The 144,179-nt window shown below is 50.7% G+C and overlaps 1 protein-coding gene across 1 annotated transcript; it reads left to right on the forward strand.

Moving 5' to 3' along the window:
• The first annotated feature begins 8,775 nt into the window (after positions 1 to 8,775).
• Positions 8,776 to 100,361, forward strand: cryaa (crystallin, alpha A). The gene is made up of 3 exons (XM_072513051.1): positions 8,776 to 9,095; positions 46,842 to 46,964; positions 99,925 to 100,361. Exons 1-3 carry the CDS (start codon positions 8,895 to 8,897, stop codon positions 100,144 to 100,146), a joined length of 546 nt encoding a protein of 181 aa, XP_072369152.1. The 5' UTR covers positions 8,776 to 8,894; the 3' UTR covers positions 100,147 to 100,361.
• The last annotated feature ends 43,818 nt before the right edge of the window (positions 100,362 to 144,179 follow it).

Consider the following 144,179-nt stretch of genomic DNA (forward strand, 5'->3'; position numbering starts at 1 on the left):
CCCTGGCACGGACCCCCCATCCCCCTCCCCGGCACGGACCCCAAACTCCCAACCTCCTCCCCGGCACGGACCCCCCATCCCCCTCCCCGGCACGGACCCACTACCCCCCTCCGGCACGGACCCCAACCTCCTCCCCGGCACGGACCCCCCATCCCCCTCCCCGGCACGGACCCCCCATCCCCCTCCCCGGCACGGACCCCAACCTCCTCCCCGGCACGGACCCCCCATCCCCCTCCCCGGCACGGACCCCATCCCCCTCCCCGGCACGGACCCCCCATCGCCCTCCCCGGCACGGACCCCTACCTCCTCCCCGGCATGGAACCCCCATCCCCCTCCCCGGCACGGACCCCCCATCCCCCTCCCCGGCACGGAACCCCATCCCCCTCCCCGGCATGGACCTCCCCATCCCCCTCCCCGGCACGGACCCCAACCTCCCATCCCCCTCCCCGGCACGGACCCCAACCTCCCATCCTCCTCCCCGGCACAGACCCCCCATCCCCCTCCCCGGCACGGACCCCCCCATCCTCCTTCCCGGCATGGACCCCCCTCCTGGCACTCCCCCGGAGCCCAGCCCACTCTAACCCCCCCCCCCCCCCGCCGCGCACACACACACAACCCGAGACACACCTGTCCCCACACATTCAGACTGCGGCCACGCCATCGCCTGCCCAGAGCCAACCCCCCAGGCCGTCACTCACCTCCACGCTGGTCGCCGTGACCCTGGAGCACAGGGTCACGCCGATGAAAAGGAGGTTTGATTTACGTCAACGTGAACGGTCATCACGTCGACGGGACTTTGGCCCATCCGGAAGGGAGAATATCGGCAGGCCGAAAATCGGCTGCCTTGCGCAGACCCGTGACATTCTCCGCGGCAGCGGCGACATTAACGCCCCGCCGACTTTTCTCCCTTCGGAGACTTTGGCAACCGGCGGGGGCGGGATTCACGGCGGCCAACGGCCATTCTCCGACCCGCTGGGGGGTCAGAGAATGACGCCCAATGTTCCTGGGACTGTTTAGCACAGGGCTAAATCGCTGGCTTTGAAAGCAGACCAAGGCAGGCCAGCAGCACGGTTCAATTCCCGTAACAGCCTCCCCGAACAGGCGCCGGAATGTGGCGACTAGGGGCTTTTCACAGTAACTTCATTTGAAGCCTACTTGTGACAATAAGCGATTTTCATTTCATTTCCACATCCATCGATACCCGAAAGCAACATAAATCAGTCTTGGTCTAGAAATTCCTCAGGTTCTGTAACTTCTTTGGAGACAGATTTCCGTTGACCTTTGAGTGGAAACGTTTTATCTGTGTATTGTTTCTGGAGACCCTGTAGGATCATGTCTACATATTCTGGATTCTTCCACTGGAAGAAATAGTTTCTCTCTGTGTTTTAACATTCAGCCTCCAGGAATGGGCATTGTTTCAGGATATCCTTAATGGATGGACTCGGTTGACCAGGAGTTTCCCTCGAGCTCTGGCAGACACCCACTATGTAAAAGCACAAAGCAATGATAAGCTCATTGCTGCACACGGGCACGGGTCGATCCCACTGCAGGATAGTTATGTCTATTGGTCACCTGGGCACCTGCTGTAAATCCCTGAAAAACTCCAATTTTGGAGATGTAATAGTGATGCTGTTGGGGGAGGAATCAACACAGTCGGTGCCAAGGAGGAGAGAGCAGGTCCAGTGCAGACACTCACCACTCTCACACTAACTGGATTGCCATGCCCATCTCTGTCTACACCTCTTCCACTGGATGTTTCTGGGCTGAACGTGATGGGAGGGAGGGAGGGAAGCTGTGCCTTGTGAGATTGACAAACCTGCAGCATCAAACCCCTTTAGCTGCTGTTTCTCAATTGTTATCTATGGAAATATAGTTAGATAAATATTGTTTAATCTGGAAAATTATATTTGCAGCACATCACAGTAACCAATTTATTCTGCATTATGAAGCATTTTTCTGTCAAATTCCCTGTTGGCAAAATGTCTGTGTTTGTAACTCCTAATAGAGAGAAGAGCAGACTGAATATCTGTGTGAAGCTTGGAGTGGCAGTGAGGGGCTTTGTGCTCACCTAGCCTGAGCTCTCCTGTGCTTGAGAAATCTCTCCAGTTTTTTGTTGTTCCTTTACGGGATGTGGACATCGCTGGCAAAGCGACTGGCTGAGAGAAACAGCGCAGAGAGAGACGATCCCGGCGGATTGGGAAGGGAGCCGTGGGAGAAACTCGCCATAAACAGGGTGAGAAAACCAAAGAGTGACTTATAGAAAAATGGTAAGTAACTGTTAGTTTACATGACCTATTTTAATTTGCTTTCATATTAAAGGTACGAAGGAGAAATATTTTAGATTAGAAAGACTAAAAACCAGTTGGATTTAGATTACACAGTCAGAAATTTTAAAAAATTCTCCAGCTTCATTATGCTCTCGCTCAAGCGAAACGAGGTCGGTGAATAGCGGGAGACGCAGAAAATGAGAACCAAGCCAGACGCCAAACAGTTTGCGATGCAACTGGTGGCTCGCTGTAGCGTGGCGCGAAACCAATTATCACCACTTAAACCCCATTTCCATACAATTAACGGGAGCCGCCCCATATTCACCGGCCTCCCGTCATTCACCATCTCCCCAGCAAGTGGCCTCGCTGGTGCCGATTACTGCTCCTTTTGTAAAACGTGAAGCTGGCGGAAGGGCTTCTGTGGGGAGCCGAGGGGATGAGTCGCCATCTTTACTCACAGGCAAAGAGCCCGGGGCACTGGGCTTGCCACCCCAGTGCTCGGCCTGAGGTGGGGGACCCTTGGCTGGGGGTGGGCCCATGTGGGAGGATGGGAGGGAGGCCCTGTGGGGGCAACCGGGGGGGGCAGCCACTCACGGCACCACCATGCCAACCCCTGGATCATTCCGGGGGCAACCCTTGTCCCTCCCCATCTGACCCACCGACCGCCGAGGCCTCTGGCAGCGCGGCTGAAGGCTATTGCTGATAGGGAATTGGCAATCGTGGTTAAGTGAGCTCTTCACACAACCCAAGTGGATTCCTGTGGGTGGGCGGGGCCATGTAGCGTGTGGGAGTCATTGCCTAGCATCCCAATCAGTCCGTAATGTCTGAACATTGCGGAGGCAACACCACACACGCAGCAGCCAACATCCAAACACCCAGGGGATGGGACACAACTCCGGGGACCTGTCCACGTCTGGAGGGTGGGTGAGTGCCACGGGGAGGGGACCAGCACCCGGTTCAGGTGACGTTATGAGCGGGTGTCCGGAGTACAGGGTCTGGGGTCTGGTTAGGGGGGCCCTAGGGGCCAGGGGTGTGTGGGCAGGACGCTCCGTGTAGGGGGGAGGGTCAATCAATGGGGGATTGGAGGGTCCCAGGGTGGGAGTCGCCACTGTTTGTCAGCCTAACACCCTCTCCCAATTCCTTACAGATATTGAATGCTATGGCAGGGATCAACTCCATACTCCCAAGATGCCTAGATCCACTGCAATTCGCATACCGCTGCAACCGGTCCACATCAGACACCATTTCCCTGGCCCTACACTCACCCCTCGAGCATCTCGAAAACAAGGACTCCTACATCAGACTCCTATTTATTGACTACAGCTCCGCCCTCAACACCATAATCCCAGCCAAGCTCATATCAAAGCTCCAAAACCTAGGACTTGGCTCCCCACTCTGCAACTGGATCCTCAATTTTCTAACCCACAGACCAGAAAGCACAACAACACCACCTCCACAATAGTCCTCAACACCGGCGCCCCGCAAGGCTGCGTACTTAGCCCCCTACTCTACTCCCTGTACACACACGACTGCGTGGCAAAACTTGGTTCCAACTCCATCTACAAGTTTGCTGACGATACGACCATAGTGGGCCGGATCTCGAATAACGATGAGTCCGAATACAGGAGGGAGATAGAGAACCTAGTGGAGTGGTGTAGCGACAACAATCTCTTCCCTCAATGCCAGCAAAACTAAGGAGCTGGTCACTGACTTCAGGAATGATTTTTTAATTTTTCCAATTGAAAAAAAGGGCAGCACAATAGCATAGTGGTTAGCACAGTTGCTTCACAGCATCAGGGTCCCAGCTGTCACCAGACTCCTAAATGATGCTCCAGGGATGAGTTTAGGGGCAGGGAGATGGCGGCTGCTGTGGACCGGTTGTGGCGGTATGCGAATTGCAATGGATCTAGGCGTTCTGGGAGTATGGAGTTGATGTGCTCCATGACCAACCTTTCGATGCATTTCATTACGATCGACATCAGGGCCACCGGACGGTAGTCATTGAGGCCCGTTGCCTGGTTCTTCTTTGGCACCGCTATGGTGGCCGTCTTCTTGGTTCTACTGGTTCTGCACAACGGTGTTTATTGTGTTAGACAATTCCCCACTGTCCTGATGGTGCTTCCACCTTCCCCACCCCAGCCCCCTCAACTCCTACCTACACCGCACCCTCTCCCACATGGTGCCATCAGTCATCTTCAATGTGCCCGACCGTCCTAGCTCTACCACTACATCTTGGTGTCCCCCCCGGACGCACACCTGAGGTGGAGACAGCCAGCTGCTTCCCTCGTCCCGTGGCCATCAATGCCCCAGCGGGCGTCCTCTGGGGGCTCTGAGGCCGGAGGGCCCTGGCTCATTTGTCAGTGGCACACGCACGGCCGTGCCGCCCTGTCCCGAGTGCTGACTGTGAGACACGGCCTTATCAGAGGGGTGGAACTCGGGGAAAGCTGGTGACCACTGTCGCCACTCCATTGGACAGGTCCGGGTTGGCACTCGGCACCCCTCCTCCTGCTCGGTGCCCATAGGGCCCTGGGGTTCACCTTGGGACAGGGGGCAGCTGGTTCGAGCCCCAGCTGCCCCTGCATCATCTGGCTCTGCCAGCCCTGGCGGTTCCCCATGGTCCGCACCATGGTGTCAATGCCTTCGGTGATGCTCCTCAGTGACTGGGCCATTCCCATCTCAGAGCGGGACATGTCCTGCAGAACATCATCAAAGCCTGGTACAGGGTGACATCTCCCAGCGAGGCCGTCATTCTGCTGACACCCTCAGCCATGGCCATCACCGACTGCGCCTTGAACACCTTCACTAATGGTGCCGATGTCATGCACCACGTTCTCCACTGCGCTCAGCCTCACTGCCACACATTGCTAGTTCCATCTCCTGTGCCTGTAGCCTCCAGGACCCCTCCAAGCAGCTATGAATCTGTTGGAGTGACGCTGATATCTCCCTCTGAATGTCCTGGCCGCTCCCTAACGTCTCCATCAGCTCCGGGATAACCTGGTCCAGAGGCTCAGCATCAGGCTGGGACCCAGCTACTGTCTCACCTGAGGGTTCCTGCCTCTACCTGATGTACATCAGCAGCTGTGTGGTGCTCAGACTGTGCCCCAGAAGCCTGACCACTAACCTGTCCCACCAAAGTGTGTATCTTTTTCTTTTTTTAAACTCATTTACGAGATGTGAGCATGGCTGGCCAGGCCCAGCATTTATTGCCCATCCCTAGTTGCCCTTGAGAAGGTGGTGGTGAGCTGCCGTCTTGAACGGCTACAGTCCTTGTGACACAGGTACATCCACTGAGCTGTTAGGGAGGGAGTTCCAGGATGTTGCCCCAGTGACAGTGAAGGAACAGCGATATATTTCCAAGTCAGGGTGGTGAGTGACTTGGAGGGGAACCTCCAGGTGGTGGGGTTCCCAGATATCTGCTGCTCTTGTCCTTCTAGATTGTGGGGGATTCAGCGATGGCAATGACATTGAATGCCAAGAGGCGATGGTTAGATCCTCTCTTGTAGGAGATGGTCATTGCCGGGCACTTGTGTGTCGTGAATGTAACTTGCCACTTGTCAGCCCCAAGCCTGGATGTTGTCCAGGTCTTGCTGCATTTGGACACGGACTGCTTCATTATCTTAGGAGTCACGAATGGTGCGGTCATCCACAAACATCTTCACTTCTTTTTTTTTTTAGAAAATATTTTATTAAGGCATTTATAAGTTTAACATTTAAAACAGAGAGATCCAACACACACAAAAAACCCACAATAACATACCCAACTGCCCCCAGCCCTAAACCCTAACTATCATGGTCCATGTACCTACTCCATCCCACGGTTCTCCCTCCATAAGGTATCCTACCCTTTTTCGACACTTCTATCCCCCCCCCCATCCCTCCTTAGTGGGAGGTGAGGGAATCCCGGGACCTGGCTCCGGACAAAATCCCGCACTTGCAAGTACCGGATAAAAATCAACACCAACCCTACAGATTGAAACTCCAGTCAGACAATTAATGGAGTGGGTTCCACTGAGATCAGTGGACAGAAAAATCAACGGGGGCGTTTAACAGATGGCCAATCAGCCTTTATACAGGAGCTGCTGGAGGTGAAACCGAAGAATTGGAAGTGGACTAGGAGCAGGAGTCGGTCATCTGGCCCCTCGAGCCTGCTCCGTCATTCAATGAGGTCAGGACTCATCTCCTTTTGGACTCAGCTCCACTTACCCACCTGCTCAAAAAGGCGCTGTTTAGCACAGGGCTAAATTGCTGGCTTTGCGAGCAGACCAAGGCAGGCCAGCAGCATGGTTCAATTCCCGTACCAGCCTCCCCGAACAGGCGCCGGAATGTGGTGACTAGGGGCTTTTCACAGTAACTTCATTGAAGCCTACTTGTGACAATAAGCGATTTTCATTCATTTTCAAAATCTACCCTTTTTTTTAAATTTAGAGTACCTAATACATTTTTTTTTTCAATTAAGGGGCAATTTGCAGTGGTCTTCTATAGAAGCAGAGGTAGATTCCATTTCATATCTGTGAAATATGTGAATAATGACACCTTTTATGCTAATATATGATTTAATTTTATTAAACAAACATTTAACTTTGCTGATGATAAATTAGTCAGAATAATCCTATCGTTCAGTTCTGGAGTACATTTTTGGCAAGAACTAAAAAATCTTAAAATAGATAAAGTCAAGCTCCATGTTTCTAATGCTCACTAAACCCCAGATTTATTTAATACAAAATACATTAAAAAAAATATTTTTAGGTCTGCAGCCTGATAACAGTTTGAATGGATGTGCCACCGCTTTCCGCTTTCACTGCCTTCCCTCACCACCTTGCCCCACAAACCCTGTCCCAGAAGAGGCAGAGCTACCAGTTTCCAATTAATTCAATTCTCAATGACACTATGGAGGGGAAGAAAGAAAGAAGGTAGAGGAAAAGTGAAGCTGGGGATTTTCGTTTCTCGCAGGTGACGAGCAGTGTCCGAGATGGAATCACAATGGTTCCTCTATTCCTCTCCTTCAATTCTGCAACACCACTGCAGCCAAACCAACCGAAACATCTGGAGGAGGTGGGTCCGGAACGCCACTCCAGTGCGCTCTGTTTGTTGGAGGGCATCACAGTTCCAGGGTATCACCGCAGGAGTACCTCAGGGTAGTTTCCGAGGCCCAACCATTTTCAACAATGATCATCCCTCCATCAGAAGGTCAGAAGTGGGGATGTTTGTAGATGGCTGCATAATGTTCAGCACCATTCGTGACTCTTCAGATAATGATGTGGAGATACAGGCATTGGACTGGGGTGAGCACAGTAAGAAGTCTTACAACACCAGGTTAAAGTCCAACAGGTTTGTTTGGAGTCACTAGCTTTCGGAGCGCTGCTCCTTCCTCAGGTGAGCACACCTGAGGAAGGAGCCATGCTCCAAAAGCTAGTGACTCCAAATCTGTTGGGCTTCAGACAATGAAGTAGTCCATATCCAAATGCAATAAGACCTGGACAATATCCAGGCATGGGGTGATAAGTGGCAAGTTACATTCGCAACACATAAGTGCCAGGCAATGACCATCTCATATAAGAGAGAATTTAACATAATCCCCTTAACATTCAATGGCATTACCATCGCTGAATCCCCACTATGAACATACTGGGAGTTACCATTAACCAGAAACTGAACCGGGACCAGACATAAATATTGTAACTACAAGAACAGGTCAGAGGCTGGGAATTCTGGGTCGGGTAACTCAACTCTTGACCCCCCCAAAGCCTGTCCACCATCTACACGGCACAAGTCAGGAGTGTGATGGAATACTCTCCACTCGCCTGGATGAGCAGCTCCAACAACACTCAAGAAGCTCGACACCATCCAGGACAAAGCAGCCGCTTGATTGACACCCCATCCACAAACATTCGAACCCCACCACCGAAGCACAGTAGCAGTCGTGCGTACCATCTACAAGAAGCACTGCAGGAATTCATAAAGTTTCCTTTGGCAGCACCTTCCAAACTCACGGCATTACCACCTGATAGGTCAAGGGCAGCAGATACCCGGGAACTCCACCACATGGAGGTTCCCTCCAAGCCACTCACCACGCTGACTCGGAAATGTCTCTCCATTCCTTCACTGTCACTGGGTCCAAATCGTGGAACTCCCTCCCTAACAGCACTGAGGGTGTACCTACACCATATGGACTGAAGCATTTCAAAAAGGTAAAGGTTGATAATAAATACCGGCCTTGCCAGTGATGCTGACATTCAAAAAAAAAAGTTTAAAAATTTCTAATATTTTGTGTAACGAATGTGGAGTATCGAATGGAGCACTGAGCTGGTTTTACAGTGCAGCACGATTAGAGGAATCTGCTGACAGTTTCTGTCCTATATTCCTTTGCCTGAATGGGCTGCCTTTGCTTAAGAGCAACAAGTTAATTTGCAGAGTGAGTTTCCACTGTCAGCAAAGCTGGGAGTGTCCTGTCCATTCACCCGTCTCACCCAGCCACCATCTGCTGACAATCAACAGTTTTTCCAACTTTGTCATGAGTTCTTCATTCCAGAACCATCCAGATTGCCAATCTATTCAGTATCGCAAGTATATAAATGGGACTGGTTGCTGGGATTGACAGTGCCACAGTTGTGTGTGGAGAGATTACAAATGGTCAGGAGTATGGACCTTGCCATTCAGTACCCCTGGTTCCGACGTTCAATGACATCTTTCTACTCAAACTGCCTCTTTGACCAGTTGTTTGGAGAAGGTCCATTCGATTATGACCTCTTTCCCATTCTCTCTTCCACCATCAACCCTTACTACAGGCTGCCAACATTCCGGAACGTTCTGGACTCGGGGATATCTGAGGTAAAAATCTCACTTTGTAGCTGAACAGACTTTGAATTAAATGAATATCAAGTGCAACTTTGTCATTGCAGTGATATTGAGGGACTGTCATCAGAAACAGTGGCTGTGATTTATTTCAGATATGTTGTGAAACAATTCTAAAACTTTACATTGATTTCGCAATAACTTGTCTGAGGAAATAGTATCACAATTCATTCAGAATCAGAGAGAGGTAAAAGATTTTGATTGCTCTTGTTCCTGATCTTTGATCAGTGTGAGGGAGAGGGTGAGAAAAAGCATGAGGGGGAGAGGGAGATTGAGGGAAAGAGGCAGAATGAGGGAGAGAGTGAGAATGAGGGAGAGAGGGAGAGTGAGATTGAGGGAGAGAGGGAGAATGAGGGAGAGAGTGAGAATGAGGGAGAGAGGGAGAATGAGGGAGAGTGAGAATGAGGGAGAGAGGGAGAATGAGGGAGAGTGAGAATGAGGGAGAGGGAGATTGAGGGAAAGAGGCAGAATGAGGGAGAGAGTGAGAATGAGGGAGAGAGGGAGAATGAGGGAGAGTGAGATTGAGGGAGAGAGGGAGAATGAGGGAGAGAGTGAGAATGAGGGAGAGTGAGATTGAGGGAGAGAGGGAGAATGAGGGAGAGAGTGAGAATGAGGGAGAGAGGGAGAATGAGGGAGAGTGAGATTGAGGGAGAGAGGGAGAATGAGGGAGAGAGTGAGAATGAGGGAGAGTGAGATTGAGGGAGAGAGGGAGAATGAGGGAGTGTGAGATTGAGGGAGAGAGTAAGATTGAGGGAGAGTGAGATTGAGGGAGAGAGTGAGAATGAGGGAGAGTGAGAATGAGGGTGAGAGTGAGGGAGAGAGTGAGAATGAGGGAGAGAGTGAGAGTGAGGGAGAGAGTGAGCGTGAGGGAGAGAGAGAGTGAGGGAGAGAGTGAGATTGAGGGAGAGAGTGAGATTGAGGGAGAGAGTGAGAATGAGGGAGAGAGTGAGAATGAGGGAGAGAGTGAGTGAGGGAGAGAGTGAGAATGAGGGAGAGAGTGAGAATGAGGGAGAGAGTGAGTGAGGGAGAGAGTGAGATTGAGGGAGAGTGAGATTGAGGGAGAGAGGGAGAATGAGGGAGAGAGTGAGATTGAGGTAAGAGTGAGATTGAGGGAGAGTGAGATTGAGGGAGAGAGAGATTGAGGATGAGGGAGAGAATGAGGGAGAGAGTGAGATTGAGTGAGAGAGTGAGAATGAGGGAGAGAGTGAGAGTGAGGGAGAGAGTGAGAGTGAGGGAGAGAGTGAGAGTGAGGGAGAGAGTGAGAGTGAGGGAGAGAGTGAGATTGAGGGAGAGAGTGAGAATGAGGGAGAGTGAGAGTGAGGGAGAGAGTGAGATTGAGGGAGAGGGAGATTGAGGGAGAGAATGAGAAAGAGGGTGAGATTGAGGGAGAGTGAGATTGAGGGAAGAGTGAGATTGAGCGAGAGTGAGATTGAGGGAGAGAGAGATTGAGGATGAGGGAGGGAATGAGGGAGAGAGTGAGAATGAGGGAGAGTGAGATTGAGGGAGAGTGAGATTAAGGGAGAGAGTGAGATTGAGGGAGAGAGAGATTGAGGGAGAGTGAGATTGAGGGAGAGTGAGGTTGAGGATGAGAGTGAGATTGAGGGAGAGTGAGATTGAGGATGAGAGTGAGATTGAGGAAGAGAGAGATTGAGGGAGAGTGAGATTGAGGGAGAGTGAGATTGAGGGAGAGTGAGAGTGAGGGAGAGAGTGAGATTAAGGGAGAGAGTGAGATTGAGGGAGAGTGAGATTGAGGGAGAGTGAGATTGAGGATGCGAGTGAGATTGAGGGAGAGTGAGATTGAGGGAGAGTGAGATTGAGGATGAGAGTGAGATTGAGGGAGAGTGAGATTGAGGATGAGAGTGAGTTTGAGGGAGGGAGTGAGATTGAGGATGAGTGTAAGAGTGAGGGAGAGTGAGATTGAGGGAGAGGGAGATTGAGGGAGAGTGAGATTGAGGGAGAGTGAGATTGAGGGATAGTGAGATTGAGGATGAGAGTGAGGGAGAGAGAGAATGAGGGAGAGAGTGAGATTGAGGATGAGAGTGAGAGTGTGGGAGCGAGTGAGATTGAGGGAGAGTGAGATTGAGGGAGAGAATGAGAATGAGGGTGAGAGTGAGAGTGAGGGAGAGAGTGAGATTGAGGGAGAGAATGAAAGTGAGGGAGAGTGAGATTGAGGGAGAGAGTGAGATTGAGGGAGAGTGAGATTGAGGGAGAGAGTGAGAGTGAGGGAGGGAGTGAGATTGAGGATGAGAGTGAGATTGAGGGAGAGAATGAGAGTGAGGGAGAGTATGAGAGTGAGGGAGAGTGAGATTGAGGGAGAGTGAGATTGAGGGAGAGTGAGATTGAGGGAGAGAGTGAGAGTGAGGGAGGGAGTGAGATTGAGGATGAGAGTGAGATTGAGGGAGAGAATGAAAGTGAGGGAGAGTGAGATTGAGGGAGAGAGTGAGATTGAGGGAGAGAGTGAGATTGAGGGAGAGAGTGAGAATGAGGAAGAGTGAGAATGAGGGAGAGAGTGAGATTGAGGGAGAGTGAGAATGAGGGAGAGAGTGAGAATGAGGGCGAGAGTGAGATTGAGGGCGAGAGTGAGATTGAGGGTGAGAGTGAGATTGAGGGTGAGAGTGAGATTGAGGGTGAGAGTGAGATTGAGGGTGCGAGTGAGAATGAGGGTCAGAGTGAGAATGAGGGACAGAGTGAGGGTGAGAGTGAGATTGAGGGAAGAGTGAGATTGAGGGAGAGAATGAGAATGAGGGAGAGAGTGAGAGTGAGGGAGAGAGAGAGAGTGAGAGTGAGGGAGAGAGTGAGAATGAGGGAGAGAATGAAATTGAGGGAGACTGAGATTGAGGGAGAGTGAGATTGAGGGAGAGAGTGAGATTGAGGGAGAGTGAGATTGAGGGAGAGAATGAAATTGAGGCAGAGAGTGAGAGTGAGGGAGGGAGTGAGATTGAGGATGAGAGTGAGAGTGAGGGAGAGAGTGAGAGTGAGGGAGAGAGTGAGAGTGAGGGAGAGAGTGAGAATGAGGGTGAGAGTGAGAATGAAGGTGAGAGTGAGAATGAGGGAGAGAGTGAGATTGAGGGTGAGAGTGAGATTGAGGGAGAGTGAGATTGAGGGAGAGTGAGATTGAGGGAGAGAATGAGAATGAGGGAGAGAGTGAGATTGAGGGAGAGAATGAGGGAGAGAGTGAGAGTGAGGGAGAGAGAGAGAGTGAGAGTGAGGGAGAGAGTGAGAATGAGGGAGAGAGTGAGAATGAGGGAGAGAGTGAGAATGAGGGAGAGAATGAGAATGAGGGAGAGAGTGAGGGAGAGAGAGAGAGTGAGAGTGAGGGAGAGAGTGAGAATGAGGGAGAGAGTGAGAATGAGGGAGAGAGTGAGATTGAGGCTGAGAGTGAGATTGAGGGTGAGAGTGAGAATGAGGGTGAGAGTGAGAGTGAGGGAGAGTGAGAATGAGGGAGAGAATGAGAATGAGGGAGAAAGTGAGAGTGAGGGAGAGAGTGAGATTGAGGGAGAGAGTGAGATTGAGGGAGAGTGAGATTGAGGGTGAGAGTGAGATTGAGGGAGAGTGAGATTGAGGGTGAGAGTGAGATTGAGGGTGCGAGTGAGAATGAGGGTCAGAGTGAGAATGAGGGACAGAGTGAGGGTGAGAGTGAGATTGAGGGAAGAGTGAGATTGAGGGAGAGAATGAGAATGAGGGAGAGAGTGAGAGTGAGGGAGAGAGAGAGAGTGAGAGTGAGGGAGAGAGTGAGAATGAGGGAGAGAATGAAATTGAGGGAGACTGAGATTGAGGGAGAGTGAGATTGAGGGAGAGAGTGAGATTGAGGGAGAGTGAGATTGAGGGAGAGAATGAAATTGAGGCAGAGAGTGAGAGTGAGGGAGGGAGTGAGATTGAGGATGAGAGTGAGAGTGAGGGAGAGAGTGAGAGTGAGGGAGAGAGTGAGAGTGAGGGAGAGAGTGAGAATGAGGGTGAGAGTGAGAATGAGGGTGAGAGTGAGAATGAGGGAGAGATTGAGGGTGAGAGTGAGATTGAGGGTGAGAGTGAGAATAAGGATGAGCGTGAGAATGAGGGAGAGAGTGAGATTGGGGGAGAGTGAGAATGAGGGAGAGAGTGAGAATGAGCGTGAGAGTGAGGGAGAGAGTGAGAATGAGGGAGAGAGTGAGATTGGGGGAGAGTGAGAATGAGGGAGAGAGTGAGAATGAGGGTGAGAGTAGGATTGAGGGAGAGAATGAGTGAGAGAGTGAGAGTGAGTGAGAGAGTGAGAGTGAGGCAGAGAGTGAGAGTGAGGGAGAGAGTGAGATTGAGGGAGAGAGTGAGATTGAGGGAGAGAGTGAGAATGAGGAAGAGTGAGAATGAGGGAGAGCGTGAGATTGAGGGAGAGTGAGAATGAGGGAGAGAGTGAGAATGAGGGCGAGAGTGAGATTGAGGGTGAGAGTGAGATTGAGGGTGAGAGTGAGATTGAGGGTGCGAGTGAGAATGAGGGTCAGAGTGAGAATGAGGGAGAGAGTGAGGGTGAGAGTGAGATTGAGGGAAGAGTGAGATTGAGGGAGAGAATGAGAATGAGGGAGAGAGTGAGAGTGAGGGAGAGAGAGAGTGAGAGTGAGGGAGAGAGTGGGAATGAGGGAGAGAATGAAATTGAGGGAGACTGAGATTGAGGGAGAGTGATATTGAGGGAGAGAGTGAGATTGAGGGAGAGTGAGATTGAGGGAGAGAGTGAGGGAGAGAGTGAGATCGAGGGAGAGTGAGATTGAGGGAGAGAGTGAGGGAGAAAGTGAGATTGAGGCAGAGAGTGAGAATGAGGGAGAGTGCGATTGAGGGAGAGAATGAGATTGAGGGAGAGAGTGAGATTGAGGGAGAGAGTGAGATTGAGGGAGAGTGAGATTGAGGGAGAGTGAGAGTGAGGGTGAGAGTGAGATTGAGGGAGAGTGAGATTGAGGGAGAGAATGAGATTGAGGCAGAGAGTGAGAGTGAGGGAGGGAGTGAGATTGAGGATGAGAGTGAGATTGAGGGAGAGAATGAGAATGAGGGAGAGAATGAGATTGAGGGAGAGAGTGAGATTGAGGGTGAGAGTGAGATTGAGGGTGAGAGTGAGATTGAGGGTGAGAGTGAGATTGAGGGTGAGAGTGAGATTGAGGGTGAGAGTGAGAATGAGGGTGAGAGTGAGAACGAGGGAGCGAATGAGAGTGAGGGAGAGAGTGAGATTGAGGGAAGAGTGAGGCTGAGGGCGAGAATGAGGGAGAAAGTGAGAATGAGGGAGCGAGTGAGAATGAGGGAGAGAGTGAGATTGGGGGAGAGTGAGAATGAGGGAGAGAGTGAGAATGAGGGAGAGAGTGATGGAGAGAGTGAGAATGAGGGAGAGAGTGAGATTGGGGGAGAATGAGAATGAGGGAGAGAGTGAGAATGAGGGTGAGAGTGAGATTGAGGGAGAGAATGAGTGAGAGAGTGAGATTGAGGGAGAGAGTGAGAATGAGGGAGAGTGAGAATGAGGGAGAGAGTGAGAATGAGGGCGAGAGTGAGATTGAGGGTGAGAGTGAGATTGAGGGAGAGAGAGATTGAGGATGAGGGAGAGAATGAGGGAGAGAGTCAGAATGAGGGAGAGAGTGAGAATGAGGGAGAGAGTGAGAATGAGGGAGAGAGAGAATGAGGGTGAGAGTGAGATTGAGGGAGAGAGTGAAATAGAGGGAGAGAGTGAGATTGTGGGAGAGAGTGAGAATGAGGGCGAGAGTGAGATTGAGGGAAAGAATGAGTGAGAGAGTGAGTGTGAGTGAGAGAGTGAGAGTGAGGGAGAGAGTGAGAGTGAGGGAGAGAATGAGAGAGAGAGTGAGAATGAGGGAGAGAGTGAGATTGAGGGAGAGAATGAGCATGAGGGAGAGAGTGAGAGTGAGGGAGAGAGTGAGAATGAGGAAGAGTGAGAATGAGGGAGAGCGTGAGATTGAGGGAGAGTGAGAATGAGGGAGAGAGTGAGAATGAGGGCGAGAGTGAGATTGAGGGTGAGAGTGAGATTGGGGGAGAGTGAGAATGAGGGAGAGAGTGAGAATGAGCGTGAGAGTGAGGGAGAGAGTGAGAATGAGGGAGAGAGTGAGATTGGGGGAGAGTGAGAATGAGGGAGAGAGTGAGAATGAGGGTGAGAGTAGGATTGAGGGAGAGAATGAGTGAGAGAGTGAGAGTGAGTGAGAGAGTGAGAGTGAGGCAGAGAGTGAGAGTGAGGGAGAGAGTGAGATTGAGGGAGAGAGTGAGATTGAGGGAGAGAGTGAGAATGAGGAAGAGTGAGATTGAGGGAGAGCGTGAGATTGAGGGAGAGTGAGAATGAGGGAGAGAGTGAGAATGAGGGCGAGAGTGAGATTGAGGGTGAGAGTGAGATTGAGGGTGAGAGTGAGATTGAGGGTGCGAGTGAGAATGAGGGTCAGAGTGAGAATGAGGGAGAGAGTGAGGGTGAGAGTGAGATTGAGGGAAGAGTGAGATTGAGGGAAGAGTGAGATTGAGGGAGAGAATGAGAATGAGGGAGAGAGTGAGAGTGAGGGAGAGAGAGAGAGTGAGAGTGAGGGAGAGAGTGAGAATGAGGGAGAGAATGAAATTGAGGGAGACTGAGATTGAGGGAGAGTGATATTGAGGGAGAGAGAGAGATTGAGGGAGAGTGAGATTGAGGGAGAGAGTGAGGGAGAGAGTGAGATTGAGGGAGATTGAGATTGAGGGAGAGAATGAGAGTGAGTGAGAGAGTGAGAGTGAGGGAGACTGAGATTGAGGGAGAGTGAGATTGAGGGAGAGTGAGATTGAGGGAGAGTGAGATTGAGGGAGAGAGAGAGTGAGGGAGGGAGTGAGATTGAGGATGAGAGTGAGATTGAGGGAGAGAATGAGAGTGAGGGAGAGTGAGATTGAGGGAGAGAGTGAGATTAAGGATGAGAGTGAGAGTGAAGGAGAAAGTGAGATTGAGGGAGAGTGAGAGTGTGGGAGCGAGTGAGATTGAGGGAGAGTGAGATTGAGGGAGAGAATGAGAATGAGGGTGAGAGTAAGGGAGAGTGAGATTGAGGGAGAGTGAGATTGAGGGAGAGTGAGATTGAGGGAGAGAGTGAGAGTGAGGGAGGGAGTGAGATTGAGGATGAGAGTGAGATTGAGGGAGAGAATGAGAGTGAGGGAGAGTGAGATTGAGGGAGAGAGTGAGATTAAGGATGAGAGTGAGAGTGAGGGAGAAAGTGAGATTGAGGGAGAAAGTGAGAGTGAGGGAGAGTGAGAGTGAGGGAGAGAGTGAGATTGAGGGAGAGAGTGAGGGAGAGAGTGAGATTGAGGGAGAGAGTGAGAATGAGGGAGAGTGCGATTGAGGGAGAGAGTGAGATTGAGTGAGATTGAGGGAGAGTGAGATTGAGGGAGAGTGAGAGTGAGGGAGAGAGTGAGATTGAGGGAGAGTGAGATTGAGAGAGGGTGAGAGTGAGATTGAGGGAGAGTGAGATTGAGGGTGAGAATGAAATTGAGGCAGAGAGTGAGAGTGAGGGAAGGAGTGAGATTGAGGATGAGAGTGAGATTGAGGATGAGAGTGAGGGAGAGAGTGAGAGTGAGGGAGAGAGTGAGAGTGAGGGAGAGAGTGAGAATGAGGGTGAGAGTGAGAATGAGGATGAGCGTGAGAATGAGGGAGAGAGTGAGAGTGAGGGAGAGAGTGAGAATGAGGGAGAGAGTGAGAATGAGGGAGAGAGTGAGAATGAGGGAGAGAGTGAGAATGAGGGTGAGAGTGAGATTGAGGGAGAGAATGAGTGAGAGAGTGAGAGTGAGTGAGAGAGTGAGAGTGAGGGAGAGAGTGAGAGTGAGGGAGAGAGTGAGATTGAGGGAGAGAGTGAGATTGAGGGAGAGAGTGAGAATGAGGAAGAGTGAGAATGAGGGAGAGAGTGAGATTGAGGGAGAGTGAGAATGAGGGAGAGAGTGAGAATGAGGGCGAGAGTGAGATTGAGGGCGAGAGTGAAATTGAGGGTGAGAGTGAGATTGAGGGTGAGAGTGAGATTGAGGGTGAGAGTGAGATTGAGGGTGCGAGTGAGAATGAGGGTCAGAGTGAGAATGAGGGACAGAGTGAGGGTGAGAGTGAGATTGAGGGAAGAGTGAGATTGAGGGAGAGAATGAGAATGAGGGAGAGAGTGAGAGTGAGGGAGAGAGAGAGAGTGAGAGTGAGGGAGAGAGTGAGAATGAGGGAGAGAATGAAATTGAGGGAGACTGAGATTGAGGGAGAGTGAGATTGAGGGAGAGAGTGAGATTGAGGGAGAGTGAGATTGAGGGAGAGAATGAAATTGAGGCAGAGAGTGAGAGTGAGGGAGGGAGTGAGATTGAGGATGAGAGTGAGAGTGAGGGAGAGAGTGAGAGTGAGGGAGAGAGTGAGAGTGAGGGAGAGAGTGAGAATGAGGGTGAGAGTGAGAATGAAGGTGAGAGTGAGAATGAGGGAGAGAGTGAGATTGAGGGTGAGAGTGAGATTGAGGGAGAGTGAGATTGAGGGAGAGTGAGATTGAGGGAGAGAATGAGAATGAGGGAGAGAGTGAGATTGAGGGAGAGAATGAGGGAGAGAGTGAGAGTGAGGGAGAGAGAGAGAGTGAGAGTGAGGGAGAGAGTGAGAATGAGGGAGAGAGTGAGAATGAGGGAGAGAGTGAGAATGAGGGAGAGAATGAGAATGAGGGAGAGAGTGAGGGAGAGAGAGAGAGTGAGAGTGAGGGAGAGAGTGAGAATGAGGGAGAGAGTGAGAATGAGGGAGAGAGTGAGATTGAGGCTGAGAGTGAGATTGAGGGTGAGAGTGAGAATGAGGGTGAGAGTGAGAGTGAGGGAGAGTGAGAATGAGGGAGAGAATGAGAATGAGGGAGAAAGTGAGAGTGAGGGAGAGAGTGAGATTGAGGGAGAGAGTGAGATTGAGGGAGAGTGAGATTGAGGGTGAGAGTGAGATTGAGGGAGAGTGAGATTGAGGGTGAGAGTGAGATTGAGGGTGCGAGTGAGAATGAGGGTCAGAGTGAGAATGAGGGACAGAGTGAGGGTGAGAGTGAGATTGAGGGAAGAGTGAGATTGAGGGAGAGAATGAGAATGAGGGAGAGAGTGAGAGTGAGGGAGAGAGAGAGAGTGAGAGTGAGGGAGAGAGTGAGAATGAGGGAGAGAATGAAATTGAGGGAGACTGAGATTGAGGGAGAGTGAGATTGAGGGAGAGAGTGAGATTGAGGGAGAGTGAGATTGAGGGAGAGAATGAAATTGAGGCAGAGAGTGAGAGTGAGGGAGGGAGTGAGATTGAGGATGAGAGTGAGAGTGAGGGAGAGAGTGAGAGTGAGGGAGAGAGTGAGAGTGAGGGAGAGAGTGAGAATGAGGGTGAGAGTGAGAATGAGGGTGAGAGTGAGAATGAGGGAGAGATTGAGGGTGAGAGTGAGATTGAGGGTGAGAGTGAGAATAAGGATGAGCGTGAGAATGAGGGAGAGAGTGAGATTGGGGGAGAGTGAGAATGAGGGAGAGAGTGAGAATGAGCGTGAGAGTGAGGGAGAGAGTGAGAATGAGGGAGAGAGTGAGATTGGGGGAGAGTGAGAATGAGGGAGAGAGTGAGAATGAGGGTGAGAGTAGGATTGAGGGAGAGAATGAGTGAGAGAGTGAGAGTGAGTGAGAGAGTGAGAGTGAGGCAGAGAGTGAGAGTGAGGGAGAGAGTGAGATTGAGGGAGAGAGTGAGAATGAGGAAGAGTGAGAATGAGGGAGAGCGTGAGATTGAGGGAGAGTGAGAATGAGGGAGAGAGTGAGAATGAGGGCGAGAGTGAGATTGAGGGTGAGAGTGAGATTGAGGGTGAGAGTGAGAATGAGGGTCAGAGTGAGAATGAGGGAGAGAGTGAGGGTGAGAGTGAGATTGAGGGAAGAGTGAGATTGAGGGAGAGAATGAGAATGAGGGAGAGAGTGAGAGTGAGGGAGAGAGAGAGAGTGAGAGTGAGGGAGAGAGTGGGAATGAGGGAGAGAATGAAATTGAGGGAGACTGAGATTGAGGGAGAGTGATATTGAGGGAGAGAGTGAGATTGAGGGAGAGTGAGATTGAGGGAGAGAGTGAGGGAGAGAGTGAGATCGAGGGAGAGTGAGATTGAGGGAGAGAGTGAGGGAGAAAGTGAGATTGAGGCAGAGAGTGAGAATGAGGGAGAGTGCGATTGAGGGAGAGAATGAGATTGAGGGAGAGAGTGAGATTGAGGGAGAGAATGAGGGAGAGAGTGAGAGTGAGGGAGAGAGAGAGAGTGAGAGTGAGGGAGAGAGTGAGAATGAGGGAGAGAGTGAGAATGAGGGAGAGAGTGAGAATGAGGGAGAGAATGAGAATGAGGGAGAGAGTGAGGGAGAGAGAGAGAGTGAGAGTGAGGGAGAGAGTGAGAATGAGGGAGAGAGTGAGAATGAGGGAGAGAGTGAGATTGAGGCTGAGAGTGAGATTGAGGGTGAGAGTGAGAATGAGGGTGAGAGTGAGAGTGAGGGAGAGTGAGAATGAGGGAGAGAATGAGAATGAGGGAGAAAGTGAGAGTGAGGGAGAGAGTGAGATTGAGGGAGAGAGTGAGATTGAGGGAGAGTGAGATTGAGGGTGAGAGTGAGATTGAGGGAGAGTGAGATTGAGGGTGAGAGTGAGATTGAGGGTGCGAGTGAGAATGAGGGTCAGAGTGAGAATGAGGGACAGAGTGAGGGTGAGAGTGAGATTGAGGGAAGAGTGAGATTGAGGGAGAGAATGAGAATGAGGGAGAGAGTGAGAGTGAGGGAGAGAGAGAGAGTGAGAGTGAGGGAGAGAGTGAGAATGAGGGAGAGAATGAAATTGAGGGAGACTGAGATTGAGGGAGAGTGAGATTGAGGGAGAGAGTGAGATTGAGGGAGAGTGAGATTGAGGGAGAGAATGAAATTGAGGCAGAGAGTGAGAGTGAGGGAGGGAGTGAGATTGAGGATGAGAGTGAGAGTGAGGGAGAGAGTGAGAGTGAGGGAGAGAGTGAGAGTGAGGGAGAGAGTGAGAATGAGGGTGAGAGTGAGAATGAGGGTGAGAGTGAGAATGAGGGAGAGATTGAGGGTGAGAGTGAGATTGAGGGTGAGAGTGAGAATAAGGATGAGCGTGAGAATGAGGGAGAGAGTGAGATTGGGGGAGAGTGAGAATGAGGGAGAGAGTGAGAATGAGCGTGAGAGTGAGGGAGAGAGTGAGAATGAGGGAGAGAGTGAGATTGGGGGAGAGTGAGAATGAGGGAGAGAGTGAGAATGAGGGTGAGAGTAGGATTGAGGGAGAGAATGAGTGAGAGAGTGAGAGTGAGTGAGAGAGTGAGAGTGAGGCAGAGAGTGAGAGTGAGGGAGAGAGTGAGATTGAGGGAGAGAGTGAGATTGAGGGAGAGAGTGAGAATGAGGAAGAGTGAGAATGAGGGAGAGCGTGAGATTGAGGGAGAGTGAGAATGAGGGAGAGAGTGAGAATGAGGGCGAGAGTGAGATTGAGGGTGAGAGTGAGATTGAGGGTGAGAGTGAGATTGAGGGTGCGAGTGAGAATGAGGGTCAGAGTGAGAATGAGGGAGAGAGTGAGGGTGAGAGTGAGATTGAGGGAAGAGTGAGATTGAGGGAGAGAATGAGAATGAGGGAGAGAGTGAGAGTGAGGGAGAGAGAGAGAGTGAGAGTGAGGGAGAGAGTGGGAATGAGGGAGAGAATGAAATTGAGGGAGACTGAGATTGAGGGAGAGTGATATTGAGGGAGAGAGTGAGATTGAGGGAGAGTGAGATTGAGGGAGAGAGTGAGGGAGAGAGTGAGATCGAGGGAGAGTGAGATTGAGGGAGAGAGTGAGGGAGAAAGTGAGATTGAGGCAGAGAGTGAGAATGAGGGAGAGTGCGATTGAGGGAGAGAATGAGATTGAGGGAGAGAGTGAGATTGAGGGAGAGAGTGAGATTGAGGGAGAGTGAGATTGAGGGAGAGTGAGAGTGAGGGTGAGAGTGAGATTGAGGGAGAGTGAGATTGAGGGAGAGAATGAGATTGAGGCAGAGAGTGAGAGTGAGGGAGGGAGTGAGATTGAGGATGAGAGTGAGATTGAGGGAGAGAATGAGAATGAGGGAGAGAATGAGATTGAGGGAGAGAGTGAGATTGAGGGTGAGAGTGAGATTGAGGGTGAGAGTGAGATTGAGGGTGAGAGTGAGATTGAGGGTGAGAGTGAGATTGAGGGTGAGAGTGAGAATGAGGGTGAGAGTGAGAACGAGGGAGCGAATGAGAGTGAGGGAGAGAGTGAGATTGAGGGAAGAGTGAGGCTGAGGGCGAGAATGAGGGAGAAAGTGAGAATGAGGGAGCGAGTGAGAATGAGGGAGAGAGTGAGATTGGGGGAGAGTGAGAATGAGGGAGAGAGTGAGAATGAGGGAGAGAGTGAGGGAGAGAGTGAGAATGAGGGAGAGAGTGAGATTGGGGGAGAATGAGAATGAGGGAGAGAGTGAGAATGAGGGTGAGAGTGAGATTGAGGGAGAGAATGAGTGAGAGAGTGAGATTGAGGGAGAGAGTGAGAATGAGGGAGAGTGAGAATGAGGGAGAGAGTGAGAATGAGGGCGAGAGTGAGATTGAGGGTGAGAGTGAGATTGAGGGTGAGAGTGAGATTGAGGGAGAGAGTGAAATAGAGGGAGAGAGTGAGATTGTGGGAGAGAGTGAGAATGAGGGCGAGAGTGAGATTGAGGGAAAGAATGAGTGAGAGAGTGAGTGTGAGTGAGAGAGTGAGAGTGAGGGAGAGAGTGAGAGTGAGGGAGAGAATGAGAGAGAGAGTGAGAATGAGGGAGAGAGTGAGATTGAGGGAGAGAATGAGGGAGAGAGTGAGAGTGAGGGAGAGAGAGAGAGTGAGAGTGAGGGAGAGAGTGAGAATGAGGGAGAGAGTGAGAATGAGGGAGAGAGTGAGAATGAGGGAGAGAATGAGAATGAGGGAGAGAGTGAGGGAGAGAGAGAGAGTGAGAGTGAGGGAGAGAGTGAGAATGAGGGAGAGAGTGAGAATGAGGGAGAGAGTGAGATTGAGGCTGAGAGTGAGATTGAGGGTGAGAGTGAGAATGAGGGTGAGAGTGAGAGTGAGGGAGAGTGAGAATGAGGGAGAGAATGAGAATGAGGGAGAAAGTGAGAGTGAGGGAGAGAGTGAGATTGAGGGAGAGAGTGAGATTGAGGGAGAGTGAGATTGAGGGTGAGAGTGAGATTGAGGGAGAGTGAGATTGAGGGTGAGAGTGAGATTGAGGGTGCGAGTGAGAATGAGGGTCAGAGTGAGAATGAGGGACAGAGTGAGGGTGAGAGTGAGATTGAGGGAAGAGTGAGATTGAGGGAGAGAATGAGAATGAGGGAGAGAGTGAGAGTGAGGGAGAGAGAGAGAGTGAGAGTGAGGGAGAGAGTGAGAATGAGGGAGAGAATGAAATTGAGGGAGACTGAGATTGAGGGAGAGTGAGATTGAGGGAGAGAGTGAGATTGAGGGAGAGTGAGATTGAGGGAGAGAATGAAATTGAGGCAGAGAGTGAGAGTGAGGGAGGGAGTGAGATTGAGGATGAGAGTGAGAGTGAGGGAGAGAGTGAGAGTGAGGGAGAGAGTGAGAGTGAGGGAGAGAGTGAGAATGAGGGTGAGAGTGAGAATGAGGGTGAGAGTGAGAATGAGGGAGAGATTGAGGGTGAGAGTGAGATTGAGGGTGAGAGTGAGAATAAGGATGAGCGTGAGAATGAGGGAGAGAGTGAGATTGGGGGAGAGTGAGAATGAGGGAGAGAGTGAGAATGAGCGTGAGAGTGAGGGAGAGAGTGAGAATGAGGGAGAGAGTGAGATTGGGGGAGAGTGAGAATGAGGGAGAGAGTGAGAATGAGGGTGAGAGTAGGATTGAGGGAGAGAATGAGTGAGAGAGTGAGAGTGAGTGAGAGAGTGAGAGTGAGGCAGAGAGTGAGAGTGAGGGAGAGAGTGAGATTGAGGGAGAGAGTGAGATTGAGGGAGAGAGTGAGAATGAGGAAGAGTGAGAATGAGGGAGAGCGTGAGATTGAGGGAGAGTGAGAATGAGGGAGAGAGTGAGAATGAGGGCGAGAGTGAGATTGAGGGTGAGAGTGAGATTGAGGGTGAGAGTGAGAATGAGGGTCAGAGTGAGAATGAGGGAGAGAGTGAGGGTGAGAGTGAGATTGAGGGAAGAGTGAGATTGAGGGAGAGAATGAGAATGAGGGAGAGAGTGAGAGTGAGGGAGAGAGAGAGAGTGAGAGTGAGGGAGAGAGTGGGAATGAGGGAGAGAATGAAATTGAGGGAGACTGAGATTGAGGGAGAGTGATATTGAGGGAGAGAGTGAGATTGAGGGAGAGTGAGATTGAGGGAGAGAGTGAGGGAGAGAGTGAGATCGAGGGAGAGTGAGATTGAGGGAGAGAGTGAGGGAGAAAGTGAGATTGAGGCAGAGAGTGAGAATGAGGGAGAGTGCGATTGAGGGAGAGAATGAGATTGAGGGAGAGAGTGAGATTGAGGGAGAGAATGAGGGAGAGAGTGAGAGTGAGGGAGAGAGAGAGAGTGAGAGTGAGGGAGAGAGTGAGAATGAGGGAGAGAGTGAGAATGAGGGAGAGAGTGAGAATGAGGGAGAGAATGAGAATGAGGGAGAGAGTGAGGGAGAGAGAGAGAGTGAGAGTGAGGGAGAGAGTGAGAATGAGGGAGAGAGTGAGAATGAGGGAGAGAGTGAGATTGAGGCTGAGAGTGAGATTGAGGGTGAGAGTGAGAATGAGGGTGAGAGTGAGAGTGAGGGAGAGTGAGAATGAGGGAGAGAATGAGAATGAGGGAGAAAGTGAGAGTGAGGGAGAGAGTGAGATTGAGGGAGAGAGTGAGATTGAGGGAGAGTGAGATTGAGGGTGAGAGTGAGATTGAGGGAGAGTGAGATTGAGGGTGAGAGTGAGATTGAGGGTGCGAGTGAGAATGAGGGTCAGAGTGAGAATGAGGGACAGAGTGAGGGTGAGAGTGAGATTGAGGGAAGAGTGAGATTGAGGGAGAGAATGAGAATGAGGGAGAGAGTGAGAGTGAGGGAGAGAGAGAGAGTGAGAGTGAGGGAGAGAGTGAGAATGAGGGAGAGAATGAAATTGAGGGAGACTGAGATTGAGGGAGAGTGAGATTGAGGGAGAGAGTGAGATTGAGGGAGAGTGAGATTGAGGGAGAGAATGAAATTGAGGCAGAGAGTGAGAGTGAGGGAGGGAGTGAGATTGAGGATGAGAGTGAGAGTGAGGGAGAGAGTGAGAGTGAGGGAGAGAGTGAGAGTGAGGGAGAGAGTGAGAATGAGGGTGAGAGTGAGAATGAGGGTGAGAGTGAGAATGAGGGAGAGATTGAGGGTGAGAGTGAGATTGAGGGTGAGAGTGAGAATAAGGATGAGCGTGAGAATGAGGGAGAGAGTGAGATTGGGGGAGAGTGAGAATGAGGGAGAGAGTGAGAATGAGCGTGAGAGTGAGGGAGAGAGTGAGAATGAGGGAGAGAGTGAGATTGGGGGAGAGTGAGAATGAGGGAGAGAGTGAGAATGAGGGTGAGAGTAGGATTGAGGGAGAGAATGAGTGAGAGAGTGAGAGTGAGTGAGAGAGTGAGAGTGAGGCAGAGAGTGAGAGTGAGGGAGAGAGTGAGATTGAGGGAGAGAGTGAGATTGAGGGAGAGAGTGAGAATGAGGAAGAGTGAGAATGAGGGAGAGCGTGAGATTGAGGGAGAGTGAGAATGAGGGAGAGAGTGAGAATGAGGGCGAGAGTGAGATTGAGGGTGAGAGTGAGATTGAGGGTGAGAGTGAGATTGAGGGTGCGAGTGAGAATGAGGGTCAGAGTGAGAATGAGGGAGAGAGTGAGGGTGAGAGTGAGATTGAGGGAAGAGTGAGATTGAGGGAGAGAATGAGAATGAGGGAGAGAGTGAGAGTGAGGGAGAGAGAGAGAGTGAGAGTGAGGGAGAGAGTGGGAATGAGGGAGAGAATGAAATTGAGGGAGACTGAGATTGAGGGAGAGTGATATTGAGGGAGAGAGTGAGATTGAGGGAGAGTGAGATTGAGGGAGAGAGTGAGGGAGAGAGTGAGATCGAGGGAGAGTGAGATTGAGGGAGAGAGTGAGGGAGAAAGTGAGATTGAGGCAGAGAGTGAGAATGAGGGAGAGTGCGATTGAGGGAGAGAATGAGATTGAGGGAGAGAGTGAGATTGAGGGAGAGAGTGAGATTGAGGGAGAGTGAGATTGAGGGAGAGTGAGAGTGAGGGTGAGAGTGAGATTGAGGGAGAGTGAGATTGAGGGAGAGAATGAGATTGAGGCAGAGAGTGAGAGTGAGGGAGGGAGTGAGATTGAGGATGAGAGTGAGATTGAGGGAGAGAATGAGAATGAGGGAGAGAATGAGATTGAGGGAGAGAGTGAGATTGAGGGTGAGAGTGAGATTGAGGGTGAGAGTGAGATTGAGGGTGAGAGTGAGATTGAGGGTGAGAGTGAGATTGAGGGTGAGAGTGAGAATGAGGGTGAGAGTGAGAACGAGGGAGCGAATGAGAGTGAGGGAGAGAGTGAGATTGAGGGAAGAGTGAGGCTGAGGGCGAGAATGAGGGAGAAAGTGAGAATGAGGGAGCGAGTGAGAATGAGGGAGAGAGTGAGATTGGGGGAGAGTGAGAATGAGGGAGAGAGTGAGAATGAGGGAGAGAGTGAGGGAGAGAGTGAGAATGAGGGAGAGAGTGAGATTGGGGGAGAATGAGAATGAGGGAGAGAGTGAGAATGAGGGTGAGAGTGAGATTGAGGGAGAGAATGAGTGAGAGAGTGAGATTGAGGGAGAGAGTGAGAATGAGGGAGAGTGAGAATGAGGGAGAGAGTGAGAATGAGGGCGAGAGTGAGATTGAGGGTGAGAGTGAGATTGAGGGTGAGAGTGAGATTGAGGGAGAGAGTGAAATAGAGGGAGAGAGTGAGATTGTGGGAGAGAGTGAGAATGAGGGCGAGAGTGAGATTGAGGGAAAGAATGAGTGAGAGAGTGAGTGTGAGTGAGAGAGTGAGAGTGAGGGAGAGAGTGAGAGTGAGGGAGAGAATGAGAGAGAGAGTGAGAATGAGGGAGAGAGTGAGATTGAGGGAGAGAATGAGCATGAGGGAGAGAGTGAGAGTGAGGGAGAGAGTGAGAATGAGGAAGAGTGAGAATGAGGGAGAGCGTGAGATTGAGGGAGAGTGAGAATGAGGGAGAGAGTGAGAATGAGGGCGAGAGTGAGATTGAGGGTGAGAGTGAGATTGGGGGAGAGTGAGAATGAGGGAGAGAGTGAGAATGAGCGTGAGAGTGAGGGAGAGAGTGAGAATGAGGGAGAGAGTGAGATTGGGGGAGAGTGAGAATGAGGGAGAGAGTGAGAATGAGGGTGAGAGTAGGATTGAGGGAGAGAATGAGTGAGAGAGTGAGAGTGAGTGAGAGAGTGAGAGTGAGGCAGAGAGTGAGAGTGAGGGAGAGAGTGAGATTGAGGGAGAGAGTGAGATTGAGGGAGAGAGTGAGAATGAGGAAGAGTGAGATTGAGGGTGAGAGTGAGATTGAGGGTGCGAGTGAGAATGAGGGTCAGAGTGAGAATGAGGGACAGAGTGAGGGTGAGAGTGAGATTGAGGGAAGAGTGAGATTGAGGGAGAGAATGAGAATGAGGGAGAGAGTGAGAGTGAGGGAGAGAGAGAGAGTGAGAGTGAGGGAGAGAGTGAGAATGAGGGAGAGAATGAAATTGAGGGAGACTGAGATTGAGGGAGAGTGAGATTGAGGGAGAGAGTGAGATTGAGGGAGAGTGAGATTGAGGGAGAGAATGAAATTGAGGCAGAGAGTGAGAGTGAGGGAGGGAGTGAGATTGAGGATGAGAGTGAGAGTGAGGGAGAGAGTGAGAGTGAGGGAGAGAGTGAGAGTGAGGGAGAGAGTGAGAATGAGGGTGAGAGTGAGAATGAGGGTGAGAGTGAGAATGAGGGAGAGATTGAGGGTGAGAGTGAGATTGAGGGTGAGAGTGAGAATAAGGATGAGCGTGAGAATGAGGGAGAGAGTGAGATTGGGGGAGAGTGAGAATGAGGGAGAGAGTGAGAATGAGCGTGAGAGTGAGGGAGAGAGTGAGAATGAGGGAGAGAGTGAGATTGGGGGAGAGTGAGAATGAGGGAGAGAGTGAGAATGAGGGTGAGAGTAGGATTGAGGGAGAGAATGAGTGAGAGAGTGAGAGTGAGTGAGAGAGTGAGAGTGAGGCAGAGAGTGAGAGTGAGGGAGAGAGTGAGATTGAGGGAGAGAGTGAGATTGAGGGAGAGAGTGAGAATGAGGAAGAGTGAGAATGAGGGAGAGCGTGAGATTGAGGGAGAGTGAGAATGAGGGAGAGAGTGAGAATGAGGGCGAGAGTGAGATTGAGGGTGAGAGTGAGATTGAGGGTGAGAGTGAGAATGAGGGTCAGAGTGAGAATGAGGGAGAGAGTGAGGGTGAGAGTGAGATTGAGGGAAGAGTGAGATTGAGGGAGAGAATGAGAATGAGGGAGAGAGTGAGAGTGAGGGAGAGAGAGAGAGTGAGAGTGAGGGAGAGAGTGGGAATGAGGGAGAGAATGAAATTGAGGGAGACTGAGATTGAGGGAGAGTGATATTGAGGGAGAGAGTGAGATTGAGGGAGAGTGAGATTGAGGGAGAGAGTGAGGGAGAGAGTGAGATCGAGGGAGAGTGAGATTGAGGGAGAGAGTGAGGGAGAAAGTGAGATTGAGGCAGAGAGTGAGAATGAGGGAGAGTGCGATTGAGGGAGAGAATGAGATTGAGGGAGAGAGTGAGATTGAGGGAGAGAATGAGGGAGAGAGTGAGAGTGAGGGAGAGAGAGAGAGTGAGAGTGAGGGAGAGAGTGAGAATGAGGGAGAGAGTGAGAATGAGGGAGAGAGTGAGAATGAGGGAGAGAATGAGAATGAGGGAGAGAGTGAGGGAGAGAGAGAGAGTGAGAGTGAGGGAGAGAGTGAGAATGAGGGAGAGAGTGAGAATGAGGGAGAGAGTGAGATTGAGGCTGAGAGTGAGATTGAGGGTGAGAGTGAGAATGAGGGTGAGAGTGAGAGTGAGGGAGAGTGAGAATGAGGGAGAGAATGAGAATGAGGGAGAAAGTGAGAGTGAGGGAGAGAGTGAGATTGAGGGAGAGAGTGAGATTGAGGGAGAGTGAGATTGAGGGTGAGAGTGAGATTGAGGGAGAGTGAGATTGAGGGTGAGAGTGAGATTGAGGGTGCGAGTGAGAATGAGGGTCAGAGTGAGAATGAGGGACAGAGTGAGGGTGAGAGTGAGATTGAGGGAAGAGTGAGATTGAGGGAGAGAATGAGAATGAGGGAGAGAGTGAGAGTGAGGGAGAGAGAGAGAGTGAGAGTGAGGGAGAGAGTGAGAATGAGGGAGAGAATGAAATTGAGGGAGACTGAGATTGAGGGAGAGTGAGATTGAGGGAGAGAGTGAGATTGAGGGAGAGTGAGATTGAGGGAGAGAATGAAATTGAGGCAGAGAGTGAGAGTGAGGGAGGGAGTGAGATTGAGGATGAGAGTGAGAGTGAGGGAGAGAGTGAGAGTGAGGGAGAGAGTGAGAGTGAGGGAGAGAGTGAGAATGAGGGTGAGAGTGAGAATGAGGGTGAGAGTGAGAATGAGGGAGAGATTGAGGGTGAGAGTGAGATTGAGGGTGAGAGTGAGAATAAGGATGAGCGTGAGAATGAGGGAGAGAGTGAGATTGGGGGAGAGTGAGAATGAGGGAGAGAGTGAGAATGAGCGTGAGAGTGAGGGAGAGAGTGAGAATGAGGGAGAGAGTGAGATTGGGGGAGAGTGAGAATGAGGGAGAGAGTGAGAATGAGGGTGAGAGTAGGATTGAGGGAGAGAATGAGTGAGAGAGTGAGAGTGAGTGAGAGAGTGAGAGTGAGGCAGAGAGTGAGAGTGAGGGAGAGAGTGAGATTGAGGGAGAGAGTGAGATTGAGGGAGAGAGTGAGAATGAGGAAGAGTGAGAATGAGGGAGAGCGTGAGATTGAGGGAGAGTGAGAATGAGGGAGAGAGTGAGAATGAGGGCGAGAGTGAGATTGAGGGTGAGAGTGAGATTGAGGGTGAGAGTGAGATTGAGGGTGCGAGTGAGAATGAGGGTCAGAGTGAGAATGAGGGAGAGAGTGAGGGTGAGAGTGAGATTGAGGGAAGAGTGAGATTGAGGGAGAGAATGAGAATGAGGGAGAGAGTGAGAGTGAGGGAGAGAGAGAGAGTGAGAGTGAGGGAGAGAGTGGGAATGAGGGAGAGAATGAAATTGAGGGAGACTGAGATTGAGGGAGAGTGATATTGAGGGAGAGAGTGAGATTGAGGGAGAGTGAGATTGAGGGAGAGAGTGAGGGAGAGAGTGAGATCGAGGGAGAGTGAGATTGAGGGAGAGAGTGAGGGAGAAAGTGAGATTGAGGCAGAGAGTGAGAATGAGGGAGAGTGCGATTGAGGGAGAGAATGAGATTGAGGGAGAGAGTGAGATTGAGGGAGAGAGTGAGATTGAGGGAGAGTGAGATTGAGGGAGAGTGAGAGTGAGGGTGAGAGTGAGATTGAGGGAGAGTGAGATTGAGGGAGAGAATGAGATTGAGGCAGAGAGTGAGAGTGAGGGAGGGAGTGAGATTGAGGATGAGAGTGAGATTGAGGGAGAGAATGAGAATGAGGGAGAGAATGAGATTGAGGGAGAGAGTGAGATTGAGGGTGAGAGTGAGATTGAGGGTGAGAGTGAGATTGAGGGTGAGAGTGAGATTGAGGGTGAGAGTGAGATTGAGGGTGAGAGTGAGAATGAGGGTGAGAGTGAGAACGAGGGAGCGAATGAGAGTGAGGGAGAGAGTGAGATTGAGGGAAGAGTGAGGCTGAGGGCGAGAATGAGGGAGAAAGTGAGAATGAGGGAGCGAGTGAGAATGAGGGAGAGAGTGAGATTGGGGGAGAGTGAGAATGAGGGAGAGAGTGAGAATGAGGGAGAGAGTGAGGGAGAGAGTGAGAATGAGGGAGAGAGTGAGATTGGGGGAGAATGAGAATGAGGGAGAGAGTGAGAATGAGGGTGAGAGTGAGATTGAGGGAGAGAATGAGTGAGAGAGTGAGATTGAGGGAGAGAGTGAGAATGAGGGAGAGTGAGAATGAGGGAGAGAGTGAGAATGAGGGCGAGAGTGAGATTGAGGGTGAGAGTGAGATTGAGGGTGAGAGTGAGATTGAGGGAGAGAGTGAAATAGAGGGAGAGAGTGAGATTGTGGGAGAGAGTGAGAATGAGGGCGAGAGTGAGATTGAGGGAAAGAATGAGTGAGAGAGTGAGTGTGAGTGAGAGAGTGAGAGTGAGGGAGAGAGTGAGAGTGAGGGAGAGAATGAGAGAGAGAGTGAGAATGAGGGAGAGAGTGAGATTGAGGGAGAGAATGAGCATGAGGGAGAGAGTGAGAGTGAGGGAGAGAGTGAGAATGAGGAAGAGTGAGAATGAGGGAGAGCGTGAGATTGAGGGAGAGTGAGAATGAGGGAGAGAGTGAGAATGAGGGCGAGAGTGAGATTGAGGGTGAGAGTGAGATTGGGGGAGAGTGAGAATGAGGGAGAGAGTGAGAATGAGCGTGAGAGTGAGGGAGAGAGTGAGAATGAGGGAGAGAGTGAGATTGGGGGAGAGTGAGAATGAGGGAGAGAGTGAGAATGAGGGTGAGAGTAGGATTGAGGGAGAGAATGAGTGAGAGAGTGAGAGTGAGTGAGAGAGTGAGAGTGAGGCAGAGAGTGAGAGTGAGGGAGAGAGTGAGATTGAGGGAGAGAGTGAGATTGAGGGAGAGAGTGAGAATGAGGAAGAGTGAGATTGAGGGAGAGCGTGAGATTGAGGGAGAGTGAGAATGAGGGAGAGAGTGAGAATGAGGGCGAGAGTGAGATTGAGGGTGAGAGTGAGATTGAGGGTGAGAGTGAGATTGAGGGTGCGAGTGAGAATGAGGGTCAGAGTGAGAATGAGGGAGAGAGTGAGGGTGAGAGTGAGATTGAGGGAAGAGTGAGATTGAGGGAGAGAATGAGAATGAGGGAGAGAGTGAGAGTGAGGGAGAGAGAGAGAGTGAGAGTGAGGGAGAGAGTGAGAATGAGGGAGAGAATGAAATTGAGGGAGACTGAGATTGAGGGAGAGTGATATTGAGGGAGAGAGTGAGATTGAGGGAGAGTGAGATTGAGGGAGAGAGTGAGGGAGAGAGTGAGATCGAGGGAGAGTGAGATTGAGGGAGAGAGTGAGGGAGAAAGTGAGATTGAGGCAGAGAGTGAGAATGAGGGAGAGTGCGATTGAGGGAGAGAGTGAGATTGAGGGAGAGAGTGAGATTGAGGGAGAGAGTGAGATTGAGGGAGAGTGAGATTGAGGGAGAGTGAGAGTGAGGGTGAGAGTGAGATTGAGGGAGAGTGAGATTGAGGGAGAGAATGAGATTGAGGCAGAGAGTGAGAGTGAGGGAGGGAGTGAGATTGAGGATGAGAGTGAGATTGAGGGAGAGAATGAGAATGAGGGAGAGAATGAGATTGAGGGAGAGAGTGAGAATGAGGGTGAGAGTGAGATTGAGGGTGAGAGTGAGATTGAGGGTGAGAGTGAGAATGAGGGTGAGAGTGAGAACGAGGAAGCGAATGAGAGTGAGGGAGAGAGTGAGATTGAGGGAAGAGTGAGGCTGAGGGCGAGAATGAGGGAGAAAGTGAGAATGAGGGAGCGAGTGAGAATGAGGGAGAGAGTGAGGGAGAGAGTGAGAATGAGGGAGAGAGTGAGATTGGGGGAGAATGAAAATGAGGGTGAGAGTGAGAATGAGGGTGAGAGTGAGATTGAGGGAGAGAATGAGTGAGAGAGTGAGATTGAGGGAGAGAGTGAGAATGAGGGAGAGTGAGAATGAGGGAGAGAGTGAGAATGAGGGCGAGAGTGAGATTGAGGGTGAGAGTGAGATTGAGGGTGAGAGTGAGATTGAGGGAGAGAGAGATTGAGGATGAGGGAGAGAATGAGGGAGAGAGTCAGAATGAGGGAGAGAGTGAGAATGAGGGAGAGAGTGAGAATGAGGGAGAGAGAGAATGAGGGTGAGAGTGAGATTGAGGGAGAGAGTGAAATAGAGGGAGAGAGTGAGATTGAGGGAAAGAATGAGTGAGAGAGTGAGTGTGAGTGAGAGAGTGAGAGTGAGGGAGAGAGTGAGAGTGAGGGAGAGAATGAGAGAGAGAGTGAGAATGAGGGAGAGAGTGAGATTGAGGGAGAGAATGAGCATGAGGGAGAGAGTGAGAGTGAGGGAGAGAGTGAGAATGAGGAAGAGAGTGAGAATGAGGGAGAGAGTGAGATTGAGGAAGAGAATGAGGGAGAGAGTGAGAGTGAGGGAGAGAGAGAGAGTGAGAGTGAGGGAGAGAGTGAGAATGAGGGAGAGAGTGAGAATGAGGGAGAGAGTGAGAATGAGGGAGAGAATGAGAATGAGGGAGAGAGTGAGAGTGAGGGAGAGAGAGAGAGTGAGAGTGAGGGAGAGAGTGAGAATGAGGGAGAGAGTGAGAATGAGGGAGAGAGTGAGATTGAGGCTGAGAGTGAGATTGAGGGTGAGAATGAGGGTGAGAGTGAGAATGAGGGAGAGTGAGAATGAGGGAGAGAGTGAGAATGAGGGAGAAAGTGAGAGTGAGGGAGAGAGTGAGATTGAGGGAGAGAGTGAGATTGAGGGAGAGTGAGATTGAGGGTGAGAGTGAGATTGAGGGTGAGAGTGAGAATGAGGGTGAGAGTGAGAATGAGGGAGAGAGTGAGTGAGGGAGAGAGTGAGATTGAGGGAGAGAGTGAGATTGAGGGAGAGAGTGAGATTGAGGGAGAGAGAGATTGAGGGAGAGAATGAGAATGAGGCAGAGTGAGAATGAGGGTGAGAGTGAGAATGAGGGAGAGAGTGAGATTGAGGGAGAGAGTGAGATTGAGGGAGAGTGAGATTGAGGGAGAGAGTGTGATTGAGGGAGAGAGAGATTGAGGGAGAGAATGAGAATGAGGGTGAGAGTGAGATTGAGGGAGTGAGAGATTGAGGATGAGGGAGAGAATGAGGGAGAGAGTGAGAATGGGAGAGATTGAGGGAGAGAGTGAGATTGAGGGAGAGAGAGATTGAGGGAGAGTGAGATTGAGGGAGACATTGAGCCTGGGTCACATTGAGATCCAAAAAGACGAGGTGTTGGGTGTCTTCAAAAATATTAAGGTCGATAAGTCCCCAGGGCCTGATGGGATCTACCCCAGAATACTGAAGGAGGCTGGAGAGGAAATTGCTGAGGCCTTGACAGAAATCTTTGGATCCTCACTGTCTTCAGGGGATGTCCCGGAGGACTGGAGAATAGCCAATGTTGTTCCTCTGTTTAAGAAGGGTAGCAAGGATAATCCAGGGAACTACAGGCCGGTGAGCCTTACTTCAGTGGTAGGGAAATTACTGGAGAGAATTCTTCGAGACAGGATCTACTCCCATTTGGAAGCAAATGGACGTATTAGTGAGAGGCAGCACGGTTTTGTGAAGTGCAGGTCGTGTCTCACTAACTTGATAGAGTTTTTTGAGGAGATCACTAAGATGATTGATGCAGGTAGGGCAGTGGATGTTGTCTATATGGACTTCAGTAAGGCCTTTGACAATGTCCCTCATGGTAGACTAGTACAAAAGGTGAAGTCACACGGGATCAGGGGTGAACTGGCAAGGTGGATACAGAACTGGCTAGGCCATAGAAGGCAGAGGGTAGCAATGGAGGGATGCTTTTCTAATTGGAGGGCTGTGACCAGTGGTGTTCCACAGGGATCAGTGCTGGGACCTTTGCTCTTTGTAGTATATATAAATGATTTGGAGGAAAATGTAACTGGTCTGATTAGTAAGTTTGCAGACGACACAAAGGTTGGTGGAATTGCGGATAGCGATGAGGACTGTCAGAGGATACAGCAGGATTTAGATTGTTTGGAGACTTGGGCGGAGAGATGGCAGATGGAGTTTGATCCGGACAAATGTGAGGTAATGCATTTTGGAAGGTCTAATGCAGGTAGGGAATATACAGTGAATGGTAGAACCCTCAAGAGTATTGAAAGTCAAAGAGATCTAGGAGTACAGGTCCACAGGTCATTGAAAGGGGCAACACAGGTGGAGAAGGTAGTCAAGAAGGCATACGGCATGCTTGCCTTCATTGGCCGGGGCATTGAGTATAAGAATTGGCAAGTCATGTTGCAGCTGTATAGAACCTTAGTTAGGCCACACTTGGAGTATAGTGTTCAATTCTGGTCGCCGCACTACCAGAAGGATGTGGAGGCTTTAGAGAGGGTGCAGAAGAGATTTACCAGAATGTTGGCTGGTATGGAGGGCATTAGCTATGAGGAGCGGTTGAATAAACTCGGTTTGTTCTCACTGGAACGAAGGAGGTTGAGGGGAGACCTGATAGAGGTCTACAAAATTATGAGGGGCATAGACAGAGTGGATAGTCAGAGGCTTTTCCCCAGGGTAGAGGGGTCAATTACTAGGGGGCATAGGTTTAAGGTGAGAGGGGCAAGGTTTAGAGTAGATGTACGAGGCAAGTTTTTTACGCAGAGGGTAGTGGGTGCCTGGAACTCGCTCCCGGAGGAGGTGGTGGAAGCAGGGACGATAGTGACATTTAAGGGGCATCTTGACAAATACATGAATAGGATGGGAATAGAGGGATATGGATCCAGGAAGTGTAGAAGATTGTAGTTTAGTCGGGCAGCATGGTCGGCACGGGCTTGGAGGGCCGAAGGGCCTGTTCCTGTGCTGTACATTTCTTTGTTCTTTGTTCTTTTGTTGAGAGTGAGATTGAGGATGAGAGTGAGATTGAGGGAGAGAGTGAGATTGAGGATGAGTGTGAGAGTGAGGGAGAGAGAGAGTGAGGGAGAGAGAGAGTGAGGGAGAGAGAGAGTGAGGGAGAGAGAGATTGAGGGAGAGAGAGAGAATGAGGGAGAGAGTGAGAATGAGGGAGTGTGAGAGTGAGGGAGAGAGTGAGAGTGAGGGAGAGAGTGAGAGTGAGGGAGAGAGTGAGATTGAGGGAGAGAGTGAGATTGAGTGAGAGTGAGGTTGAGGGAGAGAATGAGAATGAGGGTGAGAGCGAGATTGAGGGAGAGTGAGATTGAGGGTGAGAGTGAGATTGAGGGTGAGATTGAGGGTGAGAGTGAGGGAGAGTGAGATTGAGGGAGAGTGAGAGTGAGGGAGAGTGTGATTGAGGGAGAGTGTGATTGAGGGAGAGTGTGATTGAGGGAGAGAGTGAGAGTGAGGGAGGGAGTGAGGGAGAGAATGAGATTGAGGGAGATTGAGATTGAGGGAGAGTGAGATTGAGGGAGAGAGTAAGATTGAGGATGAGAGTGAGAGTGAGGGAGAAAATGAGATTGAGGGAGAGGGAGATTGAGGGAGAGAGGGAGAGTGAGGGAGAGAGTGAGAGTGAGGGAGAGAGTGAGATTGAGGGAGAGAGTGAGAGTGAGGGAGGGAGTGAGAGTGAGGGAGAGAGTGAGATTGAGGGAGAGTGAGATTGAGGGAGAGAATGAGATTGAGGGAGAGTGAGATTGAGGGAGAATGAGAATGAGGGAGAGTGAGATTGAGGGAGAGTAAGATTGAGGGAAGAGTGTGGGAGAGAGTGAGATTGAGGGAGAGAGTGAGATTGAGAGAAGGGAGAGAGTGAGATTGAGGGAGAGTGAGATTGAGGGAGAGTGAGATTGAGGGAGAGTGAGATTGAGGGAGAGTGAGATTGAGGGAGAGTGAGAATGAGGAAGAGTGAGAATGAGGGAAAGAGATTGAGGGTGAGAGTGAGATTGAGGGTGTAGTGAGATTGAGGATGAGAGTGAGGTTGAGGATGAGAGTGAGGGAGAAGGTGAGAGAGAGTGATGGGGGCATCGTAGCACAGTGGTTAGCACAATTGCTTCACAGCTGCATGGTCCCAGGTTTGATTCCCGGCTTGGGTCACTGTCTGTGTGGAGTCTGCACGTTTTCCCCGAGTCTGTGTGGGTTACCTCCGGGTGCTCCGGTTTCCTCCCACAAGTCGTGAAAGACATGCTGTTAGGTGAATTGGACATTCTGAATTCTCCCTGTGTGTACCCGAACAGGGGCCGGAGTGTGGCGACTAGGGGATTTTCACAGTAACTTAATTGCAGTGTTAATGTAAGCCTACTTGTGGCAATAATGAAGGAGGGAATGAAAGAGAAGGTGAGGGAGAGGGAGAGAGTGAGGGAGAAGGTGAGGGAGAGGGAGAGAGTGAGGGAGAAGGTGAGGGAGAGGGAGAGAGTGAGGGAGAAGGTGAGGGAGAGGGAGAGAGTGAGGGAGAAGGCGAGGGAGAGGGAGAGAGTGAGGGAGAAGGTGAGGGAGAGGGAGAGAGTGAGGGAGAAGGTGAGGGAGAGGGAGAGAGTGAGGGAGAAGGTGAGGGAGAGGGAGAGAGTGAGGGAGAAGGTGAGGGAGAGAGTGAGGGAGAAGGTGAGGGAGAGAGTGAGGGTGAGAGTGAGGGAGAGGGTGATGTTGAGGGAGAGGGTGAACGAGGGAATGAAGGGGATGGTGAGGGAGAGTGGGAGAGTGTGGGCGAGGGTGGGAATGTCTCCTGTCAAAGAGTGTGTGCATGGTGAAGGCAACCAGGGAAATAGAAAAAGATTTCAGACCAAGTGGATGTTGTGTTTTGCCACTGGTAGCAGCTGTGATGGGGTAAATTGTTAATCTCCATTTGCTTTTGTGTTGCCGAGTCACTTAGTCTATTAATTGGGTGGATTCTCCGATTTTGAAGCGATGTCTGGAGAATCCGTGGCGTTTTACGTGGGAAAAACCAGTGCCACCCCAGCACCGATCCTTTGCCCGGTGAGGAGCGAGCAGCCGTGCCATGTGAAACGTCTGGCCTCCACAAAATAAACGGCCGAAGAATTGCCGGGTCCGTGGCCGCGCACTGCAACAGCAATCGCGCCGTACAGCATGGTGCCGACCGTGGGCGGCCCCGACCTGCCAGATAGTGCCCCCCTGTACCCCCCCTCACCACCCCCCAGCCTCCCCCCCCCCCAGTCTCCCCAGACCTCACAGAACCCCCCCCCCCCGCCCCCGGCCAGCAGCATGGCTGCCCCCCGACTGTGGCGGCGCTGGACATAGTCCGCAGCCGCCATGCAGGTTCCCGACCGCTGAGTCCACATGTCAACCATGCGGTCGGGAACCCGACCCATCAGGGGCAGAGTATCGGGGAGGGTCTTCCGGTGACGTCCTGAGACCGTCTGAACGGCGTGAGGCGTGCGCCGCGATGATGGTGTTTTGGGGGTGGCGGAGCATGCGGAATACTCGTAAAACAGCCCCCACCCCTGATTGGGTCGTAAAAATGGATTCTCCACCCGATTGCCATTCTGGAATTGGCATTGGGAAAGGGAGAATCCTGCCAAATATTTCTTTCTAATTTAATGTTTCCATCTGCACCTTTCAGAAGCTATTGTGTCAGGGAAGATATGTCTTTGCTATTATCTGAGTCGTTACTCGATACAGTGAATAGTTGAGGACCCGATACAGACTTTTGAGGGACACACTACCAATTAGAGAACTTGCCCATTATCCCTGCCAGTCAGACAATTTCCCACCCAGAACCATAACTTCCATCAGCTTCAATTTTAGCTCAGTTTCTGATGAGGGACTTTATCAAATGCCTTCTGGCAGTCCATCCAACAAAATAGACGTTCTCCCCTCCACTACAGTCACCTCTTCTATGAGCCACCTTTTCTTAATCCATGTGGAACTTTCTGATCAACTGAAAATTGGTTGTCAGTCACTAAATGAAATGAAATGAAAATCGCTTATTGTCACAAGTAGGCTTCAAATGAAGTTACTGTGAAAAGCCCCTAGTCGCCACATTCCGGCGCCTGTTCGGGGAGGCTGTAATGGGAATTGAACCGTGCTGCTGGCTTGCCTTGGTCTGCTTTCAAAGCCAGCGATTTAGCCCTGTGCTAAATCAGCCCGTAATTTCCGATTCAAGCAATTTCCAGACAGCAGATTACAGTCTATAATTCACTGACATCCTTTCCTAAATAGCAGAATGGTCTACAATCTACCAACCTAAAGAAAAGGTTCCAGAATCGAGTGAACTTGTCAAAATGATTGTTGAGGATTCTGCAATTTTCTCATCGACTTTCTTTAAAATCCAAGGGTGAAACTATCCCTGGTTCTGGGGATTTTTCACCCTCGAGAGCCATCATGTCCCTCGACCCTGTCCCCATCAAACACTCCCAGGACAGGTACAGCCCGGAATTGATACAGAGTAAAGCTCCCTCTACACTGTCCCCATCAAACACTCCCAGGACAGGTACAGCACGGGGTTAGTTACAGAGTAAAGCTCATTCTACACTGTCCCCATCAAACACTCCCAGGACAGGTACAGCACGGGGTTAGATACAGAGTAAAGCTCCCTCTACACTGTCTCCATCAAACACTCCCAGGACAGGTACAGCACGGGGTTAGATACAGAGTAAAGCTCCCTCTACACTGTCCCCATCAAACACTCCCAGGGCAGGTACAGCATGGGGTTAGATACAGAGTAAAGCTCCCTCTACACTGTCCCCATCAAACACTCCCAGGACAGGTACAGCACGGGGTTAGATACAGAGTAAAGCTCCCTCTACACTGTCTCCATCAAACACTCCCAGGACAGGTACAGCACGGGGTTAGATACAGAGTAAAGCTCCCTCTACACTGTCCCCATCAAACACTCCCAGGACAGGTACAGCATGGGGTTAGATACAGAGTAAAGCTCCCTCTACACTGTCCCCATCAAACACTCCCAGGACAGGTACAGCACGGGGTTAGATACAGAGTAAAGCTCACTCTACACTGTCCCCATCAAACACTCCCAGGGCAGGTACAGCATGGGGTTAGATACAGAGTAAAGCTCCCTCTACACTGTCCCCATCAAACACTCCCAGGACAGGTACAGCACGGGGTTAGATACAGAGTAAAGCTCCCTCTACACTGTCTCCATCAAACACTCCCAGGACAGGTACAGCACGGGGTTAGATACAGAGTAAAGCTCCCTCTACACTGTCCCCATCAAACACTCCCAGGACAGGTACAGCATGGGGTTAGATACAGAGTAAAGCTCCCTCTACACTGTCCCCATCAAACACTCCCAGGACAGGTACAGCACGGGGTTAGATACAGAGTAAAGCTCCCTCGACACTGTCCCCATCAAACACTCCCAGGACAGGTACAGCATGGGGTTAGATACAGAGGCAACCTCTGTTGCACACAAATAACCTTACTTCAACCTTGTGGAATGGCCTGTTGAAATGATATTAAATGTTTAGTGAAGATCGATTCGAATTGCACGGGGATGTTGTCTGGAATGAGGAAATACAAAGAAAATCTTGAAGAATGTATTTTTAAAAAAGAACAATTCAGATTACAAGCTGATCTGACAGTAATGTTGAAAATGAGGAGGGCTTTTTCATGCAGTTTGTTGACAATCCCACAGGGACAGGGCTATACACGACTTGGTATTGGGGCATGAGCCAGACCAGGTGATTGATGTTTCAGTGCGGGAACATTTTGGTCTTTTCGACCATAATTCCAAAAAACTTTGAGTAGTTATGGACAAGTACATGGCTGGCCTGCGTGTGCTTAATTGGGCGAGGGCCATTTACACCAAAATTAGACAGCAACTGGGGAATGTGGATTGAAGTGATTGAAGTGCAGGACAGGCTTGTCCCTGCAAAAATGAAGGATAGAAATGCCAGGATTCGGGAACCATGGATGACCAGGGAAATTGTAAACTTAGTCAAAAGGAAAAAGGAAGCACACAATAGGACCAGGCATCTAAACACTGACAAAGCCCTTGGGGAGGACAGTGAAAGTAGGAAGGAACTTAAACGTGGAATTCGGAGGGCTAAAAGATGCCATGAAATGACATGGTCAAGGAGAATCCCAAGGCTTTTTATGCATATATTAGGAGCAAGAGGGTAGCAAGAGAAAGAGTAGATCCACTCAAGCACAACGGAGGGAAGTTGTGTGTGGAACCACAGGAAGTGTGAAATCCTTAATGAGTACTTTGTATCAGTATTCACCAGGGAGAAGGACCTGACGGGAAGTTGAGGTCAGGGATAGGTGTATGAATGCTCTTGAGAACGTCAATATATCAAAGGAGGAAGTGTTGAGTATCCGAAATTGCATTAAGGTAGACAAATCCCCGGGGCCGGATGGGACGTATCCCAGGTTACTGCGGGAGGCAAGGGGAGAAATAGCCGGGGCCTTAACAGATATCTTCACATCCTCTTTCACCACAGGCGAGGTCCCAGAGGACTGGAGAATAGCCAATGTTGTTCCCTTGTTTAAGAAAGAAAGCAGGGACAACCTAGGTAATTATAGGCCGGTGAGCCTGACATCAGTGGTGGGGAAGCTTTTGGAAAAGATACTGAGGGACAGAATGTATGTACATTTGGAGGAAAATGGGCTAGTTAGTGACGGGCAGCATGGTTTTGTACGGGGAAGGTCATGTCTCACCAACTTGATTTGAGTTTTTTGAAGAGGTGGCAAAAAAATTGTTGAGGGAAGGGCTGTGGATGTAGTTTATAAGGATACAACAGGATATAGATAGATTGGAAACTTGAGCACAGAAATGGCAGATGGAGTTCAATCTGAACAAATGTGAGGTGATGCATTTTGGAGGATCAAATCCAGGTATTAATTATACTGCAAATGGCTGAACCTTGGGAACATTTTTTAAAAAAAAATAATTTTTCTTAAAGGTTTTCATAAAATATCAATAACAAAATGAAAAAGAAACCCAACAGGGTTAAGTACAAAACACAGTCCAGAAAAACAACCCTCCCCACCCCCCCCTCCCTCCCTGTACATAAATAATAAATTAACATTAACCTCCTGACTTAATACGACAAGTATATATACCCCCTCAGACCCTCCAGTGTAAATAACAAAAACAAAACAAAAAATAAAATAAAGTGACCCCCCCCTCCCCCCCCACCCCACCCCGAGCTGCTGATGCCATTGACCAATGTCTAGCGTTCTGCCAGGAAGTCTAAGAACGGTTGCCACCGCCTAAAGAACCCTTGTACCGTCCCTGTCAAGGCGAATTTCACCCTCTCCAACTTAATAAACCCCGCTATTTCGCTGATCCAGGATTCCACGCTTGGGGGCCTCGCATCCTTCCACTGAAGAAGAATCCTTCGCCAGGCTACCAGGAACGCAAAGGCCAGAATTCCGGCCTCTTTCGCCTGTCCTCACCCCCAAAAAACCGGCTCATCCTTGTCCCGGTCATGTGTGCCCTGTGCAGCACCTTAAACTGTATGAGGCTGAGCCTCGCGCACGATGAGGAAGAGTTCACCCTCCCCAAGGCATCTGCCCACGCCCCCTCTTCGATCTCCTCTCCCAACTCCTCCTCCCACTTACCTTTCAACACCACCACTGAGGCCTCCTCCTCCTCCTGCATCACCTGGTAAGTTTCCGAGATCTTCCGCACTCCCACCCAGCCCCCCGAGAGCACCCTGTCCTGTACTGTGCGTGGCTGTAGCCGCGGGAATTCCACCACCTGCCGTCTGGCGAACGCCCTTACCTGTAAGTACCTGAAGGTGTTCCCCGGGGGGAGCCCGTACTTCTCCTCCAGCTCACCCAGGCTCGCGAACTTCCCGTCCACAAACAGGTCCCCCAACCTTCATATCCCTGCCCTGTGCCACCCCAAAAACCCTCCACCTGTTCTTCCTGGGGCGCTGGAACAGGAACAAAAACCTTGGGAGCACCGTCATTTTGATTGACTGCACCCTACCCGCCAAGGACAGCGGCAACGCGTCCCACCTCTTGAACTCCTCCTCCATTTGCTCCACCAGCCTTGTAAAGTTAAGCCTATGCAGGGCCCCCCAGCTCCTGGCCATCTGGACTCCCAGATACCTGAAGCTCCTCTCCGCCTTTTTTAGTGGGAGCTCGCCAATCCCCCTCTCCTGGTCCCCTGGATGAACTACGAACAGCTCGCCCTTCCCCATGTTGAGCTTGTACCCCAAAAATTCCCCGAATTCCCTAAGAATCCTCATTACCTCTGGCATTCCTCCCACCGGGTCCGCCACATACAGCAGCAGGTCGTCCGCATAAAGCGACACCCTATGCTCCTCCCCACCACGCACCGACCCCCTCCAGTTCCTTGACTCCCTCAGTGCCATAGCCAGGGGTTCAATCGCCAGTGCGAAGAGCGGGGAGACGGGGGGGGGGACCCATGTCTCGTCCCTCGGTGCAACCAAAGGTACTCGGACCTCCTCCTGTTTGTGGCCACACTCGCCATCGGGACCTCATACAACAGCCTAACCCACCTGACAAACCCCTCCCCAAACCCAAACCTCTTCAGCATCTCCCACAGGTACCCCCACTCTACCCTATCGAAGGCTTTCTCAGCGTCCATCGCCACCACTATCTCCGCCTCCCCCTCCCTCGCAGGCATCATGATAACGTTCAAAAGCCTCCGCACATTCGCGTTCAACTGTCTCCCCTTCACAAACCCCGTCTGGTCTTCGTGGATGACCTGCGGCACACAATCCTCAATCCTCGTGGCTAAGACCTTCGCCAGCACCTTGGCATCTACATTTAGCAAGGAAATCGGTCTGTAAGACCCACACTGCAGGGGATCCTTGTCCCGCTTCAGGATCAAAGAGATCAGTGCCCGGGACATCGTCGGGGGCAAAGCCCCCCCCCTCCCTTGCCTCATTGAAGGTCCTAACTAACAGCGGGCCCAACAGGTCCATATATTTTTTATAGAATTCGACCGGGAAACCGTCCGGCCCCAGTGCCTTCCCCGCCTGCATGCTTCCTATCCCTTTGATCAGCTCCTCCAGCCCAATCGGGGCCCCCAATCCCACCACCAGTCCCTCTTCCACCTTTAGAAACCTCAATTGGTCCAGGGAGCGGCCCATCCCTCCCTCCTCCTGTGGGGGCTCGGATCGGTACAATTCCTCATAGAAGTCCCTGAAGACCCCATTGATGCCAACCCCATTCCGTACCACGCTCCCTCCCCTGTCCTTAACTCCCCCGATCTCCCTCGCTGCGTCCCGCTTCCGAAGCTGATGCGCCAGCATCCGGCTTGCCTTTTCCCCATCCTCGTCAATTGCCCCCTGGGCCTTCCTCCACTGCACCTCCGCCTTCCTGTGGTCACCAGGTCGAACTCGGCCTGGAGGCTGCGCCTCTTCCTCAACAATCCTTTCTCGGGCTCCTCCGCATACCTCCTGTCTACCCTCACCATCACCCCCACCAGTCTCTCCCTCTCCCCCCTGCTCCCTCTGCTCCTTGTGGGCCCTAATGGAGATCAGCTCTCCCCTCACCACCGCCTTCAGTGCCTCCCATACCATCCCCACTCGGACCTCCCCATTGTCGTTGGTCTCCAGGTACCTCTCTATACTTCCTCTGACCCGCTCGCTCACCTCCTCGTCCGCCAACAGCCCCACCTCCAAGCGCCACAGCGGGCGTTGGTCCCTCTCCTCCCCCATCTCCAAGTCCACCCATTGCAGGACGTGGTCCGAAATGACTATTGCCGAATACTCGGTATCCTCTACTCTCGCTATCAGCGCCCTACTCAAGATGAAAAAGTCGATTCGAGAATAAGCCTTATGGACATGTGAGAAGAATGAAAATTCCCTAGCCCCCGGCCTTGCAAATCTCCAAGGGTCCACCCCTCCGATCTGGTCCATAAACCCCCTCAGCACTCTAGCCGCCGCCGGCTTCCTACCCGTCCTAGACCTGGAGCGATCCAGTGCCGGATCCAACACCGTGTTAAAGTCTCCCCCCATTATCAGGCCCCCCACTTCTAAGTCTGGGATCTGACCCAACATACACTGCATAAAACCCGCATCGTCCCAGTTCGGGGCATACACATTGACCAGAACCACCCTCTCTCCCTGCAACTTACCACTTACCATTATGTACCTACCGCCATTATCTGCCACAATGCTCGACGCCTCGAATGACACCTTCTTTCCCACCAAGATCGCCACCCCACGATTTTTGGCATCCAGCCCCGAATGAAACACCTGACCTACCCACCCTTTCCTCAATCTTACTTGGTCTGCCACCTTCAGGTGTGTCTCCTGGAGCATAACCACATCCGCCTTGAGCCCCTTCAGGTGCGCGAACACGCAGGCCCGCTTAACCGGCCCATTCAGTCCCCTTACATTCCAGGTTATCAGCCGGATCAGGGGGCTACCCGGCCCCCTCCCCCACCGACTAGCCATGACCCCTCCTCGCCAGCCACGCGCCCACACCCGGCCCGTTCCTCACAGCGGCATGCCCCCGTCTCGACCCTTCCCCACTCGCTCCAGCTCCTCCTTGACCATAGCAACTCGACCCCCCCTCGCCCCCCCCCCCCCCCTCCTCCCATTGTGTGGCACACCCTCCTCTCCCGTCCCCATCCATAGGCTCTCCCCCTCCCCCTTCTGTTCTAAGCGCGGTAAACAACCCTCGCTTCCCCGCCCCGGCCCCGCCCCTCCAGTCTTCAGCGCGGGAAAAAGCCCGCGCTTTCCACCTACCCGGCCCCGCCACCTCTGACGCAGCTCCTTTTACAGGCCCAGTCCCCTCAACCCTGACTCGGGCCTCCCCCTCCCCGCGGGGCCCCATCTCACCTCCAAGAGCCCCCCCCGACCAACCCAACCAAAACAGTGCCCAACCCGCCCCAGCCACCCTCACTAACCCAGAAGAGAAAAAACGCAAAGAAAAAGAAACCCGGAGCAATACAAAGGCCCCCCCCTCGAAACAAAAATAAACAGCATATCAGCCGCAGTCCCAATGGCCCGTCCCGACCCTCAATCTGTGTCCAACTTCTCGTCCTGAACAAAGGCCCACGCCTCCTCCGGAGACTCAAAATAATGGTGCCGGTCCTTGTGGGTGACCCACAGTCGCGCCGGCTGCAACATGCCAAACTTCACCCCCTTCCTGTGCAGCACCGCCTTCGCTCGATTGTACCCGGCCCTCCTCTTCGCCACCTCCGCACTCCAGTCCTGATATATCCGAACCTCCCCGTTCTCCCACCTGCTGCTCCTCTCCTTCTTGGCCCACCTGAGCACGCACTCCCGATCGACGAACCGATGGAACCTCACCAGCACCGCCCGCGGAGGCTCGTTAGCCTTGGGCCTCCTCGCCAGCACTCTATGGGCCCCTTCCAGCTCCACGGGCCCCGGGAAGGACCCCGCTCCCATCAGCGAGTTCAACATGATGACCACATAGGCCCCCACGTCCGGCCCCTCCAGCCCCTCCGGGAGGCCCAGAATCCGCAGATTCTTCCGCCTCGACCGATTCTCCATCTCCTCGAACCGTTCCTGCCATTTCTTGTGGAGCGCCTCGTGCGCCTCCACCTTTACCGCCAGAGCTGAGATCTCGTCCTCATTGTCAGAGATCTTTTGTTGAGCCTCGCGGATCGCCACCCCCCTGGGCCGTCTGTGTCTCCAACAGCTTATCAATAGAAGCCTTCATCGGCTCTAGCAGGTCCATTTTAATCTCTCTGAAGCAGCGCTGGATACCCTCCTGTTGCTCCTCCGCCCACTGCCTCCACGCTGCCTGGTCTCCGCCCGCCGTCATTTTGTCCTTCTTCCCTCCCTTCTTCGGGTCCACCACCACCTTTTTTGTCGCCCCGCTCCTAGTTGAAGCCATATACTGACGGGGAGCTATTGTTGACTCCTTCCCACACTGGGAAACATCGAAAAAGTGCCGGTGGGGGCCCTGAAAAGAGCCCAAAAGTCCGTTTTTGCAGGAGCCGCCGAATGTGCGACTTAGCTCCGCATAGCCGCAACCGGAAGTCTCAACCTTGGGAACATTAACAGACAGAGGGATCTGGGCAACACAGGTGGCCAAAGTGATTAAGGAGGCATATGGCATGCTTGCCTTCATCAGCCAGGGCATTGAGTACAGGAGTTGGGAAATCATATTGCAGTTATATAAAACCCTGAGGTTAGGCCGCAGTTGGAGCATTGTGTGCAGTTCTGGTCACCGCGTTATCAGAAGGACGTGCAAGTTTTGGAGAAAGTGCAAAGAAGGTTCACCAGGATGTTGCCTGTTCTCGAGGGTGTTGGTATGAGGTGACGTTGAATAAACTAGGATTGTTTTCACTGGAAAGGTGGAGGCTGAGGGGAGACCTGATAGAGGTCTACAAAATTATGAGAGGCCTAGACAGGGTGGATAGTCAGAGGCTTTTTCCAAGGGTGGAAGTGTAAATTACAAGGGGCACAGGGTGAGAGGGGGAAAGTTTAAGAGAAATGTGTGGGGTAGGTTTTTCACACAGAGAGTGGTGGGTGCCTGGAACGCGCTGCCAGAGGATGTGGTGGAAGCAGCACATTAGCAACATTTAAGAGGCATCTGGATGGGTCCATGAATAGGGGGGAATAGAGGGATACGGACCGAGTAAGGGCAGAAGGTTATTTTTTAGTTAGGGCATCGTGGTCGGCACAGGCTTGGGGGCTGAAGGGCCTGTTCCTGTGCTGTACTTTTCTTTGTTCTTTGTTCTTTGATGTAAAGATGGGACAGAGAAGAGGGAACAAAAGAAGGGGCCAGAGATACAGGATTAAATGTAAGGGATTTGGAATAGAGTGCAGGAAAACTCCTTCACACACAGATATGAGGCTGTGGGATTTACTTCAAGCTTTCAAATTTGAGACAGCAACGTTGGAGAATGGATTGGTTATGTGGATGTAAATGAAGATGATGAAGGGACATTGGATTAAGCTGGGTAAATCTGATTGGATGAACATGTCTGTGAGGAGGGTATTGATTAGCATCGACTGGTTAGACTGAGTGTTCCCGTTCTTTGTTGTCTATTCGATGTGTTTCCATGAATATATTGAATGATTTTGCTCATTGGTAACTCTGGTGAAGTGTGATACAGATACTTCCTATTAAAGTTACAAGGTGAAACTCTTTTGTGCGCGGTGTGTGTTAATGGCTATGAATAATATGTTTCAGGTTCGTTCTGAGAGGGATAGATTTATGATTATCCTGAATATTAAACACTTCTCACCCGAGGAACTGAGTGTGAAAATTGTTGATGACTTTGTGGAGATTCATGGGAAGCACACCGAACGACAGGTGGGTTTATGGGCTCAATCTTAGACTTTTCTAGTGTCTTTTGATCATCTTTCACCAAGTGGGATTGAGTAGGGTGTCTTTGTAACCCAAGCCCACTCCTCCAGCCAGTCTCACTCGCTGGTCCGGCTTCCATTTATTCCGGGTCTGAATTCAGAGCCTTTGCAATTGAAGAGTATCAGTGGAGCTGGCTGAGGAATGGAGGTGATGAGCTCCAGGTTCTGATCGTACTTCTAGACTTAGTAAGATTCACCACACGGGTCATTTTACAATTTTCCAGCACCTCTCGCATCAGTTTCCATTCTGTATCTAGGCCGACCAATTCAGTATCCGAATCACAGCCGGAGTGACATAAAGAGTGCAGCTGACGTGGAAAACCGTAGGACAAGCTGTCCAACCCGGAGCTGGTGGGATATCTGGAGGGTGGGAGGAGTGGGATATCTGGGTGGTGAGGGAGAATAGGATATCCTGGGGGTGAGTGAAGTGTCCGGAGGCAGAGCAGGATATCCTGGAGGGGGGGATAAGTAGGGTGGGAAGGATGTCCTGGGAAGCGGATGAGGTATTTGGGCGAACAGCAGCATATCCTGAAGCAAAGTGTGAAATTGCTCCTCATGAATTTGCGGAAGACTTGACCTCCTGTTAAACATAGAAAATAGGAGTAGCAGGAGACCATTCGGCCCCTCGGGCCTGCTCTGCCATTCAGCTAGATCATAGCTGACCTTCTACCTCAATTCCATTCTCCTGCACTGAATTCATATTCCTCTGGAATCATTAATATCTCAAAATCTATCCATCGCTTTCCTGAACTCAATGATTGAGCCTCCACAACCCTTTGGGGTAGAGAATTTGAAAGATTCACTACCTTCTGAATGAAGAAGTTCACCTTCATCTCAGTCCTAAATGGCCTGTCCCTCATCCTGAAACTGTGTACCCTGGTTCTAGACACTCTCAGCCATTGGAAACATCCTACTGCATCTACCCTGTCAAGACCCGTAAGAACTTTTAAAATTTCTTCGAAACCCCAGAGAATACAAGGCCAGTTTCCTCAATCTGTCCTCAAAGGGTAATCCTGCCGTCCCAGGAATTAGTCTGTTGAGCCTTCATATATTAAGGGATATGGGCCAAAGGCAGGTATATGGAGCTAGGCCACATCTCAGACACAATCTCATTGAAAGGAGGGACAGACTTGAGCAGCTGAATGGCCTACTCTTGTTCCTATGTTCATTGTGCTCCCTCTATGGAAAGTGTACCCTTCCTTTGATAAGGAGACCAAAACTGTCCCCACAACTCTGGTGGGGTCTCGTTGAGGCTCTAAACATTTGCAGCAAGACATCTTTACTCCTGTACTCAAATCCTCTTGTGATGAAGGTCAACGTACCCTTTTCTTCCTAAGAACATACAAACAAGGAGCAGGAGCAGACCATTCAGCCCCTCGAGTCTGCTCCGCCATTTAATAAGATCATGGCTGATTTGATAGTAACCTCAAATCCGCATCCCGCCTAACCCCAATAACCTTTCACCCCCTTGCTGACCAAGGACTATATCCACCACTGCCTTAAAAATATTCAAAGATTCTGCTTCCACCATCTTTTCTGAGAGTTCCAAAGAGTCACGAACCTCTGAGAGAAAGAGTCAGAGTTTTACAGCATGGAAAGAGGCCCATTGCATCGGTGCCAACTAACTGTTCTAATCCCATTTTCCAGCACCTGGGGCGTCATTTTCCGACCCCCGCCGGGTCGGAGAATGGCCGTTGGCCGCCGTGAATCCCGCCCCCGCCGAAGTCTCCGGTACCGGAGATTGGGCGGGGGCGGGAATCGGGCCGCGCCGGTTGGCGGGACCCCCGCTCAATGCTCCGGCCCGGATGGGCCGAAGTCCCGCCCAGAAATTGCCTGTCCCGCCGGCGTAAATCAAAGCTGGTATTTACCAGCGGGACCAGGCGGCGTGGGCAGGCTCTGGGGTCCTGGGGGGGGGCGCGGGGCGATCTGACCCTGGGGGGTGCCCCCACGGTGGCCTGGCCCGCGATCGGGGCCCACCGATCCGTGGGCGGGCCTGTGCCGTGGGGGCACTCTTTCCCTTCCGCCTCCGCCACGGCCTCCACCATGGCGGAGGCGGAAGAGACTCTCCCCACTGCGCATGCGCGGGAAACTGTCAGCGGCCGCTGACGCTCCCGCGCATGCGCCGCATTTCCGCGCCAGCTGGCGGGGCAACAAACGCCATTTCCGCCAGCTGGCGGGGCGGAAATCCCTCCGGCGCCGGCCTAGCCCCTTAATGTTGGGGCTCGGCCCCCAAAGATGCGGAACATTCCGCACCTTTGGGGCGGCGCGATGCCCGTCTGATTGGCGCCGGTTTTGGCGCCAGTCGGCGGACATCGCGCCGTTGGGGGAGAATTTCACCCCTGGTCCTTGCCTTGTTTGCTATGGAGTTTCAATCGCTTATCTAAATACTTCTTAAATGTTGTGAGGGTTCCTGCCTCCACCATCCTTTCAGGCAGCGAGTCCCAGATTCCCACCACCCTCTGGCTGAAAAGGCTTTTCCTCACATTGTTGTGTTATTCACCCTGGGGTAACACGGGCTGCAACTGGATGCAGTTGGACTGGAAAGCAGACACCAAACTTAGACGTGAGTCAATACGTTTTATTGAACTTCTGTAACAATGCACACAGCTGGCTGTGGGTTAACATTCTACTGATCTAAGTGTACTATCTGTAACTAACTAGACCAGACTAGCTCTGAGCCATGTGTAGAAGATGCTGATATATACACCCTGACTGCCACTACAGTTGTCACCAGTGGAAAGAGGCGGAGTGCTGATGCCTCGTGTGTTTTATAGTGGGAAACCCCCTCTAGTGTTCTGTCTAGTGATTGGTTGTGTTCTGTTCTGTGTGTTGATTGGCTGTACTGGGTGTCTGTCACTGCCTGTCTGTGTCTCATTATAACACACATGTCCTCTAATCCTCCTGCCCACTACCTGAAATCGATGTCCCCTAGTTATTGAACTCTTCACTAACAGGTAAAGTACCTCCTGTCCATCGTATCTGTGTCATTATCCCTCAGAATTTTATACACTTCAATCAGGCCCCATCAGCCTGCTCTGCTCCACGGAAAATAACTCCAGCCAAATCAGTCTCCCTTGATAGCTGAAACACTCCAGCCCAGGCACCATCCTGGTGAATCTGCTCTGCTCCCTCTCCAGTGTAATCACTTCCTTTCTATAGTGTGGTGACCAGAACTGCACAAAGTGCTCCAGGTGGGGTCTAACCGGCATCATAGCCTCCCTGCTCTCATATTCAATGCCTCGGTTAATAAAGGCAAGTATCCCATAGGCCTTCTCAACCACCTTATCCACCTGCCCTGCTGTCTTCTGAGATCCGTGAAACTGCACATCAAGTTCCCTTTGACCCTCTGTACTCCCGAGGGTCCGACCATTCATTGTGTATTCCCTCGGCTTGTTAGTCCATCCAAAATGCATCACCCCACACTTTTCTGGGTTAAATTCCATTTGCCACTCTTCTGCCCATTTAACCAGCCTGCCTATATCCTGTAATCTAAGGCCTTGCTCCATACAATTTACCATACCACCAATTTTTATGTTATCTGTCAACTTACTGATCATACCTCCGACATTCACATCCTGATAATTACCTATATTACAAACAAGGGACCCAGCGCTGATCCCACTGGACACAGGCTCCCAGTCACAAAGACAACCTTCAGCCCGCTGCCTCCTGCCACTCAGCCAGATTTGGATCCAGTTTGTCAAATTGCCCTGGATCCCATGGGCTCTTACCTTCTTCATCAGCCTCCCATGTGAAGAGAAATAAGGAGACTAATGCAGTGCACAATACTCCAGATGTGTTCTCACTTCACTGGTGTCCAGAAGACCAGAAGATATAGCAGCAGAATTAGGCCACTCGGCCCATCGAGTCTGCTCCGCCATTCAATCACGGCTGATATTTTCTCATCCCCATTCTCCTGCCTTCTCCCCATAACCCCTGATCCCCTTATTAATTAAGAACCTATCTATCTCTGTCTTAAAGACACTCAGTGATTTGGCCTCCACAGCCTTCTGCGGCAAAGAGTTCCACAGATTCACCACCCTCTGGCTGAAGAAATTCCTCCTCATCTCTGTTTTAAAGGATCGACCCTTTAGTCTGAGATTGTGTCCTCTGCTTCTAGTTTTTCCCACAAGTGAAACATTCTCTTCACATCCACTCTATCCAGGCCTCGCAGTATCCTGTAAGTTTCAATAAGATCCCCTCTCATCCTTCTAAACTCCAACAAGTACAGACCCAGAGTCCTCAAACGTTCCTCATACGACAAGCTCTTCATTCCAGGGATCATTCTTGTGAACCTCCTCTGGACCCTTCCCAAGACCAGCACATCCTTCCTTAGATACGGGGCCCAAAACTGCTCATAATACTCCAAATGGGGTCTGACCAGAGCCTTATACAGCCTCAGAAGTACATCCCTGGTCTTGTATTCTAGCCCTCTTGACATAAATGCTAACATTGCATTTGAACAAAGAACAAAGAAATGTACAGCACAGGAACAGGCCCTTCTGTCCTCCAAGCCCGTGCCGACCATGCTGCCCGACTAAACTACAATCTTCTACACTTCCTGGGTCCGTATCCCTCTATTCCCATCCTATTCATGTATTTGTCAAGATGCCCCTTAAATGTCACTATCGTCCCTGCTTCCACCACCTCCTCCGGTAGCGAGTTCCAGGCACCCACTACCCTCTGCGTAAAAAACTTGCCTCGTACATCTACTCTAAACCTTGCCCCTCGCACCTTAAACCTATGCCCCCTAGTAATTGACCCCTCTACCCTGGGGAAAAGCCTCTGACTATCCACTCTGTCTATGCCCCTCATAATTTTGTAGACCTCTATCAGGTCTCCCCTCAACCTCCGTCGTTCCAGTGAGAACAAAGAGAACATTTGCCTTCTTAACTCCCAACTGAACCTGCACATTAACCTTAAGAGAATCGTGAACAAGGATTCCCAAGTCCCTTTGTGCTTCTGCTTTCTGAAGCATTTCCCCATTTAGAAAATAGTCTATGCCTAAATTCCTCCTTCCAAAGTGCAGAACCTCACACTTTTCCACATTGTATTTCATCTGCCACTTCATTGCCCACTCTCCTAGCCTGTCCAAGTCCTTCTGCAGCCCCCTTGCTTCCTCAATACTGCCCGTCCCTCTACAGATCTTTGTATCATCTGCAAACTTAGCAACAGTGCCTTCAGTTCCTTCTTCCAGATCATTAATGTACATTGTGAAAAGTTGTGGTCCCAGCACCAACCCCTGAGGCACACCACTAGTCACCAGCTGTCATCCTGAAAAAGACCCCTTTATCCCCACTCTCTGCCTTCTGCCAGTCAGCCAATCCTCTATCCATGCCAGGATCTTACCCTTAACACCATGGGCTCTTAACTTATTTAACAGTCTCCGATGCGGCACCTTGTCAAAGGCCTTCTGGAAATCTAAATAAATCACGTCCACTGGTTCTCCTTTGTCTAACTTGCTTGTTACCTCCTCAAAGATCTCTAGCAGATTTGTCAGACACATTTGTGCTCTCACTGGTGATTGGCTGTGATGTTGTGTGTGCTGGTTGGTCCAACTGCCTGTCCATCAGTGTGTGTGTGATTGCGCCATGATATACTGGTGTGGATATCATGACATCCCCCCCTTTCACAAGGATATGTGCCTCCATGCTAATAAATAGAAATGTGTACTGAGTGCATCTGAGTATGTGTGTGCAATATTTACAACATGTACATGAGGCTAAACTATATACAGAGGAAGGTGTCAGGTGCAACAGAGCAACGAGGTTGTACCAATAACAGAACAAATGCAATCAGCAAACAACGAGAGAAAACTTCTGGAACAATAAACAACAAGAGAGAAACTCGTCAACAGTACTGTAAAACAATTCAGTGAGTCCAATGTGCTAACAGGCTCATTAGTCAAGTCTCTCAGGTGGGCGATGAATTCGGGTTGACCGCCTCAAGGGTGGGTCAGGATCCACCGCCTGAGGAATGGGCCTGGCCACGGGCGAGAGAGGAAGAGGTGGAGTGGCCAGGAGCTCAACGAAGTCGACATCAGGGACAACAGGAGGGCGTGGCACTGGTGCATGATCTCGTAGCGAGCGCGGAAACAGCCGAAGGGCCCGCCGATTACGGCGGTGAATGAAACCATCGGGCATGCGAACCAGGAATGAGCGGGGAGCCACGTGGCGGAGAACTTCGGCGGTTGCCGACCAGCCACCCTCCGGTAGGTGTATGCGTATGTTGTCTCCAGGCGCCAGGGCAGGAAGATCAGCCGCCCGAGCGTCATAGAACATAGAACAATACAGCGCAGTACAGGCCCTTCGGCCCACGATGTTGCACCGAAACAAAAGCCATCCAACCTACACTATGCCATTATCATCCATATGTTTATCCAATAAACTTTTAAATGCCCTCAATGTTGGCGAGTTCACCACTGTAGCAGGTAGGGCATTCCACGGCCTCACTACTCTTTGCGTAAAGAACCTACCTCTGACCTCTGTCCTATATCTATTACCCCTCAGTTTAAAGTTATGTCCCCTCGTGCCAGCCATATCCATCCGTGGGAGAAGGCTCTCACTGTCCACCCTATCCAACCCCCTGATCATTTTGTATGCCTCTATTAAGTCTCCTCTTAACCTTCTTCTCTCCAACGAAAACAACCTCAAGTCCATCAGCCTGTCCTCATAAGATTTTCCCTCCATACCAGGCAACATCCTGGTAAATCTCCTCTGCACCCGCTCCAAAGCCTCCACGTCCTTCCTATAATGCGGTGACCAGAACTGTACGCAATACTCCAAATGCGGCCGTACCAGAGTTCTGTACAGCTGCAACATGACCTCCCGACTCCGGAACTCAATCCCTCTACCAATAAAGGCCAACACTCCATCGGCCTTCTTCACAACCCTATCAACCTGGGTGGCAACTTTCAGGGATCTATGTACATGGACACCTAGATCCCTCTGCTCATCCACACTTTCAAGAACTTTACCATTAGCCAAATATTCCGCATTCCTGTTATTCCTTCCAAAGTGAATCACCTCACACTTGTCTACATTAAACTCCATTTGCCACCTCTCGGCCCAGCTCTGCAGCTTATCTATATCCCTCTGTAATCTGCTACATCCTTCCACACTATCGACAACACCACCGACTTTAGTATCGTCTGCAAATTTACTCACCCACCCTTCTGCGCCTTCCTCTAGGTCATTGATAAAAATGACAAACAGCAACGGCCCCAGAACAGATCCTTGTGGTACTCCACTTGTGACTGTACTCCATTCTGAACATTTCCCATCAACCACCACCCTCTGTCTTCTTTCAGCTAGCCAATTTCTGATCCACATCTCTAAATCACCCTCAATCCCCATGCTCCGTATTTTTTGCAATAGCCTACCGTGGGGAACCTTATCAAACGCTTTGCTGAAATCCATATACACCACATCAACTGCTCTACCCTCGTCTACCTGTTCAGTCACCTTATCAAAGAACTCAATAAGGTTTGTGAGGCATGACCTACCCTTCACAAAGCCATGCTGACTATCCCTGATCATATTATTCCTATCTAGATGATTATAAATCTTGTCTCTTATAATCCCCTCCAAGACTTTACCCACTACAGACGTGAGGCTCACCGGCCTATAGTTGCCGGGGTTGTCTCTGCTCCCCTTTTTGAACAAAGGGACCACATTTGCTGTCCTCCAGTCCTCTGGCACTATTCCTGTAGCCAATGATGACATAAAAATCAAAGCCAAAGGTCCAGCAATCTCTTCCCTGGCCTCCCATAGAATCCTAGGATAAATCCCATCAGGTCCCGGGGACTTATCTATTTTCAGCCTGTCCAGAATTGCCAACACCTCTTCCCTACGTACCTCAATGCCATCTATTCTATTAGCCTGGGGCTCAGCATTCTCCTCCACAACATTATCTTTTTCCTGAGTGAATACTGACGAAAAATATTCATTTAGTATCTCGCCTATCTCTTCAGACTCCACACACAATTTCCCATCCCTGTCCTTGACTGGTCCTACTCTTTCCCTAGTCATTCGCTTATTCCTGACATACCTATAGAAAGCTTTTGGGTTTTCCTTGATCCTTCCTGCCAAATACTTCTCATGTCCCCTTCTTGCTCGTCTTAGCTCTCTCTTTAGATCCTTCCTCGCTACCTTGTAACTATCCATCGCCCCAACCGAAACTTCACACCTCATCTTCACATAGGCCTCCTTCTTCCTCTTAACAAGAGATTCCACTTCCTTGGTAAACCACGGTTCCCTCGCTCGACGCCTTCCTCCCTGTCTGACCGGTACATACTTATCAAGAACACGCAGTAGCTGATCCTTGAACAAGCCCCACTTATCCAGTGTGCCCAACACTTGCAGCCTACTTCTCCACCTTATCCCCCCCAAGTCACGTCTAATGGCATCATAATTGCCCTTCCCCCAGCTATAACTCTTGCCCTGCGGTGTATACTTATCCCTTTCCATCATTAACGTAAACTAATGTGCCACCTTCTGCTGAGCACGCTGCTGTCGCATCCTTTGCAGTACTGGAGCATGGTCAAGGTCAGGAGCATGAATGGACGGCACAGTGGTCCTGAGGGTGTGACCCATCAACAGCTGGGCTGGTGAGAGGCCCGTGGACAGTGGGGCCGAGCGATAGGCCAGCAGGGCTAAACAGAAGTCAGATCCGGCATCAGCAGCCTTGCAGAGGAGCCGCTTCACAATGTGGACGCCCTTTTCCGCCTTGCCATTCGACTGAGGATGCAAGGGACTGGACGTCAAGTGTGTGAAGTTGTATGAAGTGGCAAAGGAATACCATTCTTGGCTCGCAAAGCAAGGCCCGTTGTCAGACATGACGGTGAGCGGAATTCCATGGCGAGCGAAGGTTTCTTTGCATGCCCGGATGACAGCTGATGACGTCGTGTCGTGCAGGCGTATGACCTCCGGATAACTTGAGAAGTAGTCAATCAGAATAATGTAGTCCCTGCCGAGCGCATGAAAGAGGTCCATGCCCATCTTCGCCCAGGGGGACGTGACCAACTCATGGGGGTGAAGGGTCTCAGGGGGTTGCGCCGGCTGAAACCTTTGGCAGGTGGGGCAGTTGAGCACCATGTTGGCGATGTCGTCGCTGATGCCCGGCCAGTACACAGCTTCTCGGACCCTCCGCCTGCACTTTTCAACTCCGAGATGGCCTTCGTGCAATTGTTCGAGGACAAGCCGGTACATGTGGGATCACGATGCGGTCCAACTTCAAGAGGACACCATCAATGACGGCCAAGTCGTCCCGGACGTTGTAAAACTGTGGGCACTGCCCTTTGAGCCACCCTTCCGTCATGTGGCGCATTACACGCTGTAGAAGGGGGTCAGCCGCAGTCTCACGGCAAATTTGGGCCAGACGTGCGTCAGTAGCTGGCAGATTGGCCGATGTGAAGGCTACTTGTGCATCGACCTGACAAACGAACCCCTCCGAGTCGGGCGGTGTGTTGACCGCCCTGGACAGAGCATCTGCGATGATGAGATCCTTCCCCGGGGTGTAGACAAGTTGGAAGTCGTACCTCCGGAGCTTGAGCAGAATGCGCTGGAGGCGAGGGGTCATATCGTTGAGGTTCTTCTGAATGATGCCGACCAGGGGGCGATGGTCGGTCGCCACAGTGAACTTCGGAAGACCATATACCTAATCGTGAAACTTGTCGATGCCAGTCAAGAGGCCTAGGCACTCCTTCTCAATCTGTGCATAGCGCTGTTCTGTGGGGGTCATGGCCCGCGAGGCATAGGCGACCGGGCCCATGATGCCGTGTCGTCCCGTTGCAGGAGTACCGCCCCAATGCCGGACTGGCTGGCGTCAGCCGAGATCTTTGTTTCCCGCGTGGTATCGAAAAACGCCAGTACCGGGGCGGTGGTGAGCTTGACCTTGAGCTCCTCCCATTCACTCTGGTGTGCGGGCAGCCACTGGAATTCCGTTGTCTTTTTGACCAGGTGGCGAAGAGCAGTCGGGTGCGAAGCAAGGTTAGGAATGAACTTTCCCAGGAAGTTGACCATCCCGAGAAAGCGCAGCACTGCCTTCTTGTCTGACGGCTGCTGCATGGCTGCGATGGCTGCCACTTTGTCGGCATCCGGCCGCACCCCTGACCGGGAGATGTGGTCCCCCAAAAACTTTAGCTCAGTCTGGCCGAAAGAGCACTTGGCTCGGTTAAGGCGCAGGCCCTGATCTCGTATCGTTGCAAAGACACGCTGGAGACGACTGATGTGCTCCTGTGGTGTGGTGCACCAGATGATAACGTCGTCTACGTAGACGCGTACCCCTTCGATGCCCTCCATCATCTGTTCCATGATGCGATGGAACACCTCGGAGGCCGAGATGATGCCGAATGGCATCCTATTGTAGCATTATCTGCCAAATGGAGTGTTGAAAGTGCACAGCTTCCTGCTGGACTGATCCAATTGAATCTGCCAAAAGCCCTTTGAGGCACCAAGCTTGGTGAATATATTTGCCCGAGCCATTTCGCTCGTGATTTCTTCTTGTTTGGGTATGGGGTAGTGTTCCCTCATAATGTTGTGATTCAAATCTTTTGGGTCGATACAGATCCGGAGCTCGCCGGAGGGCTTCTTGACGCACACCATGGAGCTGACCCATGGCGTTGGCTCCGTGACCCGGGAAAGCACTCCTTGGTCCTGCAGGTCCTGCAGCTGCTGCTTGAGGTGGTCCTTGAGTGGTGCTGGGACTCTACGAGGTGCGTGAATGACCGGGGTGGCGTCCGGTTTGAGCCGTATTCTGTAAGTGTAGGGCAGTGTGCCCATGCCCTCGAAAACCTCCTGGTTGTGCGCGAGGAGTGGAGCTGCGCCCTAAAGTCTGCATCCAGGAAATCGGACGTGCCTTCTGGAGACAGAGTGTGTACCCACTGAACGAGGTGGAGGATCTTGCACGCTGTGCGCCTAACAGAGAGTCCTTCGAGGATCCAATTAATTCAAACGACAATGTGGCTTTGTGTGAGTTGTGTGTAACCTCGAGCTGGCAGGACCCCGTGGCCGGGATGACGTTTCCATTGTAGTCAACCAGCTGACAGTGGGATGGCAGAATCGGTGGTTTAACCTTCAAGGCCTGGGAGGCTGACCATGTGAGGAGATTGGCGGAGGCACCAGTGTCCAGGCGAAATGTGATCTGGGATCGGTTGACCGTTAGGGTGGCACACCACTCATCGCCCGGATCAATGCTGTGCACTGGCAGCGACTGGTGGTTCCGACTTGGGGTAATCCGGTTCTTGTGGATTACAGCAACGCGGAAGGGCTCCCTGTCTTCGGTATCGCTTGTCTGCATACTGTCTGGATATGACTCAGTGTAGGGGGGCTGAATTGCCCGCACGTCCCTGCGAGGCTGGCGGAATTGTTGGGAGTTGGCAGGTTGAGCTGCTCGACAGCAGGCAGCGTAGTGGCCCATCTTGCCACAGCAGAGGCATTGTCGCGCTTTGGCCGTACATTGCCACTTTAAGTGGGCGGAGCCACAGTTGCCGCACGTCGTGAAGTCATGGCGTTCGTTGCGCCACCGCGCATGTGCGGTGCGGCCCTGCGTAGAGCGCGCTGCGCATCACGTCCCTCTGCGTCAACGTCCCCTCTTTTGGCGCGTACAAGCGCGGGAGGCCTCAGAGCGCGAAATAGCCGCCCTCGTCCGGGCCGTGGGCCGGGAGGAACTCGATCGACTGGACCCGCGCCGCCCAGTAGGACCCGTGCCGTTTTGGCCACCTGGATTTGGGAGTACCGGCTGGTCACGTTCCCATGGAGGACGCAGGTCTCGATGGCAGTCGCTGGGGTAAGGCGCTTAATTTTGAGGAGCTGCTGACATAGGGTGTCCGAGATGATCCCAAAAACCATCTGATCCCGTATCATGGAATCGGAGGTGGCCTCGTAGCCGCAGGACTGCGCGAGGATACGGAGGTGTGTCAAGTAAGATTGGAAAGGCTCATCCTTACCCTGCAGGCGCTGCTGGAAGAGGTACCTCTCGAAGCTCTCATTGACTTCCACGCTGAAGTGTTCCTCGAACTTTAGAAGCACCGCCTTATATTTTGTCTTATCCTCGCCTTCCGCGAATGCCAGGGAGTTATAGATGTGGATGGCGTGTAGCCCCGCCGTGGAGAGAAGGAGGGTGATCTTCCTGGTGTCCGATGCATTCTCCCTGTCTGTGGCTTCTAGGAAGAGCTGGAAGCGCTGTTTAAACAGCTTCCAGTTTACACCAAGATTTCCAGCGATTCGGAGCGGCTGCGGCGGGCTGATGTTTTCCATGGAGCAGGATGGCGGATTTCTGAAAGGGCGCAGGTAGGTCTCACAGTCGCTGGTTAGCGTCCACTACTGGTATCATGTCATGTTGTGTGTTCCGATGCACAAATGATCCAACACGGCTGTAGATGGCACAACTCTGTTTTATTGTTTTAAACAATGACAACTACTAACTGCTGGCTTGGGTACGTGCTTCACCAGCTAACCTGTGGACCCAGCCCTATCACTATCTTAGTGAGGCACTCAGCACATGGTCTATGTCTGAGTGGCACGCTGTGAGCTCTGTGCTCTGAGCTATCTCCTGGTAGAATGAGCGGGAACTGTGGTGTTCCCTGTTTTATATTGCGTGTGCTCTCACTGGCCTTGTCAGACGAGAAGGATGTGGGTGAGGGGGACATTGTGCTGGACATGGGGGCAGGCCTGCACGGGAGGCCGCACTACGCTATCGGCAGGGACAGCGAGCATGGGACGCTTTCGTCGACTCATGTTTCACCAACTAGGGGGGGGATTTACGCAGCAGGGGCACGGACCACACCCTGTCACCATGGACCACCCTCACCCCCCACACCACCCTCACCCCCACACCACCTTCATCCCCACACCACCATCACCCTCACCCCCCACACCACCCTCACCCCCCACACCACCCTCACCCCCACACCACCCTCACCCCCCACACCACCCTCACCCCCACACCACCATCACCCTCACCCCCACACCACCCTCACCCCCCACACCACCCTCACCCCCACACCACCATCACCCTCACCCCCACACCACCCTCACCCCCCACACCACCCTCACCCCCACACCACCATCACCCTCACCCCCACACCACCCTCACACCCCACACCACCCTCACCCCCACACCACCAACACCCTCACCCCCACACCACCATCACCCTCACCCCCCACAGCACCAACACCCTCACCCCCCACAGCACCATCACCCTCACCCCCACACCACCATCACCCTCACCCCCACACCACCCTCACCCCCCACACCACCCTCACCCCCACACCACCATCACCCTCACCCCCACACCACCCTCACCCCCCACACCACCCTCACCCCCACACCACCAACACCCTCACCCCCACACCACCATCACCCTCACCCCCCACAGCACCAACACCCTCACCCCCCACAGCACCAACACCCTCACCCCCCTCACCCCCCACACCACCCTCACCCCCACACCACCAACACCCTCACCCCCACACCACCATCACCCTCATCCCCCACAGCACCAACACCCTCACCCCCCACACCACCCTCACCCCCACACCACCATCACCCTCACCCCCCACACCACCCTCACCCCCCACACCACCCTCACCCCCCACAGCACCAACACCCTCACCCCCCACATCACCCTCACCCCCCACACCACCCTCACCCCCCACAGCACCAACACCCTCACCCCCCACACCACCCTCACCCCCCACAGCACCAACACCCTCACCCCCCACACCACCCTCACCCCCCACAGCACCAACACCCTCACCCCCCACACCACCCTCACCCCCACAGCACCAACACCCTCACCCCCCACAGCACCAACACCCTCACCCCCCACACGACCCTCACCCCCCACACCACCAACACCCTCACCCCCCACAGCACCGACACCCTCACCCCCCACACCACCAACACCCTCACCCCCCACACCACCCTCACCCCCCACACCACCAACACCCTCACCCCCCACACCACCAACACCCTCACCCCCCACACAACCCTCACCCCCCACAGCACCAACACCCTCACCCCCCACACCACCCTCACCCCCCACAGCACCGACACCCTCACCCCCCACACCACCCTCACCCCCCACAGCACTGACACCCTCACCCCCCACACCACCAACACCCTCACCCCCCACAGCAGCGACACCCTCACCCCCCACACCACCCTCACCCCCCACAGCACTGACCACCCTCACCCCCACAGCACTGACCACCCTCACCCCCACAGCACTGACCACCCTCACCCCCCACACCACCCTCACCCCCCACAGCACCGACACCCTCACCCCCCACACCACCCTCACCCCCCACAGCACTGACACCCTCACCCCCCACACCACCAACACCCTCACCCCCCACAGCACCGACACCCTCACCCCCCACACCACCCTCACCCCCCACACCACCAACACCCTCACCCCCCACACCACCAACACCCTCACCCCCCACAGCACCGACACCCTCACCCCCCACACCACCCTCACCCCCCACAGCACTGACACCCTCACCCCCCACACCACCAACACCCTCACCCCCCACAGCAGCGACACCCTCACCCCCCACACCACCCTCACCCCCCACAGCACTGACCACCCTCACCCCCACAGCACTGACCACCCTCACCCCCACAGCACTGACCACCCTCACCCCCCACACCACCCTCACCCCCCACAGCACCGACACCCTCACCCCCCACAGCACCGACACCCTCACCCCCCACACCACCCTCACCCCCCACAGCACTGACCACCCTCACCCCCCACACCACCCTCACCCCCCACAGCACCGACACCCTCACCCCCCACAGCACTGACCACCCTCACCTCCCACAGCACTGCCCCACTCGCATGCACACCCCCTCCATTATATATACCTGCACCACAACCTGGGGGCACTGGGTTGGCAATGACAGCGGGTCTGATCCATGGCATGGAGGATAATGTCAGCCCGCTGTGCGATGAGCTCCATGCTCAACATCGTTAGACAATGTCTGACTCCTGCCCACAGCAGCACCTTCCACCTGGGTGATCACTGCATGCGAGCCGGCTCTGCCGGGGACAGAGTGATGGGGACGGCCGGGGGAGGGGGTAAACATGGTGCATCATCCATCCCCCAGCCCCCACTCCCAGTGGCCAGCTCTAACCGTCCCACCCCCACACCCATCAGACAGAGCACAGAGGCATCTTTCATAGGTTAACAGGTGTTTATTGTGAGCAAATATTTACAGTCTGTGCCCTAGCCCCTATCACTAAACTGTGCCCTGCACCCGTGCCAATTTAACTGGTGTCTAACTTTCTGGCCTTACGGGCCCTAGCACTGCGCCTAGGTTGTTCCCCAGTGATGTGCCATCAACGAACACGAGGCGAGTAGTGAACGTAACTGAGGCTTCAATAAACTAAACAGAAAGGGAGAATTACCCAACAGCGCGTCTTTCGGGACTTGTGGGAGGAAACCGGAGCACCCGGAGGAAACCCACGCAGACACGGGGAGAATGTACAGGCTCCGCACAGACAGTGACCCAAGCCAGGAATCGAACCTGGGACCCTGGCGCTGTGAAGCAACTGTGCTAACCACTGTGCTACTGTGCTGCCCATGTTGACAAACCCATGTTTACTCTGCCTAATTACCTGGAACATATCTATGTGCCCTGCTATAACTTCTTTTTTTTAAATATATTTTATTCGAGTTTTTTGGCCAAACATAACAATACGTAGTGTTTCTTTTACACAACAATAAAGCAATATAAATAGCCGTGGCCAGTTTTAAACAAATAAATAAATAATATATAAACAAAAACAAAAGAAAAACTAAACTAAATGGCAACTGCCTTGTCCAAAATAAATACTCTCCAAAATTACAGTCCAACAGTCCAATATACAATTACATATACCAAATACCTATACATGTACAATAACATCCCTGAGAGTCCGTCCGATTCCTCCTCCCCCCCCCCCCCCCCCCCCCCCCCCCCCCCCCCCCCGGGGTTGCTGCTGTTATCTACTTCTTTTCCATTCCCTCTATCTTTCTGTGAGGTAGTCGACGAACGGTTGCCACCGCCTGGTGAACCCTTGAGCCGAACCCCTTAATACGAACTTAATCCGTTCTAACTTTATAAACCCTGCCATATCGTTTATCCAGGTCTCCACCCCCGGGGGCTTAGCTTCCTTCCACATTAACAATATCCTGCGCCGGGCTACAAGGGACGCAAAGGCCAACACGTCAGCCTCTCTCGCCTCCTGCACTCCCGGCTCTTCTGCAACCCCAAATATAGCCAACCCCCAGCTTGGTTCGACCCCGGACCCCCACCACCTTCGAAAGCACATTCGCCACCCCCACCCAGAACCCCTGTAGTGCCGGGCATGACCAGAACATGTGGGTGTGATTCACTGGGCCTCTCGAGCATCTCGCACACCTATCCTCTACCCCAAAAAATTTACTAAGCCATGCTCCAGTCATATGCGCCCTGTGTAGCACTTTAAATTGTATCAGGCTTAGCCTGGCACACGAGGACGATGAATTTACCCTGCTTAGGGCATCAGCCCACAGCCCCTCCTCAATCTCCTCCCCCAGTTCTTCTTCCCATTTCCCTTTCAGCTCGTCTACCATGATCTCCCCCTCGTCCCTCATCTCCCTGTATATGTCCGCTACCTTACCGACCCCCACCCATGTCTCTGAGATCACTCTATCCTGCACTTCCTGCGTCGGGAGCTGCGGGAATTCCCTCACCTGTTGCCTCACAAAAGCCCTCAATTGCATGTACCGAAATGCATTCCCTTGGGGCAACCCATATTTCTCCGTCAGCGCTCCCAAACTCGCAAACGTCCCATCTACAAATAGATCTCTTAATTGTACTACCCCAGCTCTTTGCCATGCTCCAAATCCCCCATCCATTCTCCCCGGAACGAACCTATGATTGTTTCATATCGGGGACCGCACCGAAGCTCCCGTCCCTCCCCTATGCCGTCTCCACTGCCCCCAAATTCTCAATGTAGCCACCACCACTGGGCTTGTGGTGTATTTCTTTGGTGAGAACGGCAACGGCGCTGTCACCATTGCTTGTAAGCTGGTCCCCTTGCAGGACGCCCTCTCCAATCTCTTCCACGCTGCTCCCTCCCCTTCTCCCATCCACTTACACACCATTGAAACATTGGCGGCCCAGTAGTACTCACTTAGGCTTCAGTAGTGCCAGCCCCCCCCTGTCCCTACTACGCTGCAAGAATCCCCGCCTCACTCTCGGGGTCTTCCCAGCCCACACAAAACTCATAATGCTCTTCTCAATTCTTTTGAAAAAAGCCTTCGTGATCACCACCGGGAGGCACTGGAACACAAAAAGGAATCTCGGGAGGACCACCATTTTAACCGCCTGCACCCTACCTGCCAATGACAGGGACACCATGTCCCATCTCTTGAAATCCTCCTCCATCTGTTCCACCAACCGTGTTAAATTAAGCCTATGTAATGTACCCCAATTCTTGGCTATCTGGATCCCCAGGTACCGGAAGTCCCTTAGAACATAGAACATAGAACAATACAGCGCAGTACAGGCCCTTCGGCCCACGATGTTGCACCGAAACAAAAGCCATCTAACCTACACTATGCCATTATCATCCATATGTTTATCCAATAAACTTTTAAATGCCCTCAATGTTGGCGAGTTCACTACTGTAGCAGGTAGGGCATTCCACGGCCTCACTACTCTTTGTGTAAAGAACCTACCTCTGACCTCTGTCCTATATCTATTACCCCTCAGTTTAAAGTTATGTCCCCTCGTGCCAGCCATATCCATCCGCGGGAGAAGGCTCTCACTGTCCACCCTATCCACCCCCCTGATCATTTTGTATGCCTCTATTAAGTCTCCTCTTAACCTTCTTCTCTCCAACGAAAACAACCTCAAGTCCATCAGCCTTTCCTCATAAGATTTTCCCTCCATACCAGGCAACATCCTGGTAAATCTCCTCTGCACCCACTCCAAAGCCTCCACGTCCTTCCTATAATGCGGTGACCAGAACTGTATGCAATACTCCAAATGCGGCCGTACCAGAGTTCTGTACAGCTGCAACATGACCTCCCGACTCCGGAACTCAATCCCTCTACCAATAAAGGCCAACACTCCATAGGCCTTCTTCACCACCCGATCAACCTGGGTGGCAACTTTCAGGGATCTATGTACATGGACACCTAGATCCCTCTGCTCATCCACACTTCCAAGAACTTTACCATTAGCCAAATATTCCGCATTCCTGTTATTCCTTCCAAAGTGAATCACCTCACACTTCTCTACATTAAACTCCATTTGCCACCTCTCAGCCCAGCTCTGCAGCTTATCTATATCCCTCTGTAACCTGCTACATCCTTCCACACTATCGACAACACCATCGACTTTAGTATCGTCTGCAAATTTACTCACCCACCCTTCTGCGCCTTCCTCTAGGTCATTGATAAAAGTGACAAACAGCAACGGCCCCAGAACAGATCCTTGTGGTCCTCCACTTGTGACTGAACTCCATTCTGAACATTTCCCATCAACCACCACCCTCTGTCTTCTTTCAGCTAGCCAATTTCTGATCCACATCTCTAAATCACCCTCAATTCCCAGCCTCCGTATTTTCTGCAATAGCCTACCGTGGGGAACCTTATCAAACGCTTTGCTGAAATCCATATACACCACATCAACTGCTCTACCCTCGTCTACCTGTTCAGTCACCTTCTCAAAGAACTCGATAAGGTTTGTGAGGCATGACCTACCCTTCACAAAGCCATGCTGACTATCCCTGATCATATTATTCCTATCTAGATGATTATAAATCCTTGTTACCTTCCTCAACGGTAAATCCTCTATCTCTCTGCTCTGCTTCCCCGGGTGCACCACAAATAACTCACTTTTCCCCATGTTCAGTTTATACCCTGAAAAATCCCCAAACTCCCCAAGTATCCGCATTATCTCTGGCATCCCCTCCGCCGGGTCCGCCACATACAACAACAAATCGTCCGCATATAGAGATACCCGGTGTTCTTCTCCCCCCCTAAGTACTCCCCTCCACTTCCTGGAACCCCTCAGTGCCATGGCCAGGGGTTCAATCGCCAGTGCAAACAATAACGGGGACAGAGGACATCCCTGCCTCGTCCCTCTATGGAGCCGAAAATAGTCAGACCCCCGTCCATTCGTGACCACGCTCGCCATCAGGGCCCTATACAGCAACTGTACCCACCTGATATACCCATCCCCAAAACCAAATCTCCTCAGCACCTCCCACAAATAATCCCACTCCACTCTATCAAATGCTTTCTCGGCATCCATCGCCACCACTATCTCTGCTTCCCCTTCTGGTGGGGGCATCATCATTACCCCTAGCAGCCTCTGTATATTCGTATTCAGCTGTCTCCCCTTCACAAACCCAGTTTGGTCCTCATGGACCACCCCCGGGACACAATCCTCTATCCTCATTGCCATTACCTTGGCCAGAATCTATACATCCACATTCAGGAGGGAAATAGGCCTATAGGACCCGCATTACAGCGGGTCTTTTTCCTTCTTTAGGAGGAGCGATATCGTTGCCTCTGACATAGTCGGGGGCAACTGTCCCCTTTCCCTCGCCTCATTAAAGGTTCTCATCAGTAGCGGGGCCAGCAAGTCCAAATATTTCTTATAGAATTCAACTGGGAATCCGTCTGGTCCCGGGGCCTTCCCCGCCTGCATGCTTCCAATCCCTTTCACTACTTCCTCCGTCTCAATCTGTGCTCCCAGCCCCACTCTCTCCTGTTCCTCCACCTTAGGAAATTCCAGCTGATCCAGAAAGCACATCATTCTCTCCTTCCCGTCCGGGGGCTGCGCTTCATATCATCTTTCATAAAATGCCTTGAACACTCCATTCACTCTCTCCGCTCCCCGCTCCATCTCTCCCTCCTCATCTCTCACCCCCCCTATCTCCCTCGCTGCTCCCCTTTTCCTCAGTTGGTGGGCCAACAACCTGCTCGCCTTCTCCCCATATTCGTACTGTACACCCTGTGCCTTCCTCCACTGTGCCTCTGCATTACCCGTAGTCAACAAGTCAAACTCTATATGTAGCCTTTGCCTTTCCCTGTACAGTCCCTCCTCCGGTGCCTCCGCGTATTGTCTGTCCACCCTCAGAAGTTCTTTCAACAACCGCTCCCTTTCCCTACCCTCCTGCTTCCCTTTATGTGCCCTAATAGATATCAGCTCCCCTCTAACCACTGTCTTCAGCGCCTCCCAAACCACTCCCACCTGGACCTCCCCATTATCATTGAGTTCCAAGTACCTTTCAATACACCCCCTCACCCTTAAACACCCCCCCTCATCTGCCAATAATCCCGTGTCCATTCTCCAGGGTGGAAGCTGTTGTTTTTCTTCCCCTATCTCCAGGTCCACCCAGTGTGGAGCGTGATCCGTGATGGCTATAGCCGTGTACTCCGTCCCCGTCACCTTTGGGATCAGTGCCCTTCCCAAAACAAAAAAGTCTATCCGTGAATAAACTTTGTGGACATAGGAGAAAAACGAAAACTCCTTACTCCTAGGTCTACTAAATCTCCATGGGTCTACTCCTCCCATCTGCACCATAAAATCGTTAAGCACCCTAGCTGCAGCCGGCCTCCTTCCGGTCCTGGACCTCGATCTGTCCAGCCCTAGGTCCAGCACCGTATTAAAGTCTCCACCCATTACCAACTTTCCCGCCTCTAGGTCCGGGATGCGTCCTAACATACGCCTCATAAAATTGGCATCATCCCAGTTCGGGGCATACACGTTCACTAATACCACCGCCTCCCCTTGCAGTTTGCCACTCACCATCACGTATCTGCCCCCACTATCTGCCACTATAGTCTTTGCCTCAAACATTACCCGCTTCCCCACTAGTATGGCCCCCCCTTGTTTTTTGCATCCAGCCCCGAATGAAACACCTGCCCCACCCATCCTTTGCGTAGTCTGACCTGGTCTGTCAGCTTCAGATGCGTCTCCTGAAGCATAACCACATCTGCCTTAAGTTTCTTTAGGTGTGCGACCCAGTTAACCCCCCCCCCCCACTCCCACTAGATCCCAAGCTAGCGTAATTGCACCCCCCATGTTGCTCCCAGAAGTCAGCAAACTCTGGCCGACCTCGGCTTCCCCCCGTGACCTAGGCTCACACTGTGCGACGCCCCCTCCTTCCTGCTTCCCTGTTCCCGCCATGATTACCATAGCGCGGGAACAAAGCCCGCGCTTCCCCTTTTGGCCCCGCCCCCAATGGCCGGCGCCCCCAGCTCCTCATCCTCCCTCACCCCCTCCCCCACGACATGGGGAAGAGAGAGAAGTTACAGGGTCGCAGGTTTAACAATCTGGGAAGTCATCTCTTCCCCCTTTTCCCCCCTTCATCCCACAAATTTCCCCCCCCCCCGCCTTTTGTCCCAAACGTTCTTTTTATGGCCCGCTCACTCCAACTTCTCCTCGACAATAAATGTCCACGTCTCGTCTCCCGTTTCGAAATAGTGGTGTTTCCCTAGATGTGTGACCCACAGTCTTGCCGGCTGCAACATTCCGAATTTGACCTTCCTTTTATGCAACACCGCCTTGGCCCGATTAAAGCTTGCCCTCCTTCTCGCCACCTCCGCACTCCAATCTTGATATACGCGGATCACCGCATTCTCCCACCTACTGCTCCGAGTTTTCTTGGCCCATCTGAGGATCATCTCTCTGTCCTTGTATCGGAGAAATCTCACAACTATTGCTCGAGGAGTTTCTCCAGCCCTCGGTCTTCGCGCCATAACTCGATAGGCTCCCTCCACCTCCAGCGGACCAGTCGGGGCCTCCGATCCCATTAACGAATGCAGCATAGTGCTCACTTATGCCCCGACGTCCGCCCCTTCTGCACCTTCGGGAAGACCAAGAATCCTTAAGTTCTTCCTCCTCGCATTGTTCTCCAGCACCTCCAGCCTTTCCACACATCTTTTGTGTTGTGCCTCGTGGATCTCCGTTTTCACCACCAGGCCCTGTATGTCGTCCTCATTCTCAGCAGCCTTTGCCTTCACGACCCGAAGCTCCTGTTCCTGGGTCTTTTGCTCCTCCTTTAGCCCCTCAATCGCTTGTAATATCGGGGCCAACAGCTCCTTCTTCATCTCCTTTTTGAGTTAATCTACGCAACGTCGCAGGAACTCTTGTTGTTCAGGGCCCCATATTAAACTGCCTCCTTCCGACGCCATCTTGCTTTGTGCCTGCCTTCCTGGCCGCTGCTCTTGAGGATCCACCGCAATCCGGCTACTTTCCTCTCTTTTTTCCATCCGTGTCCGGGGGGGATCCCCTTCTGGATTACCGCACAGTGTTATTTGCCGTTAAAATTGCCGATGGGGCTCCTATTAAGAGCCCAAAAGTCCGTTCCACCGGGAGCTGCCGAAACGTGCGACTTAGCTGGTCATCGCCGCACCCGGAAGCCTGCTGTAACTTCTTTAATAATAGCTTCTAACATTTGTGCTATGACAGATTTTAAGCTAACTGGACTGGAGTTTCCTGATTTCTGTCCCACTCCCTTTTTGAATAATGTAGTTAAATTTGCTATCTTCCAATCTAATGGAACCTTCCACGAATCTAAGTTGTTTTGCAAAATTATAATCAATGCATCAACTATCTAACTAGAATCTCCTTTTAAGCCCTCGGATGAAGTCCATCAGGACCCAGGTTCTTCTCAGTCCACAGCTCCAATAAGTTACTCAGTACCATTTCCCTGGTGACTGTAATTTTCCTGAGCTCCTCCTTTGCTCCCATTTCCTGCTTTATAACTGCTTGTGGGATGTTATTTGTATCCTCTATAGTGGATAAGGAGCAAAATACCTGATTCTGCAAGTTAGTTTTCAGTGACTCATGAACAATGATACCCAGGTCTTTTTGGACATCAATACTTCTCACGCTGGCACAGTGGTTAACACTGTTGCCTCACAGCTTCAGGGACCCAGGTTCAATTCCAGCCTTGGATGACTGTCAGTGCGGAGTTTGCACTTTCTCCCCATGTCTGCATGGGTTTCCTCCGGGTGCTCCGGTTTCCTCCCACAGTCCAAAGATGTGCAGGTTAGGTGGATTGGCCGTGATAAATTACCCTTAGTGCCCAAAAAGGTGGGGTGGGGTTTCTGGGTTACAGGGATAGGGTGGAGGCATGGGCTTAAGTAGGGTGCTCTTTCCAAGGGCTGGTGCAGACTCGATGGGCAGAATGGCCTCCTTCTGCACTGTACTTTCTATGATTCTATGAATCTCTCATCTATCAAAAAATACGCTGTCTTTCTTTTTGCTCCTCCAAAATGGGTAACGTTACATTTTTCCACATTATATTCCATCTGCTATGTCCTTGCCCACTCAGTCTGTCTAAATCCTCTTGAAACTTCTGTGCATCCTCCTCACAATTCACACTCTCACCAAGTTTTGTGTCATCAGTAACCTTGGAAATTTTACATTTGGTCCCCACATCCAAATCATTGATGTAGATTCTGAACACGGAGGCTGCAACACTGATCCTTCTGGTCACATCCTGCCACCCTGTGAACGGCCCATTTAGTTGTTTTCTGTTCATTAACCAGTTCTCAATCCATGCCAGTATATTATCCCCATCACATAAACCCAAATTTATTTTACTAGCCTCTTGTGTGGAACCTTATTGAAACTTTCTGAAAATCCAAACACACTTTACTGGTTTCCTTTTCTCTAGTCTGCTGATTACATTTTCAAAAAAACTCCAACAAGTTTGTTAAACATGATTTTCCTTTCTTAAATCCATGCTGACTCTGCCCAGTCCACCAGTATTTTCAAAGTTATCACATCCTTTATAATAGATTCAAGCCTTTTGTCCACGACTGATGTAAGGCTAAATTCCCTGTTTTCTCTATCCAGCCTTTATTAAATAGTGGCCCATTTAGGCCCATCTCATCGGCACCCACCCTCCAAAAAAGCACCCCACCTCGGTCATTCCCCCACCCTATTCTCATAAACACATCTAACCTGCACATCTGTGAGCTGTGGGAGGAAACCGGAGCACCCGGAGGGAACCCACGCAGACACGGGGAGGACGTGCAGACTCCGCACAGACAGTGACCCAAGGTGAGAATCATACCCTGGTCCCTGGCGCGGTGAGGCAGCAGTGCTAACCACTGCTGCCCTAATCTGTAGGAACCCTTCCAGAGTCTATAGAATTTTGGCAGATGATCACCGATGCATCCACTATCTCTATAGCCACTTCTGTCAACACTCTGGGATGTAAAGCATCAGGTTCAGGGGATTTATCAACTTTCAGTCCTAGTAATTTCTCCATCACCTTTTTATCACTGATACTAATTTCTTTCAACATTTCATTCTAGTATTTCTGGGAGTTTCTTGTATTTTCTCTGAGAAGACAGATGCAAAGTATTGGTTTAGTTTCTCTGCCATTTTGTTATTCCCCATTACACATTCTCTAGTCTCTGCTTGTAATGGGCCCACATTTGACTTTGCTAATCTTTTCCATTTTACGTACTTAAAGAAGCATTTACAGTCCGTCTTAATGATTCTTGTTAGTCTATTTTCATATTCTAGTTTGCATTTCTTTATCAGTTTCTGGGCTCACCTTTGTTAAATTCTAATAAAAACTGAAGTTTATTACCTTTTTGGCAACCTATATAATACAATCTTGAACTTTTCTTGTTCACGATGGTTTGATCAGCTTCCTGTTGGGTTTGTGTGTCTCAAAGGAATGTCTATTTGTTGCAAACCATGTATTAATTCTTTAAATGTTAGCCATTATCTGTTTACTGTCATGCCTTTTAGTATTGTTTCCCAATACACCCCAATACACCCCAATACACCCCAATACACCCCAATACACCCCAATACACCCCAATACACCCCAATCAATTTGCTTTTCTTACCTCTGTAGTTTTCTTTATTTAGATTTCAGACTCTAGATTTGGGTTGAACCACATCACTTTCAAACTCAATGTCAAATTCTATAATATGATGGAAACTATTCCCCAAAGGCTCCTTTACAACTGGATTATTCAGATAGAGTGCTTTCAATTTCCCCTTTTAACATTTTTCAGCATTTTGACCTGCCACTGTCTTCCCATTTCACTTACTACTTTTCTTCCTACCATCACTTTGTTTTTATTTTCTTTGAATTCCCTCTCACATTTCCCCTCTCCCTTCACAATATAGTTTAAATCTTCTCCAACAACACGAGCAAATCTCCATGCGAGGATATTGGTCCGGCACCTACTGAGGTGTTACCCATCCTCCTTGTACAGGTCCTAACTGCCCAAGAACTGGCCCCAGTAACTCAGAAATCTAAAGCCCACCCCCCTGCACTTCTGTCCAGCCACACGTTCATTACTCTATCTGTCTATTTCTATACTCACAAACACATGCCTCCTGGAGTAATCCTGCGATTCCTGCCTCTGAAGCCCTGCATTTTAAATTTCTCATATCTCTCTAAAATTTGTTTTCAAAACCTCGGCCGGGATTCTCCGGGAATCGGCGGGGCGGGTAGAAACGACGCAGCGGAGCGGCAAGAACCACTCCGGCATCGGACAGCCCCAAAGATGCGGAATCCTCCACACCTTCAGGGGCTAGGCCGGCGCTGGAGTGGTTTGCGCCCTGCCGGCTGGCGTGGAAGGCCTTTGGCGCCGCGCCACCTGGGGCCGAAGGGATTCCGCGGGCCGGCACTGGTCCGTGCATGCGCGGGAGCGTCAGCGGCTGCTGATGTCATCCCCGAGCATGCGCAGGGGGGAGGGGTCACCTTCGCGATGGCCATGGCACAGGCCCGCCCGCAGATCGGTGGGCCCTGATCGCGGGCCAGGCCACCATGGGGGCATCCCCTGGGGACAGATCGGCCCGCGCCCCCCGAGGACCCTGGAGCACGGCGGTAAGGGACCAACTCCAATTTACGCCGGCGGGACCTGCATAGAAAGGGCGGGACTTCAGCCCATCGCGGGCCGTGGAATCGCCGGGGGAGCCTGCCGACCTGCACGGTGCGATTCCCGCCCCCGCCAAATCTCCGTCGCCGGAGAATTCGGCAGCCAGCGGGGGCGGGTTTCACGCCGCCCCCCGGCGATTCTCCATCCCGGCGGGGGGTCGGAGAATCCTGCCCCTCAGCCCTTGTGTTACCCAGGTTGTTCCCTGGCATCAGGGAAGCAACATACCATCCTAGAATCAGCTCTATAGCTGCAGAAATGCCTGTCTATTCTCTTAACTATTGAGCTGCCCTTCACTATTACTCTTCCAATCTTCTTTCTTCCCTCCTGTGCAGCTGAGCTAGCTAAGGTGCCACGGACATGGGTCTTGCTGCTCTGCTCTGTGGAACATTACCCTCACCAGTATCCAAAATGGAAAACTGGTTACTGAGTGGTATGGACTGAGGGGGACACCTGCATTACCGGCCTTGAAGCAGCTTCTTTTGATTCAATCTCCTATGGAGTATGGGATTGTTGGCTGGGCCCTTGGGAAGGTGGTGATGAGCCTCATTGTTGAATAACTGCAGTCCATTTGGAGAGTGGAGAGTATTCCATCACACATCTGCCTTGTGCCTTGTAGATGGTGGACAGGCTTTGGGGGGTCAGGAGGTGAGTTACTCACCGCAGGATTCCCAGCCTTTGACCTGCTCCTGTAGCCACAGTATTAATGTGGCTAGTCCAGTTCAGTTTCTGATCAATGGTAACCCCCTGGCACTTGTGTGGCGCGGATGTAAGTTGCCCCTTGCCAGCCCCGAGCCTGGATATTGTCCGGGTCTTGCTGCATTTGGACAGGGACTGCTTCATTATCTGAGGAGTTGCGAATGGTGCTGAACATTGTGCAGTCATCCGCAAACATCCCCACTTCTGACCTTATGATGGATGGGAGGTCATTGATGAAGCAGCTGAAGGTGTCTGGGCGGAATTCCCACAGCGATGTCCTGCGACCTCCAACAATCAGAATCGACCAGTGAGGAATTTCCCTCCCATTCCTAGGGACTCCAGTTTTGCTAGGGCTCCTTAATGCGATGCTCTTGCTGCACCCCTAGCCAAGCTGTTCCAGTACAGCTACAACACTGGCATCTACCCGGCAATGTGGAAAATTGCCCAGGTGTGTCCTGTACACAAGAAACAGGACAAATCCAAACCAACCATTACCGCCCTGTCCGCCTACTCTCCATCATCAGCAAAGTGATGGAAGGAGACATCAACAGTGCGGCACTTACTCAACAATAACCTGCTCACGATCGCTCAGTTTAGGTTCCGCCAGGGTCACTCAGCTCCTGACCTCATTACAGCCTTGGTTCAAACATGGACAAAAGAGCTGAATGCCAGAGGTGAGGTGAGAGTGACTGCCCTCGACATCAAGGCAACATTTTACCAAGTACGGTGATGCACGATCAATTGCACAAAGACGCAGATTGGGTACAACTGTGGCTTTATTACAGTCAGATGCGTGGCCTCCTGCTGCAGCTGGCGAAATGGCAGGGCACTGGAGGGCATGCATATTTATACAGTTCTCGGTGGGCGGAGCCAGCCAGCAGCAGCTACCGGCGAACCTGTAGTGCAGGTCCTACCTTACATCTCCTATTAAAGTGGGTCACCACATATGGCATCAAGGAGCCCGAGCTAAACTGGAGCCAATGGGAATCGGGGGGAAAACCCTCCGCTGGTTGGAGTCATACCCGGCACAAAGGAAGATGGTTGTGGTGGTTGGAGGTCAATCATCTCAGCTCCAGGACATCACTGCAGGAGTTCCTCAGGGTCGTGTCCTAGGCCCAACCATCTTCAGCTGCTCCATCTTCAATGATCTCTCTTCCAACATAAGGGATGGCAGGGAAGGGAGTGCAATGTTCCTCCTGCAGGGTGTTTGAGGTGAGGGATGCAGTTAGTGTCCCTGCTGATTTTACCTGCAGGAAGTGCTGCCATCTCCAGCTCCTCCAAGACCGAGTTAGGGAACTGGAGCTGGAGTTGGATGAACTTCGGATCATTCGGGAGGCAGAGGGGGTCATAGATAGCAGCTTCAGGGAATTAGTTACACCAAAGATTGGAGATAGATGGGTAACTGTAAGAGGAACTGGGAAGAAGCAGTCAGTGCAGGGATCCCCTGCGGTCGTTCCCCTGAGTAACAAGTATACTGCTTTGGATACTTGTAGGGGGTACAACTTACCAGGGGTACGCCATGGGGTACGGGCCTCTGGCACGGAGTCTGTCCCTGTTGCTCAGAAGGGAAGGGGGGAGAGGAGCAGAGCATTAGTAATTGGGGACTCGATAGTCAGGGGCACAGATAGGAGATTTTGTGGGAGCGAGAGAGACTCACGTTTGGTACGTTGCCTCCCAGGTGCAAGGGTACGTGATGTCTCGGATCGTGTTTTCCGGGTCCTTTAGGGGGAGGGGGAGCAGCCCCAAGTCGTGGTTCACATTGGCACTAACGACATAGGTAGGAAAGGGGACAAGGATGTCAGGCAGGCTTTCAGTGAGCTAGGATGGAAGCTCAGAACGAGAACAAAGAGAGTTGTTATCTCTGGGTTGTTGCCCGTGCCACGTGATAATGAGATGAGGAATAGGGAGAGAGAGCAATTAAACACGTGGCTACAGGGATGGTGCAGGCGGGAGGGATTCAGATTTCTGGATAACTGGGGCTCTTTCTGGGGAAGGTGGGACCTCTACAGACAGGATGGTCTACATCTGAACCTGAGGGGCACAAATATCCTGGGGGGGAGATTTGTTAGTGCTCTTGGGGGGGGTTTAAACTAATGCAGCAGGGGCATGAGAACCTGGATTGTAGTTTTAGGGTACGGGAGATTGAGAGTATAGAGGTCAGGAGCACAGATTTGACGTCGCAGGAGGGGGCCAGTGTTCAGGTAGGTGGTTTGAGGTGTGTCTACTTCAATGCCAGGAGTATACGAAATAAGGTAGGGGAACTGGCAGCATGGGTTGGTACCTGGGACTTCGATGTTGTGGCCATTTCGGAGACATGGATAGAGCAGGGACAGGAATGGTTGTTGCAGGTTCCGGGGTTTAGGTGTTTTAGTAAGCTCAGAGAAGGAGGCAAAAGAGGGGGAGGTGTGGCGCTGCTAGTCAAAAACAGTATTACGGTGGCGGAGAGGATGCTAGATGGGGACTCTTCTTCCGAGGTAGTATGGGCTGAGGTTAGAAACAGGAAAGGAGAGGTCACCCTGTTGGGAGTTTTCTATAGGCCTCCAAATAGTTCTAGGGATGTAGAGGAAAGGATGGCGAAGATAATTCTGGATAAGAGCGAAAGTAACAGGGTAGTTATTATGGGAGACTTTAGCTTTCCAAATATTGACTGGAAAAGATATAGTTTGAGGCCTATGTGAAGATGAAGTGTGAAGTTTCAGTTGGGGCGCTTGATAGTTACAAGGTAGCGAGGAAGGATCTAAAGAGAGAGCTAAGACGAGCAAGGAGGGGACATGAGAAGTATTTGGCAGGTAGGATCAAGGAAAACCCAAAAGCTTTCTATAGGTATGTCAGGAATAAGCGAATGACTAGGGAAAGAGTAGGGCCAGTCAAGGACAGGGATGGGAAGTTGTGTGTGGAGTCTGAAGAGATAGGCGAGATACTAAATGAATATTTTTCGTCAGTATTCACTCAGGAAAAAGATAATGTTGTGGAGGAGAATGCTGAGACCCAGGCTATTAGAATAGATGGCATTGAGGTATGTAGGGAAGAGGTGTTGGCAATTCTGGACAGGCTGAAAATAGATAAGTCCCCGGGGCCTGATGGGATTTATCCTAGGATTCTCTGGGAAGCCAGGGAAGAGATTGCTGGGCCTTTGGCTTTGATTTTTATGTCATCATTGGCTACAGGAATAGTGCCAGAGGACTGGAGGATAGCAAATGTGGTCCGTTTGTTCAAGAAGGGGAGTAGAGACAACCCCGGCAACTATAGACCGGTGAGCCTCACGTCTGTTGTGGGTAAAGTCTTGGCGGGGATTATAAGAGACAAGATTTATAATCATCTAGATAGGAATAATATGATTAGGGATAGTCAGCATAGCTTTGTGAAGGGTAGGTCATTCTTCACAAACCTTATCGAGTTATTTGAGAAGGTGACTGAACAGGTAGACGAGGGTAGAGCAGTTGATGTGGTGTATATGGATTTCAGTAAAGCGTTTGATAAGGTTCCCCACGGTAGGCTATTGCAGAAAATACGGAGGCTGGGGATTGAGGGTGATTTAGAGATGTGGATCAGAAATTGGCTAGCTGAAAGAAGACAGAGGGTGGTGGTTGATGGGAAATGTTCAGAATGGAGTTCAGCTACAAGTGGCGTACCACAAGGATCTGTTCTGGGGCCGTTGCTGTTTGTCATTTTTATCAATGACCTAGAGGAGGGCGCAGAAGGGTGGGTGAGTAAATTTGCAGACGACACTAAAGTCGGTGGTGTTGTCGACAGTGCGGAAGGATGTAGCAGGTTACAGAGGGACATAGATAAGCTGCAGAGAAGTGGCAAATGGAGTTTAATGTAGAGAAGTGTGAGGTGATTCACTTTGGAAGGAATAACAGGAATGCGGAATATTTGGCTAATGGTAAAGTTCTTGGAAGTGTGGATGAGCAGAGGGATCTAGGTGTCCATGTACATAGATCCCTGAAAGTTGCCACCCAGGTTGATAGGGTTGTGAAGAAGGCCTATGGAGTGTTGGCCTTTATTGGTAGAGGGATTGAGTTCCGGAGTCGGGAGGTCATGTTGCAGCTGTACAGAACTCTGGTCCGGCTGCATTTGGAGTATTGCGTACAGTTCTGGTCACCGCATTATAGGAAGGACGTGGAGGCTTTGGAGCGGGTGCAGAGGAGATTTACCAGGATGTTGCCTGGTATGGAGGGAAAATCTTATGAGGAAAGGCTGATGGACTTGAGGTTGTTTTCGTTAGAGAGAAGAAGGTTAAGAGGAGACTTAATAGAGGCATACAAAATGATCAGATGGTTAGATAGGGTGGACAGTGAGAGCCTTCTCCCGCGGATGGAAATGGCTAGCACGAGGGGACATAGCCTTAAACTGAGGGGTAATAGATATAGGACAGAGGTCAGAGGTAGGTTCTTTACGCAAAGAGTGGTGAGGCCGTGGAATGCCCTACCTGCTACAGTAGTGAACTCGCCAACATTGAGGGCATTTAAAAGTTTATTGGATAAGCACATGGATGATAATGGCATAGAGTAGGTTAGATGGCTTTTGTTTTTTGACTTCCCATGTCGGTGCAACATCGTGGGCCGAAGGGCCTGTACTGCTGTATCGTTCTATGTTCTATGTTCTATAAGGTCAGAAGTGGGGATGTTTGCTGATGACTGCACCATGTTCAGCACCATTCGCGACTCCCCAGATACTGAAGCGGTCCGTGTCCAAATGCAGCAAGACCCGGACAATATCCAGGCTCGGGGCTGACAAGTGGCAAGTCACATTCACACCACAGAAGGTCAAGGCAATGACCATCTCCTACAAGAGAGGATCTAACCACCCCCCCTTGACATTCAAACGCATTACCATCGCTGAATCCCCCACAGTCAACATCCTGGGGGTTACCATTGATCAGAAACTGAACTGGACCCAGCCACATTAATACTGTGGCTACCAGGGCAGGTCAAAAGCTAGGAATCCTACAGCGGGTAACTCACCTGCTGACCCCCCAAAGCCTGTCCACCAACCACAAGGCACAAGTCAGGAGTGTGATGGAATACTCTCCACTTGCCTGGATGAACAGCTCCAACACTCAAGCAACTCAACACCATCCAGGACAAAGCAGCCGCTTGATTGCTCCTCCTTCCACAAACCCTCCACCACCGACGCACAGTGGCAGCCGTGTGTACCATCTACAAGATGCACTGCAGTAACTCACCAAGGCTCCTTAGACAGTACCTTCCAAACCCATGACCACTACCATCTAGAAGGACAAGAGCAGCATGGTAGCACAGTGGTTAGCAGCGTTGTCTTCATAGCGTCAGAGACCCGGGTTTGATTCCCGGCTTGGGTCGCTGCCTGTGCGGAGTATGCGCATTCTCCCTGTGTCCTCGTGGGTTTCCTCTGGATGCTCCGGTTTCCTCCCACAGCCCAAAGATGTGCAGGTTGGTCACGCTAAATTGCTCAGTAGTGTCCAAAATGTTAGGTGGGGTTGCTGGATTATGTGGATAGGATGGAGGTATGAGCTTAAGTCGGGTGTTCTTTTAGGGGCCAGTATAGACTTGATGGAGCGAATGACCTCCTCCAGCACTGTAAGTTCTATGAAAAAGAGCAGCAGATACCTGGGAACCCCACCACCTGGAGGTTCCCTCCAAGTCACTCACCACCCTGACTGGGAAATATATCGCCGTTCCTTCACTTTCGCTGCGGCAACATCCTGGAACTCCCTCTCTAACAGCACAGTGGGTGTACCTACACCTCAAGGACTGCAGCGGTTCAAGAGGCAGCTCACCACCAACTTCTTAAAGGCAACTAGGGATTGGCAATAAATGCGGCCTAACCAGTAACGCCCACATCCTATAATGACTAAAAAAATTTCCAATATTATTCTTGCGATATTTTTTGCACCTACTTCTATGCCTCTCTATTGTTTTACAAATAGAAAAAACAGGGGCGTCATTCTCCGACCCCCCGCCGGGTCGGAGAATGGCCGTTGGCCGCCGTGAATCCCGCCCCCGCCCCCGCCGAAGTCTCCGCTCCCGGAGATTGGGCGGGGGCGGGAATCAGGCCGTGCCGGTTGGCGGGACCCCCCGCTCAATTCTCCGGCCCGGATGGGCCGAAGTCCCGCCCAGAAATTGCCTGTCCCGCCGGCGTAAATCAAAGCTGGTATTTACCGGCAGGACCAGGCGGCATGGGCAGGCTCCGGGGTCCTGGGGGGGGGGGGCGCGGGGCGCTCTGACCCCGGGGGGTGCCCCCACGGTGGCCTGGCCCACGATCGGGGCCCACTGATCCGCGGGCGGGCCTGTGCCGTGGGGGCACTCTTTCCCTTCCGCCTCCGCCACGGCCTCCACCATGGCGGAGGTGGAAGTGACTCCCTCCACTGCGCATGCGTGGGAAACTGTCAGCGGCCGCTGACGCTCCCGCGCATGCGCCGCATTTCCGCGCCAGCTGGCGGGGCAACAAACGCCATTTCCGCCAGCTGGCGGGGCGGAAATCCCTCCGGCGTCGGCCTAGCCCCTCAATGTTGGGGCTCGGCCCCCAAAGATGCGGAGCATTCCGCACCTTTGGGCCGGCGCGATGCCCGTCTGATTGGCGCCGTTTGTGGCGCCAGTCGGTGGTCATCGCGCCGTTGGGGGAGAATTCCGCCCCCGGTCACTGCTTTTCGATTTTATTCCTCTAGATGTGAACCCCAGTGGTTTTTTTTCATGATCTTCTTAACCTGTGGTACTATTTGTAGTGATTTGTGTGTCGGGATCACGGGCGTCATTCTCCGACCCCCCAGCGGGTCGGAGAATGGCCGTTGGCCGCCGTGAATCCCGCCCCCGCCGAAGTCTCCGGTACCGGAGATTGGGCGGGGGCGGGAATCAGGCCGTGCCGGTTGGTGGGACCCCCCGCTTGATTCTCCGGCCCGGATGGGCCGAAGTCCCGCCCAGGAATTGCCTGTCCCGCCGGCGTAAATCAAACCTGGTATTTACCGGCGGGACCAGGCGGCGTGGGCGGGCTCCGGGGTCCTGGGGGGGGCACGGGGCAATCTGACCCCGGGGGGGTGCCCCCACGGTGGCCTGGCCTGGGGGCACTCTTTCCCTTCCACCTCCGCCACGGCCTCCACCATGGCGGAGGCGGAAGAGACTCTCCCCACTGCGCAAGCGCGGGAAACTGACAGCGGCCGCTGACGCTCCCGCGCATGCGCCGCATTTCCGCGCCTGCTGGCGCGGCGGAAATCCCTCCGGCGTCGGCCTAGCTCCTCAATGTTGGGGCTAGGCCGCCAAAGATGCGGAGCATTCCGCACCTTTGGGCCGGCGCGATGCCCGTCTGATTGGCGCCGTCTTTGGCGCCAGTCGGCGGACATCCCGCCGTTGGGGGAGAATTTTGCCCCACAATCTTCATCCTATTTTAGAATCTTGGGCACGATTCTCCAATATTGAGGCCAAGTGTTCGCGCTGTTGTGAACACTGTCGCGTTTCACGACGGCGCAAACAGGGCCCGGGCACGACCTATTCAGGCCCCCACAGGGGGCCAGCACGGCGCTGGAGTGGTTCACGCCGCTGCAGTGCCCCTACACGGCGCCAAATGGGCACCGCGCCAACCCACGCATGCACCGTTGGGCCGCGCCATCCTGCACATGCGCGGGGAATGTTTTACGCACGCTGGCCCCTCACCAACATGGGGCCAGTGTTCTGGGGCCGCGCGCGGAAGGAGGTAGGCCCGGGGAGGGAGAGGCTTGCCCGCCGATCGGTGGGCCCCGATCGCGGGCCAGACCCCATCGGAGGCCACCCCGGTGAAGGAGCCCCCCTCCCTCCCCCACAGGCCGCCCCCCCAGCGTTCCCGCAGAGTTCCCGCCGGCAGTGACCAGGGGTGGACGGCGCTGTTGGGAACCTGTCGTGTCGTAGTGGCCGCTCGGCCCATCCGGCCCGGAGAATCGCCGCTCGCCGGTTCTCTCAGCGGCCCGGTGCGAATCGCGCGCCGCTGGTTTCCGGGGGGTCGGAGAATCGTGTGCGGGTGTCGGGGTGGTGTGGCGCAATTCGTGTGGCGCCCCGGCGATTCTCCCACCCGGCGGGGGAGGGGAGAATAGCGCTCCTAATTCTCCAAACTCTTTTTATTATCCTTATTCAGCCAAAATTCAGCACCTCATATTTATCTATATTCAAATTTATTTGTCAATTACTCACCCAGTCTGTAGGTTTGCTAAAATCTTACTGTGTCTGATATTAACTTCAACATCAACCCTTCCCGCCAGTCTGGTGTCAGTCAGCACCAGGTCTGTTGAATAGCATTTCCGACATTTTGTCAGTCTGATTAACTACCTTTAATTTATACCGTTTTCCAAACAGGTTTGCTAGACGTAACTTAAATCATCAATTTGTGGTGGATCTCGGACAATGACACAATACAGAAGGAGACTATTCATCCATCGTGTCAGTGTCAGTGCTCTGAAAAAACTTTCCAGTTGATCCTCTTTTCCGATAGTTCTACAGTTTTACTCCCCAAGGATTTATCCAGTTCTCTTTTGGAAGTTCCTGTTGAATCTGCTTCTAGCCCTTTCAGGCAGCACCTTCCACATCGCAACTCACTGTATAAATATATTATTTTCTTAATCACCTGAATTCAGGGCTGTCTGGTTAGCAACCGTCCTGCTACTGGGAGTTATCGGTGAAATTTAACGGTTGTGATGGACAAGTCTGTCCGCTGGCTGAAGAGCCAGAGTTGAGCCGGCCGACCCATGGAAAAGGTCGGAGGTGACTACGGGGGATGCTGGGTGCCAAGGTGATGGTTTAAAAGGCCAGCCTCGGTACTTTGGGACTGTGACCTGTTAAAAACAGAGGCCCTGACCCCTCACACCCTCTCACTGGCCCACATCCCTCATTATGTATGCTTAACGGAGAACCCTGTAATCTATTACTCTTGTTGAAACACCTGAGTCCCAGAGAAAATATTGCTTGCTTGAAAGCTCTGGCTCTCTTATCTCTGCAATCAATTACACAATGTTTATTTACACATGTTAAGTGGTTTCGAGAGCTTGTGGTTTATGTTATTGGATCTGGGTGGGAGGGTGAGCTGTGAGGAGGATGCAGAGATGCTTCAGTGTGATTTGGACAAGTTGAGTGAGTGGGCAACTGAATTGCCGATGCAGTATAATTTGGATAAATGCGAGGTTATCCACTTTGGTAGCAAATGTGAGAAGGCAGACTATTATCTGAATAACCATAAATTGAATAAACTGGATAAATTGAGAGAGGGGAATTTGCAACGAGACCTGGGTGTCCTTGTACACCAGACACCGAAGGTCAGTATGCAGGTACAGCTGGCAGTAAAGAAGGCAAATGGTATGCTGGCCTTCATTGCGAGAGGTTTTGAATACAGGAGCAGGGATGTGTTGCTGCAATTATACAGAGCCTTGGTGAGGCCACACCTGGGGCGTCATTCTCCGACCCCCTGCCGGGTCGGAGAATGGCCGTTGGCCGCCGTGAATCCCGCCCCCGCCCCCGCCGAAGTCTCCGCTCCCGGAGATTGGGCGGGGGCGGGAATCCAGCCGCGCCGGTTGGCGGGACCCCCCGCTGGATTCTCCGGCCCGGATGGGCCGAAGTCCCGCCCAGGAATTGCCTGTCCCGCCGACGTAAATCAAACCTGGTATTTACCGGTGGGACCAGGCAGCGTGGGCGGGCTCCGGGGTCCTGGGGGGGGGGCGCGGGGCGATCTGACCCCGGGGGGTGCCCCCACGGTGGCCTGGCCCGCGATCGGGGCCCACCGATCCGCGGGCGGGCCTGTGCCGTGGGGGCACTCTTTCCCTTCCGCCTCCGCTACGGCCTCCACCATGGCGGAGGCGGAAGAGACTCTCCCCACTGCGCATGCGCGGGAAACTTTCGGCGGCCGCTGACGCTCCCGCGCATGCGCGGGGAAACTGACAGCGGCCGCTGACGCTCCCGCGCATGCGCCGCATTTCCGCGCCAGCTGGCGGGGCAACAAACGCCATTTCCGCCAGTTGGCGGGGCGGAAATCCCTCCGGCGTCGGCCTAGCCCCTCAATGTTGGGGCTCGGCCCCCAAAGATGCGGAGACTTCCGCACCTTTTTGCCGGCGCGATGCCCGTCTGATTTGCGCCGGCTTTGGCGCCAGTCGGCGGGCATCCCGCCGTTGGGGGAGAATTTCGCCCCTGGAGTATTGTGGGCAGTTTTGGTCTCCTTGTCTGAGAAAGCATATTCTTGTTCGAGAGGGAGGGCAGCGAAGGTTTACCAGACTGATTCCTGGGATGGCGGGACTGTCACATGAGGAGAGGTTAGTCGGTTAGGATTCTAATAATAATAATCATCATTATTATTGTCACAAATAGGCTTACATTAATATTGCAATGAAGTTACTGTGAAAAGCTCTGGTCCTGTTCAGGTAAGACCATCCAGCTTGTACAGATCCCACCTTCCACTGAACCATCCCCTAACCCTGAAAATCTGAATCCCTCCCTCCTGCACCATCTTTCCAGCCACACATTCATCTGGTACATTCTCCTATTTCTATATCACTGACAATTGGCCTTGGGAGTAATCTGGAGATTACTATCTTTGAGGTCCTGTTTGCTCATCTCTTATAAACTCCCACAGTTCAGCCTGCAGGACATTAACCCTTTCTCTCCCTATATTGTTGGAACCACCACCTCGGCCTCCAGAATGTTCTGTAGCCGATCGGTGATATCCATGACCCTTGCAGCAGGAAGGCAGCATTCCACTTTGCAATCATGTCTGCAACCAAAGAAGTTACTGTCTGTTCCCCGACTGCAGAATTCCCAACTTTAATGTCCAAGGAAGCCAGCAGTAGGATGGGAATGATTTAATTTACTTTTAACAATAATCTGCCTTTGGCAGTAACGATCCACAATCACACTCCCCATTGGGACAACCGACATGATGGGCCCTGCTTGGGCCGGCTTTAATGCTGGGTATATAACGAGCCTGAGCTGGGTGTCCTCCGCCCCCTTCCTGGGAAGCTCGTACTCCACGAGGAGATCGATAATAAGACCATCAGACACAGGAGCAGAATTAGGCCACTCGGCCCATCGAGTCTGCTCCGCCATTCAATCATGGCTGATATTTTCTCATCCCCATTCTCCTGCCTTCTCCCAATAACCCCTGATCCCCTTATTAATCAAGAACCTATCTATCCCTGTCTTAAAGACACTCAGTGATTTGATCTCCACAGCCTTCTGCGGCAAAGAGTTCCACAGATTCACCACCCTCTGGCTGAAGAAATTCCTCCTCATCTCTGTTTTAAAGGATCGTCCCTTTAGTCTGAGATAGTGTCCTCTGGTTCTAGTTTTTCCTACAACTGGAAACATCCTCTCCACGTCCACTCTATCCAGGCCTCGCAGTATCCGGTAAGTTTCAATAAGATCCCCCCTCAACTTTCTAAACTCCAAGGAGTACAGATCCAGCGTCCTCAGCTGTTCCTCTTACAACAAGCTCTTCATTCCAGGGATTATTCTTGTGAACTTCCTCTGGACCCTTTCCAAGGCCAGCACATCCTTCCTTAGAATCAGGGCCCAAAACTGCTCTCAATACTCCAAATGGGGTCTTACCGGAGCCTTATACAGCCTCAGAAGTACATCCCTGGTCTTGTATTCTAGCCCTCTTGACATGACTGCTAACTTTGCATTTGCCTTCTTAACTGCCGACTGAACCTGCACATTAACCTTAAGAGAATCGTGGACAAGGACTCCCAAGTCCCTTTGTGCTTCTGCTTTCTGAAGCATTTCCCCATTTAGAAAATAGTCTATGCCTAGATTCCTCCTTCCAAAGTGCAGAACCTCACACTTTTCCACATTGTATTCCATCTGCCACTTCATTGCCCACTCTCCCAGCCTGTCCAAGTCCTTCTGCAGCACGCCTGCTTCCTCAATACTACCTGTCCCTCTACAGATCTTTGTATCATCAGCAAACTTAGCAACAGTGCCTTCAGTACCTTCTTCCAGATCATTAATGTATATTGTGAAAAGTTGTGGTCCCAGCACAGACCCCTGAGACACACCACTAGTCACCGGCTGCCACCCTGAAAAAGACCCATTTATCCCCACTCTGCCTTCTGCCAGTCAGCCAATCCTCTATCCATGCCAGGATCTTACCCTGAACACCATGGGCTCTTAACTTATTTAACAGTCTCCTATGCGGCACCTTGTCAAAGGCCTTCTGGAAATCTAAATAAATCATGTCCACTGGTTCTCCTTTGTCTAACTTCCTTGTTACCTCCTCAAAGAACTCTAACAGATTTGTCAGACACGACCTCCCTTTGACGAAGCCGTGCTGACTCAGTCCTATTTTATGCATTTCCAAGTGCTTCGCGATCTCATCTTTAATAACAGATTCTGAAATCTTACCAATGACCGAAGTCGAGCTAACCGGCCTATAATATCCTGTCTTCTGCCTCCCTCCCTTCTTAAACAGGAGTGCTACATTAGCCACCTTCCAGTCCTCTGGGACCCTTCCTGCCTCCAGTGATTCCTGAAAGATCATCACCAATGCCTCCACAATTTCCTCAGCTATTTCTTTTAGGACGCTGGGGTGTAGTCCATCCGGTCCGGGTGACTTATCCACCTTCAGTTCCCCCAGAACCTTCTCCTTAGTAATGGTCACTGCACTCACCTCTGCCCCCTGGTTCTCCTGGAGCTCTGGCATCCCACTGGTGTCTCCCACCGTGAAGACTGATGCAAAGTAACTATTCAGTTCGTCTGCCATTTCTTTGTTTCCTGTTATTACTTCTCCAGCCACATTTTCCAGTGGTCCAATGTCTATTTTTGTCTCTCTCTTACCGTTTATGTATTGAAAGAAACTCTTCCTATCTTCCTTTATATTACTTTTATATTACTATCTAACTTGCACTGTTGATTTTTTAGTTGTCCTCTGCTCGCTTTTAAATGTTTCCCAATCCTCTGGCTTCCCACTAATTCTCGCCACTTTGTATGCTTTTTCTTTTGCCTTTAGGGGATGGGAACCAGATTAGGAAGTTAGAGGTCAGTAAAGAGGCAGCAACTAAAGCCAGTAAGGTACTAGATAATAAACTCAATGTGACTAAGGGGAAGAGTAGACAGGGAAGAGATGATGAACGCAAAGGGACAGGTGGTCTGAGGTGCATTTGTTTCAATGCGAGAAGTGTAGCAGGTAAGGCAGATGAACGTAGGGCTTGGATTAGTACCTGGGAATATGATGTTATTGTTATTACTGAGACTTGGTTGAGGGAAGGACAAGACTGGCAACTAAATATCCCAGGGTATAGATGCTTCAGGAGGGATAGAGAGGGAGGTAAAAGGGGTGGAGGAGTTGCATTACTGGTCAGAGATGATATCACAGTTGTGATTAAGGAGGGCACGATGGAGGATTCGAGCACTGAGGCAATATGGGTAGAGCTAAGCAATAGGAAGGGTGCAGTAACATTGTTGGGACTTTACTACAGGCCTCCCAAAAGCGAGCGAGAAGTAGAGGTACAAATACGTAGACAGATTATAGAAAAATGTAGGAGCAATAGGGTGGTCGTGATGGGAGATTTTAACTTCCCCAGCATTGGATGGGACTCATGTAGTGTTGGAGGCGTAGATGGAGCAGAATTTGTAAGGAGCATCCATGAGAGTTTTTTAGAGCAGTATGTGAATAGTCCAACTCGGGAAGGGGCCATACTGGACCTGGTATTGGGGAATGATTCCGGCCAGGTGGTTGAAGTTTCAGTCAGTGATTACTTTGGGAATAGCGATCACAATTCCGTAAGTTTTAGAATACTCATGGACAAAGACGAGAGTGGTCCTCAAGGAAGAGTGCTAAATTGGGGAAAGGCCAAGTATAACAAAATTCGGCAGGAGCTAGGGAATGTGGATTGGGAGCAGCTCTTTAAAGGTAAATCCACATTTGAAATGTGGGAGTCTTTTAAGGAAAGGTTGATTAGAGTGCAGGACAGACATGTCCCTGTGAAAATGAGGGATAGAAATGGCAAGATTAGGGAACCATGGATGACTGGTGGAATTGTGAGACTAGCTAAAATTAAAAAGGAAGCATACATAAGATCTAGGCGACTTAAAACTGACAAAGCTTTGGAGGAATATCGGGAAAGTAGGACAAATCTCAGACGCACAATAAAGAGGGCTAAAGGGGGTCGTGAAATATGTTTGGCTAACAGGGTTAAGCCAAAGCCTTTTATTCGTATATAAGGAGCAAGAGGGTAACTAGAGAAAGGATTGGCCCACTCAAAGACAAAAGAGGGAATTTATGCATGGAGTCAGAGGAAATGGATGAGATTCTTAATGAGTACTTTGCATCGGTATTCACCAAGGAGAGGGACATGACGGATGTTGAGGCTAGGGATAGATGTTTAAATACTCTAGGTCAAGTCGGCACAAGGAAGGGGGAAGTTTTGGGTATTCTAAAAGGTATTAAGGTGGACAAGTCCCCAGGTCCGGATGGGATCGATCCCAAATTACTGAGGGAAACGAGGGACGAAATAGCTGGGGCCTTAACAGATATCTTTGCAGCATCCTTGAACACGGGTGAGGTCCCGGAGGACTGGAGAATTGCTAATGTTGTCCCTTTGTTTAAGAAGGATAGCAGGGGTAATCCAGGGAATTATAGACCCGTGAGCGTGACGTCAGTGGTAGGCAAACTGTTGGAGAACATACTGAGGGATAGGATCTATTCACATTTGGAAGAAAATAGACTTATCAGTGATAGGCAGCATAGTTTTGTGCAGGGAAGGTCATGTCTTACAAACCTAATAGAATTCTTTGAGGAAGTGACAAAGTTAATTGATGAGGGAAAGGCTGGAGATGTCATATACATGGACTTCAGTAAGGCGTTTGATAAAGTTTCCCATGGCAGGTTGATGGAAAAAGTGAAGTCGTATGGGGTTCAGGGTGTACTAGCTAGATGGATAAAGAACTGGCTGGGCAACAGGAGACAGAGAGTAGTGGTGGAAGGGAGTGTCTCAAAATGGAGAAAGGTGACTTGTGGTGTTCCACAGGGATCCTTGCTGGGACCACTGTTGTTTGTGATATACATAAATGATCTGGACGAAGGTATAGGTGGGCTGATTAGCAAGTTTGCAGATGATACTAAGATTGGTGGAGTTGCAGGTAGCGAGGAGGACTGTCAGAGAATACAGCAAAATATAGATAGATTGGAGAGTTGGGCAGAGAAATGGCAGATGGAGTTCAATCCAGGAAAATGTGAGGTGATGTATTTTGGAAGATCTAATTCAAGAGCGGAATATACGGACAATGGAAGAGTCCTGGGGAAAATTGATGTACAGAGAGATCTGGGAGTTCAGGTCCATTGTAGCCTGAAGGTGGCAACGCAGGTCGATAGAGTGGTCAAGAAGGCATACAGCATGCTTGCCTTCATCGGATGGGGTATTGAGTACAAGAGTCGGCAGGTCATGTTACAGTTGTATAGGACTTTGGTTAGGCCACATTTGGAATACTGCGTGCAGTTCTGGTCGCCACATTACCAGAAGGATGTGGATGCTTTAGAGAGGGTGCAGAGGAGGTTCACCAGGATGTTCCCTGGTATGGAGAGTGCTAGCTATGAAGAAAGGTTGAGTAGATTAGGATTGTATTTGTTGGAAAGACGGAGGTTGAGGGGGGACCTGATTGAGGTCATCAAAATTATGAGAGGTATGGACAGGGTGGATAGCAACAAGCTTTTTCCAAGAGTGGGGGTGTCAATTACAAGGGGTCACGATTTCAAGATGAGAGCGGGAAAGTTTAAGGGAGATGTGCGTGGAAAGTTTTTTATGCAGAGGGTGGTGGGTGCCTGGAACGCTTTGCCAGCGGAGGTGGTAGAGGCGGGCACGATAGCATCATTTAAGATGCAGCTAGACAGATATATGAACGGGCGGGGAACAGAGGGAAGTAGATCCTTGGAAAATAGGCGACAGGTTTAGATAAAGGATCTGGGGCGAAATTCTCCATTAACGGCGTGATGTCCGCCGACCGGCGCCCAAAACGGCGCAAATCAGTCCGGCATCGCGCCGCCCCAAAGGTGCGTAATCCTCTGCATCTTGACCGGCCAAGCCCTCACCTTGAGGGGCTAGGCCGGCGCCGGTCTGATTTCCGCCCCGCCAGCTGGCGGGAAAGGCCTTTGGTGCCCCGCCAGCTGGCGCGGAAATGACATTGCCGGGCGGCGCATGCGCGGGAGCGTCAGCGGCCGCTGACGGCATCCCCGCGCATGCGCAGTGGAGGGAGTCTCTTCCGCCTCCGCCATGGTGGAGACCGTGGCGATGGCGGAAGGAAAATAGTGTCCCCACGGCACAGGCCCGCCCGGGGATCGGTGGGCCCTAATCGCGGGCCAGGCCCCCGGGGCCAGATCGCCCCGCACCCCCCCCAGGACCCCGGAGCCCGCCCGCGCTACTTTGTCCCACCGGTAAGGTAGGTGGTTTAATCCACGCCGGTGGGACAGGCATTCTAGCAGCGGGACTTCGGCCCATCCGGGCTGGAGAATGGGCGGGGGGGCCCGCCAACCGGCGCCGGCGCGATTCCCGCCCCCGCCGAATACCCGGTGCCGGAGAATTAGGCAACCGGCGGGGGCGGGATTCACGCCAGCCCCCGGCGATTCTCCGACCCGGCGGGGGGTTGGAGAATCTCGCCCCTGGATCGGCGCAGGCTGGGAGGGCCGAAGGGCCTGTTCCTGTGCTGTAATATTCTTTGTTCTTTATGCTGTCCTTGACATCCCTCGTCAGCCATGGATGCCTTGTCCTCCCCTTAGCATGTTTCCTCCTCCTTGGGATGAATTTCTGTTGTGCCTCCCTAATAACCCGCAAAACCTCCTGCCATTGCTGTTCCACTGTCTTCCCTGCTAGGCTCCTTCTCCAATCAACTCTGGCCAGCTCCTCCCTCATGTCTTTGTAGTTACCCTTATTTAATTGTAATACTGTTACATCTGATTGCAGCTTCTCCCTCTCAAACTGCAGGGTAAATTCTATCATATTGTGGTCACTGCTCCCCAAGGGTTCCTTCACCTTAAGTTTCCTAATCAAGTCTGCCTCATTACACATCACCAAATCCAGAATTGCCTGTTCCCTAGTAGGCTCTGTCACAAGCTGCTCCAAAAAACCATCTCTTAGACATTCCACAAATTCCTTTTCTTGGGATCCACTACCAACCTGATTTTCCCAGTCCACCTGCATATTGAAGTCCACCATGATTATTGTAATATTGCCTTTTTTACATGCCTTTTCAATCTCCTGATTTATTTTCTGCCGCACATCCTGACTACTGCTAGGGGGCCTGTACATAACTCCCATCAGGTAATGATTCCCCCGTGGGCCCGGTGGGGGTTATGAGACCTTCCCCCCCAAAGGCCAAAGGTTCCCCATCAGCGGTGGCCCTCCTACGCCGCTTCGCTCGAGGCTGAGCTTCTGCCTGTGGCGGGACTGGGTCGGGTGGTGTGCACCGGTTGGTCAACCGCCTTTTTCTGGCACCTCCAGAGGGCTATTGACGGAACCTTGGCCCCGGACATAGCAAGTCCGTCTGCGCTTACGCCTCTGTGTCCATATAAGATCACAGACATAGGAACAGAATTAGGCCACTCGGCCCATCGAGTCTGCTCCGCCATTCAATCATGGCTGATATTTTCTCATCCCCATTCTCCTGCCTTCTCCCCATAACCCCTGATCCCCTTATTAATCAAGGGGTAGGGGGTGGGGCTGATGTGCCGGATTCCACCCGAGCCAGAGTGATCTTCCTCCTCTGGTCCGGTCACTGGGCCACATTCTGAAGCGTTCTCTGGCTGAGGGGTGCTGTTGGCCAGGTGGAGGTATCGATGTCTCTGGCTGGGCATTGTGTCTCGCAGACTCCCGCTTCTGTGGTCCACATCTTTTCATTGGACCTTGACTTTATAGGGGACTGGCCCTGTTTTCTCGATCATGACTTCAGGGATCCAGTGTGCCCTGTTTCCAAAGTTGTGGGCGTAGACCGTGTCCCCTGATTGGAACTTCTGTCCTGGCACCTGACAGTCCGTGCATCTTGCTGCACTTCTACTTTCTCCACAGGTTCGGGAAAGTCAGCTTTAACCGGGCCCTGAACCATCAGCAGTTCTGTTGGCGCCACCCGTGTTGTCACATGCGCCGCTGTCCAGTAATTAAAAAGGAATCGTGCCAGTTGCGTGCTTCTTTTGAATGTCTGGACCGCCCTGCCAGCCAGGCCGTTGGGTGCAGGATGGTAGGGGCGGTGCTGGACCGCCCTGCCAGCCAGGCCGTTGGGTGCAGGGTGGTAGGGGCGGTGCTGGACCGCCCTGCCAGCCAGGCCGTTGGGTGCGGGGTGGTAGGGGAGGTGCTGATGTGCTGGACTCAGCTTAATGAATCTGTTGTCCATCACCAGAACTTCAGGGATCTGAGTTACGAATGATCGCCTAAGCTTCTCGACGGTGACCCTTGGTGTAGTCCAGGTCATTTTATTTAAAAAAAAATAGATTTTATTAAGGCATTTATAATTTTATAATAATAACAGTAAACAATACAAATACAAATATAGTGCAAAGACCCCTCCCTCACCTTCGAAAGTCCTCCTTCACCTGTTCTACCAGCTGGGTCAGATTTAGTTTATGTAACAGCCCCCAGTCCCGTGCCACCTGGATTCCCAAATAACGAAAGCTCCCTCCCACCACTCTGAACGGCAGCTCTCCCCAACGCCTCTCCCGCCCCCTTGCCTGGATCGCAAACATCTCACTTTACCACATATTCAATTTGTACCCTGAAAACTGGCCAAATTCCCCTAAAATCCTCATAATCTCTCCCATCCGCCCCTAACGGTCGGGAATATACAGGAGCAGGTTGTCGGCGTATAGCGAGAATCTGTGTTCTACTCCCCTCGGACCAACCTCTTCCAGTCCCTTGAAGCTCTCAGCGCCATCGCCAGTGGCTCTATGGTCAAAGCGAACAGCAGTGGGAAGAGGGGGCATCCCCGCCTCGACCCCTGGTGCAATTTAAAATAGTCCGGGAGGGTTTAAACTACTATGCCAGGGGGATGGGAACCTACGCAAGGAGTCAGAGAAATAGGGAGCAAGGACAAAAACAAAAAGTTGAAAAGTGAATAAGAAAAGTGATAGGTGGAGAAAAAAGGGAAAAATTCAAACGGGGCAAAATTCAAACTATTGGGAGCAAGACAAATATTGTGAAAAAGACAAACTTAAAGGCTCTGTGCCATAACGCACGGAGCATTCGCAATAAAGTGGATGAACTAATCGCGCAGATAGATATAAATGGGTCTGATATAATTGGGATTACGGAGACATGGCTGCAGGGTGACCAGGGATGGGAACTGAATGTCCCAGGGTTTTCAGTATTTAGGAAGGACAGACAGAAAAGAAAAGGTGGTGACGTGGCACTGCTGGTTAAAGAGGAAATTAACACAATAGTGAGAAAGGATATTAGCTCTGACAATGTGGAATCTGGATGGGTGGAGTTGAGAAATACCAAGGGACAAAAAACATTAATGGGTGTCATATATAGACCCCCAAACTGCAGTGGTGAGGTTGGGAATGGCATTAAACAAGAAATTAGAGATGCATGTAACAAGGGAATATCGGTGATCATGGGTGATTTTAATCTTCACAAAGAGTCGGCAAATCAAATTAGCCACAGTGTCGTAGAGGAGGAATTCCTGGAGTGTATACGGGATGGTTTTCTTGACCAATATGTGGAGGAACCAACGAGAGAGCAGGCCATCTTAGACTGGGTACTGTGTAATGAGAAGTGAATCATTGCCAATCTGGCTTGGGGATGAGCGACCATAACATGATGGAAATTTATCAAGGTGGAGAGTGAAGTAGTTGATTCGGAGACTAGGGTGCCGAATCTTAACAAAGGGAACTATGGGGATACGAGGCGTGAGTTGGTCTTGATAGGTTGGGGAGAGTTACTTAAAGGGATGACAGTGGATAGACAATGGCAAACATTCAAGGAACGCTTGGGGGAACTACAGCAACTGTTCATTCCTGTCTGGCACAAAAGCAAAATGGGTAAGAGAGCCAATCCATGGCTAACAAGGGAAATTAGAAATAGTATCCGATCCAAGGAAGAAGAATACAGATTGGCCAAGAAACATAATAGGTCTGAGGATTGGGAGCAGTTTAGAATTCAGCAAAGAAGGACAAAGGGATTGATTAAGAAGGGGAAAGTACAGTACGGAAGGAAGCTTGCAGGGAACATAAAGTCTGACACTAAGAGTTTCTACAGATATCTGAAGAGAAAGGGATTGGTAAAGAGAAATGTAGGCTCCCTACAGACAGAAACAGGGGAATGCATAATAAGGGACAACGAAATGGCTGAGCAATTGAATACATACTTTGGTTCTGTCTTCACAAAAGGACACAAATCAAATACCAGAAATGTTGGAGAATGAAAGGTTTAGTGAGAGGGAAGAACTGAGGGAGATCAACATTAGTAGAGAAATGGTGCTGGGAAAACTGATGGGATTGTGGGCAGTTTTGGTCTTCTCTGAGGAAGGATGTTCTTGCTCTCGAGGGAGTGCAGCGAAGGTTTACCAGACTGAATCCAGGGATGGCGGGACTGTCATATGTGGAGAGATTGACTAGGTTGGGATTGTTCTCACTGGAGTTCAGAAGAATGAGGGCGGATCTCATAGAGACTTATAAAATTCTAACAGGACTAGACAGGGTAGATGCAGGGAAGATGTTACCAATGATGGGTGTGTCCAGAACCAGGGGTCACAGTCTGAGGATTCAGGGTAAACCATTTTGGACAGAGGCAAGGAGACATTTCTTCACCCAAAGAGTGCTGAGCCTGTGGAATTCATTACCACAGGAAGTAGTTGATACTCAAACTTTGAATATATTCAAGAGGTGGCTGGATTAGCTCACTGGGCTAAATCGCTGGCTTTTAAAACAGACCAAGGAAGGCCAGCAGCATGGTTCAATTCCCGTACCAGCCTCCCCGAACAGGTGACGGAATGTGGCGACTAGGGGCTCTTCACAGTAACTTCATTAAGCCTACTTGTGACAATAAGCAATTTTCATTTTCACTTGGGGAGAATGGGATCAAAGGCTATGGGGAGAAAGCAGGATTAGGCTATTGAATTGGATGATCAGCCATGATGGTGATGAATGGCGGAGCAGCTCGAAGGGCCAAAAGGCCTCCTCCTGGTCCTATCGTCTATGTATCTATGTCAACCGATTCGTTCGGACACTCGCCACTGGTGCCTGGTGCGGCAACCGGACCCAATCACTAAAGCCCCGCCCAAACTCGAACCGCCCCAACACCTCCCACAAATAGTTCCATTCCACCCGGTCCAAGGCCTTTTCTGCATCCATCGCGACCACTTCCTCCTCCCTCCCCTCTGGGGGCATCATTATCACATTTAAGAGCCTTTTAACGTTGGCTGTTAGCTGCCTGACCTTAACAAACCCCGTCTGGTCGTCCCCCATCACCTCTTGGACACAATCTTCTATTCCTGAGGCCAAGATTTTAGCCAACAGTTTGGCATCAACATTCAGTAGGGAGATTGGCCTGAATGACCCGCATAGCTCAGGGTCCTTCTCCCGCTTCAGGATCAGTGAGATCGAGGCCTGTGACATTGTCGGGGGAAGAACACCTCGCTCCCTTGCCTCATTAAATGTCCTCACCAGCACGTCCCAGCATCTCAGAGAACATTTTGTAAAATTCCACTGGGTAGCCGTCCGGTCCCGAGGCCTTACCCGACTGTCTGGCCTCAGCCCCTCTGCTATTTCCTCAATCCCGATCGGGGCTCCCAGCCCATCCACCAACCCTTCCTCCACCCTCGGAAACTCCAGCCCTCCCAGAAACTGCCTCATCCCTTCTACCCCAGCTGGGGGTTCCAGCTCATATAGCCGGCTGTAAAACTCCTTAAAGGCCCCGTTCACCCCTGCTGGGTCCAAGACTATGTTCCCAGCTCTGTCCCTCACTTTACCCTATCTCCCTGGCTGCCTCTCATTTCCTTAGCTGGTGTGCAAGCATCCTGCTGGCCTTCTCTCCATACTCGTATATTGCCTCCCTCGCCTCCCTCAGCTGCTCCACCACCTTCCCCGTAGACAACATACCAAACTCCATCTGTAGCTTCCGCCGCTCCTTCAATAACCCTGCCTCCGGGGCCTCCGCGTATCTCCTGTCTATCTGGAGTATTTCCCCAACCAACCTATCTATCTCTGCTCTCTCCACCTTCCTCCAGTGGGCCTGTTTCGATATTAACTCCCCTCTAACCACTGCCTTCAGTGTTTCCCAAACCATTGCTGCCGAGACTTCCTCCGTGTCTTTTATTTCCAGATAGTTCTGGATGGAGTCCCTCACCCGCCCGCACACCCCCTCGTCCGCTAACAGTCCTACGTCCAATCTCCATTGTGGTCGCTGGCCCCCTTCCTCCACCTGTAAATCCACCCAATGTGGGGCATGGTCCGACACAGCAATCGCCAAATACTCGATATATACCACCCCCGCTAGAGAGCCCTGTTCAGGATACAAAAATCGATCCGGGAGCATACTTCATTTACATGCAAAAAGAAATAAAAGTCCTTCGCTCTTGGTCGACGAAACCTCCATGGGTCTACCTCACCCATCTGCTCCATGAACCCCTTTAGTTCCTTCCCTATTGCTGGCACCCTCCCTGTCTTTGAGCTCGACCGGTCCAACTTTGGATCAATGACTGTATTAAAGTCCCCGTCGAGGTCATTTTATAAATGTCGAGCCATTTCGCAGAGGTGTCCATAACAATGAGAAACATAGACACCATAAAAGGCCCAGTGAAAGCATCACGCAGTCTCACTCAGAGACACACTGGCCATTCCCAGGGGTGAAGGGAGGCCACCAGTGGGAGCTTCTGCTGCTCCCAGCATGGTGGGCAACTGCGTATGACTCTCGCTATGTCCCATCGATGCCAGGCCACCAGGTGGATCTTCAAGCCAGCATCGTCATCTTTGATGTACCCAGGCGACTACTCTGTAACTGCGACTCCTGAACCTGCTGTGAGATGGCCCTGCGAGTCCCCCAGCGCCATCCTCCACGCTTAGCTCTTGGAGTTTCTGGGCATTGGACCGTTGGGCTGCCAGGGGGATTCCTTGTAATCCGCCATTTAATAGTGTGTGGGCGGAGCTTCCTAACTCTTTGAGTCCATCCTTGAATCTGAACAGCCATCAGCAGCAGAGGATCGATAAAATTTAGGGTCGCCACTACTTCATCCGCCACTGGTGGGACGGGGACCCATTGGCAGCGGGATGACTAAGGGCGCCAGCATGGCTATCTGTGTATCCAAATGGTGTTGGAGCAAGAACCCAGTGAGCAGAAACGGCCAAAGCTGAATCCTCGCTGATGCAATGAGGGGAACCCCTTTGTCCTCTTTGAAGAGGCTTGTGATTGGTCGCAATGGAGAAGTGCTGCCCTCGACATCCTGATGGAACGCCTCGACCCCAAATACCACTTCCAAACCCTCCTTTTCTATTTGGCATAGCGGCATTCCGCGTCTGCCAGAGCTCTCGATGCAAAGGCAATAGAACGTTCCATGCCATCGTCCCACCTGTGGGCCAGCACCGCCCAATGCCATAGGGGGGCATTGTAAGTCAGGACTAGTGTTTGAGCTGGGTCAAAGATATGCAAAGATATGTAGAGGGACAGGTAGTATTGAGGAAGCAAGGGTGCTGCAGAAGGACTTGGACAAGCTCGGAGAGTGGGCAATGAAGTGGCAGATGGAATACAATGTGGAAAAGTGTGAGGTTCTGCACTTTGGAAGGAGAAATGGAGGCATAGACTATTTTCTAACTGGGGAAATGCTTAGGAAATCAGAAACACAAAGGGACTTGGGAGTCCTTGTTCATGATTCTCTTAGGGTTAACGAGCATAGAACATAGAACATTACAGTGCAGTACAGGCCCTTCGGCCCTCAATATTGCGCCGACCTGTGAAACCGCTCTAAAGCCCATCTACACTATTCCCTTATCGTCCATATGTCGATAGAGAGCAGGTTCAGTCGGCAGTTAAGAAGGCAAATACAACGTTAGCATTCATATCGAGAGGGCTAGAATCGACCAGGAATGTACTTCTGAGGCTGTGTAAGGCTCTGGTCAGACCCCATTTGGAGAATTGTGAGCAGTTTTGGGCCCCGTATCTAAGGAAGGATGTGCTGGACTTGGAAAGGGTCCAGAGGAGGTTCACAAGAATGATCCCTGGAATGAAGAGCTTGTCGTATGAGGAACCCCAGGATCTTAAAAGAGATAGCTGAGGAGATTGTGGAAGCATTAGTGATGATCTTTCAGGAAACACTGGAGGCAGGAAGGGTCCCAGAGGACTGGAAAGTGGCTAATGTAACACCGCTGTTTAAGAAGGGAGGGAGGCAGGAGATGGGAAATTATAGGCCGGTTAGCCTGACTTCGGTCATTGGTAAGATTTTAGAGTCTGTTATTAAAGACGAGATTGTGAAGTTCTTGGAAGTGCATAAAATAGGACTGAGTCAGCAAGGCTTTGTCAAAGGGGATATAGCTTTAAATTGAGGGGCGATAGATATAGGACAGATGTCAGAGGTAGGTTCTTTACTCAGAGAGTAGTAAGGGTGTGGAATGCCCTGCCTGCAACAGTAGTGGACTCGCCAACACTAAGGGCATTCAAATGGTCATTGGATGGACATATGGACGATAAGGGAATAGTGTAGATGGGCTTCAGAGTGGTTTCACAGGTCGGCGCAACATCGAGGGCCGAAGGGCCTGTACTGTGCTGTTATGTTCTATGTTCTAAAGGGAGGTTGTGTCTGACAAATCTGTTAGAGATCTTTGAGGAGGTAACAAGGAAGTTAGACAAAGGAGAACCAGTGAATGTGATTTATTTAGATTTCCATAAGGCCTTTGACAAGGTGCCGCATAGGAGACTGTTAAATAAGTTAAGAGCCCATGGTGTTAAGGGTAAGATCCTGGCATGGATAGAGGATTGGCTGACTGGCAGAAGGCAGAGAGTGGGGATAAAGGGGTCTTTTTCAGGATGGCAGCCGATGACTAGTGGTGTGTCTCAGGGGTCTGTGCTGGGACCACAACTTTTCACAATATACATTAATGATCTGGAAGAAGGAACTGAAGGCTCTGTTGCTAAGTTTGCAGATGATAGAAAGGGGAGTTTGTGTACATGGATTGCACATCATGTAGAAATGGGAAACCTGTGATAAACTCGGTCTGTTCTCACTGGAATGACGGGAGGTTGAGAGGCGACCTGATCGATGTCTACAAGATTATGAGTGGCATGGACAGAGTGGATACCCCCAAACAACTGCCCCCATGTTCACACAAACAAATGACAAAAAAGAATCAGGAATCACCCATAGTCACCATTAACACACACACCCCCCTCCCTCCAACCATCCCACCCACCCCCTCCAATTCATGTCCGATGTTATCCAGTTCTTGAAAGTGCCTAATGAATAATGGCCATGAATTGTAGAACCCCTCTAGCCTTCCCCTCAGTTCAAACTTAACCTTCTCAAGAGTGAAGAATTCCAACAGGTCCCCCTGCCACGCCAGGGCACAGGGTGGAGAGGTTGCTCTCCAACCCATCAGGATCCGCCTTCGGGCGATCAACGAGACGAAGGCTACGACATCTGCCTCCGCACCCGTTTCCAACCCCGACTGGTCTGACACCTCGAATATGGCCTCCCGGGGGCCCAGGTCCAGTTTCACGTGCACCACTTTAGAGATTACCCTAAAAACCTCCTTCCAGTAATCCTCCAGCTTTGGACAGGACCAAAATGTTCACGTCAATAAGGCCGCCTCTTAATCTTCTCTGCTCCACGAAAAACAACTCTCCTAGGGTAGGAGAGTCAAGTACTGGTGGACATAGGTTTAAAGTGTGTGGGGAAAAGTTTAGAACAGATGTGTGAGAAAAGTTTCTTACACAGAGGGTGGTGAATATGTGGAACACGCTGCCCGGGGAGGGGGTGGGAGCAGGTACGATAGCGGCATTTAAGGGGCATCTAGACAAATATATAAATAGGGTAGGAATGGAAGGATAATTAAAGATAAAGATAGATAGTTTTTTGAAGAATAAAGGGATTAAGGGTTATGGTGTTCGGGCCGGAAAGTGGAGCTGAGTCCACAAAAGATCAGCCATGATCTCATTGAATGGTGGAGCAGGCTCGAGGGGCCAGGTGGCCGACTCCTGCTCCTAGTTCTTATGTTCTTATGTTATGGATTATTCCGTAAGTGCAGACGGTTTTAGTTTAGACAGGTACCTTGGTTGGCGCAGGCTTGGAGGGCCGAAGGGCCTGTTCCTCTGCTGTATTGTTCTTTGTTCAGTGTTCTTACTTCCATCTGTCACTGTGGATTGAGTCTGTCATTATTATTATTACCATGTTTGTCTCTCTGCAGGAGGACCAAGGCCGGGTTTCCCGTGAATTTCGACGCATTTACCATCTGCCCAGTAACCTGGATCAGGCCTCTATTACCTGTTCACTGTCTAATGATGGTTTACTGACATTGTGCTGCCCAAAAATCAGAACAGGAGATGACTTAAACCAGCAAGACCGATCCATCCCGGTGATCCACGAGGAGAAGCTTGGTAACCAGCCTGAGATTAGAGCAGATCCATAAGCTGAAAAGATCAGTGATGAATGGGTCTGTATTGGGTTAGGTTGAAACTTGGGATACTCACCTCTGAGTGCTGGACAGCACCCGTCAGCCATGACACGGAATGTCAGTGTCATCTCTTCAGGCTGCTCTGTAACAGTCTCAATGCTATTGCTTTCTCTGTACTTTATTTTGTTGGACTGACAGAGGCCATTAAACTGAGACAATAAACCTTCAAATCTTTGTGGCTGTATATTCTATCTGAATCAAACAACACACAGTATTCACAAAGCACAAGACTTCTTCCATCGGAATAAAAGTAAAAGACTGCGGATACTGGAAATCTGAAATAGAAACAGAAAGTGCTGTAAACCCAGCAGGTCAGGCAGCGGGTGTGGCCAGAGAAACCGAGTTAGGAGGCGAGATTGTCTGCACAATCTTACTGAGTAAAGAAGTTTCTCCTCATCTCACTCCCAGCTCTCTTGCTGACCATATTGAAATTGTGCCGCGCTCCGTCACTGACAAACTATCTAGTGGAAACAGAATATCCTTCTTCACCCTATCAAAATTTAAAAGAATAGATATTTTTATTCTCCTGTTTCACATTTTCTCCCAAATTTGCACCCACCAACAATAAGCAGGAACGAATATAATGTCAATCCCCATATCAACAACAATCCCATCCTCCCACAACCCCCAAACAACTTCCCGCATGTTAACACAAACAAATAACAAAAAGGAATCAGGAATCGCCCATAGTCACCATTAACACACCGCCCCCCTCCCCCCAACCCTCCCAACCCCCTCCCCACTAATGTTCAATGTTATCCAGTTCTCGAAAGTGCATAATGAATAATGCCCCTGAATTGTAGAACCCCTCCAGCCTTCCCCTCAGTTCAAACTTAGCCTTCTCAAGAGTGAAGAATTCCAACAGGTCCCCCCGCCACGCCAGGGCACAGGGTGGGGAGGCTGCTCTCCAACCTATCAGGATCCGCCTTCGGGCGATCACCGAGGCGAAGGCTACAACATCTGCCTCCGCACCCGTTTCCAACCCCGGCTGGTCCGACACTCCGAATATGGCCACCCGGGGGCCCGGGTCCAGTTTCACCTACACCACTTTAGAAATTACCCTAAAAACCTTTCAGTAATCCTCTAGCTTTGGACAGGACCAAAGCACATGAACGTGATTAGCCCCCCACCCCCCAACGTTCACCCGTTGAAAATTGTTCAGAATTTTGAACACCTCAATAAGGCCGCCACTTAATCTTCCCTGCTCCACAAAGAACAAGCCCAATTTCGCCAATATTTCCTTGTATCTAAAATTCCTCATTCCTGGTATCATTGCAGTAAATCTCTTCTGCACTCTCTCCAGGGCTGTCACATCCTTCTTTAAGGTGTCCAGAACTGAACACAATACTTCAAAATGTAATTAAAATAATAATCTTTATTGTCACAAGTAGGCTTACATTCACACTGCAATGAAGTTACTGTGAAAATACCCTAGTCACCACATTCCGGCGCCTGTTCGGGTACACAGAGGGAGAATTCAGAATGTCTTTTGGGACGAAACCGGAGCACCCGGAGGAAACCCACGCAGACACAGGGAGAACGTGCAGACTCCGCACAGACAGTGACCCAAGCCGGAATCGAACCTGGGACGCTGGAGCTGTGAAGCATCAGTGCTAACCACTGTACCACCGTGCAGCTGGTGGGTACTCCCCCCATCCATCTTTCTAAACCTGCACGGATCTGCCATCCTCCTTCGCTCCATAGGCCCTTCCAGCTCCTTCACCGTCCTTGACCTTCCCATCGACTTGGGGCTCGACCTGTCCACCTTCAGCTCCATCACACAATTGAAATCCCCTCCCATGATCAGCTGATGCAAATCCAAGTCCAGAATCGCCCCCAGAAGCCTCTTTACAAACCCCACATCATCCCAGTTAGGCACAGAAACTTTAACTCAGGCAACAGGCACCCCCTCCTACACTCCACTCACTATTGCAAACCTCCCTCCCGGGCCCTGCATCCACCTAGCCCACACAAACCCCGTTTTCTTGCTCAACTAAACGGCCCCTCGCCCCTCGTCTTCGAATAAAACCCCGAGTAAAATACTTGTCCACATATCCCTTCCACAACCTAACCTGATCCTTCACCCAGAGATACGTCTCCTGCAAGAAAATCACCTCTGCTCTCAAAGCTCCTCAGGACCGATCCATTCATCCCCCAGATGTTTCACCTTACGTGTCTTACACCTCCCCCCTCTCCCCCACCCACTCGTCCCCCCTCCACCTTCTCCCCCTTATCCTCTCCTCCAACCCCTCCTCTCCCTCCCCTCCATGCCTTCCACCCCATCCCCTCCACCCTCCTGTCCCCCTATCCCCCCTTCCCCCTCCATCTTCACCCCCTCCCCCCACCCTCCCCCACCTCCTCCACCTCCGCCTCCAAGGACACAATGTGGTCACTCTGGTCGGGCACCACCTTCGCCACCTCCCAGATTGTCACCCCCTGTGCTTCGAGACACTTTTCCACCCAATCCAACAACCATGCTGTGCACTGCCTCAATCCGCCCTCCCACCCTCAGCAGTCGTCATGCATCTCCTTCCTCTGCTGTCGAAATTCCTCTTTGATGAAGCTCATCAGTTGCTCCACCTGAGGCTTTCCCACCAACAATGATCCTTCTCCCTCCGTCATTCTCATGATTGTTGCTGTGCCACAGAGTCCTCCTACCCCTGAGCCAGGTTCGCACTGTCAGCTGCCAGGTCTGATAGCCTCCACGCCCTGACCCTCGGATGAAATGGAGAAATTACGAGCGGTCAGCGAGCCAGGCTGCAGCTGTGGGCGGTGCTGCCAATCGCCAGCCGAGCAGGATTCTCCGGCGAGCGATCAGGGAAGCAAAAGGAAGAGTGTCGGCCCCCAGAGTGTCGGCCCCCTTCCCCATGTGTAGCTCTGGCTATTCTGATACCCTGAAAATTGCCATTCACGGGCACGGCTCAACCCTGACTCCCACGACCTTGGACATTGCCTCGGAGAAGGCATTCAGAACCTAGCAAGTTTGGGGCAAGCCAAGACATGTGGGGTGTGGCTGCCCCTGGGCTTTGAGGCACTTTTCCACCCAATGCAACAACTCTTGAAGAGGTGCTGTGGGAACTCTGGAGCGAAGCACTGAGCAGGGCCAACTCCACCTCCCCCTGCGCAAGGCTCAGCCTCATGCAGCTGAAAGTGGTGCACAGAGCGCACCTGACCAGAACCCAAATCCAGTGGCAAGCGTGTCCTTTCTAAGAGTCGTCTGTACAGGTCCCCACAGTTTCCCCTCCCCAGACTGTCCATGTCCAGGAACTCTTGCAGCTTTGTGATGCTCCGTGGGTAGACTGTTGTCTCCTTGCGGAGAAAGTTTTTGACCTGAAGATGTCAAAGTTCCTGCCTGTTCGCTAACCAGTCTCTCCGACAGCTCCTCTAGGGTCACTAGTCCGTCCCCCGTGTAAAAGTCCTGAATCATCAGTGACCCCCCGTCCTGTCTCCACCTCTTAAAGGTGGCGTCGAGCATGGCTGGTGCAAAGTTGTAGTTTCCGCAGATGGGGACCATGATGGACATCGCGGTCAGTCCAAAATGTTGCCTCATCTGGTTCCAGGTTCTCAGGGTCGTTTCCACCATTGGGGTTGTTAAATGTTTTGCTGGGGGGGGATAGGAGCGCTGCCGTGGTGAGGGCCTGGACGGTCGTTCCTCTACAAGAGGGCTTCTCCACCCTCACCCATTCTGCATCGCGATGCTCCGCCTCCGATGGGCCGAGTTCCCGATGGCGCGGTCCACGTGTGGTCTCAACGGTCATGAGCCTGGCCGTGGAGAGAGAGAGTGCGGACAGTGTCCAGCACCGCTATACTTCACTGACAGTCGTGCCGCTGGCCGGAGGGCTCCTGCCAGGGCTGGGGGGAGTAGTGGGGGGTGGCCGGGAGGTCAGCTGCGAGGTTGGGGTGTACGGGTACACAGTCCAGCACAACCAGCACCACGTGGGTGTAGCTTGTCAGCCCTGCATGTGTCCATCATTTTTTGCATGTTCCGCGGGTGTTCCACGTGGCCCCGGTGCTTGTACGAACAGCTTGATGCGCGAACAATTACACTCAAGACAAAAGTATTTCATAACTGAGGCTTTAATCGACTAAAACTTGTTCCCCAGCAGCTTCGGTACAGAAAGTGAAGGCTGCTGGGACGGCACCGGTTCTTATACTCCGCCTGTCAGGGCGGAGCTACGTATCAACAGCCAATGGTAAACTCCTAGGTTTAACCAATGGTCATCAGCCTCTTAGGTACCGCAATACCTGATACTACCACACAGCTCAAAAACATCTTCCTCCCCGCTTTTACCAGACTCCTAAATGACCCTCTTATGGACTGACCTCATTAACACTACACCCTGTATGCTTCATCCGACGCCAGTGTTTATGTAGTTACATTGTATATGTTGTGTTGCCCTATTATGTATTTTCTTTTCATTTACTAAATGATCTGTTGAACTGCTCGCAGAAAAATACTTTTCACTGTACCTCGGTACACGTGACAATAAACAATTCCAATCCAATCACCTTCTCCGCGTTCAACACCCATTAATAATAGAGTAAATTCGGAAGACCCAAACCCCCCCTGACTGCCGTCCTCTCTGCAACAGTACCTTCCTAATCCTGGCCACCTCCCTCCCCCCCACCCCCCCGGCCCCATATAAACAAGGCAATCAACTTTTCAACCTCCTTGAAAAATGCCTTTGGCAGAAAGATCGGCAGGCACTGAAAAATAATCAAGAATATCAGCAACACAGTGTACAATGTTCAAATCTGATCGCCACACTACCAGAACGATGTGGAGGCTTTAGAGAGGGTGCAGAAGAGATTTACCAGAATGTTGCCTAGTATGGAGGGCATTAGCTATGAGGAGCGGTTGAATAAACTCAGTTTGTTCTCACTGGAACGACGGAGGTTGAGGGGAGACCTGTTGTTGAAAACTCACCACTATTCTTAGAAGTCCCCCTATACCAAAAAGGGCCGACATTCTAAATGGTGAACAGGGATTCTCACTCCCCGACTCCGATGCAGGCTTCAGTGGGTGCTATTCAGGTCAAACTATATTTTCAAGTTATCCCCTGGTATAACCCATACCTTCACCAAAGAATTTTACCTACTTACCCCTCAGTAGCATTGATATCCTAGGTCCTGCATTGCTAAGTAAGTAAAGTAGGCTGATAACCACTGTTTCAGGTTAAAACTTTTAAGTTATTTTATTATTATATATCTATTTTTCTTGTTGCTCAGAAGGGAAGGGGGGAGAAGAGTAGAGCATTAGTCATTAGAGACTCCATAGTTAGGGGGATAGATAGGAGATTCTGTGGGAACGAGAGAGACTTGCGGTTGGTGTGTTGCCTCCCAGGTGCCAGGGTGCGTGATGTCTCGGATCGTGTTTTCGGGATCATTTCACACAGAAAATACGGAGGCATGAGATTCAGGGTGATTTAGCAGTTTGGATCAGAAGCTAGCTAGAAGAAGACAAAGGGTGGTGGTTGGTGGGAAATGTTCAGACTGGAGTCCAGTTACTAGTGATGTACCACAAGGATCTGTTTTGGGGCCACTGCTGTTTGTCATTTTTATAAATGACCTGGAGGAGGGCGTAGAAGGATGGGTGAGTAAATTTGCAGATGACACTAAAGTCGGTGGAGTTGTGGACAGTGCGGAAGGATGTTACAAGTTACAGAGGGACATAGATAAGCTGCAGAGCTGGGCTGAGAGGTGGCAAATGGAGTTTAATGCAGAAAAGTGTGAGGTGATTCATTTTGGAAGGAATAACATGAAGACTGAGTACTGGGCTAATGGTAAGATTCTTGGCAGTGTGGATGAGCAGAGAGATCTCGGTGTCCATGTACATAGACCCCTGAAAGTTGCCACCCAGGTTGAGAGGGTTGTTAAGAAGGCATACGGTGTGTTAGCTTTTATTGGTAGAGGGATTGAGTTTCGGAGCCATGAGGTCATGTTGCAGCTGTACAAAACTCTGGTGCGGCCGCATTTGGAGTATTGCGTGCAATTCTGGTCGCCGCATTATCGGAAGGATGTGGAATCATTGGCAAGGGTGCAGAGGAGATTTACCAGAATGTTGCCTGGTATGGAGGGAAGATCTTATGAGGAAAGGCTGAGGGACTTGAGGCTGTTTTCATTAGAGAGAAGCAGGTTAAGAGGTGCTTTAATTGAGGCATACAAGATGATCAGAGGATTGGATAGGGTGGACAGTGAGAGCCTTTTTCCCCGGATGGTGATGTCTAGCACGAGGGGACATAGCTTTAAATTGAGGGGAGATAGATATAGGACAGATGTCAGAGGTAGGTTCTTTACTCCGAGAGTAGTAAGGGCGTGGAATGCTCTGCCTGCAACAGTAGTGGACTTGCCAACACTAAGGGCATTCAAATGGTCATTGGATAGACATATGGACGATAAGGGAATAGTGTTATTGGGCTTTAGAGTGGTTTCACAGGTCGGCGCAACATCGAGTGCCGAAGGGCCTGTACTGCGCTGTAGTGTTCTATGTTGTATGTTCTATGTTCTAAAAGATGCAATCACTGTCTTTACAGAAAACTAAAAAGATCTTGCTTCTGGATCCTTCTGGTTGGTTGAAGGGACCTTCAGGCCCAACTTGACAATCAATCTTCTTTTTAAAATCTGGTCTTCTTTAGATGTATTTGCTGGTGAGCTCGGTTGCTGTGTCCTATCTTTCCCATGTACCGAGCTGTGAGAGCTGACTCTGCTGGCTGTCTCTGAGCTGACTCTGAGCCGACTCTGCCTCCTCTTTAAATTCTAGTCTTCCTTAGATGTATTAGCTGTTTTAGCTCAGCTGCTTTGCCCTGTCCCTTTCCCATGGCCGAGCTGACTGTAATCTGACTCTAAGCTGCTTGTTCCTTCTCTGCTTCTCCGCCTATCTGCTTCTCTCTGAGTTCTGGGAGTTCCTGCTTTGGTCTCTGGGTTTATATTCTCTTTCTAACAGCTATTAAGTTTTTATGACTTTATTGTAAAGTAACTCTTATTTCACTTTGATTGTAAAACGTATCTTTGATCTTTACATTCTAATCCAACTAAATATTCATTTTGACATGACCTCACCTCTCAGGTCTCTGATTACATTGTTTCCTTTGTGATGTTCAAAGTTCTTTTGTGATGTTCAAAATGCTTTGACTTCAAGAGGTGTTACTTTTAATTCCTGTGATTTCTGTAGTTTTATTTTCCAATTGTGTCCTCAGCTCATAATTTTGACTTTGATTTTAGCTTTAAATTATGTTTCTCGTAGACTGATAGTCTCCAATTTTCTTTTAATTTACCTGGTGTTAGCAGAATTTCACACCTAGAAATGTCACCAAATTCAACTGAACCTCATCCTTTCACTTCCAGCTGCTTACTAAGTAGTTAATTTCAATGAAGGTGTGAGCCATTGTTTTTAGCTTCAGACAAAAATCCTGTTTGTTTTGTTTGCTAAGCCTGGTTGGGAGAAAGAATCTGCATTTTACAATCCTGCTCTTTGCAGCTGCTGTTAACCCTTCATGGGATCTTTCCCTGTAGCCTCTCATGTTTCTTAAATCAGGTATTGCCAGACTTCCATGTTTCAAATGACACATCTTTCCATATTTTCAATAGCAGACCTGATAGAGGTCTACAAAATTATAGGGGGCATAGACAGAGTGGATAGTCAGAGGCTTTTCCCCAGGGTACAGGGGTCAATTACTAGGGGGCATAGGTTTAAGGTGCGAGGGAAAAGGTTTAGAGGAGATGTACGAGGCAATTTTTTTACACAGAGGGTAGTGGGTGCCTGGAACTCGCTACCAGAGGAGGTGGTGGAAGCAGGGACGATAGTAACGTTTAAGGGGCATCTTGACAAATACATGAATAGGATGGGAATAGAGGGATACAGACCCCGGAAGTGTAGAAGATTTTAGTTTAGACGGGCAGCATGGCTGGCACAGGCTTGGAGGGCCGAAGGGCCTGTTCCTGTGCTGTACTTTTCTTTGTTCTTTGTTCTAACACGTTCATTTTAATTACCTGTACCCGACCCGCCAGTGACAGAGGGAGACCATCCCACCTTGTCAGATCAGCTTTCACTCTCCACACCAAACTCGCAATGTTTTACCTACAGAGCCCCCCCCCCCACCATCCCGTGCCACCTGCACCCCCAGATATCTAAAGTGAGTCCCCGCCCGACGGAATGGCAGCCTCCCAACCCCTGGCCCCCACCCCTGGTTTTTCTCTAAATTAAGTTTATATTAATCTAAATTAAGTTTGAGAATTTAGGAGGCATGGTTAGTAAGTTTGCAGATGACACCAAGATTGGTGGCACAGTGGATAGTGAAGAAGGTTATCTAGGATTGCAACGGGATCTTGATCAATTAGGCCAGTGGGCCGACGAATGGCAGATGGAGTTTAATTTAGATAAATGTGAGGCGATGCATTTTGGCAGATCGAATCAGGCCAGGACCTACTCAGTTAATGGTATGGCGTTGGGGAGAGTTATAGAACAAAGAGATCTAGGAGTACAGGTTCATAGCTCCTTGAAGGTGGAGTCGCAGGTGGACAGGGTGGTGAAGAAGGCATTCGGCATGCTTGGTTTCATTGGTCAGAACATTGAATACAGGAGTTGGGACGTCTTGTTAAAGTTGTACAAGACATTGGTACGGCCACACTTGGAATACTGTGTGCAGTTCTGGTCACCCTATTATAGAAAGGATATTATTAAACTGGAAAGAGTGCAGAAAAGATTTACTAGGATGTTGCCGGGACTTGATGGTTTGAGTTATAAGGAGAGGCTGGATAGACTGGGACTTTTTTCCCCGGAGCGTAGGAGGCTTAGGGGTGATCTTATAGAGGTCTATAAAATAATGAGGGGCATAGATAAGGTAGATAGTCAACATCTTTTCCCAAAGGTAGGGGAGTCTAAAACTAAAGGGCATAGGTTTAAGGTGAGAGGGGAGAGATTCAGAAGGGCCCAGAGGGGCAATTTCTTCACTCAGAGGATAGTGAGTGCCTGGAATGGGCTGCCAGAGGTAGTAGTAGAGGCGAGTACAATAGTGTCTTTTAAAAAGCATTTAGATAGTTACATGGGTAAGATGGGTATAGAGGGTTATGGGCCAAGTGCGGGCAACTGGGACTAGCTTAATGGTAAAAACTGGGCGGCATGGACTGGTTGGGCCGAAGGGCCTGTTTCCATGCTGTAAACTTCTATGATTCTATGATATCCTAAAAAAGACCTAAATACTCGACGCAACTCCAATATACTCCCCATGGACCCACTCGGTTACATAGAATAGCAGGTCGGCCGCATACAAAGATACCCTATGCTCTACCAGCCCCCCCCCCCCCCCCCCCCGCACTATTCGAACTATCACACCTCCAAACTCCTCAACGCAATGGTCGATGGCTCAATCGCAAGCACGAACAACAGGGGGGACTAGGACATCCCTGCCTGGTCCCACGGTGCAGAGCAAAATAACCCAAATTCATGTTATTCGTGCGGACAATCGCCCTCAGCTCCCTGTACAGCAGCCTTACCCAATCTACAAATCATGGCCCAATCCCAAACTGCTCCAGAACCGCCCTCAAGCACCCCCACTCTACACATTTCAATGCCTTCTCGGCGTCCAATACTGCAACCATCTTTGTCTTCCTTCCCTTCGCCGGTGCTATAACCACATTCAATACCCTTCTAATATTCGAAAAGAGCTGCCTCCCCTTCACAAATCTTCGCCTATCACCTTCGGGAGGCACTTATCCAACTTACCCGTCAATACCTTTGCCAACACCTTTGCGTCCACATTCAAAAGTGATATTGATCAATACGACCCACATTCTGTCAGATCCTTATCCTTCTTGAGCAGCAGGAAGATCGATACCTGCCCCAAAGTCTGTGACAACGCCCCCTTCCCTATCGCCTCCTTAAATGTCCCCATCATCAGCGGCGCCAACTTATCTTTAAAGTTCTTGTAATATTCACCGGAAACCCATCCGGCCCTGCTACCTTCCCCGACTGCATCCTGCTAATCGCATCTTTTATTTCTTGCTCCGCTATCGCCCCATCCAATATGGCTGGGAGCCCCAATTGAGATTGAGGAAATAATCGAGCGGCTGGAGGGCGTGCAGTCGGGCAAGGCCCCGGGGCCTGTCGGCTACCCGGTGGAATTCTATAAGAGGTTTTCAGAAATATTGAGCCCACTGCTGGTGAGGATGTTTAACGAAGCAAGAGAGAAGGGAGTCCTCCCCCCAACAATGACGCAGGCCTCGATTTCATTGATCCTGAAACAGGAGAAGGATCCAGAGCAATGCGGGTCATACAGGCCAATTTCTCGACTGAATGTGGACGCCAAACTGCCGGCTATTGTCATAATATCCACGCATGAAAATAATGAAGTGCAGACAACAACAAGAACAAAGAACAAAGAAATGTACAGCACAGGAACAGGCCCTTCGGCCCTCCAAGCCCGCGCCGACCATACTGCCCGACTAAACTACAATCTTCTACACTTCCTGGGTCCGTATCCCTCTATTCCCATCCTATTCATGTATTTGTCAAGATGCCCCTTAAATGTCACTATCGTCCCTGCTTCCACTACCTCCTCCGGTAGCGAGTTCCAGGTACCCACTACCCTCTGCGTAAAAAACTTGCCTCGTACATCTACTCTAAACCTTGCCCCTCTCACCTTAAACCTATGCCCCCTAGTAATTGACCCCTCTACCCTGGGGAAAAGCCTCTGACTATCCACTCTGTCTATGCCCCTCATAATTTTGTATACCTCTATCAGGTCGCCCCTCAACCTCCTTCGTTCCAGTGAGAACAAACCGAGTTTATTCAACCGCTCCTCATAGCTTATGCCCTCCATACCAGGCAACATTCTGGTAAATCTCTTCTGCACCCTCTCTAAAGCCTCCACATCCTTTTGGTAGTGTGGCGACCAGAATTGAACACTATACTCCAAGTGTGGCCTAACTAAGGTTCTATACAGCTGCAACATGACTTGCCAATTCTTATACTCAATGCCCCGGCCAATGAAGGCCAGCATGCCGTATGCCTTCTTGACTACCTTCTCCACCTGTGTTGCCCCTTTCAATGACCTGTGGACCTGTACTCCTAGATCTCTTTGACTTTCAATACTCTTGAGGGTTCTACCATTCACTGTATATTCCCTACCTGCATTAGTCCTTCCAAAATGCATTACCTCACATTTGTCCGGATTAAACTCCATCTGCCATCTCTCCGCCCAAGTCTCCAGACAATCTAAATCCTGCTGTATCCTCAGACAGTCCTCATCGCTATCCGCAATTCCACCAACCTTTGTGTCGTCTGCAAACTTACTAATCAAGACAGGCAGTGATTGACACACAGGATGACCAGTAAGCACACAGCACAGTGCAGCCAATCACCAGACAGGACACCACCACTATAAAGTCAGAGGGCACTAGGTTTCCCGCTCTCTCGGGACCCAGCCACTGAGACAGTCAGAGTCCACGAGCTAGCACAGTGCAAACACCATGCGGTAGCTAGTCAGTCTGGCCAGGCTAGTGCAAGGTCTGCAGTCAGTTCAGTATAGTGTCGACCCACAGTTAAATATGTATGTTAGTTCTATCGTTCAATAAAACCGTGTTGGATCTTCTCCAGTGTTAGACGTCTGTTTCTCGCATCGCTGCATCAAGTGCAGTCCTCACCGAACCGACCTGCCGAACACATCATCACCACGGAGTGATACTGAAAATTGACGGACCTACCTCGAGTGAATCAGCATTGACCAGCAAGCAGCCATCCGGTGACATGGAAAACATCCTCCGCAGCTCCGGCATCCTCGGCGCAAATTGGAAGCTCTTCAAGCAAAAGTTCCTCTGGTACATCGAGACCTCCGACCTCGAAGCAGCATCGGATGCTGGGAAGATCGTGCTATTTCTCTCCACCGCGGGGGACCATGCCATCCACATCTACAACTCCCTCACGTTCGCTGACAGCGAAGACAAAACAAAATTCAAAACAGTCCTGCTGAAGTTTGACAGCCACTGCGACATTGAGGTGAACGAGAGCTTTGAACATTATCCATTTTCCAGCAGAGGCTTCAGGGTAAGGATGAACCTTTTCAGTCCTTCGTCACCCATCTCCGCATCCTAGCGCAGTCATGTAACTATGAAATTAAATGAAAATGAAAATCGCTCAGTGTCACAAGTAGGCTTCAAATGAAGTTACTGTGAAAAGCCCCTAGTCGCCACATTCCGGCGCCTGTTCGGGGAGGCTGGTACGGGAATTGAACCGTGCTGCTGGCCTGCCTTGGTCTGCTTTCAAAGCCAGCGATTTAGCCCTGTGCTAAACCAGCCCCTCGACGGCTGATTCCATGATCCGGGATCAGATCATTTTTGGGGTCCACTCCGACTCCCTTCGGCATCAGCTCCTGAAAGTCAAACAGTTGACCCTCTCTGTCGCTATCGAGACGTGCGTTATCCATGAGCACGCCAAGAATCTTTACTCCCACATCAGGGCGGCAGAAACTGCAAAGCTGGCCTCCCACGAGGCGGAACGGGTGCGGTCCATTGCACAAATGCAGGGCCTGAGCATCGAGGAGAGTGGCCGTTTCGCACGCTTTTCCCGGGTCCCTGCGCATGCGTGCCACGACCGAGTGGATGACGAGCACGATAACCCGACTGCCCAGGTGCGTACGTCGACCGATGTACAGGAACGCGCTGACGTCGGCGTCATGGCGTGTCCGAATTGTGGTTCCGCCCATTTAAAGCGGCAATGTCCGGCAAAAGGATGTCGGTGTCTACAGAGTGGCAAGCTTGGCCACTACGCAGCCCTTTGCAGATCTGCTCCACCGCTCAGCAGCCAGCGATCCCAGCTGCGGCTCAGAAGTGTCCGCTCAATACAACAAGGCATGCCAGATTCCGATCCCAACAGCCCAACAGACCCTGACGCTGAGTGCCTCAAGTCCCCATACCGGGTGGGCATCATAACCACACATGCGCTGCCTTCCACCACACCTACGCAACGCCTCTCGATCCTCAGTGTGGATCCCGGCGATGAGTGGTCTGCTGTCCTCACAGCAAACAAAACCTGCATCCGGTTCAGACTGGACACCGGCGCATTGGCGAACCTCATCTCGAAATGTAACCTCGACACCATCCGCGCCAGACCAAGCATTCCTCCCGGTACCGGCCTGCCAGCTGCTTGACTACAATGGCAACGCCATAGCTGCCAGTGGCTCGTGTCAACTGGGGGTATCCAATAAGGCGATCAAGGCGATGCTACGGTTTGAAATCGTCGGGCCGGACAGAGCATCTCTGCTCGGTGCTCGTGCCTGCAAGCTCCTGAACCTGGTTCAGCGCGTCCACACCATGTCATCACCACGGGCGACGGCCTCGCCCGATGGAAACTTGCAAGCCGACATAGATGACATCATCACGCAGTGCCACCGCATGTTCGACGGAATGGGCACGCTCCCATACTGATACAAAATCCTACTCAAGCCGAACGCCACCCCTGTAATTCAGGCACCTCGACGGGTGCCGGCGCCCCTCAAGGATCGTCTGAAGAAGCAATTACAGGACCTCCAAGACCAGGGCATCATATCAAAGGTTACAGAGCCCACAGACTGGGTCAGCTCCATGGTCTGCGTCAAGAAGCCGTCAGGGGAGCTTCGCATTTGCATTGACCCTAAGGATCTAAACCGCAACATCATGAGGGAGCATTACCCGATACCAAAACGGGAAGAGCTGACCAGTGAGATGGCTCATGCCAAATTCTTTACTAAGCTCGATACCTCCAAGGGTTTTTGCTAAATACAGCTGGACGCGTCCAGTCGCAAGCTGTGCACGTTCAACACCCCGTTCGGTCGCTACTGCTACAACCGGATGCCTTTTGGCATCATGACATAAGAACATAAGAACTAGGAGCAGGAGTAGGCCATCTGGCCCCTCGAGCCTGCTCCACCATTCAATGAGATCATGGCTGATCTTTTGTGGACTCAGCTCCACTTTCCGGCCCAAACATCATAACCCTTAATCCCTTTATTCTTCAAAAAACCATCTATCTTTATCATAAAAACATTTAATGAAGGAGCCTCTACTGCTTCACTGGGCAAGGAATTCCATAGATTCACAACCCTTTGGGTGAAGAAGTTCCTCCTAAACTCAGTCCTAAATCTACTTCCCCTTATTTTGAGGCTATGCCCCCTAGTTCTGCTTTCACCCGCCAGTGGAAAAAACCTGCCCGCATCTATCCTATCTATTCCCTTCATAATCTTATATGTTTCTATAAGATCCCCCCTCATCCTTCTAAATTCCAACGAGTACAGTCCCAGTCTACTCAACCTCTCCTCGTAATCCAACCCCTTCAGCTCTGGGATTAACCTAGTGAATCTCCTCTGCACACCCTCCAGTGCCAGTACATCCTTTCTCAAGTAAGGAGACCAAAACTGAACACAATACTCCAGGTGTGGCCTCACTAACACCTTATACAATTGCAGCATAACCTCCTTAGTCTTAAACTCCATCCCTCTAGCAATGAAGGACAAAATTCCATTTGCCTTCTTAATCACCTGTTGCACCTGAAAACCAACTTTTTGCGACTCATGCACTAGCACACCCAGGTCTCTCTGCACAGCAGCATGTTTTAATATTTCATCATTTAAATAATAATCCCTTTTGCTGATATTCCGACCAAAATGGATAACCTCACATTTGTCAACATTGTATTCCATCTGCCAGACCCTAGCCCCTTCACTTAGCCTGTCCAAATCCCTCTGCAGACTTCCAGTGTCCTCTGCACTTTTTGCTTTACCACTTATCTTAGTGTCGTCTGCAAACTTGGACACATTGCCCTTGGTCCCCAACTCCAAATCATCTATGTAAATTGTGAACAGTTGTGGGCCCAACACTGATCCCTGAGGGACACCACTAGCTACTGATTGCCAACCAGAGAAACACCCATTAATCCCCACTCTTTGCTTTCTATTAATTAACCAATCGTCTATCCATGCTACTACTTTCCCCTTAATGCCATGCATCTTTATCTTATGCAACAACCTTTTGTGTGGCACCTTGTCAAAGGCTTTCTGGAAATCCAGATATACCACATCCATTGGCTCCCCGTTATCTACCGCACTGTTAATGTCCTCAAAAAATTCCACTAAATTAGTTAGGCACGACCTGCCCTTTATGAACCCATGCTGCGTCTGTCCAATGGGAGAATTTCCATCCAGATGCCTCGCTATTTCTTCCTTGATGATAGATTCCAGCATCTTCCCTACTACCAAAGTTAAGCTCACTGGCCAATAATTACCCGCTTTCTGCCTACCTCCTATTTTAAACAGTGGTGTCACGTTTGCTAATTTCCAATCCACCGGGACCACCCCAGAGTCTAGTGAATTTTGGTAAATTATCACTAGTGCATTTGCAATTTCCCTAACCATCTCTTTTAGCACTCTGGGATGCATTCCATCAGGTCCAGGAGACTTGTCTACCTTTAGCCCCATTAGCTTGCCCATCACTACCTCCTTGGTGATATCAATCCTCTCAAGGTCCTCACCTGTCATAGCCTCATTTCCATCAGTCACTGGCATGTTATTTGTGTCTTCCACTGTGAAGACCGACCCAAAAAACCTGTTCAGTTCCTCAGCCATTTTCTCATCTCCCATTATTAAATCTCCCTTCTCATCCTCTAAAGGACCAATATTTACCTTACCCACTCTTTTTTGTTTTATGTATTTGTAGAAACTTTTACTATCTGTTTTTATATTCTGAGCAAGTTTACTCTCATAATCTATCTTACTCTTCTTTATAGCTTTTTTAGTAGCTTTCTGTTGCCCCCTAAAGATTTCCCAATCCTCTAGTCTCCCACTGATCTTTGCCACTTTGTATGTTTTTTCCTTCAATTTGATACTCTCCCTTATTTCCTTAGATGTCCACGGTCGATTTTCCCTCTTTTTACCGTCCTTCCTTTTTGTTGGTATAAACCTTTGCTGAGCACTGTGAAAAATCACTTGGAAGGTTCTCCACTGTTCCTCAACTGTTTCACCATAAAGTCTTTGCTCCCAGTCTACCTTAGCTAGTTCTTCTCTCATCCCATTGTAATCTCCTTTGTTTAAGCACAAAACACTAGTGCTTGATTTTACCTTCTCACCCTCCATCTGTATTTTAAATTCCACCATATTGTGATTGCTCCTTCCGAGAGGATCCCTAACTATGAGATCCTGAATCAATCCTGTCTCATTACACAGGACCAGATCTAGGACCGCTTGTTCCCTCGTAGGTTCCATTACATACTGTTCTCCGAAACTATCGCGGATACATTCTATAAACTCCTCCTCAAGGCTGCCTTGACCGACCTGGTTAAACCAATTGACATGTAGATTAAAATCCCCCATGATAACTGCTGTACCATTTCTACATGCATCAGTTATTTCTTTGTTTATTGCCTGCCCCATCATAATGTTACTATTTGCTGGCCTATAGATTACTCCTATCAGTGACTTTTTCACCTTACTATTCCTGATTTCCACCCAAATGGATTCAGCCTTATCCTCCATAGCACCGATGTCATCCCTTACTGTTGCCCGGATGTCATCCTTAAATAACAGAGCTACACCACCTCCCTTACCATCCACTCTGTCCTTCCGAAAAGTTTGATACCCTCGGATATTTAACTCCCAGTCGTGACCATCCTTTAACCATGTTTCAGTAATGGCCACTAAATCATAGTCATTCACGATGATTTGCGCCATCAACTCATTTACCTTATTCCGAATACTACGAGCATTCAGGTAAAGTACACTTATGTTGGCTTTTTTACCTCTGTTCTGAATCTTAACACCTCGATCAGTAACCTCTCCTAAGTTATATTTCCTCTTAACCTTTCTCCTAATTTTCCTTGTCGTCGAACCCATATCTTCCTGTAACAACCTGCCGCGTCGCTTACCATTAATGTTTCCACTTCCCGTTTTATTTCTTTTAGTATTCCTGGTCCTATTCACTGAGCTCCCCTCAGTCACTGTACCTTGTACTGTCGCCCTTTTTGATTTTTGACTATGGCTTCTCTGCCTTACACTTTCCCCCTTACTGCCTTTTATTTCTGTCCCTGTTTTACTACCTTCCAACTTCCTGCATCGGTTCCCATCCCCCTGCCACATTAGTTTAAACTCTCCCCAACAGCTCTAGCAAACACCCCCCCTCGGACATCGGTTCCAGTCCTGCCCAGGTGCAGACCGTCCGGTTTGTACTGGTCCCACCTCCCCAGAACCAGTCCCAATGTCCCAGGAATTTGAATCCCCCCCTCTTGCACCATCTCTCGAGCCACGTATTCATCCTCTCTATCCTGACATTCCTACTTTGGAGGGCATCGAGGGAGTGCGAGTGTACGTTGATGATGTCATTATCTGGTCCACAACACCCCAGGAACACATCGCTCACCTCAAGCAGGTATTCCAAAGAATCCATGAACATGGTCTCCAGCTCAACAGGGCCAAGTGCTCATTTGGTCAATCGGAGATCAAATTCCGAGGTGACCACATCTCGCAGCAGGGCGTACGGCCAGACGCCGACAAGGTCTCGGCGATCAATGTCATGAAGACCCCGGAGGACAAAAAGGCGGTCCTCCGCTTTCTCGGAATGGTCAACTTCCTCAGGAAATTCATTCCCAATATGGCATCCCCCACCACGGCCCTCCGCCATCTCGTCAAAAAGTCGACGGAATTCCAGTGGCTGCCCACACATGAAGCGGAACGGCGCGAGCAGAAAGCAAAACTCACCACAGCCCCGGTTCTAGCGTTCTTCGACCCAACCAAGGAAACAAAAATATCGACTGCAAGCCAGGACGGCATTGGGGCGGTGCTGCTTCAGCGGGATGACTCCACGCCCTGGGCTCCAGTGGCGTATGCCTCCAGGGCCATGACGCCCACTGAGCAACGGTACGCTCAGATTGAGGAGTGTCTGGGCCTCCTAACAGGGATAGTCAAGTTCCACGACTATGTTTATGGCCTGCCAAAATTCACGGTAGAGACGGACCACAGGTCTCTAGTCCACATAATCCAGAAGGATTTAAACGACATGACACCTCGGTTACAGCGTATTCTTCTAAAGCTACGCCCCTACGACTTCGAAATGGTCTACACGCCAGGTAAAGAGCTGATCCTTGCAGATGCCCTGTTTGGTCCATTACCACACCGCATGAACAAAATGACTTCATCTGCCACATAGAAGCCCAAGTGCGGTTGTGTGCCTCGAACCATCCGGCCTTCGACGAACGGGTGATCCAAATTCGTGAGGAGACAGCCAAGGATCCTCTGCTGCAGCGTGTGATGCAGCACCTCAGCAATGGCTGGCAGAAGGGATAATGTCCCCAGTTCTATAACCTAAAAGACGACCAGACGGTGGTGGAGGGAATCCTTCTGAAACTCGACAGAATCGTAATTCCTCCGAGCATGCAGGCTATGGTACTGGGCCAACTCCATGAGGGTCACCTTGGGGTCGAGAAATGCCGACGCAGAGCTCGGGAGGCGGTCTATTGGCCGGGCATCAGCCAGGACATTGCCGACACAGTCCTCAACTGCCCCACCTGTCAGAAGTTTCAGCCAGCTCAACCCAAAGAAACGTTGCAGCAGCACGAGATTGTGACCTCTCCGTGGTCCTAAGTCGGTGTAGCCCTTTTTCACGCCAAGGGGCGTGACTACGTACTCCTGGTCGACTACTTCTCCAGTTACCCAGAAGTAGTGAAACTGTCCGACCTCACATCGAAGGGGGTAATCAAAGCTGCAAAGAAACGTTCGCCAGGCACGGGATACCGCTCACGGTAATGAGCGACAACGGTCCATACTTTTACAGCCAGGAATGGTCTGACTTCGCACAGTCCTACAACTTCCGTCACGTTACCTCCAGTCCCCACTACCCGCAGTCAAACGGGAAGGCGCATAAAATGGTCCACATTGTAAAGCGGTTGCTGTGCAAAGCTGCAGACTCAGGCTCCGATTTTAACCTGGCGATGCTGGCATACAGGGCGACCCCACTGTCCACTGGGTTGTCTCCAGCGCAGATGCTCATGAATCGCACTCTGAGGACCACAGTTCCAGCCATCCACCTTCCCGCCTTGACCACCTCACGGTCCTACAGAAAATACAGCAGTCACGGACCCAACAGAAGGCCACACACGATGCCCATGCCACGGAACTGCCCGAGCTGGCCCCCAACTGATCATGTTCGCGTCCAGTTGCCTGAGGGCGGCTGGTCAGCCACAGCTGTTGTGCTGAAACAAGTGGCCCCAAGATCATTCCTTGTCCGCATGGCTGATGGCTCCCTGCTACGGCGCAACATACGGGCACTGCGAAGAGTTCCACGCCCGCTACCTGACCGAAGTGCCCCGCTGCCTACGATGCCTCCTCCGGACGTACCCTACCACGAGGCCACCGATCTACCAGCGATCCTGCCGGTCCACGCGCCCACCGCGATGCCAGCGATCCCGCCTCTCCAAGCGCAGACGGCTCCTAATCCGCCTCTGCGGCAATCAACAAGAATTCGTCGCCCACCACAAAGACTAAATCTATAGACTGAGCTTCTGTACATTTTTGTGACTTCACCAATTAGACCTCTGTAAATATCGTTTTGTTTGCCATGTATCTGCACTATCGCAACCTTCCTATGTATCTACGTTCGTTTAGACATCTTTCTGTATTTAGTCAGGCACATATATAATATATATATTTATAAGCATCCACACCTTAGTATTTTTTTTTTAAAGGGGGAGATGTCATAATATCCACTCATGTATATAATGAGATGCAGACAGGCAGTGATTGACACACAGGATGACCAGTAAGCACACAGCACAGTGCAGCCAATCACCAGACAGGACACCACCACTATAAATCCAGAGGGCACTAGGTTTCCCGCTCTCTCTGGACCCAGCTACTGAGACAGTCAGAGCCCACGAGCTAGCACAGTGCAAACACCATGCGGTCGCTAGTCAGTCTGGCCAGGCTAGTACAAGGTCTCCAGTCAGTTCAGTATAGTGTCGACCCACAGTTAAATATGTATGTTAGTTCTATCGTTCAATAAAACCGTGTTGGATCTTCTACAGTGTTAGACGTCTGTTTCTCGCATCGCTGCATCAAGTGCAGTCCTCACCGAACCGACCTGCCGAACACAGCAGCTAAGATACTGGCCACAAGGATAGAGGATTGTGTCCCGGGGGTGATGGGGAAGACCAGACGGGATTTGTTAAGGGCAGGCAACTCAAGGACAACGTTCGGAGGCTTTTAAATGTTATTATGATGCCCTCAGAGAGAGGAGAGGCGGAGGTGGTGGTAGCGATGGACGGGGAGAAGGCCTTTGATCGGGTGGAGTGGGAGTACCTGTGGGAGGCGCTGGGAAGGTTTGGGTTTGGTGAGGGCTTTACTGACTGGGTGCGGTTGCTCTACCAGGCACCAGCAGCGAGCGTGCGTACGAACCGGCTGAGGTCGGGGTATTTTAAACTACACCAAGGGACGAGGCAAGGGTGCCCCCTCTCCCGGTTACTGTTTGCTCCGGTACCCACCATCCAGCCTACCCGGTACAAACCTGTGGTTATTATAAATCGGGGTCCTAACCGATGCTCCCTCCCCTCTCTTGTATCTCCCCCATTGCCCCCAGATTCTCAGAGCCGCCGCCACCACGGAAGAGGTGTTTGGCCATGGCGTAAAGAGCCTCTAGGAACTGGAAAGGGCTGGTTCTGGGGGGGAGGGGGGGGGGGGGTATAAATTGAACATGGGGAAAAGCGAAATGTTTGTGATCCAGGCAAGAGGACAGGAGAAGAGACTGGGAGAGCTGCCACATAGAATGGTAGGCAAGAGCTTTCGCTATCTGGGAATCCAGGTGGCCCGGGAATGGGAGGCAGTGCACAAGTTAACCTATCCCGGCTGGTAGAAAAAATGGAAGGGGCGTTTAAGAGTGGGACATGCTCCCGCTATCACTGGCGGGGAGGGTACAGACTGTGAAAATGAGGGTCCTCCCCAGATTTCTGTTTGTTTTTCAGTGTCTCCCCATCTTCATTCCGAGGGCCTTTTTCAAGCGGGTGAAGAAGATTATTTTGGGCTTTGTGTGGGCAAATAAAACCCCGCGGGCGAAGAAAGTTTTGCTGGAGCGTAATCGGGGGGAGGGTGGGTTGGCGCTGCCGAACATCTGCAATTACTACTGGGTGGCTAATATAGCCATGACTAGGGGGGGTCGGTGTGGGAGCGGATGGAGGCGCCGTCACGTAAAGGCACCAGTTTGGGAGCACTGATAACGGCACCTCTTCCGTTCTCGCCGGCCCGATACTCCACAAGTCCGGTGGTGGTGGCGGCTCTGAGAATCTGGGGGCAGTGGAGGAGGTATCGGAGAGGGAGCATCGGTTTGGACCCCGATTTATAATAACCATCGGTTTGTACCGGGTAGGCTAGATGGTGGGTTCCGGAGTTGGCAAAGGGCAGGAATTAGGAGGATGGGGGATCTATTTATAGACGGGAGCTTCCCCAGCTTGAAAGCTTTAGAGGATAAATTTGAATTGCCGGCAGGGAATGGGTTTAGGTATTTGCAGGTGTGAGACCTCTTGAGAAAACAGGTGCCGGCCTTTCTGCTGCTGCCGCCACGGGGGATACAGGATAGGGTAGTCTCCAGTACCTGGTGGGAGAGGGGAAGATATCGGATATTTACCAGGAGCTGTTGGGGGCGGAGGAAACCCCGGTGGAGGAGCTTAAGGGCAAGTGGGAGGACGAGCTAGGTGGGGGGTTAGAGGCAGGTCTGTGGGCGGATGCCCTAAGCAGGGTCAATTCCTCCTCATCATGTGCCAGGCTAAGCCTGATACAATTTAAGGTAGTCCACTGGGCACACATGACAGCGGTGAGGATGAGCAGGTTTTCCGGGGTAGAGGACAGGTGTGCGAGGTGCGCGGGAACCCCAGCAAACCATGTCCACATGTTTCGGGCATGCCCGAAGCTTAGAGGGTTTTGGCTGGGTTTTGCTAATGCAATGTCCACGGTACTAAAAACACGGGTGGTGCTGAGTCCGGAGCACCGATCTTTGGAGTGTCGGAAGAGCCGGGAGTTCAGAGGGCGAAAGAGGCCGACGTTCTGGCCTTTGCCTCCCTGGAAGCCCGGAGACGGAACTTGTTAATGTGGAGGGACTCAAAGCCCCCGAGTGTGGAGACCTGGGACAGTGGCATGGCGGGGTTCCTCAGTTTGGGGAAAATAAAGTTTGCCGAAAGAGGGTCAATGTTAGGGTTCACCCAGAGGTGGCGGCCGTTCGTCGATTTTCTCGGGAAAAATTAAAATGTCAAAGAACAAAGAACAAAGAACAAAGAAATGTACAGCACAGGAACAGGCCCTTCGGCCCTCCAAGCCCGTGCCGACCATACTGCCCGACTAAACTACAATCTTCTACACTTCCTGGGTCCGTATCCTTCTATTCCCATCCTATTCATATATTTGTCAAGATGCCCCTTAAATGTCCCTATCGTCCCTGCCTCCACTACCTCCTCCGGTAGTGAGTTCCAGGCACCCACTACCCTCTGCGTAAAAAACTTGCCTCGTACATCTACTCTAAACTTTGCCCCTCTCACCTTAAACCTATGCCCCCTAGTAATTGACCCCTCTACCCTGGGGAAAAGCCTCTGACTATCCACTCTGTCTATGCCCCTCATAATTTTGTATACCTCTATCAGGTCGCCCCTCAACCTCCTTCGTTCCAGTGAGAACAAACCGAGTTTATTCAATCGCTCCTCATAGCTTATGCCCTCCATACCAGGCAACATTCTGGTAAATCTCTTCTGCACCCTCTCTAAAGCCTCCACATCCTTCTGGTAGTGTGGCGACCAGAATTGAACACTATACTCCAAGTGTGGCCTAACTAAGGTTCTATACAGCTGCAACATGACTTGCCAATTCTTATACTCAATGCCCCGGCCAATGAAGGCAAGCATGCCGTATGCCTTCTTGACTACCTTCTCCACCTGTGTAGCCCCTTTCAGTGATCTGTGGACCTGTACTCCTAGATCTCTTTGACTTTCAATACTCTTGAGGGTTCTACCATTCACTGTATATTCCCTACCTGCATTAGCCCTTCCAAAATGCATTACCTCACATTTGTCCAGGTTAAACTCCATCTGCCATCTCTCCGCCCAAGTCTCCAGACAATCTAAATCCTGCTGTATCCTCAGACAGTCCTCATCGCTATCCGCAATTCCACCAACCTTTGTGTCGTCTGCAAACTTACTAATCAGACCAGTTACATTTTCCTCCAAATCATTTATATATACTACAAAGAGCAAAGGTCCCAGCACTGATCCCTGTGGAACACCACTGGTCACAGCCCTCCAATTAGAAAAGCATCCCTCCATTGCTACCCTCTGCCTTCTATGGCCTAGCCAGTTCTGTATCCACCTTGCCAGTTCACCCCTGATCCCGTGTGACTTCACCTTTTGTACTAGTCTACCATGAGGGACCTTGTCAAAGGCCTTACTGAAGTCCATATAGACAACATCTACTGCCCTACCTGCATCAATCATCTTAGTGACCTCCTCGAAAAACTCTATCAAGTTAGTGAGACACGACCTCCCCTTCACAAAACCGTGCTGCCTCTCACTAATACGTCCATTTGCTTCCAAATGGGAGTAGATCCTGTCTCGAAGAATTCTCTCCAGTAATTTCCCTACCACTGAAGTAAGGCTCACCGGCCTGTAGTTCCCGGGATTATCCCTGCCACCCTTCTTAAACAGAGGAACAACATTGGCTATTCTCCAGTCCTCCGGGACATCCCCTGAAGACAGCGAGGATCCAAAGATTTCTGTCAAGGCCTCAGCAATTTCCTCTCCAGCCTCCTTCAGTATTCTGGGGTAGATCCCATCCGGCCCTGGGGACTTATCTACCTTAATATTTTTTAAGACACCCAACACCTCGTCTTTTTGGATCACAATGTGACCCAGGCTATCTACACCCCCTTCTCCAGACTCAACATCTACCAATTCCTTCTCTTTGGTGAATACTGATGCAAAGTATTCATTTAGTACCTCGCCCATTTCCTCTGGCTCCACACATAGATTCCCTTGCCTATCCTTCAGTGGGCCAACCCTTTCCCTGGCTACCCTCTTACTTTTTATGTAAGTGTAAAAAGCCTTGGGATTTTCCTTAACCCTATTTGCCAATGCCTTTTCATGACCCCTTCTAGCCCTCCTGACTCCTTGCTTAAGTTCCTTCCTTCTTTCCTTATATGCCACACAGGCTTCGTCTGTTCCCAGCCTTTTAGCCCTGACAAATGCCTCCTTTTTCTTTTTGACGAGGCCTACAATATCACTCGTCATCCAAGGTTCCCGAAAATTGCCGTATTTATCTTTCTTCCTCACAGGAACATGCCTGTCCTGTATTCCTTTCAACTGACACTTGAAAGCCTCCCACATGTCAGATGTTGATTTGCCCTCAAACATCCGCCCCCAATCTATGTTCTTCAGTTCCCGCCTAATATTGTTATAATTAGCCTTCCCCCAATTTAGCACATTCATCCTCGGACCACTCTTATCCTTGTCCACCAGTACTTTAAAACTTACTGAATTGTGGTCACTGTTACCGAAATGCTCCCCTACTGAAACATCTACCACCTGGCCGGGCTCATTCCCCAATACCAGGTCCAGTACCGCCCCTTCCCTAGTTGGACTGTTTACATATTGTTTTAAGAAGCCCTCCTGGATGCTCCTTACAAACTCTGCCCCGTCTAAGCCCCTGGCACTAAGTGAGTCCCAGTCAATATTGGGGAAGTTGAAGTCTCCCATCACCACAACCCTGTTGTTTTTACTCTTTTCCAAAATCTGTCTACCTATCTGCTCCTCTATCTCCCGTTGGCTGTTGGGAGGCCTGTAGTATACCCCCAACATTGTGACTGCACCCTTCTTATTCCTGATCTCTACCCATATAGCCTCACTGCCCTCTGAGGTGTCCTCTCGCTGTATAGCTGTGATACTCTCCTGAACAAGTAGCGCAACTCCGCCTCCCCTTTTACATCCCCCTCTATCCCGCCTGAAACATCTAAATCCTGGAACGTTTAGCTGCCAATCCTGCCCTTCCCTCAACCAGGTCTCTGTAATGGCAACAACATCATAGTTCCAAGTAGTAATCCAAGCTCTAAGTTCATCTGCCTTACCCGTAATGCTCCTTGCATTAAAACATATGCACTTCAGGCCACCAGACCCGCTGTGTTCAGCAACTTCTCCCCGTCTGCGCTGCCTCAGAGCCACACTGTCCCTATTCCCTAGTTCTCCCTCAATGCTCTCACCTTCTGACCTATTGCTCCCGTGCCCACCCCCCTGCCATACTAGTTTAAACCCTCCCGTGTGACACTAGCAAACCTCGCGGCCAGGATATTTATGTCAGCAGATGCAGAATTCCGAGGGGGTGTGGGGGGAGGGGGGGGGGAGGGGGCGGATTGTTGTTGTATGGTTGGGGTATGTGAAGATTGAGATGGGGGGGAAATGTTTATTATACCATGTTGATGTTATTTTTATAAAAATGTTCAAATACCTTAATAAAAATATTTTAAATAAAAGCTGTTCTAAGAAAGAATGACAATCAGCAAAACTCTCTGGGCGGAATTTGCGCGAGAATTCAGGCGCGAAAGTCCAGAGTGATTCTCCGTTTTGCAGGGGGCTAGCTGTGCCCCGGAGGAGCCCCGGGGGCTGCCGATACAGGGCCCTGCACTTCTGGCCGTTGGTCCGCACAAGCGTGCGGCGACCCTGCGCAATATGAAATGAAATGAAATGAAAATCGCTTATTGTCACAAGCAGGCTTCAATGAAGTTACTGTGAAAAGCCCCTAGTCACCACATTCCGGCGCCTGTTCGGGGAGGCGGTTACGGGAATTGAACCGTGCTGCTGGCCTGCCTCGGTCTGCTTTCAAAGCCAGCGATTTAGCCCTGTGCTAAACAGCCCCTTATGGCGGGCCCACACAGCGGGCCGGCCCCGTAAATATAGGTCCCTAGCAGATCATGCGCGCCCGCCGATTGGTGGCTTCTGATCACGAGCCTGGTCATCCTGGAGGCCCCACCCCGCCCCAGTGACGGACCACCCCCGCCTCCCACCAGGGTGGCCGTGGACTGGGTCCGCAGCTGCCATTCGGAGTTCCCGCCGGGTGGAACCATGTGTGAGCCACGGCGGGGGGAACTCGGCCAGTTGTCGGCGGAGAATCGCCGCAGGGGCCTCTTTCAATCGGCCCCCGACCAGCGCCGTGTTGACCACACACGCGAATGGTCCCCGGAGAATCGCGGGAAGGCGTCGGACCCGATCGTGGGTCTGACGCCCCACTCTCCGCCCCTGCGGCGAGCGAGATTTTGGCACAGAAGCTCGGAGAATGAAGCCCACTAACTCTATAACAAAGTGAAGTAAATAAAGAACAATGTGGGTCAAAAAATTACACATTCTCACAACTCCCAATTCGCAGTCCACAAGCCCTCTTCAGTTCCAATCTTCACTTCGGGCAGAACGGTAGCACAGTTGCTTCACAGTTCCAGGGTCCCAGGTTCGATTCCGGCTTGGGTCACTGTCTGTGCGGAGTCTGCACATCCTCCCCGTGTGTGCGTGGGTTTCCTCTGGGTGCTCCGGTTTCCTCCCACAGTCCAAAGATGTGCAGGTTAGGTGGATTGGCCGTGATAAATTGTCCTTAGTGCCAAAAAGATTAAGTGGGGTTACTGGGTTACGGGGATAGTGCGGGCTTGGGTAGGATGCTCTTTCCAAGGGCCGGTTCAGACTTGATGGGCCTAATGGCCTCCTTCTGCACTGTAAGTTCTATGATTCTATGATTCTGTCCCAGGCCTTCTTCCTTCACAAACGCCTCTGCCGCCTCCTCCATCTCGATGTAGAAATCCCTGGCATTGTAGGTCACCCTCAGCTTCGCTGGGTACACCACACCAAATATCCGTGTTAACTCGGCCGAAAGCCGCACGCCTCTTTGCAAGCTCCACCATCAAGTCCTGGTATATGCGAACTCCAGCACCAGCTCACTGCACCTTCCTCTTCTGCTTCGCCCAGTTCAACACCTTCCCCTCCATGTGGTACTTGTGGAAGCCGCTGGTCACTGCCCCTGCGGCTCATCAACTTTGGCTTCAGCCTCAGTGACCGATGGGCTCGGTCCAGTTCATACCGGCAGGGCTCCTCACCCTCCCCCATCAACTCCGCCAACATCTTGGTGAAGTACTCCATCGGCCTCGAGCCCTCCACCCCTTCGGGCAAGCCCACAATCCTCAAATTTTGCCACCTCGAGCGGTTCTCCAGGTCCCCCAGCTTTGCTTGAAGCCTCTTATTGGCACCGACCACCCTCCAAAGCTCATCCCGCATCGAGGTGAGCTGATCGCTGTGCTGCGCCATGGCCTCCCCCACTCCCTTCATCCTTACTCTGTTCCCTCACCTGGGCCAATGTCTTCGCCACCAACGCCTTCAAAGCCACCGCCGTCTCCTTCCTTAACACCTCCATGTGCTTCGCAAACTGCTTCTCCAGCTCCACCGCCATCACCCCAGTCATCCTCTCCACTGTGAACAGTGCAGCCCCACCCGGCAGCCCAGCCTCCGCCATCTTGCCAGCTCCTTGGCTGACCCTCTCACTCGACTGTGAACACTCACTCCCTCCCTTCTTCACGGCTGTTTTTCTGAATCCTTTTGACATCCTTTGCCTTCCTTGTATATTCTTTCAATCAATCATTCGCAAATTGCCCCCAGGACCGGACTTCAAAACTCCTAAAGGCAGGCCTCAAGCCGGAGCCACCCAGCATGTGACTTCCCCTCTACACGCTTCCACCGCTGCTTTAATCCTTCGAGTCCAGACATGGAGTCTATGTAAACCTACGTTCACTGCCTCGAAGGCTCTTATGGGCTGACCTGATTAATGCCACATTCCTGTATGTTTCACCCAATCGGTGTCTCTATAGTTACATTGTGTACCTTGTGCTGCCTGATTACGTATTTTCTTTTCATGTACTAAATGACTATATTGGGGGCAGCACGGTAGCATTGTGGATAGCACAATTGCTTCACAGCTCCAGGGTCCCAGGTTCGATTCCGGCTTGGGTCACTGTCTGTGCGGAGTCTGCACATCCTCCCCGTGTGTGCGTGGGTTTCCTCCGGGTGCTCCGGTTTCCACCCACAGTCCAAAGATGTGCAGGTTAAGTGGATTGGCCATGATAAATTGCCCTTAGTGCCCAAAATTGCCATTAATGTTGGGTGGGGTTACTGGGTTATGGGGATAGGGTGGAGGTGTTGACCTTGGGTAGGGTGCTCTTTCCAAGAGCCGGTGCAGACTCGCTGGGCCGAATGGCCTCCTTCTGCATTGTAAATTCAATGAACTCTATGATAAGATTCAGGGTGGGAGATATAGGCGGGATGTCCGAGGTAGGTTCTTTACTCAGAGAGTGGTTAGGGTGTGGAATGGACTGCCTGCTGTGATAGTGGAGTCGGACACTTTAGGAACTTTCAAGCGGTTATTGGATAGGCACATGGAGCACACCAGAATGACAGGGAGTGGGATAGCTTGATCTTGGTTTCAGACAATGCTCGGCACAACATCGAGGGCCGTAGGGCCTGTTCTGTGCTGTACTGTTCTATGTTGTATGTTCTATGATCTGTTGAGCTGCTCGCAGAAAAATTCTTTTCACTGTACCTCGGTGCACGTGACAATAAATAAATCCAATCCAATCCAATAATATATCTTTCAAAAACTGCAGTGGCCAGAACCACTCACAGTGGCTCCAAGTGTGGGTTCACCAGGATTTTGTTTGGTTGGAACATGACATCTATGCTCTTGTATTCTGGCCCAGCATTTCATTAACCTGTTTGAATATTGATTCATGATATTCCTCTGATCCTAACTCAGGCCTCTGCTGTACCAAGTTTAATTTGTTTCGAATAGAACCAATTCTCTCATTTTTATGTCACAATTACCTGCAGTGAAATCCATAGGCCACCTTTCCTTTCACAGCAACTAACAACGGGCAGTGTCGGAAAGGGAGCGAGTTGCGACTCGACTGGTAGATGCAGGGAGATCCCACTTCCAGGATCTGTCTGAGTCACCATGCCTCCCGAGGTGTTGGCATGTGAATCTAACCACTCCTGTGTGAATCTGCCTCCATCACACTCACAGACAGTACATTCTCATTCCCAAGTTGGGTGGGAGGGTGAGCTGTGAGGAGGATGCAGAGATGCTTCAGTGTGATTTGGACAAGTTGAGTGAGTGGGTAAATGAATGGCAGATGCTGTATAATTTGGAGAAATGCGAGGTTATTCACTTGGGCAGCAAGAACGGGAAGGCAGACTATTATCTGAATGGCCATAAATTAGGAGAGGGGAATGTGCAAAGAGACCTGGGTTTTCTCGAACACCCGGCACTGAAGCTGTGTTCGGGTACACAGAGGGAGAATTCAGAATGTCCAAATTACGTAACAGCACGTCTTTCGGGACTTGTGGGAGGAAACCGGAGCACCCGGAGGAAATCCACTCAGACTCGGGGAAAACGTGCAGACTCCACACGGACTGTGACCCAAGCCAGGAATCAAACCTGGGACTCTGGAGCTGTGAAGCAACTGTGCTAACCATTGTGCTACCGTGTAGCTGGCTGTTGTAGCCATGTAAAATGGCTGCGTTCCGATTAATCTGGCCAAAACCCAGTTTAAAACGGCTAACCCGAAAGACTGCTGGGAAAAGCAGCCAAAAAGACACAAGCAGGTAGCTGCAGACAGGTTTGCAGCTTCAGCTCTGGGAAGTTAGCCCAGATCGATACTCAGGGCTATCAACAGCCCATCAACCCAGGTATCCGCAGTTGCATTCAGGACTGTTTACACCTAATCTACTCAGACATCCACAGCTAAATCGGCTATCCCCGGGAACAATTGCAACATATTAGCAATTGAATACCGGGCCAGACCTGTCGGCGCCTGCAGTGGCCGAAACAAAGACAGGTGAGCGACCACCCCCCGATCGAGGAATCGCCTCACCATTGGACACATCGACCCCAGAGACTGGGGACAGAATCCAATCACTTGGGACTCAGGGTCAAGGGCCGCCCCGGGAGGCGGGAAGCCCCTGGGCCCTATAAAAGTAAAGGTCCAAGTTCAGATCTCTCTCTCTCTCATCTTCGCCTGCTCGAGACCTTCGCAAGACCAGCCACCGTGTATCGTAAGTTTGAATCCAACGATCGCTATCCGGTAGAGACACCTAGCCACCGACCTCCCGCGGGCCAGATCTGATTGGACAAGCCATTCGTTTCCCTGACCTGGTGGGCTCTTCCTAAGTTAAGTATTGGCCAGTAGTGATAGGTTTATTATATAAATAGTAGTATTAGGGTATTAATATTGCTTGTGTATATAATAAATGACCGTTGTTTTAATCCTTACTAAGCGGTGTGCTGTATTATTAATCATAACCTGAACTTGAACCACGTGGCGGTATCATAAAGATACCTGGCGACTCATGAGCAAAGGTGACCTAAACAGAGCAAATAGACTAAAGCTAGAAAGAGCAACATAATTGGCGACTCCGCCGGGACCCGACTTAGAAGTGGAAAACCACTCCGGGAGAACCCCAACATTTTGAATAGAATCCAATCGGAAACAAAACAAAAAAACCCACAAGTGTTCAAGCGGTTCTGGTTAATAATTCACAATTTGGAAGTGTGTATATGCATGCGTAACTAACAAGGTTATAAGGCAAAACTGATAGACTTTTTGTTGCTTCAAAACTATCGGCTGTTGGTATTTCGGAAATTAGCGCAAGCCGTACCCGCATCTACCACACCACCTTGACCCCCCTGTTCCAAATTCGAACGTACCGAGCAGATAAGAGAGAGCCATGCAGGCAATGCAAGCGATGCAGCGCCTCATGAACCCTGAAGATTTTGTTGTCGCACCAGTCAGCAGCGTAGGAGCGGGACAGTGTCCCGTTTGGGAAGTGGAAATCCGCAAATTTCTGCAGGGCAAAGGATGGCCCGTGTGGAAGGATTTCTGCAATAACGACGACTCAGGTCCTGGAAGTATTGGGCATACTTGGTGGGAGAACCTGAGTGAGATTCACAGAAAGAGTTTAGCAAAAGCGCGCAAGCCGATGGCAATTGTGTCCTGTCTGGCACAATTGCGAGGCACAGAGGAGGTCGTCAGGACGCTCCGCAAGGAAATAGAAGGCATACATCGGATAAGTAAAACCGATATATGTGAAATTGAGAAAGAGAACCAGGAATTGAAAGGGAAACTAGCAGCAAAAGACGAAGAGGTGGCTGACGCCAAACGGGGTCACCGATCTTGTCTGGCGCACTTGAGTAGTTTCCAGTCACAGTATGAGAAGGCTTATCAGGACCGGCTGCGTGCAGTCCTGGTAAAGAAAGAAACAGAAAACCAGTTAGAGAAGCTCCAGAAACAATGCAGTGATCTCAAGGCAGCCGTGAGAGCGCTCCACGCCACAACAACGGAACAAAGGCAGAGTACTTTAGACCATGCAAAGTGCCGAAAGCAGATTGCAGACTTGAAAGCACTGCTTTCTGTCCAAAAGGGATTTCAAGAAACCTTTGGGGAAAGTTTAGAACAGGAAGACGGCCCTGATTGGGAAGAATTGCAAGAGCCAGCGCAGCGATATGTTCAGGGAGCATGTGCGCAGGAAAAACCCCAAAGGAGGAAAGCACCCCCACCCCCCACACAACAGGTAATACAGGCTCCCATGAACCCTGTAACAACCCACCGCACCGCCACAGCAGACGAGGCGGAAGTCTTATATTCCACGCCCCTCACAGTGACCCAATTACGGGACGCGTGTGCCAAAATCACACCGTTCCTCCCCGCTTCAGACCCACACCATTTCTTTGCCACCGTCAAACACCAGGCGACCATGTACGGCCTGGATGAGAAAGAGCAGGTAAAGCTCACGGTCCTCAGCTTAGACCCATCGGTCGCAGCAGCCCTTCCCGACCCACAGAATGTAGGAGGAGGCACCCTTGCAGAAATGCATACCGCGATCCTGGATGCGATCGGGTACAACCGGGGCGACCCCGTAGACGGTCTGAATAAATGCAGACAGAAAAAGTCTGAACACCCCACAGCGTTCGCAGGACGCTTGTGGATTCATTTTGAAGCCGTTTTCAGAAACGTAGAGCGCGCCCATTTGTCTGCAAACAATATGGCCAAGTGGACCCGCACCCTTATCTCCCATGCCACGGAAGCAGGACAGAGTGCCTGTAGCAATTATGACCCCTCGGAGGAGGCTCATAATGAGAAGTGGGTGGTCAAGAGATTGTCCCGCGTTTGGGAACAAGCGGCTCACGGTAAATCAGCCACGAGAACACCCGAGGAAAACCAAGCCGCCGCAGACGTGCAGGCAGTAAGAACCACTCTCCACAACCCCGCCTGGGTAAACAAGGGAAAGAACAGCTCCCCAGCCAAACCGCAAGAGTGCTACAATTGCGGCCAATTGGGACATTTTGCTAGGGAATGCAAAGGCCCTAAGAAACCACAGAGTGCCCAACCGACAGGCACTCTCGATAAGAGAAAGGCAGAGCCCGTAGCGACCGAGAACTGAGGTGTCTACATGATGATTTAAAGGAGACACTTGGTGAAAAGTGTTGTCCTTTCTGATGGAACCTGCAGAATGTTTTATGTTGTCTGTCTGCTTGTTAAATGTTGTTCGTCCTACAGGAGAATTTTCTCACCGCCCCACACCCATTCACCTGAACTTTTTAACTTTTCCCGCTGACACCCACCGCGGCCACACGCCCATTCGGCCGATACCTCTGAGGACTTGCCTCAGAGGCCCACCAGACCAGATGCCCGATCGTAGCTACTCTTCTGATTGGATGGTAGAATCAGAACAGTAACCCCACCATGATGACTACATTTTTGTCCGTTCTTTGGTCGCTCAGGCAGTGGAGAAACGGCGTGAGACCCGCCCTGCCTGGGGACCCCCCCGTTGGTCAAAAACGCTCGGGTAGGGAAGATACGGTATTGGTAGCCGTCCTACCCGGGGACTCCACCCAAATCGTCCCCGTCGCGGCCCACACGCACCTCATTCGAACTTTACTTTCAAAAACCGTTTTATTTTATTTAGGCAACCTTTGGGTTGCTGCCACATGCTATTTACATCCTAGAGCATTTGGATGATAAAGTTAGCACTGGTCCACCATTGGGAAGTGGGCCGTGTCCAAACATTTGTTTTGAAAAAAAAAAAAATGGGGGGAGAGTCACATACTGTGACCAATTATAAGGGTTTAATTGGCCCCAAGAAGGACAGACACACTAACACACCAGATATTAAACCAAAGTATTGACACACACTCCGCTTGTCTTACAGAACTCCAGAAGCTCCAAGTCCGGAGAAAACCAGCGAACACAGGAAAAGGAAAGAAAGAAGACAGCCATGAGGACTCCTTTCTTCGTGCTCAACATATTTATTATGGACTTTTGGTTGCGCGGGAACGCGGACCCCATTACTCCAAACCCCCCTGCCGTTAACGCTTCACTGCGCCGTAGTACCGAGAGCCCAGTCACCAACCACGCTGCATTATCCTGGTGTGCCAAGCTCATAACTTGGTACTCCCTGTCGTACATCATTGAGGCACTGTTGGCATTGGCTATACTCAGTTGTGCAGTACAGACCACGCGCTTCCGCAAGTGGAAAAGGAGAGCGTACCGCACTCAAACCCCGATCTATCAGATCCGATCCCCGATATTCGGCTATGACCAGACCCCAGACCCCCGCGACCTATAAAGAATAAAGAGTATTCACGTGCATTATTCCTGTAAATAAAGAGATATACGGAACGTTTCATTAAAAAAAAAATGTATGATCCTGAGCTTGACTGCCAAGCCAGGAAAGAGTATATTAAATGTTGTGATTGTTGTTGTATGTTTTAGGAAGATAGGATAATGCAATGTTTAGGAGTATAGAGTGTTTAGGTAAAATTAGAGGTTCCCAGTTTATTTTTTTCCAGACGTTCCCCGAGCTGAAGCTGCAAACCTGTCTGCAGCTGCCTGCTTGTGTCTTTTTGGCTGCTTTTCCCAGCAGTCTTTCGGGTTAGCCATTTTAAACTGGGTTTTGGCCAGATTAATCGGAACGCAGCCATTTTACATGGCTACATTCCCGCCTTGTGATCCTAACGCGAAGCGTGAAGGATCACATAAATTTTGTCCTCTTCGTTTTCCGACTGGGGGGTACCTCCTACATGGCCACTACTCTGACCCTAGCTATGCACAAAAATTTACCTAAACAATTCTTGAGGGAGCAATTAATACCCTAATACTACTATCTATATAATAAACCTATCACAGGGGCGAGATTCTCCGACCACCCGCCGGGTTGGAGAATCGCCGGGGGCTGACGTGAATCCCGCCCCCGCCGGTTGCCGAAGTCTCTGGCACCGGATATTCAGTGGGGGCGGGAATCGCGCTGCGCCGGTTGGCGGCCCCCCCCACGCGATTCTCCGGCCCGGATGGGCCGAAGTCCCGCCGCTAAAATGCCTGTCCCGCCGGCGTAGATTAAACCACCTACCTTACCGGCGGGGCAAGGCGGCGTGGGCGGGCTCCGGGGTCCTGGGGGGGGGCGCGGGGCGATCTGGCCCCAGGGGGTGCCCCCACGGTGGCCTGGCCCGCGATCGGGGCCCACCGATCCACGGGCGGGCCTGTGCCGTGGGGGCACTCTTTCCCTTCCGCCTTTGCCACGGTCTCCACCATGGCGGAGGCGGAAGAGACTCCCTCCACTGCGCATGCGCGGGAATGCCGTCAGCGGCCGCTGATGCTCCCGCGCATGCGCCGCCCGGAGATGTCATTTCCGCGCCAGCTGGCGGGGCACCAAAGACCTTTTCCGCCAGCTGGCGGGGCGGAAATTCGACCGGCGCCGACCTAGCCCCTTAAGGTTGGGGCTCGGCACCCAAAGATGCGGAGCATTCCGCACCTTTGGGGCGGCGCGATGCCCGACTGATTTGCGCAGTTTTGGGCGCCAGTCGGCGGACATCGCGCCGTTTCCGGAGAATTTCGCCCCAGTTCTGGGGGAGGTGGGACCAATACAAACTGGATGGTCTGCACCTGGGCAAGACTGGAACTAATGCCCGAGGGGGAGGGTTTAAACTATTGGGGCAGGGGGATGTGAACCGATGCAGGAAGTCGGAGGGTAGTAAAGTGGGGCAGAAACAAAAGGCAGTAAGGGGAAAAGTGAGAGGCAAAGAAACCAAAGTCAAAAATCAAAAAGAGCCACAGTACAGAGACCGAGAATGTGGAGAACTCAGTGAATGGGTCCAGTAAGGCTCAGAGAAATATAACACAGGGAGAGTGCACAAAACATGACCAGACAGATGGTCTGAGAAAGCAGGGCAGAGAGCAAGGGAAGTTTCTTCAGCCAGAGGGTGGTGAATCTGTGGAACTCTTTGCTGCAGAAGGCTGTGGAGGCCAAATCACTGAGTTTCTTTCTTGATTAATAAGGGGATCAGGGGTTATGGGGAGAAGGCAGGAGAATGGGGATGAGAAAAATATCAGCCATGATTGAATGGCGGAGCAGACTCGATGGGCCGAGTGGCCTAATTCTGCTCCTATGTTTTATGGTCTTATGAAGTCCAGATTAAACTGCATTTATTTCAATGCAAGAGACCTGACGGGCAAGGCAGATGAACACAGATGGATACATGGGACTGGGATATTATAGCCACAACTGAAACATGGCTAACAGAGGGGCAGGACTGGCAGCTCAATGTTCCACGGTACAGATGCTATAGAAAGATAGAACAGAAGGCAACAGATGAGGGGGAGTTGCATTTTTGATTAGGGAGAATATCGCGGCAGCACTGAGGGGATATATCCGAGGGTTCGCCCACTAAGTCTATATGGGTAGAACTGAAAAATAAGAGTGAGATCACTTTGATAGGACTGTACTACAGAACCCCATAGCTGGTTTAGCACACTGGGCTAAATAGCTGGCTTGTAATGCAGAACAAGGCAGCAGCGCGGGTTCAATTCCAGTACCAGCATCCCCGAACAGGCACCAGAATGTGGTGACTAGGGGCTTTTCACAGTAACTAGTAACTTCATTGAAGCCTACTTGTGACAATAAGTGATTATTCAGGGGCTGGTTTACCACAGGGCTAAATAGCTGGTTTTTGAAAGCAGACCAAGGCAGGCCAGCAGCACGGTTCAATTCCCGTATCAGCCTCCCCGAACAGGCCCCGGAATGTGGCGACTAGGGGCTTTTCACAGTAACTTCATTTGAAGCCTACTTGTGACAATAAGCGATTTTCATTTTCATTTCAGATAGTCAGCGGGAAATTGAGGAGCAAATATGTGAGGAGATTCCAGATAGCTGCAAGAAAAATAGGGTGGTAATCGTTGGGAACTTTAACTTTCCCAACATTGACTGGGACAGCCATAGCACTAGGGGTTGGAGAGAAACCTGTCGAGTGTATTCAGGAAGAATTCCTCATTCGGTATGTGGATGGCTCGACTAGACAGGGGGCAAAACTTGACCACCTCTTGGGGAATAAGGAAGGGCAGGTGACAGAAGTGGGACCAGTGACCATAATTCCATTAATTTTAAGATAGCTATGGAGAATGATAGGTCTGGCCCAAAGGTTAAAATTCTAAATTGGGGCAAGGCCAATTTTGATGGTATTAGACAGGAACTTTCAAAAGTTGATTGGGGGAGTCTGTTGGCAGCAAAGGGACGGCTGGTAAGTGAGAGACTTTCAAAAGTGTGTTAACCAGGGTGCAGGGTAAGCACAATCCTTTTAGAGTGAAGGGTAAGGCTGGTAGAAGGAGGGAATCCTGGATGACTTGGGATATTGAGGCCCTGGTCAAAAAGAAGAAGGAGGCACATGACATGCATCAGCAGCTGGGATCAAGTGGATCCCTTGAAGAGTATAGAGGTTGTCGGAGTAGAGTTAAGAGAGAAATCAGGAGGAAAAAAGTGGACCTGAGATTGCTTTGGTAGATCAGGCAAAGGAGAATCCAAAGAGCTTCTACAAATACATAAAGGGCAAAAGAGTAACTAGGGAGAGGGTAGGGCCTCTTAAGGATCTACAAGGCCATCTGTGTGCGGATCCACAAGAGATGTGCGAGATCCTAAATGAATATTTCTCATCAGTATTTACTGTTGAGAAAGGCATGGATGTTAGGGAACTTTGGGAAATAAATAGTGATGTCTTGAGGAGTGCACATATTACAGAGAAGGAGGTGCTGGAAGTCTTAAAGTGCATCAAGGTAGCTAAATCCCCGGGACCTGATTAAATGTATCCCAGGTCGTTATGGGAGGCTAGGGAGGAAATTGCGGGTCTCCTAGCAGAGAGGTGCCTGAAGATTGGAGGGTAGCAAATGTTGTGTCCTTGTTTAAGAAGGGCCGCAGGGAAAAGCCTGGGAACGACAGACCGGTGAGCCTCATGTCTGTGGTGGGTAAGTTGTTAGAAGGTATTCTGAGAGACAGGATCTACAGGCATTTAGAGAGGCAAGGACTGATTAGGGACAATCAACATGGTTTTGTGAGTGGAAAATCATGTCTCACGAATTTGATTGAGTTTTTTGAAGGGGTGACCAAGAAGATAGATGAGGGCAGTGCAGTCGACGTTGTCTACATGGCAAGGCCTTAGAGAAGGTACCACATGATAGTGTTATGGGCCAGGGTTTAGAATACTCCAAACTATGTCATGGAGTTCACCTGACCCACAACTGTTTATTGATTTTGGTTACGATGAGCACAAGGGCCTTCCTTTCAGGTGTTATTCAATAGAGTTCTTAGACGCTTTTAATCAAAAAACAAACTTTATTCTACGAATTTAGTTAACGTTTGTATAAACACCCACAGTAAGAATTTTTATCAACTACAAAAATAAAGATCACACAGCTACAGTACTCTTTGTACAACCCTTAATGAATTTCCCCTTAACTGTTCCAATTCAATAACAAGATCCCATAAACCCAAAACCCCTTTTAACCAAAACTAGGCAGGTAACTATAATCATTGGGTTTCTTTCTTGGAATAACTCTTTAAAATTGAAAATAGCAAGACAGGCCAAAATACTTCTCTGTCTGAGTCTGCAGCAGCCAAATGTGAAAATAAAAACTCACAGAGCCACAAACTAGCTCCAAAACTCAAAGCAAATGTAAAAACTCCCAGCACCACAGCCCAGCTCCACCCACACAATGACATCACTGAATGACATCACAAGGCCAGTTAGCTTAACTTCGGTAGTAGGGAAGATGCTGGAATCTACCATTAAGTAGGCATCTGGATGGAAATTGTCCCATTGGGCAGACACAGCATGGGTTCATATGGGACAGGTTCTGCCTAACTAATTGAGTGAAATCTTTTGAGGACATTACCAGTGTGGTAGATAACGGGGAGCCAATGGATGTGGTATATCTGGATTTCCAGAAAGCCTTTGACAAGGTGCCACACAAAAGGTTGTTGCATAAGATAAAGATGCATGGCATTAAGGGGAAAGTAGGAGCATGGATAGAGGATGGGTTAATTAATAGAAAGCAAAGAGTGGGGATTAATGGGTGTTTCTCTGGTTGGCAATCAGTAGCTAGTGGTGTCCCTCAGGGATCAGTGTTGGGCCCACAACTGTTCACAATTTACATAGATGATTTGGGGACCAAGGGCAATGTGTCCAAGTTTGCAGACGACACTAAGATAAGTGGTAAAGCAAAAAGTGCAGAGGATACTGGAAGTCTGCAGAGGGATTTGGATAGGCTAAGTGAATGGGCTAGGGTCTGGCAGATGGAATACAATGTTGATAAATGTGAGGTTATCCATTTTGTTAGGAATAACAGCAAAAGGGATTATTATTTAAATGATAAAATATTAAAACATGCTGCTGTGCAGAGAGACCTGGGTGTGCTAGTGCATGAGTCGCAAAAAGTTGGTTTAGAGGTGCAACAGGTGATTAGAACAAGAACAAAGAACAAAGAAAATTACAGCACAGGCACAGGCCCTTCGGCCCTCCCAGCCTGCGCCAATCCAGATCCTTTATCTAAATCTGTCTTCTATTTTCCAAGGATCTGCTTCCCTCTGTTCCCCGCCCATTCATATATTGTCTAGATGCATCTTAAATGATGCTATCATGCCCGCCTCTACCACCTCCGCTGGCAAAGCGTTCCAGGCACCCACCACCCTCTGTGTAAAAAACTTTCCATGCACATCTCCCTTAAACTTTCCCCCCTCACCTTGAAATCGTGACCCCCTTGTAATTGACACCCCCACTCTTGGAAAAAGCTTGTTGCTATCCACCCTGTCCATACCTCTCATAATTTTGATGACCTCAATCAGGTCCCCCCTCAACCTCCGTCTTTCCAACAAAAACAATCCTAATCTACTCAACCTTTCTTCATAGTTAGCTCCCTCCATACCAGGCAACATCCTGGTGAACCTCCTCTGCATCCTCTCTAAAGCATCCACATCCTTCTGATAATGTGGCGACCAGAACTGCACGCAGTATCATAGAATTTACAGTGCAGAAGGAGGCCATTTGGCCCATCGAGTCTGCACCGGCTCTTGGAAAGGGCACCCTACCCAAGGTCCGCACCTCCACCCTATCCCCATAACCCAGTAACCCCATCCAACACTAAGGGCAATTTTGGACACTAAGGGCAATTTATCATGGCCAATCCACCTAACCTGCACACCTTTGGACTGTGGGAGGAAACCGGAGCACCCGGAGGAAACCCACGCACACACGGGGAGGATGTGCAGACTCCGCACAGACAGTGACCCAAGCCGGAATCGAACCTGGGACCCTGGAGCTATGAAGCAATTGTGCTATCCACAATGCTACCGTGCTGTCCAAATGTAATTAAGAAGTCAAATGGAATTTTGTCCTTCATTGCTAGAGGGATGAAGTTTAAGACTAGGGAGGTTATGCTGCAAATGTATAAGGTGTTAGTGAGGCCACAACTGGAGTATTGTGTTCAGTTTTGGTCTCCTTACTTGAGAAAGGACGTACTGGCGCTGGAGGGTTTGCAGAGGAGATTCACTAGGTTAATCCCAGAGCTGAAGGGGTTGGATTACGAGGAGAGGTTGAGTAAACTGGGACTGTACTCGTTGGAATTTAGAAGGATGAGGGGGGATCTTATAGAAACATATAAGATTATGAAGGGAATAGATAGGATAGATGTTTTTAAGATAAAGATAGATAGTTTTTTGAAGAATAAAGGGATTAAAGGTTGTGGTATTCAGGCCGGAAAGTGGAGCTGAGTCCACAAAAGATCAGCCATGATCTCATTGAATGGTGGAGCAGGCTTGAGGGGCCAGATGGCCTACTCCTGCTCCTAGTTCTTATGTTCTTAAGTTCTTATGTTCTTATGAGAAAAAAACTTTTCTTAAAAGGACACTCGCATGACAACTCCCCAAAGAAAATAAAAATAAACCATCAACTTCAAAGATGGTTTCATTTTTCACCTTTTCACTTTAATAACATTTGACACTAAACATACATTTTTTAAACAAAAACAAAACAGGCAAACATTTTCAATACATTTGTCCATTTCAGTTCTTTGTCTTCCTGCAACTGGAATCCCTCTTGATTGACAGTCTCTTTGGACAAGAAGGTCTCTGCATGATAAATTCATGTCTCTACTGTAATTGATAATATGGAAAAATGTGTCATTTGAAACATGGAAGTCTGGCAATATCTGGTCTGAGAGAAACATGAGAGGATACAGGGAAAGATCCCACAAAGGGTTAACAGCAGCTGTCAGGGAAGGATTGTAAAAAGATAGCCTTGGTCAAGCAGGCTGAGCAAACAAGACAAACAGGATTTTGAATGAAGCCAAAGACAATGGCTCACACCTTCATTGAAAGTAACTAACTTAGTAAGGATCTGGAAAAGAAAGGATGAGATTCTAAGTGTGAAAATTTGCTAATACCAGGTAAATTAAAGAAAACTGGAGGCTCTCAGTCTACGAGAAACATAATATCAAAGCCAAAATCAAAGTCAAAATTGAGCTGAGGACACAATTGGAAAATAAAACTATAGAAATGACAGGAATTAAAAGTAACACCTATTGAAACCAAAGCATTTTGAACACCACAAAGGACACAATGTAATCAGATCTATGAGATGAAGTCATCTCAAAATGTATACTTAGTTGGATTAAAAGGTTTAGATCAAAAGGTACTTTTTACAATCAAAGAAAATAAGAGTTACTTTACAATAACATCAAAAAACCTAATTGTTAGAAAGCAAATATAAACCTCGAGACCAGGGCAGGAGCTATCAGATTCAGATGCAGATCCAGAACCAGAGCTCAGAGGGAGAGAGAGAGAAGCAGAGAAGGAACAAGCAGCTAGGATTACAATCAGCTCGGCCATGGGAAATGGACAGGGCAGAGCAGCCGAGCTAAAATATCTTAAGAAGACCAGACTTTAAAGAAGATTGATTGTCAAGTTGGGCCTGAAGGTCCCTTCAACCAACCAGAAGGATCCAGAAGCAAGATTATTTTACTTTTCTGTAAAGACAGTGATTGCATCTGTTAAAAAGAAAAAAATATATATAATAATAAAATAACTTAAAAGTTTTAACCTGAAACAGTGGTTATTCCAAAGTCTACTTTACTTACTTAGCAATGCGGGACCTAGGATCGATGCTACTAAGTGGTAAGTAGATGAAATCTTCGGTGAAGGTATGGGTTATACCGGGGGATAACTTGAAAACATAGTTTGACCTGAATAGCACCCACTGAAGCTTGCATTGGAGTCGGGGAGTGAGAATCCCTGATCACCATTTAGAATGTCGGCCCTTTTTGGTATAGGGGGACTTCTAAGAATAGTGGTGAGTTTTCAAAAACACTACGCCTCGGCATCTTTCTTTAAGGTCAGGTACCTTTGTTCAATCCGATCACGAAGCCTCTTGTAATTGTACAACACAGGAGCATTGGTTATCACAGCCTTCAGGACTTCAATCGCCTGTTGACACTCCGCTGTCTACTGAAATTTTTGACGTTTCTTCAGCAAGTCCGTCAATGGAGCAACCACACTGCTAAAATTCAGCACAAATTTACGGTAAAAGCCACTCATGCCATGAAATCGCAATATTTCCCTTCATGTCAAGGATATTGGAAACTCCCCAATAACTTTTGTTTTCACATCCCGTGGGACCATTTGTCCCTGTCCAATTTTATGGACAAGGAACATGACTTGGGCTTTTCCAAACTCACTTTTGGCTAGGTTTACCACCAAACCTGCCTCCTGAAGTCGATCAAATAACTCCATCAGATGCTTCAAATGTTCTTCCCATGTCTGACTAAAAATCACCATACTGCACAATTGGGTAATCCTGAAATGACTTTGTTAGTTAACCGTTGAAATGTGGCTGGGGCGTTTTTCATGCCAAATGGCATAACTTTGAATTGGTATATACCATTTGGAGTCACAAAAGCTGAAATCTCCTTCGCACTTTTGGATAAAGGTACCTGCCAGTTACCTTTAAGTAAATCCAGTTTGGAGATGAAAGCTGATTGTCCCACCTTAGAACATAGAACATAGAACATAGAACAATACAGCGCAGTACAGGCCCTTCAGCCCACGATGTTGCACCGAAACAAAAGCGATCTAACCTACACTATGCCATTATCATCCATATGTTTATCCAATAACCTTTTAAATGCCCTCAATGTTGGCGAGTTCACTACTGTAGCAGGTAGGGCATTCCACGGCCTCACTACTCTTTGCGTAAAGAACCTACCTCTGACCTCTGTCCTATATCTATTACCCCTCAGTTTAAAGTTATGTCCCCTCGTGCCAGCCATATCCATCCGCGGGAGAAGGCTCTCACTGTCCACCCTATCCAACCCCCTGATCATTTTGTATGCCTCTATTAAGTCTCCTCTTAACCTTCTTCTTTCCAACGAAAACAACCTCAAGTCCGTCAGCCTTTCCTCATAAGATTTTCCCTCCATACCAGGCAACATCCTGGTAAATCTCCTCTGCACCCGCTCCAAAGCCTCCACGTCCTTCCTATAATGCGGTGACCAGAACTGTACGCAATACTCCAAATGCGGCCGGACCAGAGTTCTGTACAGCTGCAACATGACCTCCCGACTCCGGAACTCAATCCCTCTACCAATAAAGGCCAACACTCCATAGGCCTTCTTCACAACCCTATCAACCTGGGTGGCAACTTTCAGGGATCTATGTACATGGACACCTAGATCCCTCTGCCCAGCCACACTTTCAAGAACTTTACCATTAGCCAAATATTCCGCATTCCTGTTATTCCTTCCAAAGTGAATCACCTCACACTTCTCTACATTAAACTCCATTTGCCACCTCTCAGCCCAGCTCTGCAGCTTATCTATATCCCTCTGTAACCTGCTACATCCTTCCACACTATCGACAACACCACCGACTTTAGTATCATCTGCAAATTTACTCACCCACCCTTCTGTGCCTTCCTCTAGGTCATTGATAAAAATGACAAACAGCAACGGCCCCAGAACAGATCCTTGTGGTACTCCACTTGTGACTGTACTCCATTCTGAACATTTCCCATCAACCACCACCCTCTGTCTTCTTTCAGCTAGCCAATTTCTGATCCACATCTCTAAATCACCCTTAATCCCCAGCCTCCGTATTTTTTGCAATAGCCTACCGTGGGGAACCTTATCAAACGCTTTGCTGAAATCCATATACACCACATCAACTGCTCTACCCTCGTCTACCTGTTCAGTCACCTTCTCAAAGAACTCAATAAGGTTTGTGAGGCATGACCTACCCTTCACAAAGCCATGCTGACTATCCCTGATCATATCATTCCTATCTAGATGATTATAAATCTTGTCCCTTATAATCCCCTCCAAGACTTTACCCACTACAGACGTGAGGCTCACCGGTCTATAGTTGCCGGGGTTGTCTCTGCTCCCCTTTTTGAACAAAGGGACCACATTTGCTGTCCTCCAGTCCTCTGGCACTATTCCTGTAGCCAATGATGACATAAAAATCAAAGCCAAAGGTCCAGCAATCTCTTCCCTGGCCTCCCATAGAATCCTAGGATAAATCCCATCAGGTCCCGGGGACTTATCTATTTTCAGCCTGTCCAGAA

The sequence above is a fragment of the Scyliorhinus torazame genome, chromosome 8 (assembly GCF_047496885.1).
Source record: "Scyliorhinus torazame isolate Kashiwa2021f chromosome 8, sScyTor2.1, whole genome shotgun sequence".
NCBI lineage: Eukaryota > Metazoa > Chordata > Chondrichthyes > Carcharhiniformes > Scyliorhinidae > Scyliorhinus > Scyliorhinus torazame.

Excerpts from the sequence above, each read along its gene's own strand:
- cryaa (XM_072513051.1), top strand. The coding sequence starts at position 8,895 with ATGGTCAGGAGTATGGACCTTGCCATTCAGTACCCCTGGTTCCGACGT. Across the intron at positions 9,096-46,841 it reads TGGACTCGGGGATATCTGAG|GTTCGTTCTGAGAGGGATAG; the intron begins GTAAAAATCTCA and ends AATATGTTTCAG. Across the intron at positions 46,965-99,924 it reads GGAAGCACACCGAACGACAG|GAGGACCAAGGCCGGGTTTC; the intron begins GTGGGTTTATGG and ends GTCTCTCTGCAG.